Source organism: Ornithorhynchus anatinus, chromosome 8 (assembly GCF_004115215.2).
Source record: "Ornithorhynchus anatinus isolate Pmale09 chromosome 8, mOrnAna1.pri.v4, whole genome shotgun sequence".
Taxonomy (NCBI): Eukaryota; Metazoa; Chordata; class Mammalia; order Monotremata; family Ornithorhynchidae; genus Ornithorhynchus; species Ornithorhynchus anatinus.
Window position 1 is genome coordinate 7935742 of NC_041735.1, and position 106195 is coordinate 8041936.

The window sequence follows — 106195 nt, forward strand, 5'->3', positions numbered from 1 at the left end:
GCCGGGTGGGCTACTCAGTTAGAGTGAGTCAATGCCCTCCGAGCGTCGCGGTCAACAGATGGAAACAGACGAGCCCCCCCGAAGGCCTGGGGGGGGCCCGGGAGGGTCCCTTTCGCTGGGGACGGAAGGGGTTTTCGGAAGCCTACCGGTCCTCCGGGCTGTGGAAACGTGAGTCCGGGAGAACAGAGGAGGCCCCGGGAAGGGGATGGGGGAGGAAGGAAATGGAAGAGCGTACAAAAAGTTCAAATGAAGTGTTTTTGTTCTCCCGGGGCTTTCCCCCAAAAGCCGCAGGGGGCAATCGTTTCGCCCAGAGGTGCTGCCGTTGCATTTCCGCGGAGCCCTGCGTTTACCCAATGAGTGATCTAATATGTAAACCTCAGTCTGAACTGGAGTGAACTGTCAAATTAAATTTAAAAAAAAAAAGAGGAAAAGGCAATTTACATGGCTTATTTACACCTACACTTCTTCAAGAAGCGACTGATATATATATATATATATATACTTCTGTGTGTATACATATATACTTACATATATATATGTGTATATATACACATATATATATGTGTATGTCTTTCCCGTTCCCTCCCCATTTCCCATCCCCCATCCCGTTGCACAGGTAATAGAAAAAAAAAAGAAACCCCAAATGTAGACCAATGAAAGGTGGAGTTTCACTTGATCTTCTGGTAAAGGCAGCTGCCCCAGTAGTGGATTGGCTCCTTTGCCTCCAAGGGCCAAGAGGTCAAGTGTCGATCGGAGGGCCGGATTCCACCGCGTCATGAGAACAATCTCGCCCAGGGCTCAGTTCAGAGGCTTGAGACTTGTTAAGGTGGGACGGAGTTGGGGAGAGGGAGGAGAGCAACAGGAAAGACCGCTGTCTTTCAGAAAGCAGGTCACGACAAGGGAGGCCACGATCAAGCTGGGCCGGAAGAGTGGAGACATTTCGGGCGGGCGCTTTTCACATCGTTATCCTTCAGACTCTCGGGATCCTTCAGTCGGCCCCTCGCTCCTACCTTGACCCCGGCGAGCCGGCAAAAGAAAGTCTCACCAGGTTGCCCCTCGGCTACCGGTGGAAGAGACTGACTCTGTCTTAACTTAATATTCGTTCACCTGAGCCAGCTCTGGTGTCAAGTTTACGGTTATATTTTTATACAGCGCGTCATATGTGACGTTCGCAAAGTAGTTCAAGTTATTGAGACCGTCCAGAACCTGCCGCTCTTTGGACTTCCTCAACAATGCGTACCTGTTCAGGAAGAAAGTACAAACACTTTCAGTTTCAAACAAGGCTTTCTGCCAGGATGGGACTCGACTAATTCGGAAGAGCAGAGACACGGCCTAGTGGAAAGCACACGGACCGGAGAGACAGAGGACCTGAGTTCCAATCCAGCCTCCGCCACTCACCTGCTGTGTGACCCTGGGCAAGTCACTTCACTTTCCAAATCAGTAAGATGAGGATGAAATCCTCTCTTAGACTGTGAGCCCCATACGGGAGAAGAAGCGTGGTTAAGTGGATAGCGCAGGGGTGTGGGAGTCAGAAGGACCTGCTGTGTGACCACAGGCAAGTCGCTTCCCTTCTCTGTGCCTCATTTATCTCATCTGTAAAATGGTGATTAAGACTGTGAGCCTCATGGAGACGGGGACCGTGTCCAACTTGACTGCCTTCTATCCACCCCACCGCTTAGTACAGTGTCTGCACACAGTAAGTGCTTAATAAATACCATTTTTTAAAAAAAAGCTTGTGTGTTCCATGGAGTCTTATGAGAAGAGCCCTGAGCCCATGGTTCTCTGTGAGGCACAGAACCAAAGTTAATGCCAATTGGTACTTTACCCACCCGCTTCACACTTAATATTAAGCCAATCAATCAATCAATGGTATTTTTTGAGGGCTTATTGTGTGCAGAGCACTGAACTAAGCAGTTGGGAAAATACAAGAGTTGGTAGATGCGATCCTTGCCCCCCAAAAAGCTTACACTTAAATGTGAGATGATCTCACGGGTTCTGCCATGCCTGAAAGGAGTTCTACCATAGCGTACAGAAAGGGCGTTTTCAAAAAAAATTATTTATGGTACTGAAGCGTCAGGCACTGAACTAAGCACTGGGGTCGATACAAGCTAATCGGACTGGACAGAGTCCGTGCCCTACACGGGGCTCATGGTCTTAAACCCCATTTTACAGATGAGGGAACTGAGGCACAGAGAAGTTAAGTGACTTGTCCAAGGTCACACAGCAGACATGTGGCAGAGCTGGGATAAGAACCAAGGCCTTCCGCTTCCCAGACCCGTGTTCTTTCTACCAGGCCACGCTGCTTCCTGGGACAGTTGGTCAGAACTTGTGTGGTAAACGGTCTCAGGAATGTCCCCCTCCCCACACCCAGCCTGTCCCACAGAGCACTAAAAATAACATCTTTGGCCAGAATGTCTGACCGTGTGGCTGTGAAAATCCAACAGCCATTTCCCTTAACTCTGAGGTGATATCAAATGTTCCCGGACTGGTCTGGGTCTCAGAGATGGAGGCAATGAGCCCGGGTAATAATAATAATAATAATAATCACAATATTTGTTAAGCACTTACTACGTGTCAAGCACTGTTCTAAGCGCTGGAGTGGATACAAGTTAATCAGGTTTGACACAGTCCCTGACCCTCATGGGGCTCACAGTCTAAAGGGGGAATTGAAGAGTTTTCTTCTTCCAGATCACATAACAACGCAGAGAAATAGCAATCACTCACACCTACCTCCCTAGGAACTGCACTTCCCCTCGATGGTGGTGAGGAATGGATTTGTACTTGCCGGTGTCGCCTTCCGGCCGGCTCACCAAATAACCCGCGTTCTGGACTCTAACGGAGAAAGAGAGTTAGGCTTTAAAACCGCACTGGCTAAATTGGTGCAGTTGTCATCACAGAATCCTTGTTTTGAAATGTATGCCCATCCCAAGCCAGGCAGCCAAAGAAAACGGCTTCCGAGTAAAAAAAAAAAAAAAAACACGAAAAAAACAACCCAACGACCAGAAAGTAATGCTTAAGTTGTGAGTCAATTCTAACTCTAGGTCAATGAGTGATCAGCACGGGGAAAGCATGAGACCAGTTTAGACTCCAAGCAATTGAAACACTCTTTATCTGGCAAACAAAAAGCCTATTGACTGTGTGTTTCCAAAACAAATATTTCTTGGTGGTTTGAATATGGAGCCTTTCCTCTTCCTCAGTGAGAAAGAAAACTGGGGGGGGGGGGGGGGGGGGGGAGAGAGAAGGAGAAATGAAAGGAGGAGTGGGGAGAAGGAAGCAGGGAAAAGGAAGAGAACAGGGGAGGGGAGAGAGAGAAGAGGGAATAAAAGAGAGGGGGAAGAGAGGAAGAGGAGAGGGACTAGGAGAAGAGAGGAAGGAGGAGGAGAGAGACTAGGAGAAGAGAGGGGGAAGTGGAAGAAGTTGATCAAGTTCAGTGCCAGGGACTACTTTAGTGGTGGCCCTTTCTTTCCAAGACGGCCGGCCATCTTGAGACCTAAGGCTCAAGACCGCATTCTCTCCCAAATCAGAATTAGTCTGTTAGAAGGGATCGGGATTCTCTCTCTCTCTCTCCAGCAAAAATCAGGTGCCAGCACAGAAAGTTACTGTTCAGAAAGCCCCATCCCAGCAAATGCCACCCCAGGGAAGCCTGCGAGAGGGGCCCCCGATGCCATTTACTGCTGTACCTGTTCCAAAGGTCGTCGTCTTCCCCACCCCAGCCCCAAAAGGCGTTGGGAAAGCCATTAATGTTTTGAAACTGCTCCACTGTTAAGCCACTAACTCCGCCAAAGAACTCATTATAAGGAAGCCTAAAAGAAAACACACCGTTCATCAAAAATACTTGAATAAAAGTAACGTCCTCCCCGTCCGCCCTGACTCTGGGCAAGAAACCACCATCTTCTCTGGGCTGAGCGGCCCTGAATTCCAACTAGCCGCCTGAGTCTCTCCCGCTAACAATGCCAGCCAAGGCAATCAAAATCCATCCTGCATTTTTTTCCCCTCACCCACTCTTCCTCACCACCCCCTTTTTCTTTTTCTGTCTCCACCCCCCCACCCCTCACCCTACCAAAACACACAAACACACACAAGAAAAAAAACAACACTCACAGATACATATACTTATCCAGTTTGGTTGCAAAATGCCTTGGCATCTGTCCACAGCCATAATAATTACGATCACTTTCCGGTATATGATCCACATCGTGAAAGATCAAACAGTCCCATTCCAAGTCCTTCATTGCTTCGCGAAAGCCAACGTTGAAAAGCATGGCTCGATTAAAGGGTTGGGTACCAGCCTGTGAAACAGAGTTGGTTTTGTCGGGTGTTTTACAGTAGACTTCTGAAGGCCCACGTTCCCTACCCTAAGCTTCCCAAAAAGGTTGCAAATGGAGGGAATCCTAAATATTATGTTCACACTGTATAAGTCTGGCAGCCAAAAAATCACCGTAATGTTGACATCTGGCACTGAGCAATCATTCTCTCAACCCCAGTCAAACAAACAATGAAATCTGGTGTTCGTTCTAACCAATGTGTCCTCTATTAATTCCACTAACCAATGAACTCTTAGAGAAGCAGCATAACATAGTGGAGAGTTGCCTTATAATAGAAGTAATAATTGGGCTATTTGTTAAGCACTATGTGCCAAGCATTGTTCTAAGCACTGGGGTAGGTATAAGGTAATCAGGTCGGACACAGTTCCTGCCCCACATGGGGCTCACAGTCTTAATCCCCATTTTACAGATGAGGTAACTGAGGCACAGAGAAGTGATTCGCCCAAGGTCACACGGCAGACAAATGGACGTACCGGGATTAGAACCCATGTCCTCGGACTCCCAGGCTAGTGGACTTTCCACTACTTCCCTGGTCCACCACTTGACTGCTGTGTGACCTTGGGCAAGTCACTTCGCTTCTCAAGGCCTCTGTTTCCTCGTCTATAAAATGGGGAATTGAACGCCAATTGTCCCTCCCCGCCCCTCAGAGTGTAAGCCCCAAGTGGAGCAGGGACTGGATCCACACAGTTTATACTATATCTAATCCCAGGGCTTAGTAGAGAGCTTGGCACATGGTAAGTGCTTAAAAAAAGCCACAGTTATTATCATCAGTTGGGAGAATTAGAAGAGTTTTGCCTTGTGTTTTTTATAAGTTTTTGAAGAGTAGACAGTCCCTACTCCTCTAAACACCAGGTGGCTGAAGGCAAATAATTAGATGGCTTCGAAGAACTCAGTTCTGGCCAGACGTGACTTAGTGGACTGACAGAGACCCAAGTGACGGAACTCCCGGCCAGAGAGGACGCCCTATTCGACGGGTCCGTGAAATGATTCTTAGGTGGGCTTACACCAGGAGCCGGGATCAGCCGAATAAAAACGTGAGAGCTCAGTCCGATCCTTTACCAGCAATCACTCGGTGGTACCTATTAAGCGCTTACTGTGTGCACAGCACTGTACTAAGCTCCCGGGAGAGTATCGGATTTGGCGGACACGTTCTCTGCCCAGAACAAGCTTACGGTCTAGAGCTTACAATATGATTTCCGGAAGGATCCTTGGCGGCCTACACCGAGAGATTCCACTGATCTCGGTCTGGGATTCCCACTGCCTGAGCCAAAACCCCATTGAGAAGCGGGGTTCCAAGTTATTTCCTATCGAGCCTTCCAGACCCTCCTTTGTGTCAGAATCACCACATCCCAAGGCTTTCGTTTTCTTCCCCGTACGCGAGCTCCCAGAAAACATGGGCATGAAAATGCCACTCAAGCAGACACCGGATGGATCAGCCCCTCCACAATAAGGGCCCTTGTTCCCGGGTTCTGGCTTAGGCCTCGAGCAAACAAAGCACCCAACCTCTACTCGGGGATTTCCCATTATCGGGCAACAAGCATGAACCCTGGCACCCCAACGACTGCCCGATCGACCGATTTCTGTTTTGCTGCTCTTAAGCCGGAGAGGGAATAGCGGGAAAGCAGAGTAAGCAAGAGAGTGAGGGGGGGTAAAGAAAAACCTATCCCCACTTACTTGCTCGATCACATAAAACGCAAACTGTAGACGCTGGCGCTGCAGCATGGGAATTAGGTGTCTGAAGAGAACCGGCAGGTGCTCGTAGCGGTTCCGGAACGGAATGAGAATCGCCACCTAGGCAAAACCCCGGACAAGAGAGATCGTGCCCGGCACGGTTAATTCACTGCCGCGCCCCCAGTTTCCCTTGGCCACCGGTCCCCGAACCCTAGGATCGGCCACCCGACGTCAGGTTGATTTGAGGAGGCTGTCCCACCTTCCAACCAGAAGCCGCTTCTCAAGTAGCGGCTTTCAAAAAACCTCAGCCTCCCCTCTTCATAATAATGTTGGTATTTGTTAAGCACTTACTATGCGCTGAGCACTGTTCTAAGCGCTGGGTTAGATACAAGGTTATCAGGTTGTCCCATGTGGGGCTCACAGTCTTAATCTCCATTTTACAGATGAGGTCACTGAGGCACAGAGAAGTTAAGTGACTTGTCCAAAGTCACACAGCTGGCAAGTGGTAGAGCTGGGGTTAGAACCCATGACCTCTGACTCCCAAGCCCCAGCTTTTCCCACTCTTTCCGTGCTGCTTCTCATGTAGGGCCCATCGTGAGAGGTGCTTTGGGTTAAAAGCATTTAGGCAGACGAATGACTTTTTCACTGGCAGAATCAAGGAGAAGAACGTGTACTATTTTGACAGGGGCCGAAGCAAAATTATTGAGGAGCAGTGCTTTGTGGCCAATCTGAAATATTCATCTTTTAACCTGTGAGAAGGGAAGGTTTAAAGCCTTTAATGAGGGGTCCCTGTGCTGGTGAATCAGGCCTAAAAAAGTGGGACTTGTTTACTTTCACTCATTCGTTCAATTGTATTTATTGAGCACTTACTGTGTGAAGAGCTTTGGACTAAGCGCTTGGAAAGTACAATTCAGCAACAAATAGAGACAATCCCTACCCAACAACGGGCTCATCACCGTCTAGAAGGGGAATCCAGTCTAATCAGTCTAGTTTACCCTAGACAAATCCTGATTGTCAAGATTTGCCGGCACGATGGCTGAAACTCACCTCCAGTGGGTCTGTGTGTGGACTCGGGGGTCTGAGCTGCTATTTTGTATTTTTTTTCAGGAAGGAGATTTGTGGTATTTGTTAAGCACTTACTATGCTCCTCCAGTCCTTATTTCAGTGCAGGTCACTAAATCAGTTGATTGTATTTATTGAGTGCTTACCATAATAATAATAATAATAATAGCAGCATGGCATAGTGGATAGAGCACTGGCCTGGGAGTCGGAAGGTCATGGGTTCTAATCCCGGATCCACCACTTGTCTGCTGTGTGACCTTAGGCAAGTCATTTCACTTCTCTGTGCCTTTCATTCAATAGTATTTATTGAGCGCTTACTATGTGCAGAGCACTGTACTAAGCGCTTGGAATGAACAAGTCGGCAACAGATAGAGACAGTCCCTGCCGTTTGACGGGCTTACGGTCTAATCGACTGTAAGACTGGTACAGATGTTACCTCATCTGTAAAATGGGGACTGAGACTTTGAGCCCCATGTGGGGCAAGGACTGTGTCCAACCCGATTTGCTTATAGTCACCCCAGTGTTTGACACACAGTAGCACTTAACAAATATCATAATTACAAAGCCATAATTACTAAGAATTATATTAATAATAAATATTATTAATGCCACTATTATTACCTTATTATTATCCTTATTAATTACAATATTGATGATGGTATTTGTTAACTATGTGCCAGACACTGTTCTAAGTGCTAGGGTAGCTACAAAGTAATCAGATTGGACACAATCCTCATCCCACATGGGGCTCACAGTCTTAGATCCCCGTTTACAGATGAGGTAACTGAGGCCCAGAGAAGTTAACTGACTTGCCCAAGGTCACACAGCAGACACGCGGCAGAGCCGGGATTAAAATCCAGGTCCTTCTGACTCCCAGGCCTGGGTTCTATCCACTAGGCCAAGCTGCTTATGTGCAGAGCACCATACTAAGCGCTTGGGAGAATCCAACAGAATTAGCAGACTCATTCCCTACCCATAATGAGTTTACAGTCTACAGACCTAAGCATGAATGGAGCAATTCTGTCCCGAAAAGACACGACACAAACCATTACGTTAATTGCCAAAGAGCCAACTCTCTGACACAGAGGCTTTCCACGTGACTTCCCCACAGTTACCCTGACTCATGGTCATCCAACACGGTAGTCAGACAGACCAGTGGCATTTTGGAGGCGCTTCCTGTGTGCAGAGCACTGTACTAAGCACAAATGAAGGCCCTTTCTAAAGGGGGGAAAGATAGTCTATTTGGTCTATTATATTGCCGTGTTGTACTCTCTGCTCTGCACACAGTAAGTGCTCAGATATGACTGACTGAAATAAGAAAATAATCGTGTAAAATAGCCAGGATTAACAGGTGGGTATGGAGGAGCTAGCCATTACCCAATCTCCTGGGAGTGAAGGAGAACAGTGAATAGACAGCGGCTAATCTAACAGTCCAATAGGTGAGTATGGAGGAAATAGCCATTCCCAAATCGTTTGGGAGTGAAGGAGAAGAGAGGATTAACCGTGGACCATCTGACGGTCTCCCCTCTCAGGGCCAAAACCTGAGAGTTTCCAGTATTCTACCAGTCTTGATTACGGGAGGGAGAGTCAAGCGGAGGTCTATCCGTTCCACTCCTAGCTTGGACAGTGGCTAGCGAGCGGAAGGCCATCCGCTACAAGTCAAAACTCACCCATGCTGGACAGCAGCGGAATGGGAAGCTGTCAAGTTTACTGCGAGGGAGGAGGCAATGGTAAACCACTTCCGTATTTTTACCAAGAAAACTCTATGGATCCACCACCAGAACGATGGCAGTTGGAGGTGGGGCGTTCTGGAAGAGATGTGTCCAGAGCACCGCTATGGTTCAGACACGACTTGACGGCATAAGGCAACAACAACCATCTGACGGTCCACTTTACCTTCCACCGAGGCACACAATCGCTAGGCCTCCAGTGCCCTCCGAGTTTGATAGCAGGGTCTCTAGCGAAGAATTCGTGGATATCGTCCATTCTGATTTCACTCATGTTTATATCTATTGGGCCCTCTGAAACAGAAAAGAAAGCACGGTGAGCCATTCCACTGTTACCGAGGACCACTCTGCTTTGAAGATAACGCACCATTTCAACTCGGATGGGATTCGTACTTGTTCCCCAATGTTACAGGAGTGGCGTGGCCTAGTGGATAGAGCACGGACCTGGGAGTCAGAGGACCTGGGTTCTAATCCCAGTTCCACCACAGTCTGAGGTGTGACCTTAGGCAAGTCACTTCACTTCCTCTGTGCCTCAGTGACCTCATCCGTAAAATGGGGATAAGACTGTGAGCCCCACTTGGGACATGGACTGTGTCCAACCCGATTAGCTTATATCTAACCCAGTGATTAGTACAGTTCCTGGCGCATGGTCTTGACAAATAACATTTTGTTAAAAAAGGGGTGTTTTTCTTTTCCCATGGGGCCACAGAGTGAGACAACATGGCTGCCCCCTAAAGCCAGCAATCATGAATTCCCATACATCCACCCATCTTAAACAAATGCTGCTAAAATATCCAGAGAGGTGATTAGACCACTTGGTGAATTTATTGACCAACCAAGACTCGGTCAAATAATTGAGAAGGGAAAAATAAAATCCAGGGCTCGACATCCCCTATAGACTGAGAAGCTCCCTGTGGGCAGGGAACATGTCTATCAACTCTGTTGCATTTTACCTTCCCAAGTGCTTTGGGTAATATGGTTTTGTGCTTGCACCATCCATACAACCTGCTAAAGTGCTTTGTACACTGCTTGGCACACGGTAAGCATTCAATAAATACTGTTCATTGAAAGAACTCCAATCAATCAGTGGTATTTATTGAGCGCTCACCATGTGTAGAGCACTGAACTAAGTGCTTGGGAAAGTACTATCTAACTATAAAAGCCCCAAACACCATGGAGGTGAAATGACTGCCCCAATCATGACATACTTGTCGGTAATAACAACAGTAATAATAATAAGTGGTATTTGTTAAGCACTTACCTAGGTGTCAGGCACTGTACTAAGCACTGGAATGGATTTGTTGATTCATTTATATTTATTGAGCACTGACTGTGTGCAGAGCACTGTACTAAGCGCTTGCAAAGTACAGTTCAGCAATAAAGAGAGACAATCCCTGACCATAATGGGCTTACAGTCCAGAAACAATGGGCTTGCAGTGTAGAAAGCAAATAGGGTTGGACGCAGTCCCCGTCCCACATGGGGCACACAGTCTTAATCCCCATTTTACAGAAGAGGTCACTGAGGCACAGGAAAGTGGAGTGACTTGCCCAAGGTCACACAGAGTAGACAACTGGCAAAACTGGAATTAGAATCCAGGTCCTTCTGATTCCCAGGTCTATGCTCTAGTAAACAGCAGATGAAATGGATATGTGACTTTAGAAGATCTGGGAATCAGAGCCAACCCACCACCCATGAGGCTCCGGGGAGAAGATGGTTTCCACTTCCTCAACCAGCACATGCCACCTTCCCCTCTGGAAAACGCAAATGAGAAGAGGCTTTACAATAATCATTACGGGGTCTGTTAACTGCTTACTACTTGTCAAGCACTGTTATAAATGATGGGGATAAAACACGTTAGTCAGATAGGACCCAGTCCCCGTAACACACGGGGCTCACAGTCTAAGATGGAGGGAGAACGCTCAATTCCCCCTTTTAAAGATAGGGAAACTGAGGTCCAGGGAAGATAAGTGACTTATCCAAAGTCACACAGCAGACAAATGGTGGAGCCAGGATTAATGTTGGTATTTGTTAAGCGCTTACTATGTGCAGAGCACTGTTCTAAGCACTGGGGTAGACATAGATTAGATCATTGACTCTCAGGCCCGTGCTCTTTCCACTAGGCCTCGCTGCTCCTCAATAAAAATGAGAAACTTATTGAAAAATTTCATATGTGAGATTAAATCAATCAAAAAAAATCAACTAATCAAGGTCTAAACTTGCCTTGTCTCAAAGACGAGGGCCAGAGTTCAGCCCCAAGTTGCAATAGTAAGCTCTCGACAAATTCGACTGAATGAATGGAAAGCAAGTAAGATGGCAATGGGGAGACCAAGTTGCATACCCCACACTCCAAGGCGAAGAAGAGACATGAACCTCAAATACGCCCTTTGCAAAGGCCCATGCCCAAAGGACAGCTTCCCAGCATCGGAAGTCCCAGTTTGCTTTTCGGTTAGGATAATTCTACGACTGTCCCTGAACCCCCAAATCACCAGGCAATAGAGAGTGGGGAGCAGAGGGTCGGGGACTACTCACTCATAGAAGGGAGCCTTTCGGGGCAGGTGTGGTTTGAAAAGTAAGTAAAGTCCTCAGGAAGAAAGGTTGTGGTTTGCACAAAGGTTTCACTGTGGTTCAAGTCAAGAGGATAATCTGGGAAAGCAAAAAAGAATACAACCAGGTCACAAGTTTTTCATCAGTTTGCACTTTGAAACTGTAGCTCTTACATTCTAACCAACTTGAGTCATTTCTTAGAGTCAGTCGAGTGTAGATGCAAAAGTTGGAATAGATCAGCACCCTCGAAAGAATTTTGGAACTCCATGGCTCCCTCCAAAGCTTTTACGAGATGGGGTACTTCTCCAGGAGTTTCTCCCCGCAACGTTCACCAAATACAATAACAGTGATCCACCTAATGGTCATGTACCCCACACGTCTAATCTAATAATCTAATGCTAAAAGGAGCATCACGGATGGTAAAATCTGTATCTGTCCAGAGAGGTCCATTAATTGCTTTTCATTAGATTATAAATTCCTTGAGGAGTTCTGTTTGATCAAAAGTGCTTAGTAGAGTGCTCTGTTTTTAATAGTTGCTCAATTAATACTATTGCATTCTTAGGCACCTGCTCTTTTCTCTCCCCCTTACACTGTGAGCTCCACGCACTAGCTCGTTGTGGGCAGGGAATGTGTCTGTTGTTGTATTATCTTAGTATAGTGTTTTATACTCAATAAATACGACAGTGCACGACAGGGATCATGTCCTGTTTATCTTAACTTTAGCCCAGAGCTTGGCACATAGCACTTAAATACCACTAGGAGTAACTGTACATTCAGTTTGTGTTCAGTTCTTTCATAATAACAATAAAAATGTCTTTTAAATAAGTGCTTACTCTGTGTCGAGCACTGTTTTAAGCACTGGGGTAGATACAAGTTAATCAGGACAGAAAGAATTCCTGTCCCACAAGGGGCTCACGGTCTACGAATCAATCAGTGGTACATATTGAGCACTTACTGTGTGCAGAGCATTGTACTAAGCGCTTGGGAGAATGCAATGTAACAGTATAATAATAATAATTATGGACTTAAGCACTTACTTTGTGCCAAGCACTGTTCTAAGCACTAGAATAGATACAAGCAAATCAGGTTGGACACGATCCTTATCTCAGGTGAGGCTCATACTTTAAATCCCCATTTTACAGATGAGGTAACTGAGGCACAGAGAAGTGAAGCAACTTGTCCAAGTTCACACAGCAGACAAGTGGTGGAGCCGGGATTAGAACCCGGGTCGTTCTGACTCCAAGTCCCGTGCTCTACTAAGCCACACTGCTTCCTGAACACATTCCCTGCCCACAATGAGCTTACAGTCTAAAGGTGGAAGAACAGGTACTGAATCCCCAATTTACAGTTGAGGAGAGTGTAAAAGAATTTTTACATGACCCTCATTATTCATTCTTATATATTAATACTCCTTGTTCCTCCTGTATTCACTCTCTGGAAATCATCTCGCTCAGTCTCTCCCTTTAAATTATAAGTGCCTTGAGAGCACATGCATCTTGCTTCTGTATCATCCCGGGCACTTGATACGGTGCCTAGCAAAACGCCACTGAAACTCACCTTGTCGTCCATTTAATCAGTCAGTTGATTTAATGGGTGTTGTGGGCAGGGCACTGTATTGAGCGCTTGGGAGAGTACGACAGAGCAATGTAACAGACACGTGCCCTGCCTACAACGAGTTTACAGTCTAGAGGGACTGTTCGAGTGACCCTGATATTGAGGGGGGCGATTCCTCAAGAACGTGACATGGGCTGGACACCAGGTCTCCCCGCAGCAGGGAGGAACCGGCATTCCCTTGCCCACTCCGCGTGATCTCCGCGGACGCGCACCCAGCCAGGGGTCCGGAGGAGCGGTCCCCCCACCAAACCCTCTGTCCACTCCAGAGCTGATGTTTTCTCTGTTCTCTCACTCCCCTGCAAACCGCGCTCGAGCTGGAAGGGATCAGGCAAGGAGCAGGCATGGGGGGCTTCAGCTCTGGAGCTGGCAAACGGGGAAACACTCTTCCGTCACCAAGAGGGGCACATGCAATGCCCATGGTAGGTTTCAGACGAGACCCCCATATTTACCAGCTGGGTGCATTGTCCACAGACAGTGGCTGCCTATCCAGGTCCTTCAAATAATAATAATGATAGTATTTGTTAAGTGCTTAAAGTAATAATAATGATGATGGGATTTGTTAGACGCTTACTATGTGCCTTGGCACTGTTCTAAATGCTGGGGTAGAAACAAGGTAATCAGGTTGTCCCACCTGGGGCTCATCATCTTAATCCTCATTTTACAGATGAGGTTACTGAGGCACAGAGAGGTTAAGTGACTTGCCCAAAGTCACACAGCTGATAAGTGGAGGAGCCAGGTGCTTCAAAGGCATCATCATCAAGGCAGGTGGAGACTCAACGGATTGCATTTATTGACTATAAGCTCATTGTGGGCAGGGAATGTGTCTGCTTATTGTTCTATTATGTTCTCCCAATCAATCTCTTAGTACAGTGTGCTGCCCACAGTTGAGCACTCAACGGGTGCAAGGCCCTGTACTAAGCACTTGGGAGTGTACAATATAACAGAGTTGGGAGACACATTCCCCGCTCACAAGGAACTTATAGTCAAGAGGAGAAAAAATATACTTCTACCTTAAACCTCTTCCCTCTGTCAGCCTTACCTCTCTTCCCTCCAGTCGATATGATCGTGGTTAGATTTGATTTTAGAATTCGATGCAGTGTAAGCTCATTGTGGTCAGGGAATGTGTTTATTCTGTTGCTATCCTGTACTCTCCCAAGCACTTAGTACTGTGCAGTGCACGCAGTAAGAGCTCAATAAATACAGCTGACTGTTTAAGTAATAAAAATGTCTTTGGACAAAAGTTTTCTTTTTCATGTGTGGATATAACCGGCCATTTGGTGGCTCTCGACTTCACAGCAAGAACCGCTGGCTTCCAACCACAGCTAATCTCTTTGACTCGTTATTTTGGATGGATCCTGTTACGAACTCCTAATCCTTAATTATATTCTTGTTCGAGTCCTTCCTTCGCTACACTGCTTTAGAGAAAACCGGCCCACTAGGCCTTTAGTTACCATTTGTACTTTGTGGGATGCCAACAAAAAAGGAAGAAGGAAGGTGAGGAGGAAGAGGAAGATGGAAGGGGTGTGATCAGGTAGAAAAGTTTAATAGAGTAATAGGGTGACAATCAGGGATTGTATTGTAGTGGCCCTCAACGGCAGTCTGAAAGGCTTTGCGGCCCTGAATGCCCTTCCTGTTGGCGTTTGAATCAGATTTCTGGGACGGCATAGAGGAAAGGGCACGGGACCGGGAATCAAAAGGTGATGTGTTCTATTCCCGGCTCTGCCACTTGTCTGCTGTGTGACCATGGTAAGTCACTTCACTTCTCTGTGCCTTAGTTACCTCCTCTGCAAAATGGGGGGTGGACACAGTCCCCATCCCACGTGGGACTCACAGTCTCAATCCATTTTACAGATGAGGTAACTGAGGCACTGAGAAGTTAAGTCAACTTGCCCAAGGTCACAAAGCAGGCAAGTGGTGGAGCCACATTAGAACCCATGACCCTTCTAAACTAATAACAATTTTACCCTCATTACATATATATATTTCTCTTCTCTCAATGTGTACAGAAAAATGAAGCTTCTACACCAAGACCTCCAAAGGGTTTCACAGAAAATATTGCTGGATCATTTTAACTCCTTGTATTTTTCAGAACAAATTGGATTGAGCTTTAAGAAAGATCAAGGAATTTCTCTCGAGGTAACAGGAGAGTGCTTTTCTGCGGCCAATATACAAAATGAAAATAAATGGAGGTTGGTGATTAGAAAGGTAACAGATGAAGCAGAGGAATAGAGGTCAGTATTAAACAGGGCAAAATGTCAGATTCAATTAAAAAAAAAAAAAAAGGAGAGCAAGCTCAGGAATTGCTCTCCAGAACCAGGAAGAAGGAAGGCAGCAAGAAGCAGGGTGGTCTAGTGCATAGCACCCGAGCCTGGAAGCCAGAGGACCTGGTTTCAAATCCTGACTCTGCCACTTGTCTCCTATCTAACCTTGGGCAAGTCAGTTAACTTCTCTGTGCCTCAGTTTTCTCATCTGTAAAATGCGGATTCAATACCTGTTCTCCCTCCTACTTAGACTGTGAGCCCCGGGGTGGGGTAGCGATTGTGTCTGACTTGATGATCTTGTATCTACCCCCGGGGCTTAGTACAGTGCTTGAACAGGTACAGTAAGCACTTGACAAATACCCCTATTATTATTTCATTTCTACTTTCTCTTAAACTACTAAAGCCCAGCTGAAGGCACAGCTATCACAAGTAGAAATCCCTTGCACCCTCTTAACGTTCATTTTTTCAAAGCATTGAGGTCTTACCTGGAAGTGGAGAACTAGCCACACTTTATAAGCATAGCCTTCGTGAGAGAAGCTAGTGGAAAGAGCACCTGTCTGGGAGTCAGAACCTGGGTTCTAATCCCGGTTCCATCACTTGACTGTTGTGTGACCTTGGGCAAGTCACTTAACTTCTCTGGGCCTCGGTTTCTTCAACTGTAAAATGGGGGTGTTAATACCTGCTCTCCCTTCTACTTAGGCTGTGAGCCCCTATTCAACCTAACTTGGACCTGCCTCGGCGTTTAAAACAGCGCTTTTGGTAATCGCTTAACAAATTGGAGCACGGGCTTTGGAGTCAGGGCTCATGAGTTCGAATCCCAGCTCTGCCACTTGTCGGCTGTGTGACTGTGGGCAAGTCACTTAACTTCTCTGTGCCTCAGTTCCCTCATCTGTAAAATGGGGATTAAGACTGTGAGCCCCACGTGGGACAACCTGATTCCCCTATGTCTACCCCAGCGCTTAGAACAGTGCTCTGCACATAGTAAGCGCTTAACAAATGCCAACATTATAAATACCATTAAAAAAAAAAGGCATGGTTCAATCGAGGAATATGAGATGGGAACCCTGATTTCTACCAGAATACTCTTAAGTAATTGATTTAACCTCTCTGTGCCCTAGAGTTTCCTAGGGGCAAATAGTGCTTGCAAGACAATGAGAACCACAGATTAGAAGTTCTAGGGAAAAGGACAAAAAAAGGTCTGTGCTTGAGTGACTCCCACACAGGGTTGGGTGAGCCTTCCAGAAGGCTGACAGCGTCAGAAAATTCTGGGAATTACACCACTGCAGTATTCCTGGGCACCAGAAGTGGCCCTTTGGGCCCAGCCTCTCTGAAAGTCTCCGATTTACGGCGACGTTGGGAAGGGCTGGCTTGGAAACCCTAGGCGTCTTGGGTTAGAAATTGAACCGGAGTTCCGGCGCAGCCCTCCCAGACGTTTCTGAGGGGATTAAATGGGTCGGGTCCATCAGTGAAAATGTTCTTTGGGTCATTTAATAATGACAATAATAATTTTGGTTTTTGTTCAGCGTTTACTATGCGCCAAGTACTTTACTATGCGCTGGAGTAGATAGAAGATCATCAGGGGACCCACATGAGGCTCACAGTCTAAGGAGGAAAGGGAACAGGTACTGAATCCCCATTTTCCAGATGAGGGAACTGAGGCACAGAGAAGCAAGTGACTTGCCCAAGGTTGCAACGCAGGCACATGGCCAAGTGGAGATTAGACTCCAGGTCCTGACTCCCAAGCCCGTGCTCTTGCCAGTAGGCCATGCTACTTGTGTGATGGACGAACTACGTTGTTGGTAGGGATTGTCTCTATCTGTTGCCGAATTGTACTTTCCAAGCGCTTAGTGCAGTGCTCTGCATGCAGTAAGCGCTCAATAAATACGATTGAATGAATGAATGGATGAGCCCCTCAGATAGCCTGAGCGGGAGCTTGAAAGATCCTCCTTCCATCCTTGGAAAGCAGCAAAATAGAATACCTCCCGGCTTCCCGCCGGTGGGAAATCCACCTCACTTGCTCTTTCCTGGAGAGGTTTCTTTTAGGTAAGACTCGCTCCAATTGAATTCACACCCTTTGGGCAGAGAAGTCTCATCAAACCAGCTCCCGTCCTAAAAATATACCTGAGTCATTGACACTGCTATTCCTCTTGGCGTAGGCACTGCGAACCACCTGCTCATAAACCTGAGCCCCTATTGTTCTCATGTTCTCACGGATCAGGATGCCTTGGGCTTGCATCATAAAGAGGTAGGTGTTCACTGCAGAAAAGAAGCAGAGAAGGGTGGGGAGGGGAGGAGGGAGAAAAAAGTTAGTACAAGGGCAAAACGGACAAACACGTTTTAAGTTTCCCATTTTCAACCCATTGATTTGTGGCCACCCCCACCACTGGTTTCTGGGTGGATTCTCACCAGCGTTATAAATCCGGAACTGTTACAGAAAACCACAACTAGGTTTCTGGGGAGTTTGTGGTCGTGTTCCAGCAGACAGGGAGACTCAAGACTCACAAAGCCAACTCCCCTTTTAAATACATGTATTTTCATTTTAATTGACTGTGGCTTTTACTGATTACCTGCAATATATTAGGCATAAAGAAAGCATGTGAGAAGCAGCATGGCCTAGTGGAAAGAGTCTGGGACCACGTTAATTCAGTCATTTATCTTCTCCCGCCTTGATTACTATATCAGCCTCCTTGTTGACCTCCCAGCCTTCAGACTCTCCCCATTCCAGTCCACAATGCAGGCTTGCTGCCCGATCATTTTTCTACAAAAGCATTCAGGAAATGCTTCCCCGCTCCTGAAGCAACTCCAGCGGTTGCCCATCCACCTCCGCATCCAACAAAAACTCCTCACCATTGGCTTTAAAGCACTCAATCACCTTGCCCCTTCCTACTTCACCTCTCTATCCACCTACAACAATCCAGCCTGCATGCCTTGCTCTGCTACTGCCAACCTTCTCACTGTACCTCGATCTCATCTATCTCCCCGCCAACCTGTGGCCCACGTCTTCCGTCTGTCCTGAAACAACCTCCTTTCTCAAATTCAAGACAATTATTTTACCTCCATTCAAAGCCTTACTGAAGGCACATCTCCTCCAAGAGGCCTTCCCTGACTAAGCCCCCCCTTTCTTCTTCTCCCCTCCCTTTGGCATCGCCCTGACTTGCTCCCTTTGTTCAGCCTCCCAGTCCCAGCCTCACGACACTTATATACCTGTCATTTATTTATATTAATGTCTGTCTCCCCTTCTAGACTTGAGCTCGTTGTGGACAGGGAATGTGACCGTTTATTGTTAGAGTACAATTACTCTTCCAAGCACTTAGTACAGGGCTCTATACCTAGTAAGCGCTCAACACATCCGACTGAATGAAGAGGATCTAGGTTCTAATCCTGGCTCCGCCACCTGTCTGCTCTGTGACCTTGGGCAAGTCACTTATCAACAGTTTTCTTATCTGTAAAATAGGGATTCAATACCTGTTCTCCCTCCTACTTAGATTGTGAGCCCCACATTGGGCAGGGACTGTGTCTGATCTGATCAGCTTGTATCTACCCCAAAGCTTAGTACAGTGCCTGGCACAGTAAGTGCGTAACAAATATTAAAAAATAAAAAATAAAGAAAAAAAGAAAACACCCAGGCCCTGCCCTCTAGAAGCTTGAATTATAAGGCAACAGGATAATAATAATAATTATTATTATTATGGTACTTATTAAGTGTTTACTCTGCCTCAAATACTGTTCTAAGCACTAGGGTAGACACAAGTTAAACAGGTTGGACACAGTCCCTGTCCCACATGGGGCTCACAATCTCAATCCCCATTCTACAGATGAGGTAACTGAGGCACAGAGAAGTTAAGTGACTTGCTCAAGGTCACACAGCAGACTAGTGGCGAAGCCAGGATCAGAACCCACGTCCTCTGACTCCCAAGCCTGTGCTGTACTGACTACTCCATTGTAGTCTACCCTATGCTTAATCTCTAGGAACTTCCCGGGTGCCCCACCCCGCACCCCCAGCTACTGCATTTACATTCCTCCTCCATGTCATCACTGTAGAGGAACTGAGAAATTAGAATACACAACCATGGCATCGACTATTTACTTCCTGTAATTCCCCCATCATTCTCTGTTTATGCAATTACAAGACACATTTGATCCTACTTAGCAAAGTCTCACATGTAACTCCTCTCTTATAGGAGCAAACAGGAATTCCTTTGTTTGTGATATCTACTTATACTGAAGTCTGACGAGGCAGTTCGTGCCCATTCAAAAATTATCCTGGAGTTCAGTTTTTAAATAGTATGTTGACTTTTTTTTGTTTTATAGTAATAAAAATGGTGATGGTATTTGTTAAGCATTTACTATGTGCCAAGCACTGTTCTAAGTGCCGGGATAGATACAAGGTTATCAGGTTGTCCCTCGTGGGGCTCACAGTCTTAATCCCCATTTTACATATGAAGTAACTGAGGCACAGAGAAGTTAAGTGGCTTGCCCAAAGTCACGTGGCTGACAACTGGCAGAGCCAGGATTAGAACCCACAACCTCTGACTCCTAAACCCGGGCTTTTTCCACTAAGCCATGCTGCTTCTCTGTTTTTTTTAACATGATTGTTTTTAAAATCATAATAAATCAAAGGTGGTAAGCAGATGAACCCATGAAATACACTAGCCAAATTTCTACTGGCGCTTCAATGACAGTGTCATTGTTTGTAGTTGCCAATTTGTTCCAACCACATCTACCACTTGTCTGCTGTGTGACCTTGGGCAAGCCACATCACTTCTCTGTGCCTCAGTTGCCTCATCTGCAAAAAGAGGACGGAGACAGACTCCTATGTGGGACAGAGACTGTGTCCAACCCGAGTTGCATGTACCCTACCAGCGTTTAGTACAGTGCCTGACATATAGTAAGCACGTATCAAATAAAATATTATTATTTAAATCAGAAGTGTCTCGATAGTAGCAAGCAACCTGCTTCTGTCGACAAGGGTTCAAGGAGAAGGGCCCAATCTTATGTCACTTATTTGGGAACTGCCCCAATCTTCCAGGAGCTCCTCTCCTGCCTTCCTCTCTATGTCGGAAAAGGGAGAGGAACAGGAGGACTCAGGAGTCAATGGAGAAAGGGTGTTGGCACAACCCCATTCCTAGCATAATTACCTCTGGCTCTAAGGGTCCCGGGACCTATTCTCATCTCCCCAACTCCCATTTCAGCACTTCCAGGTCACCTAAGCACTTAGTTATTCACCTACTCCCAAGCCTCACCCCCGGGACCTTTTGTACATATCCTCATACTCATTACTTCCTCCTCACTACAACTTATTTTCCCTTCCGCCTCCCCCGCTACACTGTACACTCCTTGAGGGTGGGGAGCGTGTCTATTGACCTGCAAGCTCTCCCAAGTGCCTACTACAGTGTTCTGCACGTAGGGGGCCGATCTGATTGCTTGCTGTGCCTTCCGCAAGGTGTCCAGCGTTCATTCTGGAATGTTCTACAATGGGGGCGGGAAGGAGAGCAGGGGTTCTAAAAAAGGAGGCGTTTAGGGTCACTGGTTGAAAAGGAAAGTCTTCCTATTCAATCAGTTGTATTTACTGCGCGCTTACCGTGTGCAGAGCATTTTAGTAAGTGCTTGGGAGAGTACACACAATATAATAATGACACACAATATAATAATGATAATAATTATTATGGCACCTGTTAAACACTTACTATGTGCCAGGCTCTGTACTTAGCGTCGGGGGTGGGGAATACAAGCAAATTGGGTTGGACACAGTCCCTGTCCCACATGGGGTTTACGGTCTTAATCCCCATTTTACAGATTAGGAAACGGAAGCACACAGAAGTAAAGTGACTTGCCCAAGGTCACCCAGTACACACGTGGCAAAGCTGGGATTAGAACCCAAGTCCTTCTGACTCCCAGGCCCATGCTCTATCCACTAGGCCATGCTTCTATTCTGTAACAGAAGAATTCCCTGCCCACAGTGAGCTTACCATCTTATCCCTTTTCCCTTTTGCTGGAAGCTACCGGAAACAACCTCTCCCTCCCTGCAACCACCACCACCGTCCCCGCTCAGCTGTGATGCCAAGATAAGCAGCGTGGCTTAGTGGAAAGAGCACGGGCTTGGGAGTCATAGGTCGTGGGTTCTAATTCCAGCTCTGCCACTGGTCAGCTGTGTGACTTTGGGCAAATCACTTCACTTCTCTGTACCTCAGTTCCCTCATCTGTCAAATGGGGATTAAGACTATGAACCCCGAGTGGAACAACATAATTACTTTGCATCTACCCCAGTGCTTAAAACACTGCTTGGTACATAGTAGGCGCTTAACAAATACCATCATTATTATTATTATTATTATTATTATCCACTGAGGGTCACAGGCTGGGCCACCATGGCTGAGAGCCAGGGTTCAGCAAAAGGCAAAGAGTTTGTCACCATCCACGTTTAGTAGCTTGATGAAAAAGGGTGACTCTGCAGAGTAGTCTGCATATAATTTTCATAATAACTATAATAATAATAATAATAATGTTGGTATTTAAGCGCTTACTATGTGCAGAGCACTGTTCTAGGCGCTAGGGAAGACAGGGGGGAATCAGGTTGTCCCACGTGGGGCTCACAGTCTTAATCCCCATTTTACAGATGAGGTAACTGAGGCACAGAGAAGTTAAGTGACTTGCCCACAGTCACACAGCTGACAAGTGGCAGAGCTGGGATTCAAATTTATGACCTCTGACTCCAAAGCCCATGCTCTTTCCACTGAGCCACGCTGCTTCTCCTGATCATGAACAGTCTCCCTGTCCCCGCTCCTTTGCTCTGAGTCCTCGGAACCTACTTCCTTCTATTTTATGCCATATCTGCATTTAATCGCAGGTGCCTATGTAGACTGTGCTTTAGACCCTGACCACTTGAGTTCAAACATTATTGCTACCCTAAAATTCAGCATTTTTAAATAAATGAGTTCTTCTCAAGTATCCATTAAAACAGAGCCAGACCCCTGGGAAAGACGACGGAAAAGAAAAAACATCGCTTTTCTTAGGATTTGACCACCTCCCTCTCTTCTCAGTTAAAACCTCTACCCATTGCCTTTCTCCTGCCCGTTTCAAATTAACCACCAAGGGCCTCTAAGTCCCATTGGGCATCAGGTGACACCAACAACAGATATGCAGTTCCGTATATTCGAAAGCAGAAAAGCCGCTGAGATTAAGATTTGGTCATCCTGAATGTGGAGAATAGGGAAATCTTCTAGGGATCTGCCTCAAAGAATTAGCAGCGGTCCTACTTTTCTGTCTCACCACAAGGGTTATGCAAACTCCAGTTTCTAGCAAGGAGCCTGTTTCGGTGACCCAGAGAGGATCCAGGAAGTTTCATTCACTCATTACATACACACTCCCCCACAACAGGAATCTAGATTAACTAGACGAGTTTCCGAAGGGCATTGAATTCTGTTCCAATCCCAGCTTCTTTCCTCTTTGAGTACTAATTGTGCCCTTTTACATTTGGGGCTCTGGGGAAGAGACAGGCACGAGGAGAATAAATGAAATGATTTAAAGCATTTTTCCATTGCTCAGAGTGAAAACGACCGTTGGCACTGACGTTTAGTGTGAGGGAAAATAAAATCAGACTGCCAATGTACAAGTGATAAAACGACAGGCGCAAAGGGAGTTAGCCCAGATTGGATTTATTACTTTAATCACAACAGCAAATAATGGTTGTATTGGTTAAGCACTTATTATGTACCAAGCACTGAACTCAGCCCCAGGATAGATGCGATCCAATCCGATCAGATAGCCTCTGTCCCACAGCCTAATGGAGGAGGAGAACAGGCATGTAAACCCCATTTTACAGATGAGGACATTGAAGCACAGAGAAGTTAAGGGACTTGCCCAAGTCACCCAGCAGGCAAGTGGTGGAGTCAGGATTTCAGCCCACCCCAGAAAAGTAACAGATGAAAAGACAAATACACAAAACGTGAATCATCTGAAGTCAAGGGTAACACTGGAATATGTTGGTAATCCAAGTCCAATGCCTAGGCCAACAGAAGACACACAAAAATACACAATAACCATGATGTAGTTGTTGGCGGGCTTAGTGGGGGTGACAAGAGGCAAAACAACACTGAGATGTCTGAGGTAAAAACTAATGTCTCCTAAAATATTCCCCCTTCCGCCCAGGGTCAGCTGTAATGTGCCAGGACAAAGACCTCCACACCTCCTTTCCCTCCCCCCCCGCCAAAAAAAAGCACAGTACAATACAAAAGAGTTAGTAGATATGTACCTGCCCACAACGAGTTTACAGTCTAAAGAACAATTCTAGGAAAACAATTTTTCATCTTTAGCTAATCCTGATCCGTTTTAATTCTTTTGGAGTTTTCAAAGTCACATTGATTTTAGAAGACATTATTCCTTCATCCAAATACATTCCTCTTATAACTCTTTCCTAGGTCTGGTTAACAAATTAAGAGCCCGACAGGTTGATGCCTTTTCAACCATTTTGCCACTAAACCATACTAGAAGCAGTGCGGCCTAATGGACAGAGCAAGTGCCTGGGAAGGATCTGGATTCTAAACCCGGCTCTGCATTTTTCTTCTGTTGACCTTCGACAAGTCACCTCACTTCTCCGTGCCTCAGTTACCATATCTGTAAAATGGGGATTAAGATTATGAGCCCTATGTGGGACGGGGATTGTGTCCAACCCAATTACCTTAAATCTACTCCAGCACTTAGTACAGCACCTGGCACATAGTAAATGCTTAACAAATGCCACAAAAAAACGAATTCTGACAGCAAATATCCAACCGGAAATTAAAGCACTAGCTTCCACCGATGGTTCTGATTAACAAGAGTGGGGTGCCACAAACACAAAACTGTTATAAAATACTAATTTTCAAGTGGCAAAGAATAACTGAAGAGGCTTCACCATTTTAATATTAATGCCCAGAATCACAGGTTTACAGAGCTGCAAAGGGAACAAGGGGTCATCTCTTCTCAGATAAACGTCTAACTCATTCAGAACAGATGACTGTGCCCTGGATAACATTTTTCCAGAGAAGTGCTGGCAGTTATCATTTGCAACCCTCCTGTCTCGGGCAAAGGCTGTCTGCAGATTTCCATTTCAGCGCTAAGCAAGGGATATGGGTTTGTGGGTAACCATCTCAAGATCTCTAGATTTCCAAGCTAATAATGATAATTGTGGTATTTGCTGAATGCCTGCTAGATGCCAAGCACTCTGCTAAACTCTGGGGCAAATACAAGGTCATCAGGCCGGACACAGATCCCGTCCCAAGTGAGGCCGGAGTGGAAGCAATCATGGAATGTGTCTGAGCCAGGAAAAGGCAGGGAATGTGTCTGTTTATTGTTGTATTGTGCTCTCCCAAGTGCTTACTACAGTGCTCGGCACACAGGAGGCGCTCCATAAATACAACTGAATGAATGAATGAATGAATTTTCTGGGCCAGAGCACTTAGACCCTGAGATCAATCACAACCGACTCTCTCCTTGGAAACGTTGAACAACGCTCCCTCTTGTACTTTGGCTGAAGCAAAATAATACACTCCCCACCCTCTCCATTAAAATTCCAGGCAGCCTCAGTGTCTCGGCATAATCAGGTGATGGCAGATTTCACTTGAGCCCTTCCTCATTTATTAATGTGGATGACTCATAATGATTCCTCAGAGAGTTGAGCCCTGACAATAGGACATTCTCAATAAAGGGTGAGGGGGGTGGGGGGGCAGCTGGCAGAGACTGAGGCCAAAGGGCATGAATCGGACTTTAAACAATCTAGAACTTTTGTAACAAGAGGTGTCGATATGTACACATCCAGTCTGTCTTTCTGCCTATTATGAGCAGGACCGAAATCCCACCTTGCAAATGACGAGGATTGTGGATTGCAGGGAAGAGCAGCCTATCGAGACTAAGAGAGATGCATCTGGCCTCCCCTGGGAGTAATGACTAAGTAATGATTAGATTTTTCAGTTTTACAAATTAAAAAGGTAGGGCTATCACATGCTTCCATTCTTCTTTAGGTCAGAAAGACCTAATATACCCACACAATCTAATCAGATCGGCGTTTGGAATGACTCTTTGTAATTTCCCTTTCTTGCTGACTCTGTGGGTCATCAATCCTGAATGGTCAATCAATGGTATTATTTATTGAGCACTTACTGTGTGCAAAACACCATATTAAGCGCTTGAAAGAGTATAAGGTAACAACTGACAGACACATTCCCGCCCACAACGAGCTCACAGTCTAGCAGTGGAGGCAGACATTAATATAAATAGATGAATAAATAAATTACAGATCTAAACAGATAGATACATATGTGCTGCGGGGATGGGAGGAAAGATGAATGAAGGAGCAAGGAAGAGTGGCGCAGAAGGGAGTGGGAAAAGAGGAGAGGAGGGCTCAGTCAGGGAAGGCTTCTTGGCAGAGCACTGAATTAAGCGCTTGGGAGAGCACAATAGAACAGAGTTGGTAGACGGGTTCCCTGCCCACAAGGAGCTGATCATCTAGAAGGGGAGACATAGTAAAATAAATTATGGACCTGTACATAAGTGCTGTGGGGCTAAGGGTATTCATTCATTCATTCATTCAATCGTATTTATTGAGCGTTTACTGTGTGCACAGCACTGTACTAAGCGCTTGGAAAGTACAATTCGGCAACAGATAGAGACAATCCAGACCCAACAACAGGCTCAGTCTAGAAGGGGGAGACAGACAACGAAACAAAACAAGTAGACAGGCTTCAATAGCATCAAAATAAATAGAATTATAGATATATACTCCATTAATAAAATAAATAGAACAATATATACAAATATACACAAGTGCTGTGGGGCAAGAAAGGGGGTAGAGCAGAGGGAGGGAGTAGGGGCGGAGGAGCAGAGGAAAAGTAGGAGTCAGTCTGGGAAGGCCTCCTGGAAGAGGTGAGCTCTCAGTAGGGCTAGGGTAGGGTAACTACAGGGTACAAATCCAAGTGTGAGGGTGACATAGAACAAAGAGGGAGTAGGTGATGTGAAGGCTTAGTCAGGGAAGGCCTCTTGAAGGAGATGTGCTTTTACTAAGGCTCTGAAGAGGGGGAGAGTGATGGTCTGTCGGATATGAGGGGAAGGGAGTTCATTCTTTCAATCCTATTTACTGAACACTTACTGTGTGTGTACTGTACTAAGCACTTAGGAGAGTAAACTACGACAATAAACAAACACATTCACTGCCACAAAGGGCTTACAGTCTAGAGGAAGTTCCCGGCTAGAGGCAGGATGTGGGTGAGGGGTCAGCAACTAGATAGATGAGGTGGAGGCAGATGAGTAAACTGGAGTTGGAGGAGTGAAATAATTAGTGTACTGGGTTGCCGTAAAAAATCAGTGAGGTAAGATGGGGGGGGGGGGGGGTGAGGTATTGAGGGTTTTAAAGGCAACGGTAAGGAGTTTCAGTTTGATGGGGAGATGGATGGGAAACAAATGGACTGAACTTTTTTTAGAAAAATGATCAGGGCTGCAGACTGAAGTGTGGGCTGGAGTGGGGAGAGACAGGAGGCAGGGAGGTCAGCAAAGAGACCTGGGGGAGTGGGATGTAGCAGGCAAATCTTCCTGTAAAGCTAAAGCCAGGAAACAGAGGTTTATGTACAGGGATCTCATTTATCCCTCCCCTTTACTCCTCCCACCTAAATCTCATTGGGCATAGCCCTCTTTCCAGGCTACTAAGAGGGAAGGAACCTGTCCAATGGAAAAAACACAGTTTTGGGAGTAGGGACCTGAGTTGTAGTCAATCAGTCAACTGTATTTACTGAGTGCTTACTGCATTTTCACGAACAAAGGCAGAGGAGCTTGCCCCTCAAAGACTCTCCCGGATGTACAGCCCCTTGCAGTCGGCAGCACTGACTTCAAGCTAATCCCGCTACTGTTGTTATCATTATTATCAAGATACTTGTTAAGCGCTTTCTTTGGTACTAAGTGCTGGGGAAGATACACGATAAACTGGTTGGAAACAGTCCCTGTCCTATGTCGGACTCACAGTTTAAGCAGGAGGAAGTATGACTAATCCCCATTTTACAGGTGAGGAAACTGAAGGACAGAGAAGTTAAGGGACTTGTCCAAGGTCACACAGCAGGCAAGTGGCAGTGCTGAGTTTAGGACCCAAGTCCTCTGACTACTAGGCCCAGGTTTCTTTTTACCAAACCACGCTGGTTCATATGCTGCTGGTCACTGGGATTTGGCCAAAATAATGTCAAACGCTCCATGAATCTCAGTAGACATTCAAAACAGGGTAAAAATGAACTAGTCAGGAGCATTAAATAAACATTCCCATTTACCCACCCTACGTCATGAAATCATACATCAAAGGTATTTATTGAGTGCTTACTATGTGCAGAGCACTGTACAGTGCTTACTATGTGCAGAGCACCGTACTAAGTGCTTGGGAGAGTACGATACAACAGAATTAGCAGACACAGTCCCTGCATATAATGAGCTTACAGTCTAGAGAGCTGTATGTCCTAAAAGAAAATGATTCAAGCTTCAAAAGGTGCCTAGATTCCACACTGTGAACTGAACAATGCCATTTAACCGCTAGAGACCAGGAAGTTTCACATTTTCCTTCAGTTACTTGCTTGACAGCAAAATTAAACTTTAATTTCCTAAGAAAATAGAACTAACCCTTCCTTACCCTCCTGTCCAATTTCTGTCTGAAACACTGTATTCACATATATTCAACATTCTTGGGCCAGGCTACCTGTCTTAGCAGTGAGTCAGGCAGTTAATGGTATTCACCAAGCTCTTACTGTGTGCAAAGCCCTGTACTAAGCGCTGGGGAGAGTGCAATACAACAATAAACAGATACATTCCCTGTTCACAGTGAGCTTTCAGTCTAGGGGGGAGAGAGATATTAATATAAATTACAGATATGTGTATAAGTGCTGTGGGGCTGGGAGGGAAGCGGATAAAAGGAGTAAGTCAGGGCGACACCAAAGAGAGTGGGAGTAGAGGAAAGGAGGGTTTAGTCAGGGAAGGCTTCTTGGAGGAGATGTGCTTTCAATAAGGCTCTGAAGAGGGAGAGAGTGATTTTCTGTAGGATGTGAGGAGGGAGGGTGTTCCAGGCCAGAGGCGGGACATGGGAGAGGGGTCAGAGGCTAGATAGACGAGGTCGAGATACAGCAAGAAGGTTAGCATTAGAGGAGCAAAGTGTGTGGGATGGGTTGTAGTAGGAGAGCAGTGAAGTGAGGTAGGACAAATTACCACTAGTTGCCATCTCAGACAAAGAGACGGAGGTGAGTCAAGTGACAAATTTCAAATTCCCGCATCAATCTACTGACGGGAGAAAGAACCATCAGGAGTCAGTTGGACAAGGCATTTTCTATGAATTAATGATTTCTAGTCTCTCAATAACAATAATAATAATAATTGTGGTTTTTGTTAAGCTCTTATTAAGTGCCAAGCACAATACAAAGTGCTGGAGTAGAGATAAGATAATCAGGCCCCACATAGGGCTCACAGTCTAAAGTAGAAGGGAGAACAGGTATTGAATCCCCATTTTGCAGATGAGGGAACCGTGGCACAGAGAAGTGAATCGACTTGCCTAAAGTCAAACGGCAGACAAGTGGAAGAGTGAGGATTAAAACTCAGGTCCTCGGACTCCTAGGCCCGGGCTCTTTCCACTAGGCCCACTCTTCTCTTAGTAGTGATAACGTTTATTGAGGACCCACTGGGTGCTAGGAGTTTGGGAAAATACAAAACCAAGTTGAAGGGCACTGGGGCCTACCAGTCCAGGCTGAACCCCAGCCCCGGTGTACCAGCTCTTGAACTCGGGATCCGTTGGCTGAGCGGGACGATAAAGCGTTCTCCTCACCAGAGGCTGGTGCTCTACTTTCTGTGATCATTTCTAATCCACAGAGGAGAAACGGAAGCTGCTGCAGTGTGACTAACCCTGTAGAGGTTCTGTTGCCAGTCCAAAGCAGACCAGTAAGGAAGATGGTCAGGAAGGAAGAAGCGGTGTGGCCTAGTGAAAAGTAGCATGGCCTAATGGAGAGAGCACAGGCCTGGTTTCAGGAGGACCTGGGTTCTAATCCATCACTCCTCTGCTGTGGGACGTTAGGCAAGTCACTTCACTTTTGTGCCTCAGTTCACTCATTTGTAAAATGGGTATTAAGACTGTTCGCGCCAGTGTGAGACATGAACTGTGTCCGACCTGATTAGATTGTTTGTACCCCAGGTTAGTACAGTGCCTGGACATAGTAAGTGCTTAAATACTACTTTTTTTTTTTAAAAAAAAAAAGGTCTCTTCCTCCCGCTTGCCCCAGTACCTCGGTCAATCCATTAAACAAGCATCCAAATGAAACGGCTTAAAAATGCACCACAAATCATTTCAGACAACATGCTAGAAACACCCTGCCACCAGGAAAAGTAGAGGAAATACAGTTTCCTTGATCAGTTGAGGACTGTGCTCAGGGTTGGCTTTCTGGACTTGTTGCTTACAATTTATGTTACTTTGGATCACGGAAAGATTCCATGATGCTTCTTCGTTCCATGCCAGGTTGGATTACAGCCGTCGTATCATTTAACTCTCATTCCCAAAGACTGTAGTGTTGCCCCTTTAAGAGGAAAAGCACCCAATCGGATTGCTGGCTAAGCCAAAAGTATAATGCTACTCTGTTAAATTAGGATTTAGGGGCATTACACCAGGAAGTCTAATACCAGACAGATTCTTCACGGGACTGCAAAGCAAGATCGCTTGCCAACACCTCCCACAAAGTGACCCCAGGAGGAACAGCCCTAGAATTCACCCACTTTACCCATGAAAACTACTACTACTACTAATAATAATGGTACTTGTTAAGGGCTTATATGTGCCAGGCACTGTTCTAAGCACTGGGGTTAATAAATAATAATAATAAAAATAATAATAATAATGGACCTTAGGCAAGTCACTTCACTTCTCTGTGCTTCAGTTCCCTCATCTGCAAAAATGGGAATTCAATACCTGTTCTCCCTCCTACTTTGAATGTGAGCCCCACATGGAATCCAATTATCTTGTATCCACTCCAACACTTAATTAAGCATAGTAAGTGCTTAATACCCCAATTATCATTATTATTATTATTATACCCTTACACCCTATTTCCCCTACCTATAATTTATTTCAATGCCTGTCTCCCCCTGATACATTAAAAAGTTCCTTGGGGGCAGCTCTAATGTGCAGGTGTTCTGCCATTTGTCTGCTGTGTGACCTTGGGCAAGCCACTTCACTTCTCTGGACCTCAGTTACCTCATCTGTAAAATGGGGATTGAGACTGTGAGCCCCATATGGGACAAGGACTGTATCCTGTCTGATTACCTTGTATCTACCCCAGCGCTTAGTAAAGTGTCTGGCACATAGTAAAAGCTTTACAAATCCCACAATTATTATTAATACTATTACAGTGTTCTGCACCCAGTAAGCGCTCAATAAATACCACTGATTGATCAACTGATCGCTAATGCTAATTTGTGTTCAATTGCGCCTGTTGAGCGCTTACTGTACGCAGAGCACTGAACTAAGCATTTGGGAGAGTACCACACAACAATCTAACAGACGCATTTCAGGTCCACATGAGTTTACAGGGAAATCTGCTGTCACACCCACACTTCTGAGCCTCTCCCTTCCTCTCTCCCTCATTGTGAAAGCAAGTTCAGCTGACGCAAGCTGTGGCCCACTCCTGTACATCTTCTCCAAGGTATAAAAGGACTTGTGGTTTGTTCTGGATCACATGGATGATACATGAATAGTCATGAGGCAGTAGGGCCTAGTGGAAAGAGCACGGGACTGAAAGTCAGGACATCCTGGGTCCAGGCTCTGCTCCCAGCCAGCTGTGTGAACAAGGGCCAGTCGCAACCCTTAGGCCTCAGTTTCCTCCACCAGAAATTGTGGGGTGGGGGAGAAATAGGCTGGGACCCCCACCTGGGACGGGTACTGGGTCCCACCTGATAATCTTGGGTCTACCGGGGGCACTTGGAACACAGCACACAACTGAATACCGTAATTAAAATCTCTTTACGAAACAGCACCTCGACTGACGAAACTTTCCGATGTCTAGCAAGTGCTTCCTATTTTTTCCCCTTCTCTCTCTTCTAAACTGAATCACTGCACCTCGCCTTTGACCCATTGCCAATACACCATATTTCCCCTGAGTGGGGACGCGTAAGCAGCGTGGTTTAGTGGAGAGCCTGGGCTTAGGAGTTGGAAGGTTCTGGGTTCTAATCCCCACTCTGCCAGTTGTCTGCTGTGTGACCTTGGGCAAGCCACTTCACTTCTCTGTGTCTCAGGTACCTCATCTGTAAAATTGGAATTAAGATTGTGAGTCCCACATGGGACAACCTGATTACCTTGTATTTACCCCAGCACTTAGAACAGTTCTTAGCACAGAGTAAGTGCTTAACAAATATCAAAATTATCATTATTATCATTATTATTGGGATATAATTATCCTAAGGGCTGAGAGATCAGATCTCTTCAGTCATGGAACGTTCCATACACTGGATTTCTTCTCTCCCTTTTCCTCCCTCATGACATAAGATTTCATAACAAAGATAAAAATGCCAGTTGTCAGAGTCCATTGTGAGCTGAAAATCTGGCCCAACCTGCTTGGAACTGACCTGAGGCTCCAGAGCTATGAATGGGTCCATGCCGGATCTGAATGAGACCAAAAATAGCCCCATCCCCAGTCCTAAATGGGGGAGAGGTTAGGCGGGAGGGGAATGTCAAGGGTCTGAGAAGATTTCCATGTCATGTCTTCAATCTGACCCAGCCCAGAGATTGAGGACTCCAAGTGACTCAAGTTTATGTTGATTCCTCCCAAATCAGTGCCAACTCAACTGAACTGTATCCACCTCACCCAGCCCTTTATCCCCCGTCTCTCCCTGGGACTTAAAGAATTATCCTCCCTCTCCGTTGTTCCAAAATACTGGTGCCTTGTGTGCAGAAAACAGGTTCTAAGAAATACTTTGAGGAGTTAAATGAGTCAGTAGGGCTCAGATTGCTATCCAGTGTACCTCATGATACCATATAGCTCACTATCTTATTGCTGGCCCTCCCTATAGGAGCAAGAGTATTCTTCAGTCAATCAGTGGAATTTATAGAGCAATTACTGGGGGCAGAGCACTGTACTAAACACTGGGGAGAGTACGCTATGATAGGGTTGATAGTCAAGATCTCTGCCCTCAAGGAGCCATGTGAAGCAGCGTGGTCTGGTGGAAAGAGCACGGGCCTGGGAGTCTGGGGACCTGTGTTCTAATTCCGGCTCTGCCATATACCTGCTGTGTGACCTTGGGAAAGTCTCTTCACTTCCCTGTGCCTCAGTTTCCTTCATCTGTAAAATATGGATTCAATACCTATTCTCCTTCCTTTTTAGACTCTAAGTCCCATGTGGGGCCTGATTATCTTGTATCTACCCCAGTGTTGAGAACAGTTCTTGGCACAAAGTGCTTAAATACCACAATTATTAATTATTAAGGAGCTTACAATCTTGTACAGGAGCTTACAATTTTTTGCATTCAGGGGCGGTTGGACATTACTTTTAGCCGGAATATTTCAACTGGACTGTAAACATTAAAAGCCTCCAGGTTCATGCCACCCTCCAAATTGCCAAGAGGCTCAAACTGGAATCTCAGAAATCTCCACAAAGCAGTCACCCAAAGCTTCCTAGAAAAAGCATATCCTCAGGGTTCAGTCTTAAATCAAGTGCCAAGGAACTTCAAAGTGTATCCAAGTTCAAGGTTAGTCTGTCACATGCCTACAAAGAATTTTGATGTCCTATTGGCTTACTACTCTTGTTTGGCAGTTGCAAGATAGGTGGACCTGATTTAAGCTAAAATCAAATAAAGGTCATGGGGATATGACCAATCTCCATAAGCTTGGTTTGACTTTTACCAAAGCCAAATTCACCTGAACATGAGACTTTCAAAGCAAAGTAGAAAGACCTGTGCCCTGCTGAAACTGGTTTGAATTTGGTTGGGTGGATCTCCTAGAATGCTTGGTTTCTGGCCTACCACCTTCTGGACCAGATAAAGCCCCCAAATTGAATTTTGTTACCCACTCTATGGTAGAAGCAGCATCGCCTAATGGATAGACCACGGACCTGTGAGTCTGAAGGCCATGGGTTCTAATCCTGGCTCTGCCACTTGTCTGCTGTGTGACCTTAGGTAAGTCACTTCACTTCTCCGGGCCACAGTTACCTCATTTGTAAAATGGAGATTGATACTGTGACCCCTGAATGGGACAGAGGCTGTGTTCAACCCGATATGCTTGTAACCAACCCAGAGCTTAGTACAGTTCCTGGAACAGAGTATGTGCTTAACAAATACTACAGTTATTATTATAGTCAGAGAAGAGTTTAGAAGCTTTCCAAATTACACAAACCTGTTCCCATTTCACCAAAGATTAACTTTTCCTCCAACACTGCTAGACAGATACAGGGGCTGACTGAACTGCAGTTTGAGCTATGCAAAATGGAAGACTAATTTGAAATACCCAAAACAGAAAAACTGTTTAGAAGAGTGCTAACTAAAACCGAAGAAAATAAAGTCTCTCTAGAGGTCAGAGGCCCGCAAATGTGGCAGAGGACGTATACAAGGGCCAGTATCACGTCTGCCATTTGTGTCCACCCTTACAAAAGGAAAATGGATGTTCCTCATTAGATGAACGCCCAAAACATGAATATACTGGAACGAATTGTTAAACAGTTTGCAAGCACCTGGAAAATAACCAGGAAGCATCCACCAAAGCTGTGAAGAGAAAATTGGACCAGCCCAGCTTAACTGCCTTCCCTGCAGGTCATGTAGTTGAGGGACAAGTAATAACTGCAATCTATTTGACAGCAGGAAGGATTTGGCTACAATTCCTTCATAATCTCAGGCAAAGTAAGGTCATGCTACTGTTATCTGGGTTTAGGGTTGGCTTACGGAGTATTGTTGGGGGGAGGGGGGGAATCTATCAAGTAGAATCCCAAAGGGGATGAGTCTTAGGAACAGTAATATTCACTATCCTTATGGATGACTTGGACCCCCCTCCAAAAAACCCCCTCAAAACTTGCTTATCCAAAGTGCATCTGATAATAAATGGGGTTGACATTTTGCCAACGTTTTGGAAAGCAGGAAAAGAAATTCAAGATGACCTAGACCAACCAGAAAAATGACTCTAAAAATAGGATGAGATGCGATGGGAACACAAGCATCGCTTATACCAAAGGAGGAAAGGCAGACTGGGCCCAAATCCAGCAGAAATGGCCGTGGGGTCAGAGTCAACCAGAAGCTAAACAGAAAACAGCAATGCAGAATCCCAACTGTAAATGTCAACATGCAACTGGGGTGAACTGACAGATCTATGATATGCAAGTGTTCTACTCTACACTGATCAGACCTTTACAGTACATGAAGAGAAACTGGAGAGGATCTGGGGAAGCATCATTTTAAGGGGAAAAACATTCTTTGAGGAAAGAATACAGGAATCGGGGATGGCTGGGTTGGAGCACAGAAAAACAAAGGGTGCTTCAGACTTCAAGTCAGGCTCCTGATAATTGTGGTATGTGTTAAGCTTCCTAGGGGCCAAGTCTACTAAGTACTGGCATAGATGAGTTAGGTCAGACACAGTCCCTGTCTCACATGGGGCTCACCTTCTAAAAAGGAAGGAGAACAGGTACTGAGTCCCCATTCTCCAGATGTGGAAACAGTTGTGAGACGCAGAGAAATGAACAACAAACAAGCAGCAGAGCAAGAATTAGAACACGAGTCCTCTGACTCTAGGCCCGTGCTCTTTCCCCTAAAGCACACTCCTGGGGCTTCCCATTCATACCTCTCACTCCTCCCCATTTTCTCCCACTCCCATTAACCTCTGGGAATAACCACACAAAAGTCAGCTTTGGGATGGAGAAATCATTTTGCAGGGCAGAGGAGAAGGCAGAGTTAAAACGTGCAAGGATGAACTTGAAGTGGACCGAGTTGGCCTGATAGCTAGCTTTCCGTCAGCAGCGAGAACACGAGAGCCGAGGAGGCGGACTGTGGAAGTGATCCAGGCCTGTGGGTTAGTGGTATGAGATCAACGAAGGGATAGGGGAGCAAGTGAGTTGAGTTCAGTAAGCGCTCGATAAATACGATTGCCTGACTCACTGATGTGTGAGGCAGGACCCCCAAATAGACATGGTCTCTAGGGTCCCAAATTTAGTGATCTACGGTTCAGATTTCCTTTCATTCATTCAATCGATCGTATTTATTGAGCTCTTACTCTGTGTGGAGCACTGTACTAAACGCTTGGGAGAGTACACTACAACAATAAACCGCCACATTCCCTGCCCACAGTGAGCTTACAGTCTAGAGTGGGGGAGTCAGACATCAATGCAAATAAATAAATTACAGATATGTACATAAGGGCTGTGGGGTTGGGAACAAAGGGAGCGAATCAGGGCGACGCAGGCGGGAATGGGAGAAAAGTGGGGGCTTAGTCAGGCAAGGTCTCTTGGAGAAGATGTGCCTTCAAGAAGGCTTTGAAGATTGGAGAGAGTGATTTCCTGCCGGTGAGCAGGGGGAAGTTGACCCTGGTCAAGGTGACCATGACCCCGCTGGACCTGCGTGATGTTACAAGTACATAAAATTCCCAAAAGGGAGGCACTCTTCAAGCTCCCCTCTTGCCTTGTTTGGCCTGAGCAAGGCTCTGTACCACAGCCCGAACCTGTTGGGGGTTGCTAAAGGCTGAATATTCAGTCCAAAGACCTTTCACCGCTGATCCTGTATTTGTACCGGGCAATTTGGAACCACAATTAAATTAGTATCATAATAGATTTGGCATTTTTATTTTTAAACATTAACAAGGCTACCTGAGGGAGTAGATTTATCAAGGGATCAGAATCCTAACTGCTTCTCTCAGTACACCTGGACTGCAATTAGCTGCTCACTCTGAGCCTGCAGGCCTCCTGACAACTCCATTCACACTCCACTCTCTGCAGGCCTCAAGGCTGGGCAACATGGCCTAGTGGATAGAGCCGGACCTGGGAGTCAAAAGGACCTGGATTCTAATTCTGACTCCACCATGTTGTCTGCTGGGAAACCTTGGGCAAGTCACTTCATTTATCTGGGCTTCAGCTCCCTCATCTGTAAAACAGGGATGAAGACTGTGAGTCCCACCTAGGACATGGACTGTGTCCAACCTGATTATTTTGTATCTACCCGAGCACTTAGAAAAGTGCCTGGCACATAGTAAACGCATAAATATCATATAAAAAAAATGAACAACGCCACAGTCTGCTGGCCTGTTGGGCACAAGAGCTAATAGGCTTGTGGGTTTATCAGTCAGTCAACTTATTTATTGAGCGTTCACCATATGCAGAGCACTGTAATAAGCACTTGGGAAAGTATAATATAACAATATAACAGACATTCCCTGTCCACAATGAGCTTACAGTCCAGAAGGGAAGGCAGACATTAATTTAAATTAATCACAGATATCTACGTCTGCACCTAATTCCCCATGTTACTGACAACCCAGACCACGGTTCAGCAGAGGAACTGTCCAAAGCTGGACAGACCGCTGAGTGTGAAATGGGTTGAGCCAAAAATACACACGCAAAAACATCCAACTGTTTCCCTTCTTTGCCATCTGAGGTCAGATCTTCAGTCTGGGGTGCTCCTCTTGTTTCTAATTTCTCTTCCCTCTTTTATTTTTCCCTTCTTCACATACTGAGATCACAGGGAAAGGAACTGAATCTAGAACACTGAACTTTGCTGGGGCCAATCTGGTAAATCACTAAAACCCTAATGGAATTTAATAACAATGGGATTCCTGGCCAGGATTTGTGTTTGGCCTCATTTGGTGAAGGGTAAAGTCTGCCCACCAGGCAGAAACTCATCATGGAAAGTGGGCTGTGGAATAACAAAATGCCAAATTGGCACTTTAAATAAACCCTAGAGTTGCCAGCAGGGGACCATATTTTATGAGCGCTTACTATACATGCTAAGCACTGATAATCAAGATAATCAAGTTGGCCACCGTCCCTGCCCCACATAATAATAATAATAATAATAATAATAATAATAATAATTGTAGTATTTGTAAAGGTCTTATTTTGAGCCAGGCACTGTACTAAACCCTGGAGTAGATACAAGGTAATCAGGTTGAACACAGTACCTGTCCCACATGGGGCTCATAGTCTTAATCCCCATTTTACAGATGAAGGAACTAAGGCCCAGAGAAGTAAAGTGAATTGCCCAAGGTCACACAGCAGACAAGCGGAGGAGTCGGGATTACAGCCGGTGGCCTAGTGGAAACAGCACAGGCCTGGGAGTCAGAGGACCTGGGTTCTAATCCCAGCTCTGCCACTTGTCTGCTGCAAATCACTTCATTTCTCTGGGCCTCAGTTCCCTCATCTGTAAAATGGGGATTTGGACTGTGAGCCCCATGTGAGATAGGGACTGTGTCCAACTTGACTGACTTGTATCTACCTCAGCGCTTAAAACAGTTCTTGGAATATAAGAGCTTAACAGAACCATAATTTTTATTATTATGACATGGGGCCCAGAGCATTCGCTCCCTAGCCCCTGTGTTAATCCAGACCTGGTGGTAGTTCTCCCTGCCTATTTGTGGTTCTTCCCTGGGGCTGATGGGACCTCAGAGGGGACTCTCACAGGCTCAGAGGAAATGAGCTCCGACATACTTGGGGTTTGGCCGGGCTCACTTCAGGACGGCGCATTGCTGGCTCAGTCCAAGCTGGGATCCAGGTCACCAAAGGTGTACGATATTGTGGTTCAAGTCCCTGGTTGCCTGGCTAGCCCTCTCTGCTGGTCGCTGGATGACCCTGTTGGGGTCAAACTCATGGCATCTTGAGAACGCCAGGTGGCTAACTGGGTTTGGGATGAATACAAGGGTCCAGGGCCTAGGCACAGGCCCCTCTAGATGATAAGCTCATTGTGGGCAGGGAATGTGTCTGTTTATTGCTGTATTGTGCTCTGTTTATTATTGTAAGTCCTCAATAAATGTGACTAAATGAATGAATGATTCAGAGATCCCTCTGTCTTCCCCACCCCTCTCTCTCCCCTGTGGGCCAGAAGCAGTTACAAGGGCCCCTCCCTAAGAACCCCTGGTAACCCTAAGAGCCACTGAGACCCAAGCAAGCCTCTATTCCAACTGCCTGGAATCATTTGTATGGTATTTGTTAAGCACTTACTGTGTGCCAGGCACTGTACTAAGCACTGGGGTGGATACAATCTGTAGGCATCTGCAGGCCAGAACGGTGCCCTTCAGACTGCCCCAAACCTTGGGCGGTCAATCAATCGATCTATCAATTGTATTTACTGAGCGAACTTACTGTGTGCCGAGCATTATTCTAAGGGCTTGGAAGAGTAAAATACAACCAAGTTGACAGACACATTAGCTGCTCACGATGAGCTTACAGCATAGCGAAATGAGCTTACACTCTCAAGAGGTCCAATGAGAAAGCACTCTGCTCCTCAGCACCTATTCAATGGACCCTTCAAACTCACTAGTTAATATTGAAGTGAGATGAGGTATTGCATGGAAAGCTTCCTCCAATTAACACAAACCATTTCGCATTTACTAGAGTCTTCCGTTGTTAGCTATCATCTGACATCCCTTTCCCTCCAGTTATTAAAATTATTGTTTTATTATTTATTATTATTGTTTTAAATCATCCTGTGTTCCAACTTCAATATTTGAAAAAAAATCTACATCAAAGGTCATTTCCATATTTCCTCATAAAAAGAATGTATTTATTACTTGGCCCTTAGAATTTTTAAGGCTACCACATTTGCAAATCTACGGAATTGGGAATTAATGAAGGGGTAAGGCAGAGAGTGGCTGCCTGCCAATAAAATATTACTTGCTTTTGCAATCCCTATGACTCCTTTGCCTGCCAGGCGGCTTGTCCCTGTCAATACTCACCAGGAGGAGTTCCTGTGGATGGCTACTTAACCACACGTTACATTACAACTGCACTTTTGCTTCCCAAAGACAAGCAGTGTGGCCTAATGGATAGAGACCAGGCCTGGGAGTCAGAAGGACCTGGGTTCTAATCCCGGCCGCCACTTGCCTGCTGTGGGACTTCGGGCAAGTCACTTCACTTCTCTGGGCCTCAGTCACCTCAGCTGTAAAATGGGATGAACACTGTGAGACTATGTCCAACCTAATTAGCTTGTACCAATTCAGTGCTTAGAACAGTGCTTGGCACAGAGTAGGTGTTTAACAAATACCATAATTATTATTATTATGTTTGCCCACTAAAGTCCAGCCCCATGTCTTCCAGGGATAAATCTGGAAGTGTCACATTTTGCCTTACTTCAACAGTGAATCTAGTCCCAGCTGCAGCCTCTCCCTGTGATGAGACCATGCTATCACACTACTTTTAAGGACTAAGAAGGTCTCAGAAAAGTCTCAAGCCACTGTGGGCCTGGGCCACCTTCATTCTTTTGTGTTTGGTATTTCAGACATTCTGTAATAATAACAATAATAATAACAATAGTAAACTATAGGATTTGTTAGGCACTTACTATGTGCCAGGCACTGTACTAAGTGCTGGTTTGGATACCAGCAAATTGGGCTGGTCCCAGTCCCTGTCCCACATTGGGGACATAGTCTCAATCCCCATTTTACAGTTGAGGGAACTGAGGCACAGAGAAGTGAAATGTACTCAAGGTCAAACAGCAGACAAGTAGCAGAGAGGGGATTAGAGCCCATGACCTTCTGACTCCAGGCCTGTGCTCTATCTGCTACACTACGCTCCTTCTCACTATGCCATGCTGCTTCAGGATTTCATGCAGCTGCACCTCTCACATATCATCTGCTTTACTTCCTGCAACAGCAACTCGAAGGAAGATCAACACACGCCCTCCTGACCACCTCAAATGAATCCATACCAGCAGTATCAGAACCTCGAGGTAAATCAATAAACTATGTCAACTCAAAGTTCAGTGGCAGAACAAGAGACCGGTCTTATTGCAATTTTATCTCCCAGGTTAGTTCAACCCTAGAGATTAAAGGTGATAAATTCTTTTGCATCTTTGAACGGGGTCTTTGGAATGAAGCAACAAGAACCAGTGGAGAGAACACCGAATTAGGAGTCAGAGAACCTGGGTTCTAATCCTGGCTCCACCCCTTGCCAGGTTTGTGACCCTAGGCAAGTCATTTGACTTCCCTGTGCCTCAATTTCTTCAACTGTAAGAACAGAGATTAAATACCTGCTCTACTTCCTGCTGAGCCTGGGAGCCCCATGTGAAATACGGACTCTGTCCAACCTGATTATCTCGTATCTGCCTGAAGCTTAGTACAGTGCTTGACACACAGTAAGCACTTAGTAAATACCACTATTATTATTATTACTATTATTATTTGGAGGAAATCTTTACAAGCCGCCACAGAAGGGGACGAAGAACTTGGTTCTAGGCAGTCTGATTTACTAACAATTTTGGACCTTCAAAATGCTGACTGAGAAAATAACTTCTTTAATAGCACAGTCCAGATAGGCCAGAAATTAAAGACAGGATACAAGCGCTTAGTACAGGGCTCTCTACATAGTAAGCACTCAATAAATACCATTGATTGACTGATATGAGAAGTAAGGTGATCTAGTAGAAAAACTCTGGGATTAGGAGTCAAGAGAACCCAGTTCTACTCCTGGCTCCACCACTTGCCTGCCGTGTGAGATGCTTAATTTCTCTGAATCTCTATTTCCTCATCTGTAAAATGGGGATTAAAATACCTGTTCTCCCTCCTTCAGACTGGGAGCCCTACTTGGGGCTAGGATGGCGTCCGATCTGATTATCTTGTTCCAATCCCAGTGCTTAGCACAGTTTAGAGACTTCATACCATAATTATTACTAGTAATACCGTCAGCAAACACAGTTCACGTTCCTCAATACTGCTGTCACTACAGGTATCTTAAAACTTCTCCGGACGGATATCGTCTGGCCCCATGCCAGTTTTCCTTTAATCTAAATGATCTTTTCACTTCCACTTACTTGGGAACATATGTGCCCCTTAAAAAAAAAAAAATTCAATTACCCAGAAGTGGTGAAGTAGAAAAAAGAAAAGTGCCAGGGGTAAGGCTTCCTGGTTATAACCCAGGGTGCAGGGCTATAAATCTTGTAAGGGAGGTAATCAGCTTGATTCATCTCATGGACTTGACCCTTTAGTCTGATTCCCAGTACACGTCTTGGAAACTGGAAGATATAAGCAGCACGAGACACAAAGGAGACAAAAGTCCCACGAGGAAAAACTTCAGTTCCAGGACTCAGAACAAGAGAAAAAAAGGGTAAGGGTTAAAGGGTAACGTTGGGGGAATCGGAGCCCAGAACACTCTGTTGCGGGGGTTGCCATTCACCAAAACCAAATAAAAAGCAGCTTGGGAGAGTATGATGAGTTGAAAGAGCAGCCCAGGGGATCAGAACTGCACTGTATTTCTTGTTGCCTCTTCAACCATTGCTGGATAGAAAAGCAAGCCTTGCCCTACTCCACGGTGATGAGGAACATTGGGCAAAGAGTCAGATATGACATCTTCAATTCTGACCCAACCAGTCGTGTCACCATGGCACTGCAGAATCCCGATAAACTTTTCTGGGCACCTAGGTGTTTCCAGAACCCGGTCTTTTTCCTAGCTGCAAGAGCACGGGCCTGGGAGTCAGGGGAGCTGGGTTCTAATCCCAGTTCTGCCAGCTGCCTGCTGTTTGACCTTGAGCAAGTCTCTGAGCTTCATTTTCGCCATATGAAAACGGGGATTCAATATCTACTTATTCATTCATTCAATCGTATTTACTGAACACTTACTGTGTGCACAGCACTGTACTAAACGCTTGGAAAGTACAATTCGGCAACAAATAGAGACAATCCCTACTCAGACTGTGAGCTCCAAGAGGAACAGGGATTGTGTCCGACCTGATTATTTTGTGTCTGCTCCAGTGCTTAGTGAGTACTGAACAAAAACCATAACAATAATAATTATCTAATGGCTCTTCCTAGCCACTTTTCCCTTTCCTCTTGAGAAAGGTGATGCTCATGGGGTACATCTAAACTGCTAGGGCACTTCTCCAGTATTTCACAAACTGAACAAGAACTCGCACAGAGATATGAGTGAAACATTCCATCCCCCTCTTCTTGCACAGCTGATAAATATCAGTTGTGGGGGCTTTGCCATGCCCCACGGTTCTAATAATGGTAGTGACTGTTGGGATGAAAGCCATATTTGCACATGTTGGCAGGTTGCCTCTCCTTAATGGAATTTGGGAAATAAGCTGGAAGAAAATCAATTCTTCAAGGATCTCCCAAAATACTCTCCTCCTCTTCCTACACGTGCCACTTGCGTCTTTCTGGTGGAGGCATCTAATGTATCTTCCCTGACTCGATGGCTAACTTCCCATCGGCTTATTCACTGGTTTCCTATTTCAAATGCAGCCACGAGCTTATCTCTTGATTAAAAATCTCCTATAATCCACCAGATCTTATTAGTGAATAAGCAAATCACTTAACTCAATTGCTGTCAATTGAACTTGTCTCCTTAGCAAAAAACAATCCAGGCAACTATAAAGGTTAAAAAACTGTACCTGAAGAAATCCCCAGGCATACAGGATGAGTGGGAGAAAACGGATTAAGGGGTGATAATTTGGGCCTCTATTAGACATAAGGCCTCTTTCTGTCAACCCAAGGGGAGAGCAGAGTGGAATTTTAAAAATAAACCCGCCCTGTCTTTCTTCTTCCCAGGTGAGCACCCAATGTGGTTTTTAAACCTCTGGAGGCTCAAGCTTTACTTTGGCTTTTAAGCAAAAGTGAGAGGAAATGCTAACTCTGCTCCCATTCTTCCCCAAAATTGGCTAAAACAAACATCGGCCAGTGAAACTGTGAGGAGATCCAGAGCCCTCGGCCATTGGCTAGAGCAAGAAGGTTTGGGGGAAACTTGGCGGAAGGGGAGTCTTTGCCAAAGGATATGAGAACTAACCTGGGATTGAAACTCAGTTTGAGTTAGGATTAAATATATAGCTTTTGGCAGGAGGGACTAGGATTATTAATAATCACTTTAGCCGAACACCCAAATGGGGCGAGCCTATGGTCAGTCTCTGGCTCAGCTGAGCAAGAACCCCACAAGGGCAGAATAAAGTGAAATAGGAAAGCTGGGGTGGGGGAGTGTAGTTTATTAGATTTTAAAGCAGCTTGTCATTAAGAAATAAAGCTGATAAACACAGAAAAGCCCAGAAAGATGGCACAAAGAGGGAACAAGAATGTGATAGAAGGGAAGAAGTCAGATGGAATTAGGATATGGTCATTAGGCATGGACATTTTATGGGGAGGGGGATGGGTGCATTTAGGGTTCATTTGGAATTTGGGTGACCACTTGAGTCAGGAAATGGCAAGCAATGTAATGGGAGGGTCATCGAGGCTGAGGTGGACCAGCTCAACTGCCCTGCTGACATGATCTGGCATATGTAAGATGAAATCAGGATGGAACAATGATGCAGCTACATAGTTGGCCTCAGTTGGAGGGGGGATAGTAATAACAATGATAATAATTATTATAGCATTTGTTAAGCACTTACTATGTACCAGGGACTGTATTAAGCACTGGGATTGGTTATAAACAAATCAGGTTGGATACAGTCCCTGTCCTACTTGCGGCTCTCGGTCTCAATCCCCATTTTGCAGTTGATGGAACTGAGGCACAGAGAAGTGAAGTGACTCGCCCAAGGTCACAGAGCAGACAAGGGGCAGAGCCAGGGTTAGAACCCACGGCATTCTGACTCCCAGGCCCACGCTCTATCCGCTACGCTATGCTGCTTCTGACCGAAGTGCTGTCGATGAAGCGAGAGAATGATAACATACTGCATGTTGGAATCATGTGAAATATAACGCTTTGCCCACTCTAGACTTGGTATTGGGGGCAAGGGGAGAAGGTCTATAATCTTGGGCTTCAGCTACTAACGGGACTCCATGAAGATAAGAGCATTCGGCAATAAATTTCTGACAGCTTCAGATCACCATCTTGTTTCTTCCTGACCTTCACACATCACCCTTTAGGAGGCCTTGAAAAGGGGAAGACCCAGCCAAGGTAGGAGGTTGGGCTTTTAGCCTCCTCAGACATAAGCTTTAGGCAAATGGAGGGGAGGGTGGAGAGGAGGAAGGAAAACAAGTCTTTCCCAACCCCATAATCACATAGACTGAAGCAATGTTACTGAGACCAGTCTTTAAGAGTTCAGTATCTCCCCTTGAAAGGTAAGGTCACAGAGTTACAACCCCGGGCATCGATAAGTCTGGAAGGTCTGGAAGAAAGCAGTGTGACAGGAATCAACAAGACAGAGGAAAGTCAAATATCCTGTCATAAGACCCCAGGAGCAGAACCTGAAAATTCCCAACTAAAAACCAGCTTGTTAAAGCAAAGGTTTGTTGAACAACAAAGCAATTTCTCTCCCAGGCAGTTTTGAACACTCGTCACAAAAAGAAGGCATGCTAAGTGCATTTGCCTGGCCAAGTTTTTTTAAAAGAGCACTTAGAAAAAAAACCCTCTGTACTCTCCAGGGTTCCTCCTCTCCTCACTCCTTGCTGAGCCCTTTTCAGAGCCTTCCAATTATAAAATCTAATAAGACACGTGGAGTGTCCCCAAGCTGGAGTATCCTTACCCCAATTAAATTTCCCAGAGAACAGAGCTTCAGAGTAATACTGGCTGATTACAAAGAAAAATACCCAATTGCTTTGAGCTATCACTAATATTAAACGACTAGGGCAGATGCCAGTTGGACCAACTGTACGACAGCAAAAATTCGAAGGATTCAAGGAATGCAGCAACTTGAACATATTACATTAGTTCAGTGACAAAAAGCCAGTGACTCGGTAAAAAATAACGACTGACAGGTGCTACTTCTTGAGATGTCCGGTAATACGATCTTTCCGGTTCTAATTCAATCCTGCGGGACTCTATCAGAAACTGCTTCTTGCCTCAAAACTTCACCCTAAATTTAAGAAAAAAAAAAAACCTTTCCCAAATTATGCCAAGATTTCTTTTTCTCTAGTGGGTAAAAGAAATGCCAAAACCATTGGTATTCGGAGCCGTGGCCAGAGACTCTAAAGGGGGAGGGCATCCTGCATGATAAATGACAGTTATTGAGCATTGCAGAGAGATTCTTTACTCTTCCAGCTACTGCAGCTGCTGTAACAATCTTCTCTGACTCAGCACGTAAGAGGAATGATGGGAAGTGAGCACCATAAAGTGGAAAAAAAAAAGGAGCCATGCATTATTAATACGAGCTCCCTAGCTTCAAGCGTCACTAAAAAACGTCCGCACAGGAGAAAGGATGCACGGCACGGGTAGAAATCATTGCATCAGTATCGCACAAAGCTGAAACTTCTCCTCTAAATCACTTCTTTTATCTGCATCTGACTGATCACTCTCCTCCCACTTGATTTCCAATGATTATTTGCACCGTCCTTTGGCAGGATGTTGTCTTGTCCTGATCTGAGTGGCCCAGAGATCCTCACGTCACCCTGAAGGTTGAGCTCCATGCTGCTGATGAGACATGGTGCACACACAAGAGGCACAGAATCAGAGACAAAAGAAAGACAGAGACAGAAAGAGAGAGAGAGAGGAAACAGGGCTGTCTCCCCAAGGTTACAATTATGTTAGTACAAGGTCTTACAATCCTCATGGGGGCCTGGGAATAGCAAACAGTAATAGCAAATAGCAACTGGGAGAGAGAAACGGTGTATATTCAGATGGTACTGCTGGTGACTTTTACTCTTGTATGGATGTGGCTGGAAGTCTATCTGATGCACTATCTACAATCTGAAACCAAATGAAAATCCCAGCACTGTCTAAAGCATTTAATCTTGCATCTGTTTTAATAAACCGATCAATTTGGCGTTCAAATCTCCCCAAACCTGCAGTGGACCCGAATATTTTTTAACGGTATTTGTTAGGTGCTTACTATGTGTCAGGCACTGTACTAAATGCTGGGGTAGATACAAGCTAATCAGTTTGGTCACGGTCCATGTTCCACATGGGACTCACAGTCTTAATCCCCATTTTACAGATGAGGTTAGTGAGGCAGAGAGAAGTGAAAGGACTTGCCCAAGGTCACACAGCAGACAAGTGGCAGAGCTAGACTTAGAACCCAGGTCCTTCTGACTCCCAGCTCCGTGCTCTATCCACTAAGATATGCTGCTTTCCTATTTGTTCTTTGCTAAACATGGGTGGCTTGATACATAGCTTTTGCTCTTAATTCAAAAGATTCATCTACAGAGTTCCTAAAAAAAAATATTCATTCATCCAATCATAGTTATTGAGCACTTACTGTGTGCTGAGCACTGTACTAAGAGCTTGGGAAAGTACAGGACAGCAAAGAAGAGACAATCCCTATCCACAACGGGCCCACAGTCAATATGGATACACAGATATCACTAAAAATAAATAAAATGATATATATATATATATATACACACACACAGATATAAGTAACAGTGACATAAACACATATAGTTTACCTCTTAATAGGATCCTAAATAAAGAAATAAAGCCAGGTGCTTCTCTCTAGACTGTAAAGTCATTGTGGGCAGGGAACATGTCTACCAACTCTGTTAGACTGTACTCTCCCAGGCACTTAAAACAGTGTTCTACACAATAAGCGCTCAGTAAATATGATTGCTTCCACTCTCACAGACTGAAAAGAGCCAAGGTTTATATGGAGCAATTAAAGCTTAGAGCAAAAGAAACAAACACATTTTGGGAAAATCCTTAACACATTAAGATGCTAAAAATGAAAAATGCATCCCCTTCCACCGGTTTCAAAACAAAACAGCCCAAATTTATGGTCAGTCCAAAGCAGGCCCACTTTCAGGCGTGATGATTGGGGTTGTTTAGCTTTCTTTCCATTTGTGGCATTTCAGCCAGACAGGAAGTGAGTGCCATTTCTAGCTCTACTTTCAGAGCCAACTCTTGAGCAAGTTCATCACATCAGTATAAAGATCAACTCATGAGGATCACTACTGAAGAATGGGAAACTTTTTCTTCCAGGGACCAAAAATGGAACAGATCCCGGGTTTTAGCCAAATCTACTGAGCTTTTGAGAGGGGGAACCTAAGGGGAAAAATATCTTAACGAACCATCTCATCTCTCCAAATTGCTGACCCCCTCCCTTCCTCTCTATCCAGTGGTCCCTGCCAAATCCCTTCAGTGGGGTCAAATTTTTTAATTGGCAAGATTTAACTGGTCACTACAAAAGAACCCAAGGACATATGCAATTACCAGTTTAGCGGAAGTTACTTGTATATAATTCCTTACTGTTAGATTTGGGCTTTGTGGGGAAAAAAAAAATCTCATACATTAGAGGACTCTGCAAGGCAAATCCAAACTGCATGTCAAGTTCCCATGTTATAGATGGTTAATTGTTCTATTTTAATATATGTTATTTAATGGTACTTGTTAAGCGCTTGCTATGAGCCAGGCACTGTACTAAGTACTGGGGTATATACAAGTTAATTGGGTTGGACACAGGTCATGTCTTATATATGGCCCACAGTTTTAATCCCCATTTTACAGATGAGGTAACTGAGGCACAGAGAAGTTAAATGACTTGCCCAAGGTCACACAGCAATTAATTGTATTTATTGAGCACTTACTAAGTGCTTGGGAGCATACGCTATAACTGAGTTGTTACACACAATCCCTGCCCACAACAAACTTACAGTCCAGAGGGAGAGACAGCTATTAATATAAATAAATCACGGATATACACATAAGTGCTGTGGAATATTTGTGAGGTTCCACCAAGATATGAACTCGGATCAGTGGATTCAGCATACAGTATAACAAGACTTGGTAGACAGAGTGCCAGTCCACGAGGGAGTTTACAGTCTAGAGGAGGAGATACGTATTAAAATAAATTAGAGATATGCACATAAGTGCAGTGGGGCAGAAGGTGGGTTATACAAAGGATACAAATCCAAGTGGAAAGGTGACACGGAAGGGAGAGGGAATAGGGGAAAAGAGGGCTTAATCGAGAAAAGCCTCTTGGAGGAGATGGGGGTGGGAGGGAGTTGTGGTCTCTTCGATATGAATGGGGAGGGAGTTCCAGGCCAGAAGGAGGTCTTGAGCAAGGGGCCAGTGAGGAGCCAGAATTAGAATCCAGGTCATTCTGACTTCCAGGCCCGTGCTCTATCCATTAGACCATGCTGCTTCTGTGATTAGCTTCCTTTCCTGCTACTCCTACATTTCACATCCAAACGGTGGCTAGGAAGTAAAGGCCGTGAAATAGATGTTATGAAGGAAGATTCCCCTAGCGACCCTATGTTAGGCACCTTCAGCCTTCTCCAATCTACTCTCCGATTAGAATTTCACAGAAAAGCCAATCTGTGCGAGACTCTGAGTTTCATCGGAGAGTTCCAGCAGCTAATTTAGTCACTTGTCTTCTACAGGCTTCCCCAGCACCAAAGTAGGGCCAAGGATTCAGTCTGTACTCAATAAACGTTACCAGTGATTGCCAAAGATCGTTACTCACCCTGAGCAAGTTGGCAAGTGGAAACAGCAGAATACTGAATTACACTGACTTTGCTACCTCTGTCCCAACTGGCAGGAGTGCTGAACAGGCTCGCTTTTTTGAAGAATGTGTAAAGCTGCCCTAGTTGGTGAGGAGAAAAAGAAACTCTGGAGTTCACCCTAAAACTTCGTACAGGGTTGGGGAAAATTAATCTGGCCCACCCTCACTCTCCCCAAAACTCATCTTATTATATGCTATATATTAGTTCATCAGGAAGATTCTATCCAATACTTTCCTGAGGGCAAAATAATCTATAAAACCGAGAACTCAAATATGACGACTAGTAATGATAACTGTTGTCTTTGTTCAGCGCTTCCTAGGTGCCAGGCACTGTGCTGACAGCTGCGGAAGGAGATACAATCGGATCAGACATAATCCCTGATCCACACTGGGTTTCCAATCTAAGCAAGAGAGGAAGACTAGATATTGGAATCTCTGTTATATAGATGAGGCGCAGATAAGTTAAGCGACTTGTCTAAAGTCACACAGCAGGCTAGCAGAAACCACACTGCAGTGATTCTAGGTGATGAGCTTTACACTGTAGTCTTCCTCCTGTCCTAATAATAATAATAATGTACTTGTTAAGTGCTTATTACGTGCCAGCCACTTTTCTAAATACTAGGATAGATGTGAGTCGATCAGATTGTACACAGTCCCCATCCCACATGAGGCCCACAGAAGTGAAGTGACTCACCCAAAGGTCACAAAACAAACATGTGATGGAGTCAGAATTAGAACCCAGGTCCTTCCAACTCCCAGGCCTGGGCACTATCCACTAAGCCATACTGCTTCCTACAACCTCTAACATCCTCAAAGTAGGTTAATCACTGCAAAATATGACAGAATCTTATGACAGTGAATCCCCATATTATTCCAATAAATATTCAATAGTAAGAGTATTAAGTGCTTATTTTGTACAAGGCACTGTACAAAGCATTGAGAAAGAATATACAGAAGGGGGGATGAGTCACAAAAAACCTTAAGGGGCTCACAATTGACAACTACAAAAAGTAGGGGTGAATGAGGACAGAAACAAAAGGAGCAATGAAATACTAAATATTAAAGCAGAATAAAGTCCTGGAGATGCCCCAGGGATTCATAATCAGTCAATGGCATTTATTGAGCACTTACTGTGTGCAGAGCTGAGCACCTGAAAGAGTATGATGCAACAGAGTCGGTAGACACATTCCCTGTCCACAATGAGCTTACAGCCAAGAGATGAGCTTCCAAAGACAGATCTTTACAAGCACAATACCCAGTGGGAGGAGGCCAACCAGCAGTTTTCCCATATAATTCATCATCTTCTGTTTCTCTTCACCTTGGGAGAAATTCTAGTCAAGTCAAATCAATCAATCGATTGTATTTACTGAGCGCTTACTGAGTGCAGAGTGTTTCCGAAGAGAAGCTGTGAGTCCTAGTGGAAAGAGCATGGGCTCGGGAATCAGAAGGATATGAGTTCTAATCCCAGTTCTGCCACTTGTCTACTGGATGTCTTTGGACAAATCACTGAACTGCTCTGGGCCTCAGTTCCCTCATCTGTAAAATGGGGATTAAGACTGTGAGTCCTATGGAGGACAGGGATTGGGTCCAACCTGATTACCTTGATTAATACAGTCCAACCTGATTACCCCAGTGATTAATACAGTGCCTGGTCCATGGTAAGTGCTTTAAAAAATACCACAGTTATTATTATTGTGAGTAAAATCAACCACGCATCCTCCTACTCACAAAAGTGAAGGTGGTTTGCTGCTGTCTCAAAATCAAAATCCCACAAACATCCTTCCAGCAGCAAAGTAGAACATGAGGGAAATTCATTCATTCATTCATTCATTCAATCGTATTTATTGAGCACTTACTGTGTGCAGAGCACTGTATTAAGCACTTGGGAGAGTACAATATAAGAATAAACAGACATATTCCCTGCCCACAGCGAGCTCATAGTCTTCAATAACATGCCTCTTTGAAAACACCATTTCTGATCCTCTCAATCAGTCGTATTTATTGAGCGTTTACCTGTGTGCGAAGCACTATACTAAGCACCTGGGCGAGTACAATACAACAATAAACAGACACATTCCCTTCCCTGCCCAAAACGAGCTTAAAGTCTAGACAAGTGGAGACAGACAATATAAAAATAAATAAATGAAAATACATAAAAATAAAGGCGGGAGCATCCTTGCCTCCCTACCCACAACCCCAAGCAAGCAGCCCATGGTTCGGAACTCACTAGGACTGAGCGCTCTGCACACGCTGACCTCGGCAGAGGGATACGCTGAAGTTATAGTGACCCAGCACTGACCTCAGCAGAGGGAGACACTGAAGTTTACAGTGACCCTCAAGCCTCCGCCCTCCTTGGTTGCCCCTGGCTTTTACTCATCACCCTTTCAACAGTTCCCTAGACGTTTTCCTCCTTCACTGCCTCCTTACAGCTACGAACACTTCCCCCCAACTCAAGTCACCCTCGTCATCTCCCTCCTCCTCCTCATGGCAGACAGGGGCTGAGTCACCCAAGAGTGTCAAACCCAAAGTGAGTGAACCCAAGCTACACCTTCTTAAAAAGAAGACTACAGATACAATTTTAAAAACAATAATAATTAATAAATTTGGTACTTAAGCACTTACTATGTGCTGAGCACTGTTCTAAGTGCTGGGGTAGATACAGGGTAATAAGGTTGTCCCAGGTGGGGCTCACAGACTCAACCCCCATTTTACGGATGAGGTAATTTACACTGAGGTAATTTACGCTGAGAAGCAGCGTGGCGCAGTGGAAAGAGCATGGGCTTTGGAGTCAGGGCTCATGAGTTCGAATCCCAGCTCTGCCACTTGTCGGCTGTGTGACTGTGGGCAAGTCACTTAACTTCTCTGTGCCTCAGTTCCCTCATCTGTAAAATGGGGATTAAGACTGTGAGCCCCACGTGGGACAACCTGATTCCCCTGTTTACCCCAGCACTTAGAACAGTGTTCTGCACATAGTAAGCGCTTAACAAATACCAACATTATTATTATTATTATTAATTGAGGCCCAGAGAAATGAAGTGACTTGCCAAGGTCACGCAGCTGACAAGTGGCAGAGTCAGGATTAGAACCCATGCCCTCCAACTCTCTGGCCCGTGCTCTATCTACTATCACAAACTGCTTCTCCAGAAGAACCTACTTACTGAAATCAAGCCCTGAAATAATGTGGATTAAAAAGACAACGAATTTCTGCGACTGTCCTGAGGTAATGATAATAAAGACATTTTAATTTTTAAACAAGTTTCCAGGAAAACTAGATAGCAACTTCTTAGTCACTCAGCAGATAAGTGGCAAAGCCACGACTAGAGCCTAGGCCCTCTGGCTCCCAAACAGATGCTTTTTCCACTAAGCCATGCTGTTACTGGAAAAGATTTCGAAAGAATCATTTCTTAAATGAAAATCATCACGGACCCGAAGAGGGGATCAAAGGCTGGATCAGAACAAAAGATTTCCTGTCTCCCCAGTCTTAGGATCAAATCTGTTGGCCAAAGTATTTCTTGGAAGTTAGGGTCAAGACGCAGACAAACCCACAGTCAGATCCGGGGGCTAGCTCTTTTTAGGGAACTTCTCTTTCAGGAAGAAACCCAAAGAGCATCTGTTTTAAAAGAAATAAAGGACTGCCTTTACAGGTTTCCTTGCAAAGGAAAAAGGAACGAAAAGGAAATTCCACAGACACCACTACTAAAGTTTCTAATTCTTTTCATCAGTATCTGGGAGACATCTGGCTGTTGCTGTTAAATGCCCAGAGAGTTGGAGAGAAGAGAGAATATTTGCCAGTTCAGTCAGGGAGTATGGCGGGAAAGAGGAACATGTCCAAGCCTTATTCAGCTAGAGATCAGGACTGGATCTGCTCCTAGATTTAGCAGGAGATACTTCCCCCAAAGTCTGACCCAACCCACGCCACAGTAGGGCTGAGGCTGTTTCTCAGTTTCCTCATCTGTCTAATGGGAAGTCAAAACCTGCTCTCCATCTTTCTTGGACTTTGAAGCCAGAGTGGAACAGGGTCTATGTCCAACCTGATTATCTTGTTATCTACCCCAGCACTTAGTACAGTGCTCGGCACATAAGGCTTAAATACCAAAATTATTATTATAGGCCATCATCTATGTGATGGACAGGCTCAACAGAAATCCTGAAAATGGCGAGCGAATATGGGTAGCCAAGTGGCTACTGAGGTGATTTCTCTGGCTATCACTGGCTGTTCCATGGCACTAAGCTGTGGTCACATTGACCCTAAATGGTTGTCTGGTGGCCATGTCGGGCACCCCTGCCTGCAGGCCAGACTGTGGCACCCACTGCCCCAGAGAGATCAAGCCTGGCAGGGGTGAGACAGTCCAAGGTGAACTGCATAAACCACAGGACCTATAATCCATTTCTCTGTCCAGGTTTGGCCTAAAGGATAAAGCGCAGACCTGGGAGTCAGAAAGACCTGGGTTCTAATCCTAGCTACACCATTTGTCAGCCATGTGACCTTGGGTGAGTCACTAACTTCTCTGTGCCTCAATTACCTCATCTGAAAAAAGGGGATTAAGACTGTGAGCCCCATGTGGGAAGGGGACTGTGTCCAACCTGATTATCTTGTATCTACCCCGGTGCTTAGTACAGTGTTTGGCACATAGTAAGCGCTTAACAAATATCCTTAAAAAAAGAAAAGTCCTCGATCCCAAATTCTCTGTGACTGAACTACGGCTCATTCACAGCTTGCAGCGAGCGACCCCATGGGCAACTGAAGATAATAAGACCTAGGCAAGGCAGACATTTCTCTGCCAGAAGAAACAAAAAGGAGATGATGACAGAAGTACCCATGTGTGATAAACCTGGCATAACATGCCCGTGGGTTTCCCAAGAGCATTCCATGGCCATCTCTGAGTCTCCTTAGCCAGAGCTGAGACTCCTCCTAACACAAGGCCTCAGGGAAGTAATGTCTCAGCCTTGGCAGGCCTTTTAATGTCCCCAGTTTCTCTCCCTGGGGCACTGAGAAATTCCCACTTGATGACATCTAAATTCCCTGGGCTTACTGCATGACGTTTAGTGAAATGCTAAGTCCAAATCTTGTTTTTAGTGATAGGTCTCAGAAATATGACTAACGCCGGACTTAACACTCTATGTCAGCTTGCAGTGACCACCAGGTTTGGAGGGTAATATAGAAAAGCCCAGCATGGGTGTTGGGCATTATTGGCATGAGAGCTCCTAAACAAAGAAAGCGGTGCCAAGGCCAACCCAGTTAGAAAGTCATGCGTACCCAACAAGGAAAACAAAAGACTTCCAACAAACATTGCACAGCGTTTGTTCCCAGGAGGCTCTTCTAGTACAAAACAGAAAGAGGATTTATCACATTACCACATTTTTTTCCCTCATGTTGACAATTCCTTCAAACCAAATTATTCCTCAGAGTAATGCTGGTAACATTTGCCCCTCATGACGCATGATGAATTCTGCCATATTTTCTCTGACACCAAGCCCCTATAAATATTGTACTGGTAAGCTTATTCCAGAAAATGTCAACCGATTCACAAAGCAACATGCCCCGATCCCAAGTCTTTCACTTCCCATCTTCCAAAATCGAGTTTCCACTTACATCAATTCAGAATCAAGAAGACGGTGTGCTCCAAACTTTTCCATTCTTAAAAATGTGCCCTTCCCTAGGAACGAGAGCAGATGTGACTAGTGGGAACTGCTACTGGATACCAAAACCATAAACCCGTGACGAGCCTCTTCCGAAAGCAAATATCTTCACCACCCCATCGTTTCCCAAACTTGCACTTTGCTTCAGTCAGAAATGTCAAAGTTAACTCATAAAACAAGCAACAGGTTTTGGACAGAGTTCGGGGCATCTGAAGAGGACAGTGCCCTGAGGGAACCCAATCTGTAACTAAGGACTCCCTCCTCTACAAGCCTCCATCCACCTCTCCTCCTGCCACAGCACACATATGCAACTGTTAACCCAGTTATCTGTGTTGACTTTTGTAACTTGTTTTTGGCAATAACGCTGTTAATATGTCTTCCCCCCACTTAAATGGTGGCAGGGGAGAGGGCCTGTTTCAACTGTTTATTTGCAACTAGCCCAATGCTTAAAACGAAGTAAGCACTTAGACAATCCAATAACCCACCTAGAGATTATGGTAGATCTCCTTCTCAGCACCCGCTCTCCGAATATAACAGTCCCCAGAGAACCTTGATCGTCCCAAAGGACGGGACCTTCTCTCGGGGCTTCCTCCGTCACAAGTACAATCCAGGGAAATGGACTGTTGATAACCTTGAGGTGAACTAGACTGTAAGGTCCTTGTAGCCAAGGATCATATCTGCCAATTCTATAATATCATACTCCCCCAAGTGCATAATACAGTGCTCAGCACATAGTAAGTGCCCAATAAACGCCACTGGATGATTGATTAAATTGAGTTGACTTCTGAGCTAATTTGACCCCCATAATTTTTCACCCGAGTTGCCAACACACTGGCAGTCTCTCCTCCTTTACACTCCCCTGCCTGATTTAGATGTGCCCAAAAGAGCAATGAGGGACTTGCACAAATACGTTATTTAGCTTACTCTCAATTATTTAAGGGATTGGTTATCCATTTTGTGGCTTCTCCTGCCTCTCCTCTCCTGGACATTTCACCACTGATTCACACTTCCACTAACAGCATTAATCTTCACGGATTCCTGGGCACTTCTGGAATGTGCTTTACCTGTTGTCAGATTTCAAAAAAGCCTAAAAGCCTAACGGTTCTTGCAACCCAAAGCAAGAACGAGCAGAAGTAGCGTTATCTCTATTATGCTCAAACTCAGAGGCTTCAAAAAAACTAAAATTCAAAACAAGCAAAAAAAAAAAGAATCATGAATTTCAAATCAAAGAAAAGAACTAAAGCAACTCCAAAGATAGCATACTTAACTTTCTCCCTTACATACACATTAAAAAAAAACAACAACACAGTAAAAGAAGCCCTGGATAGCTCTCACCAGATAACGGGCACAAATTTAAAGAGGAATGCAACAAATTATCTTCTCAGCTCAAATTTTAACCACAGCGGAAATCAGAAGCAAAATTCAAAAGTGTTTATCGAGCATCCATTGTGTGCAAAACACAACAGAAGGCTTTTGGGAGAGAACAATGAAAGTAATATTAGATTCACCTCATGAAATTATCCCTTCCCACTCAAAACTGAGGCTGTAAAACCAAGCATCTATATTTTACCCATAGAACCTATGGGTTTCTAATTTCAGGAAGCTTCTCCTTCCTCAATTTAGATGACAAGAGGGTTGAGAGACATCCTTCTTCTCTCCCCCTGGAAATCTAGAGGGTCAGTCTACAAAAACTATCTGACAACTAAAACCGAGAAAGTCTCCAGGCTGGCAGGTGTAAATATCAATTCCTGGAAGGGGTTTGTTAGCCCACCTCTACTTTCAGAGGAAATGTCATAAACGGTGAGAAAGGATCAAGAAATTCAGTTCGACTCTGTTGCACTGTACTCTCCCAAGCGCTTGGTACTGAAGGGCTTAATATACTACCGATTGACCTACTCCATTCCAAGTCACACAACCTAACCTTGGGCTCTCATTAGATTTTTCGCCCTGATTTCCAAAGTCCGAAGTAAATGTGTGGACTTGTCCCTTGGACCATAAAACTCTCCGGATCTCTTTCAGAAAGGAAACAAGCCACAGATTTTACAAGTTTCGGTTACACAAGCTAATGGGTTTTGGAGAAACTATCATTCCTCCCCAAATTTTCACCAGCCCCTAAGATACTTACCACCTATTCCTGAATTTGCTGGTGCCTTCCTTGCACTTCCTCTAGGATGGCAGGTATTGTCAGTATCTCCCAACAAGTGTAGGGATGATATTTCCTATTTGAATCACCATTCTTACTTGATTTTGGCCTTTTAGATCCAGCCACTGGGCCTAAAGATCCAAGCTCGATAGAGCATGGGCCTGGGAGGCAGAAGGGCATCGGTTCTAATTTTAGCTCTGCTACTCGTCTGCTGTGTGGCCTTAGGCAAGTCACTTCACTTCTCTGGGCCTTAGCTACCTCATCTGTAAAATGGGGTTTGAGACTATGAGTCTCATGCGGGACAGGCACTGTATCCAATCTGATTTTCTTGCACCCACCTCAATGCTTAGTACAGTGCTTGGCACATAGCTTAACGAAGCATTTAACAAAAACCACTGTTATTATTATGGAATATTCCCCTTCTCTGCAAAAAATACCTAACCTAGATTTCCTGGCTTTTGAAGGGGATTTTCGAAGAAAGGATATCTGTGTCCTCAAATGTCACCATCTAGATAGACAGCACAATTACCCATCATTACGACTGCCCTAGAACCAGCCATTTTTTCCACAAAAGTAAACAGAGCTTTGACTAAATTCAACTGTGGAATGAAAACAGCACAGTCAAATGGAAAGGGCATGGGCCTGGGAATCAGGGGACCTGGGTTCTAATTCCAACTCCTCCATTTGCCTGTGTGACCTTGGACAAGTTACTTAACTGCTCTGTGCCCAAGTTTCCTCATCGGTAAAATGGGATGAAATACCTTTTCTCCCTCCCACTCTGACTGTAAGCCTCATGTGGGAGAGAGACTTTGTTTGACCAAACATGCCAAGTGTCTTGAAGTGACCCTGGAGTCACTTATGGTATTTTGCAACAACTTCTTAGCACCACCAGTTAAAGAACATATATGAACAGCCAAGACAGTTGGGGGGAAGGGGCTTTTGTGTGCGTGTTTGGGTTTTATTTTCTTCATTACAGTTACTTCACTATATATTTAAAAAGAATGCCTTCAGAGCTTTCAATACAAAGAAATAGCCAAAGCAGGCCATGTCTGCTCAGAGAAAAAAAAATCAACCTAACCCACACAAATTTCCGATATCAATCTCAATCAACGCATTTGCAGTCAAGCGGACACACACACACACAAAATAGCAAGATACAGATCTTTGCAAAATATGATTTGGTTTCTCATGCTCAATGCTTTATTTCCACATTCTTCTTCATTCTCTCCATTTCCTGAAGAGAGCTCTAAAGAAATGGAGAGAATGCCTACAAACTCCTTGTCTTTGAGGTCCATTATGGTTTTATTCCTGTTATGCGGCCTTCGCCCCACTCTTTAAGCTCTCGCCTCATCAGATGCTCATCTCATTCAATTCTCCAACCCATCTATAAAATTTCAAATTTCTCCTCTATGCCATGTCTAACTAGTAAGCTTTGGGTAGCTTCTCTGACACCGCTGCAGAAGCAGCGTGGCTTAGTGGAAAGAGCCTGGGCTTGGGAGTCTGAGGTCATGGGTTCTAATCCCAGCTCTGCCATTTGTCAGCTGTGTGACCTTGGGTAAGTCACTTAACTTCTCTGTGCCTCAGTTACCTCACCTGTAAAATGGGGGTGAAGACTGTGAGCACTACGTGGGACACCTTTGTATCTACCCCAGCACTTAAAAGAGTGCTTGGCACATAGTAAGCACTTAACAAATACCAAAATTTTATTATTATGAACTTTCAAGCTCTCGTGCATTCACTTGCATGTGGTTGAACTTAATAAAGCCTCATGAGATGCTTATGAACAGGATGCATAAAAACCATGGTATGCATTTCATCAATCATATCCAGCAAAGATCTCCTGAATGCAATACTGAAGACTTGTACGGCAGCGGTTCATCTCATCTGAGGAGGTCAAAAGTCCTATTCAAATATTCATAACACTCATTTAGACTGTACTGCACCCCAAATAGCAAATATCACAGCCCTTTTGGAAGTAGTAAGCTAGAAGTCAAGAAATGACATTATATTTCTGATTTAAGCAGAGAGAAAAAGAGAACCCAGGAGCCTTAATCCTCTAACTCAAAGTTGACCAGTGGTTTCGATCAATCACTGGGTGCTGACTGTGTGCAGAGCACTGTGCTAAGCACTTGAGAGAATAACAATGACATTTGCTAAGTGCTTACTAGAAGCCTGGCAATTTACCAAGTGCTGGTGTGACTACAAGCAAAATGGGTTGGACACATTCCCTGTCCCATGTGGGGCTCACAGTTTCCGTCCCCATTTACAGATGAGGTAACTGAGGTACCGAGAAGTGAAGTGACTCACCAAGGTCACACAGCAGACAAGTGGCAGGGCCGGGATTAGAACCCATGACCTTCCGACTCCCAGGCCTGTGTTTTATCCACTAGGCCATGCTGCTTCTTGAATACAATAGAGTTGGTAGATCCAACCCCTGCCTTCAAGGAGCTTACAGTTTAGCGGTTTCTAAGTTTCTAACAAGCACAGCACAGCTGTGTGATTTGGGGCAAAAAAATATTTTTAATTCCAATGTCTACAAGCAGACACACTCCATCAAATCACAAGTGGCAAAGTGGCAGGAGGTGTTACCCGAAACCTGACACTTGAGAAGAACTTTTGGTGAGAACACACACCCCTTCTGTTACTGCGAACTTCGGGGGGGGGGTGTGTGTGTGTGTGTGTGTGTGTGTGTGTGTTGGGGGCGGGGGGAACCCCTCTATTCAATGACAAGTGCGCAGCCACTAAAGAGAAAGATCTAATTTAATTCTTCTCTGATCAGATGGCTTCTCCTACTGCTTCAGCAAACTCGCAGCAAAGTTTAATGACAATAGAGTTCAAGAGAGAGAGAGAGTCGGGACACTCCAATGCTAGATTGCGATTTTGGGAAGGAAAATGAAAACGAGCACTGGGTTTTGATGCATGAAAGAAAACGATCCAAATTCCTGAAATATACTATGAGTCGATACACCTCCATTTAAATCCCTAGAGATGTGGTGCTGGCAGGGGCAGGACTGAAGTCAGTTCATTAGGAAGTGTGAAAATCTCTGAAAAGCTACAGGATGAAGCTAAAGTCATTCACACTTGGGAAAACGGCTAGGCTTCACTCTGAACTCATCATAAGATGTATGTGGGAAAACATTTTAACCCACATCCCAGCTTGGGAATGGAAACCAAGCTTCTTCAGGGGCAGAAGAAAGTTTATACTATTTTGTGGGAAGTATCCAGAAGCGGGGCTTTGCCGTCCTCTGAAGGTAGAAGGGTCAGAGCAGTTTTTGCTAAGCCTCGGAGGGGCCGGCTCTAAAAATGGTCAAGTCCAGGTGTACTCCAAGGTACAACCGGGTTACATTCCTCTGGAAATGTGCTTGTATCGCGGTGTACACGTGCCCAAGGGCTGATAATAATAATAACTATGGTATTTGTTAAGCGCGTACTATGTGCCGGACGCTGTACTAAGCACTGGGGTGGACACGAGCAAACCGGGTTGGACTCACGAGGGGCTCACAGTAGTAATCCCCATTTTACAGATGAAGGAACTGAGGCACAGAGACTTGCTCAAAAGGTCACAGAGCAGGCAGGTGGTGGAGTCGACATTAGAACCCAGGTCCTTCTGACTCCCAGACCCATACTCTCGCCACTAGACCACGCCGTTTTTCCGACTAACACACGAATCGTTAGGATCCACTCCAGAACCGGTCTCCATGTAGCCGCCAAGCATAACAGGTAAGTAAAAATACACTGCTCTCACTTTCTGTCTGCTTCCCCCCTAGCCTCGCCCCCTCTCCCCCTTCAGTTCCCAGTGGCTTTTCCTCCCTGCACCCCGAGCACTGCACACCTTCCCCACTATTCCCAGTCCTCCACCCTTTGTGTTTAATTTGAAAAAAGGGAAAAAAACTGTGACACAACTATCGCTGCAAGAGTGACGCCACCGTCTGCTCGCAACGCACCTCTCCGGTCCGACCTAAATCATGGTAAGATAGGGGCAGCTGTTGGGGAGGCGATCTACGGGGCCCCCATATCTCACTCCGGTCTACCCCCCCGCCACCGTTCTTGCAGCTAGAGAGGCGGGGCTACGAAGCGGGGAAGACTAAACAAGTGGGAGAATAGCAGTCATATTAACTGTTGTATTTGCTCCATGCTTACCTTGTACCAAGCACCGTTCTAAGCGTTGGCGTAGATACAAGCAAATCGGATTGCCCGCCCCCCATGGGGCTCACAGTCTTAACCCCTCTTTTACAGATGAGGAAACTGAGACCCAGAGAAGTAAAGGGACTTGCCCAAGGTCGCACAGCAGAGCCTGGATTAGAACTCACGTCCTCTGACTCCCAGGCCCGTGCTCTTTCCACTAGGCCGCGCGGCCGGAACACCTCTGCTGTGAAGTTAAATCAAAATCGAGGCGATCAGGGGTGGAGGGAGATCAGCGGGTAGCAGAGGAGTCCAGTTCTGGGGATGGGAAAAAGACCGGAAGCGGGATCTGGATGCTCATGTTAGGAAAAAAGATGTGAGGCCTAAATAGAGGAAAAGCTCTGCTACTTCCTCTCTTTCAAAGTTTGGACTCATGAAGCTCTTAAAATTAAATGAATGCATGCAAAACCTCTGGAAAATAGGGGAGGGTGTGACATTAGGACAGGACGTGTGTATGCCGAGTAGGCCAGCAAATAGAGCAGGGAATGTCCCCGGGTTGCACGGTCTGTAGGGTGGTTGTAACTCAAGATACACCGGTAATAAAATTCTCATGGCAAATGTAACGCAGGTCACACGGCCAAGCCCTGGAGCATAAATACCACCACCCCAATGGACAAAACGGCAAGTTCAAGGGGACTCAGTCCACGCCCACCCCAAACCCTAACTCCAGAACTGTCCACACCACTCCCAAAGTAGCCTCAGGCTTAGCCTAAACTTCAGCCTTGCCCTCTTCCAGGTGAGCTGGAAAGACCTATGTTACATGAGAAGCAGCATGGCTTAGTGGATACAGCATGGGCGTGGAATCCGAAGGACCTGGGTTCTAATCCCGGCTCTGCCACGTCTGCTGTGTGACCTTAGGCAAGCCACTCCACTTCTCTGGGGCTCAGTTCCCTCATCTTTTAAATGGGGATTAAGAGTGTGAGCCCCAGGTGTGGCAGGGACTGTGTCCGAACTGATTAACTTGTATCTGCTCCAGGGTTTAGAACGGTGCTTGGCACCTAGAAAACGCTGAAATGGGACCATAATTATTATTATTGTCCCCAGATGGATTCCACAAAACTCGATTCCGTAGGCCTGAACTGAGGCGGTCCCGCAAGACCTCCGGGGAGTCGCAAGAATAAGGGACGACTCTAGGTGGGTAGGAGAAGCTTTCGTTTGGACATATGTGCATTCACAGCCATAGAATCAGGCGTTTGCAGTCAGAGCTGTGTGGCCTAATGGACAGAGCAAGGGCCTGGGAGTCAGAGGACTTGGGTTCTAATCCCGATCGGCCACTTGTCTGCCATGTGACATTGGAGAAGTCACTTCACTTTTCTGTGCCTCAGTTTCCTCATCTGTAAAATGGGGATTAAGACTGTGAGCCCCATGTGGGACAGGGACTGTGTCCAACCTGATCAGCTCCTATCTACCTTAACAAATACCATTAAAAAGTCCCCATTTCTTCCAGTTTAAGAGAAGGCTCTATCAGGACTAGAAAAGAATAAGCCTTCGTGGGAATGCTCAAGATTTAAGAACTTCATTCTGAACAAACACACTGAAAATAAGTAGAAAACTGAGCCCGACTGACATCTTTAGTCTACCTGGTGACTTGACCTCCCCAAGTTGGCAAACAGTCGGCAAGAGAAGCAGCATGGCCTAGTGGATAGAGCACGGGCCTGGGAGTCAGAAGGACCTGGGTTCTAATCCCGGCTCCGCCACTTGTCTGCTCTGCATACTGGGGCAAGTCACTTCAGTTCTCTGTGCCTCAGTTCCCTCAACTGTAAAATAGAGATTAAGTCTGTGAGCTCTATGTGAGACAGGGACTGTGCCCAACCCGATTAGCTTGCATCTACCCCCGGTGCTCAGAACACTGCCTGGCACAAAGTAAGTGTTTAACAAGTACCACAATTCTTCTTATTATTACTGTTAGCAATGCTGCCACTTTAAATCTTAAAAAAACATACATGGCAGCCCAACTGTTTCCAAGAATTCTGCCCCTGACAGGCATATGCACCTTTCGATGAGAGACACTATACAACAGTAGGGTCCCAGCCTAAGAGGTCTGGACACTCATGTTGGGAAAAAAAGATGTGAAGCCTAAAGAGGAAAAGCTCTGCTACTTCCTCTCTTTCAAAGTTTGGATTCATGAAGCTCTTAATGCATGCAAATTTGTCATTTCTTGGAGGGTTGAAGAGGCTATAATTCTCTCCACTCTGCTATTTAAATCAGTTTTACACTTGAATGGTCAAAAAGGAGATAATTTCAGTACGGCAACTGTTAGCAAAACATTAAAATTAAATGAATTTATGCTTTACAAGTCATATTTTGGCCCTACTCTCTACTGTCCATTTCATTTGCTACCCTGAGTGATTTTCCTCTAATCAAAATGAGGTCACTAATAGCCTCAAAGGAGTTTTTATCTTAGTTTATTAATGCCACTCAGACACCTCCAAAAACAGAATGACCAACTTGATCACCTGCAACCTGGAAAGCAAGAAAAACATCACATTGCCTCTAACTACTGCCCAACCAAACTCATAATAAGAGATAAAGAAATGGAAATCTGAGGTGAGGCAGCATTCTAAATTATTCAGTGTGATTCCTATGCTTGGGAAAACAGTGAATTCAAGTAATCAGTAGAAGTGGGAGTGTAAATTAAATATTATTCTGGTAAAAAGGCAAAATTATTTTGAATCGCATAAGCAAAGAAAACATGATCCATCCAAGCAAGTTTCTCCTGTAGACTATAAGTTCCTCGTGGGCAGGGAACGAGTCGACCAACTCTGTTGCATTGTGCTCGCCCAAGTGCTTAGTACAGTGCTCTGCACATAGTAAGTGCTCAATAAATACCACTAATTGACTGATTTTGAGGGTAAGAGCTGAGGTCTGTGTTCAATGCAGGTAGAGCTTTAGAGCTAAAGGTGAGTCAGAGAAAGGATAAGGCTTCTTTGACAGATAAAAGCTCAAGGAACTCACCCAAAAGCAAAGGAGCCAAACAGGATTGAGAAATGGCCTGCACATTCCAAAGACTTCTGGTTCTCAGAGGAAATCCTTTAAATTACTCAATCAAGACAATCCATATTTTTTTTCCCCCCCGAAACTTCTAGACTTGCTGATTTCCAAGATAAACTTCAGAGTAGAAATTGTGTGAGGCTTTGAGTTTCCAGACCACTGTGCCTCAGAAGAATGAAACTTTCCCATTCATGGCTACCTGCAAAAAATTAACCATTCCAATGCCTCCATCACAACGTCACCGCACTTACAGAATCTGCTGCTGATATATTTTATTCCTGGCTGGATATAATAATGATAATAATAGTGATGATTGTGGTATTCACTAAAGAGCTTACTCTACGCCAGGCACTGTACTAAGCGCTAGAGGAGATACAAGTTAATCAGGTTGGACACAGTCCCTGTCCCACAAGGGGCTCACACCCTCATCCCCACTCCACAGACTCTCCATCTCCAGCGCTTAGTACAGTTCTTGGCACAAAATATGCGCTTAACAAACACCATCATTATTATCTCTGAATCAAGTGGGGGAGGACTGGTGATAAGACAAAGAGGGTCAAACAATAGGGGCCATTACAATAGCCTAAGGGAACACGGCCAACCAATACTATCAGAGCTACATCTTTTTTTAATCGTATTTGTTAGTCGCTTATTATGTGCCAGGCACTGTTCTAAGCACTGGGGGAGGATACAGAGCCATCAGGGTGGACACAGACCCTGTCTCACATGGGGCTCACAATCTTGATCCCCAATTTACAGCTGAGTTAACTGAGGCACAGAAAAGTTAAGTGACTTAATCCTCCCTCTAGACTGTGAGCTCACTGTGGGCAGGAATTTGTCCCTTTGTGGTTCTACTGAACTCTCCCAAGTGCTTAGTGCAGGGTTTTGCACACAGTAAGCGCTCAATAAATACGACCGAATAAACGAATGAATTTGACCAAGGTCACACAGCAGACAAATGGCAGAGCCGGGATTAGAACTGAGGTCCTTAGGTATTAAACCCTTGGTAGAGTACAATACAACAGAGTTGGTAGATGTGTTCCCTGTCCACAACAAGTTTACAATCTAGAGGGGGAGATGGACATTAATATAAATAATATATAGATTTGTACCCAAGTGCTAATAATAATAGCATTATTAACAGTAATGATAAGAATTGTGGTACTTGTTAAGCGCTTACTATGTGCACTGTTCTAAGCGCTGGGGCGGGGGGGATACAAAGTAATCAGGTTGCCCCACATGGGGCTCACAGTCTTAATCCCCATTTTACAGATGAGGTCACTGAGGCACAGAGAAGTAAAGTGACTTGCCCAAAGTCACACAGCTGACAAGTGGCAGGGCCGGGATTAGAACCCACGACCTCTGACTCTCAAGCCCGGGCCCCTTTTCACTAAGCCACGCTGCTTGTCTAAGCAGCTGCTAGACCGTAACCTTGTTGTGGGCAGGGAATGTGGCTGTTTATTGTTATAGGATACTCTCCCGAGTATGGTCTGCACACAGTAAGCGCTCAATAAATACAACTGCATGGATGAATGAAGTGCTGTGGGGCTGAGGGTGGGGCGAAGAATAAAATGCCCAAAGGGCACAGATCCAAGTGCATAAACGAGGCAGAAGAAGCGGGAGAAAAGAGGGCTTTAATCAGGGAAGCTACAGAACACTGTTGCTAGAGGATCACGGTGTCCAGCTCTTCCCACCCAGGGAGGGCTGTTGAGAATCCTTCAGTCAAACAGCCACGGCCACAACCACCCCAACAGTCGAAAAATTGGGAAGGAGCTTTGGAAACACGCAGCACTTGAAAATGCCTTTTGAAAAGCATTAAGAACGTGCATACCTGCTGCTGGGCATACTTCAGCTTTCCGCTGTAATGTCAAGTGCCCCATCTCCTCTAGGAACGCTTAGTACAGTGCTCTGGTACACAGTCAGTGCTCAGTAAATACTAACAAAATGTTTACAATGCCCTCTCAAACAAAAAAGTGGGCAGACTTCTTTCAACTTCATGAACCCTGCCTTTCTTGCTATTTTCTAGCGTGCCTTTCAGTTATCCCAGTGCGACTTGGGTGTGCCCGACACTTTACAGGGCCAAAAAACCTGCACATTTTAGATAAGGGAGTAACAAGAAATTTGCCCTAATATGGATTTCCACGGACTCCAGAGTTTCGTGGGCACGCTACAAGGCCCTGTCGGGAGAATATTTTTTGGCGCTCCTCGGCTATCTGATAAGGGCTGTAAACTCCTTCCCAGCACCTGACAGGATGGACATTGACCAACTCAAATTGCAAGGTGAAACGACCTGGAATAGGCTCTGCAGGGATCTCCTATGTTTCAGAGCTGAAAGGAATTCCAGTTGCCAGGCCGTAGCCATTTTTCCGAAAATAGTCATAACCAAGCAGAGAGCATGAGACGAAACTTCTCCTAGAGCCTGGCTGAGAAAGAAGGCTTTACAGTCTCACCTCTCCCTGAGTTACCTTGCAATTAAAAGGATGACAAAGATGCAAACTTTACTTGCTCCTCCTAAGTGTTGTGTGAAACAGGAACAAGACTTGGGACTTCCTGCTTTTTGCCCTCCAGAAACAACTTTGGAAATGAGCCTTTTTTAATGGTACTTGTTGAGCACTTACTACGGGTCAAGCACTGTACTAAGCACCCGGGTAGAGACCATCTAATCAGGGTGGACGCAGTCAGTGTCCCACATGGGCTCACAGTCTTAATCCCCATTTTACGTAAGAGGTAACTGAGGCACACAGCAGACAAGTGGCGGACCTGGGATTAGAACCCAGGTCCTCTGGCTCCCAGGCCTGGGCTTTCCACGAGGCCACAACTGCTTCCCACTAAGGCCACACTGCTTCTCTATAAAGTGTTTCTTTCTGAAAGTGCAGTACACTCGTTTAAAAAAATTCTGTATTTTGAAGAGCACATGAAATTCAATTTCATAAGACTGCAAGGGGCCCCTTACCTTCTACTTTCTGACACTTTAACCCCCTCCCTCCACGGACTCTACCTTTGTAAATTCATTGTGGACAGAGGTGTCTACAATCTCTGCTGTCCTGTCCTCTCCCAAGCGCTTAGTACAGTGCTCTGCACCCGGTCAGCACTCAGTAAATACCACTGATTAACTTATATTTAACTCCTCACAATACTGGACAATCTGCAGACCGTAAGCGGGCCGGGAACGCCTCTGTCGACTCTATGTTCTCCTCCCCCAAGTGCTTAGCATTATTATTGTGGTACTTCTTAGAGGTTTACTATGCGCCAGGCACTGTACTAAGCACTGGGGTGGATTCAAGCATAACTGGTTGGACACAGTCCCTGATCCACGTGGAGCTCACCGTCTCAATCCCCATTTTACAGATGAGGTAACTGAGGCACAGAGAAATGAAGCGACTTGCCCAAGGTCACACAGCTGACAAGTGGCGAAAGCGGGATTAGGACCCATGACCTTCTGACTCCTGGGTCCGTGCTCTATCCACTAGGCCAAGCTGCTTCTCTCCTGATTCCCACTGGGGCGGGGGTCTTCCCTCTTGAAAAATAGCAGGGCTGAAGATGAATCTTTAAAGAACAAGTAAGATATGGGTGACACTGGAAAGTACTTTTGAGCTTTCAGAAAAATGTATATTGCTAGGTGTCATAAAAAAAAGCCAAAGTCCCTGGTTGTATTGCTGACTGTGAGCAAATTTTTCTAGATAACTGAAACGCTAGATTGTATGCTTGTTATGAGCAGGGAACGCTTACAATTCTGTTGTACTGTACTCTCCCAGGTGCTTATTACGTGCTCTGCACATAGTCAGAGCTCAGTAAATACCACTGATGGATAAAGGGGTATCGCTAGGTGTTTACCACCGGTAGCTCAACCGGCTCACCTGCCCCCCAAAGTTTCCTTAGAGGTGACATAAAAATTATTAATTCAAGGGAAAAGTCCTTCTCCCACCTCACTGAATTCACCGTACTGAACTTGCACGATGAATCTAAAACGACGAGCTTCCTAGAAAGCCAGAGTTTTCCCCTGAATCGAGAAAGGATCACACAAACTGGTGGAGGAACGGGAGAGTTGGAAATGACCTTCAACAGTGGCTTCCTCTCAGTATTTTACCCTTGGCTATCATTAAATACTTTATCACATTGTGTAAATGAAACTCCAAGTGTTTTGCAATCCCAGTCATGGTTTTGGCCTCAACAAGCCTCTGAGGTGGGCAGGTATTGTTACTCCGATTGTACAAACGAGGAAGCAAACCCAGAAAAGATTAAAAGGACTAGACCGGCGATGAGCGACACAACAGGTCTGGGATTAGAACTCGGTTCCAACAAGTTTTGAGTCTGTTGCTCAGGCCACTGAAGCATTATGCCTCGCTAACAAACACACCTACCGTTTGACGTTTATTACTTAACTTTTACATCCTGGTGCTTACACCCTATTCCTAAACACACACTGCATTCTTTCGCCTGGGTGGTTCACCTCTTCTTTACCCACAAAACCTATCGTAAGGACATCAAAGCTGAAAAAGTGGAATACCAAGGTGACAACAAAAGCGGCCAAAAGAGAGAGAGTTGGGGGAAAAAAAGCTACAGTCAAAATTATAGACTGCAAACTCCTTGTGGGCAGGGAACGTGACTGTTTCTGTAGTATTGCACTTTTCCCGGCGCTCAGTGCAGTGCTCCGCACACAGTGAGCGCTCATTAAAAACGACTGAATGAATGAAAATTAAATCCATAGCTGAGCATGACTGTGACTAGCAAGCAAAACTTATTTAGGATCTGATCATATCCTAATTCTATTTAAATGTGCTTTAATGTTTTTTGGATATTTTACAGCTCCCTCAATTTTTCAGACTAAAACTTCTGGAACCACAAGACCATAATAAATGCAATTACTGAGTTAGATGGAGGGTCCGCCTAGCCTAATATGCAGCCTCCAACAGGGGCCCTCCCTCCGTGGCTCCTTGACATCCACCTTACAGGCCTAGAGCACAGCATTCAGCTTAATAATGAATAATTTTGGTATCTTAAGGCTTTACTATGTGCCAAGGCCCGTACAAAGCTCGGAGGTAGATACGAGACGATCAGGTTGGACACTGTCCCTGTCCCACTAACAGGGAGAACAGGTACCGAATCCCCATTTTACAGATGAGGAAATCGAGGCCCAGAAGTTAAGTGTCTTGCCCGAGGTCACACAGCAGAGAAGCGGCGGAGGATCCGGCATTCGAACCCAGGCCCACGCTCTTTCCACTAGGCCACAGTGTTCCTCTCGCCACTTATTATGCTCCTCTCAGCCATGAACTTCTATTTTTAGCCTGCCCGACGGTCCTGAGGCAACCAAGTTCATAGGCTTATCCACCCACTTGATATTTTATCCAGGCGATTACCCAGGGTGATTATTCATCCGGGTGCTTTGGGATTTGATGACAAAAACGACGTTCATCCTGTCCAACCCCACCTAGCGATCTGAGTAACTTCAACTTCACCACTTAGCCTTCTTCTTTCCAGACTTTCCTCAGACGGAGATCGCTCTGCTCTTCTGATCATTTTTAGCTTCCCTTTTCTTTACTACCTCCGGCTCCGTTAACAAACAGCCTTCGGAAAAATGCCCCGATCCTAACTCGGGGCAGGTGCAGAGACGTCTTGATTTTTAGGGAGGTAAAATGATTTTGTTTCCTATGCTCAACCTGATGATCCCCAGCACTTTACCAATTTTCACTGTCGCATTCAGAGATCAGTTGAATAATATTAAAGCGACCCGAAGCAAACATACACTACATTGAACCGGCTGCACTAACCCTAACCCATCGGGCTTCCCAAGTTCCTATTACACTGCTATCCAGAGAATGTAAAACTCTAAACCGATCCAGAGGTTCCTATAAAAGACGGATTTAAAAGTTAAGCTTTAAAATAAATTATTTTTTGTACTTTCCAGCATCTGTAATGTCAAGAATTGGGGCGCCAACCGGTAGGTCTTCGATAGGGGCTGGCTGTAATTGGAATCGGCTGATCCAGAAACGAGCTGTTATGAACTTTTACTTAAGCATACGACAAATCAGATTTCAGTTTTACGTTCAGGTTTGTGCTTTTCCAAACAGAATGATCACTACTACTCCAAAGTGGGTTTTTTTTGGGTTGTCATCCTGATTTGAATGTCCCACGGCCAATAATCAGTCAATAATCAGTCACTCCGTGCACTGTACCCTAAGCTCTTCGGAGGGTACGCCGGAGGTGGCTGACGTGGTCCCTGCCCTCAAAGAGCTTACAATGGAGTGGGGGACACGGACACTAAAATAAATTAGGGATGGGGAAGGATCAGAATAGAATGACACATTAATTATAATTATTATGGGATTCATTAGGCACTTAACTCTGTGCCTCGCCTGTACTAAGCACTGGGGTAGTCACAAGCCAATCACCCCCTCTCTACCACATGGGACGCACAGCCCCACATGGGTCTCACAGGGAGAAGGATTTAATCTCCATTTCACCGGCTGAGGAAATTGAGGCCCGGTGAAGTTAAGCGACTCGCTGAAGCTCACCCACAACAAGTCACGGGCCGGGTCAGGATTAGAACCCAGGTTCCCGACTCCTAAGCCAGCGCTCTTCCTGCTAGGCCACGCTGCTTCCCCGATGTAAGCGTGAGTACTAGAGGGGAGCGCGTATCCGTGAGTATCTCGGAGAAACGGCTCCAAGTGTGCTTTCTGGATATGTTCCAAAATTTTACACCCTTACTACTAGATAGAAATGGCCACCACCATGCTAACGAGTCCTTTCTCCTAGCCTCCCCCGCCCCCCCCCAACCTTCAATTTATTTTACTAATCACTGGGTACTTCTTGCTCTTCCAACACTCCATCACCCATTCAGGCACGCAAAATACGGTCCTTAGGACCGTATTTTTACATCCCTCGGTCAAACCGCTGTGGCCTATCGGATTGTACTTCCCCAGGCTGCCCAAGCCACCAGAGCTCACTAACGTTGGTCCAGTTCATTTTAGGGACGGGATGCACTTCTCGCAAAGCTCCTACGTTAGCCCAGCGGGGGGGGGGGGATGATGCTGATTTTACCAAAAAAAAAAAAAGGGAGGGAAATACCTCCGGTTTCATCTGGAAGTTTCTGTATTCAGCTAGTTCAGTGTTGACGGATCAACAGCGGACGGCACCAGATACTGCAGTCCTTAAAGGCATTTCTTCACCACAGAGGCACCAGCCAGGGTTCCCCCACCCCTAAATATCCCCAGCTCCCATTCCCAAGTCTCGCCTTTCCGTAACGACCCTTTCTCTTCCCCTCTGGAGCATCACTAGGGGAGCCAGTAGGGAAAAGGGTGTCCAGCCTGTAACAGTCACTGCCATCTGTACTTCCCAAGGGCTTAGCACAGCGCTCGGCACAGAGTAAGCGCTCAATAAATACGACTGAACGAATGAGTCTCCCTTTTAGTGCCATGTAAACTCACCCCTGAAGGCTCCTCGTCCTTGTCTGAAGCCCTACAAAAGCATCCCTACTCCCTGGCTTGGGGGGTCGGAGGTCGTGGGTTCTAATCCCGCCTCTGCCACTTTGGCTGTGTGACTCTGGGCGAGCCGCTTCGTTTCTCTGTGCCTCGGTTCCCTCATCTGTAAAATGGGGATGAAGACTGTGAGCCCCACGTGGGACAAGCTGATCACCTTGCCTCTCCCCCACAGTTTGGAACAGTGGTCGCCACATAGTAAGCGCTTAACAAATACCATCATCATCATTACTACACACCGTTATATACCGTTAAGTCGCAACTTCTCCGGGGCACAGTTCCCTCATCTGCAAATGGGGATGAAGACGGTGAGCCCTACGTGGGACGCCTTGATTACCTTGTATCCACCCCAGCGCGCTCGGAACAGGGCTTGGCACATAGTAAGCGTTTAACACATGTCATTATCATTATTATTACCGTTGGTAGCCGCGGGGCAGGGGGTGAGAGGGATGAATGGAGGGAAGGAGGGATGGATGGAGGGAAGGAGGGAGGGAATGAGGGAGGGGGGAAAGGAAGGAGGGATGGAGGAAAGGAAGGAGGGATGGAGGAATGGAAGGAGGGATGGAGGAAAGGAAGGAGGGATGGAGGAATGGAAGGAGGGATGGAGGAATGGAAGGAGGGATGGAGGAATGGAAGGGGGGATGGAGGAATGGAAGGGGGGATGGAGAAAAGGAAGGGGGGATGGAGAAAAGGAAGGGGGGATGGAGAAAAGGAAGGGGGGATGGAGAAAAGGAAGGGGGGATGGAGAAAAGGAAGGGGGGATGGAGGGAAGGAGTGATGGAGGAAAGGAAGGGGGATAGAGGGAAGGAGGGAGGGATGGAGGGATGGAGGGCTGGAGGGAGTAAGGATGGAGGAATGGAGGAAAGTGGGGAGAGATGGAGGGAAGGAAGGAGGGATGGAGGGAAGGATGGAGGAATGGAAGGAGGGATAGAGGGCTGGAGGGAGAAGGGATGGGGGAGGGAGGGAAGGAGGGAGGGATGGAGGGAGGGATGGAGGGAAGGTAGGAGGGAGGGATGGAGGGAAGGTAGGAGGGAGGGAGGGAGGGAGGGAGCGAAGGAAGGCTGGAGGGATGGAGAGAAGGAAAGGGGGGTGGAGGAAAGGAAGGAGGGATGGGGAGATGGAGGGATGGAGGGGAGGAGGGCTGGAGGGAGGAAGGGATGGAGGAATGCAGGGAAGGAAGGAAGGAAGGAAGGAAGGAAGGAAGGAAGGAAGGAAGGAAGGAAGGAAGGAAGGAAGGAAGGAAGGAAGGAGAAAAGGACGGAGGGCTGGAGGGAGAGACGGGGAGGGGGAGGGGGAGCGGCAGGGAGGGATGGGGGGAGGGTTTAAAAGGGAAGGAAGGAAGAAGTGTGGGGGGAGATGTCGGGGGTCCCCACGGGTCTGGAGGGGAAGGATCGGGAGAAGCGGGGGAGGGAGGGGGCAAGGGGGGCTTTCCGGGGGAAGGGGAAGGAGGAGGAGGATGCCCGGGCGGGTTGCCATGGAAACGTCCGGAGGAGCGGGGTGGGGGGGGGGGGTCTCTCTTACCTATGCCGGGGGCCACATAGACGAAGTAGAGGAAGGAGGAGGACAGCGAGAAGAAGAAGAGCGCGGCCAGCAGGGAGCGGCGCGGGAGCCGGACCCGCAGCCGCAGCCCCCGCCGGGGCCCCATGCCGCAACGCCCCCACGCCCGCCCGCCCGCTCACATCGGCGGCCTCCCCACCTCGGACCCCCGGATCCCCCCGACCACTGCCCCGGGAGCGGAGCGGAGCGGAGCGGAGCGGCCCGGAGCGCCGAGGCGAGGCGAGGCGAGGCCCTGCCCGGCCCGGCCCCAGGAGGAGGCGGCGGCGGCGGCGGCGGCGCTGTGGGCGCGGGCGGCCCGACCCTGGGCCGGGGGGGGCGGGGCCGAGGCCCAGCCGCCCTCGGGGATTGGACGAGCCGCCGGACCGGGGGGCGGGGCCGAGGCCGGGGGGGGGGGGGGGAGGGGCCGCGGCCGATGAGAGCGGGGGAGGCCCGATGGGGGCGGGGCCTGCCGCCGGGGGCGGGGCCCGGACGGGGGGCGCGGCCTATGAGAGCGGGGGAGGCCCCCACGGGGGCGGGGCCTGAGGAAGGGGCGCGGCCTATGAGAGCAGGGGATGCCCGAAGGGGGCGGGGCTTGACGAGGGGGCGGGGCCAGGGAGCCGCCCTCCAAACACCGCTCCCCCTCCGCCCCCCCCCGAGGGGTCGTCGCCAAAGTCCAAGAATAATCGTGGGCACATTTCTTCAGCCATTCATTCATTCAGGCGTATCGATGGAGCGCTCACTATGTGCGCAGCACTGGACTAAGCGCTTGGAAGGTGCCATTTCTTCATCCATCCATCCATTCATTCATCCATTCATTCATCCAGTCGTATCGATGCAGGGCTCACTATGCGCAGAGCACTGGACTAAGCGTTTGGAAGGTGCCATTTCTTCATTCATCCATTCAGTCGTATCGATGGAGCGCCTACTATGTGCACAATACTGGACTAAGTGCTTGGAAGGTGCAATTCATCCATTCATTCAGTCAGTCGTATCGATGGAGCGCCTACTAGGTGCACAGCACTGGACTAAGCGTTCGGAAGGCGCAATTTCTTCATCCATTCATTCAGTCAGTCACATTGATGGAGCGCTTACTATGTGCACAACACTGGACTAAGTGCTTGGAAGGTGCAATTCATCCATTCAGTCATATCGATGGAGCGCCTACTATGTGCACAACACTGGACTAAGTGCTTGGAAGGTGCAATTCATCCATTCATTCATTCAGTCGTATCGATGGAGCGCCTACTATGTGCACAGCACTGGACTAAGCGTTCGGAAGGCGCAATTTCTTCATCCATTCGTTCATTCAGGCGTATCGATGGAGCACTTGCTATGTGCACTGCACTGGACTAAGCGTTTGGAAGGCGCAATTTTTTCATCCATTCATTCATTCAGGCGTATCGATAGAGCGCCTACTATGTGCACAGCACTGGACTAAGCGTTCGGAAGGCGCAATTTCTTCATCCATTCATTCATTCAGGCGTATCGGTGGAGCACTTGCTATGTGCACTGCACTGGACTAAGCGTTTGGAAGGCGCAATTTCTTCATCCATTCATTCAGTCAGTCACATTGATGGAGCGCTTACTATGTGCAGAGCACTGGACTGAGCTCTTGGAAGGCACAATTTCTTCATCCATTCATTCAGTCGTAATAATAATAATAATAATGTGGGTATTTGTTAAGCGCTTACTATGTGCCGAGCACTGTTCTAAGCGCTGGGGTAGACATTGGGGAATCAGGTTGTCCCACGTGGGGCTCACAGTGTTCATCCCCATTTTACAGATGAGGGAACTGAGGCACAGAGAAGTTAAGTGACTTGCCCACAGTCACACAGCCGACAAGTGGCAGAGCTGGGATTCGAACTCATGAGCCCTGACTCCAAAGCCCGTGCTCTTTCCACTGAGCCACGCTGCGGAGGGCTTACTATGTGCAGAGCACTGGACTAAGCGCTTGGCAGCGTGGCTCAGTGGAAAGAGCCCGGGCTTGGGAGTCAGAGGTCGTGGGTTCTAATCCCGCCTGCGCCACTTGTCAGCTGTGTGACTTTGGACAAGTCACTTCACTTCTCTGGGCCTCGGTGGCCTCGTCTGGAAAATGGGGGTGAAGACTGGGAGCCTCACTTGGGACAACCTGTCCCAACCTTGCGGGGGGAGGTGGAGCAAAGGGGTCATCACACAGTTACCACTCTCCCCCCCGCACGACCCCCAGCTTCATCGCCCAGGGACGGTCTGCAAGTTCCCCCCTTCCGACCCTCTGTGTGGTCCAGGGCCTGACCGGGGCCCGGGAGGAAACTGTCCTTTAATCCTTCATGCTCCATCCCACCCCTCTAGACTGTAAGCCCGTTGTGGGCAGGGCCTGTGTCTCTTTATTGCTGTATGGTGCTTTCCAAGCGCTTAGTACAGTGCTCTAGACTGTGAGCTCACTGTGGGCAGGGCTTGTCTCTCTTTGTTGCCGAATTGTACTTTCCAAGCGCGTAGTACAGTGCTCTGCACACAGTGAGCACTCAATAAATGCGCCTGAATGAATGAGTGAATGTTCTGCACACAGTGAGCGCTCAATAAATACGATTGAATGAATGAGTGAATGCTCTGCACACAGTGAGCGCTCAATAAATACGATTGAATGAATGAATGAATGCGCTGCACACAGTGAGCGCTCAATAAATGCGCCTGAATGAATGAGTGAATGTTTGGCACACAGTGAGCGCTCAGTAAATACGAATGAATGAATGAATGCTCTGCACACAGTGAGCGCTCAATAAATGCGCCTGAATGAATTTTGAATGTTCTGAACACAGAGAGCACTCAATAAATACGATTGAATGAATGAACCCTCTGCACACAGTGATCACTCAATAAATGCGCCTGAATGAATGAGTGGATGTTCTGCACACGGGGAGCGCTCAGTAAATGCGATTGAACGAATGAATGCTCTGCACACAGTGAGCGCTCAATAAATACGACTGGATGAATGCTCTGCACACAGTGAGCGCTCAGTAAATACGACTGAATGAATGAATTCGGTGTTCTAGTTCCCCTGCAGCACGCAGGGGTCATCACATTGATTACCACTCTCCTCCCTCCCCCGCGCTGCAATGTCCAGGGACCGTCTGGAAATTTCCCCTTCCCCCTGTGTGGGGTCCAGGGGCTAATCCAGGACCCGGGAGCAAGTTTTCCTTTATTCCTCCATGGTCCATCCCACCCAAGGGGCTTCAGGGCACTAGTCCCCCAACAGTAGCCCCGGGGCATTCAGACAGTTGCTACTCCCTTAATAATAATAATGTTGGTATTTGTTAAGCGCTGACTATGTGCAGAGCACTGTTCTAAGCACTGGGGTAGATGCAGGGTCATCAGGTTGTCCCACCTGAGGCTCGCAGTTAATCCCCATTTTACAGATGAGGTAACAGGCACAGAGAAGTGAAGGGACTTGCCCGCCGTCACACAGCTGACGAGTGGAAGAGCCGGGAGTCGAACCCATGACCTCTGACTCCAAAGCCCAGGCTCTTTCCACTGAGCCACGCTAGACTGTCAGAAAATTCCCTCACCTCCCTTCTGAACAAGCCTCCCTGGGGTCATCGTCCACGTAACAGTAACAGTAATGTAGGTGTTTGTTAAGCACTTACTGTGAGCCGGACACTGTACTAAATGCTTGATTCTCTTTATTTGCTATTGTTTTAATGAGATGTTCATCCCCTTGATCCTATTTATTGCTATTGTTCTTGTCTGTCTGTGTCCCTCAGTTAGACTGTAAGCCCGTCAAAGGGCAGGAACGGTCTCTATCTGTTACCGATTTGTCCATTCCAAGCGCTTAGTACAGTGCTCTGCACATAGTAAGCCCTCAATGAATATATTGAATGAATGAATGAACGCTGGGATGGAGACCGGCAAATCGGGTTGGACACAATCCCTGTCCCACGTGGGGCTCACCGTCTCGATCCCCATTTTGCAGAGGAGGGAACCGAGGCCCAGAGAAGTCAAGCGACTAGCCCAAGGTCACACAGCAGGCTAGTGGCAGAGCCGGGGTTAGAACCCCTGACCTTCTGACTCTTCGATCCACGCTCTATCCACTAGGCCGGGCTTCTTATCCAAAGGGGCATCGCTTTTACCGTCACATTGCCACCCCAAAGCTTTCCCCTCCAGTTGTCCGCCCTACAGAGCCGACAGCGTGGCGCAGTGGAAAGAGCACGGGCCCTGGAGTCAGGGCTCATGAGTTCGAATCCCAGCTCTGCCACTTGTCAGCTGTGTGACTGTGGGCAAGTCACTTAACTCCTCTGTGCCTCAGTTCCCTCATCTGTAAAATGGGGATTAAGACTGTGAGCCCCACGTGGGACAACCTCATTCCCCTGTGTTTACCCCAGCGCTTAGAACAGTGCTCTGCACATAGTAAGCGCTTAACAAATACCAACATTATTATTATTATTATTAGTGATGGGTGCCAGCCAGATGGTGAAACTGAGGTGTTGGGCAAATTTGGCAAGGGACTCCCTTCCCTAATGTCACTATCCCTGGACTTCAGGGTGATCCCTAGCTTTGTAAGAGAAATTAGGTGCAAGTTTACCGTACCCCTCTTACCGTTTTATCTTTCAAGTTTTAAATTCTGTGGCTGAGGGAGTGAAGCGCTCAAAAATACCACCGGTTGACCGAGATTGAAAGACCACTTCAGTTGGGGGAACAAACAAATTTTCCCATTCTCTCCACTGACTCTCCTCTTCTTTGGGAGCTTCCTGGAATGTGATTTATCCTTGGAAGGCCAAATGGATGTTTTTGGAAAATTGTCAGGGCAGGGAAAGGAGATTTTTATCTCTAAGGCGGATCCCTCCCCAGTGCTGTTTCTCAAACTCTTTTTCGGCTCTAGCCGAAATTATTATCCTCTGAGTAAATGTGGCCCAGAGTCTGGTATCTCCATTTTTTTTTAAGGTCGGATCTTCTTAAATGATTGTTTTTGCATGCTACAGGGTGGTTTTTTTTTTCCTTAGCCAAAAATGTATGTATAACTTACCATTCCAGCCCCCACCGGCCACCAAGTCCATACGTAAAAAGCCCAGGATCACATCTAATCAAAGCTCTAATCTAACCTGATTCTTTCAAGGCCTTTGCAAAGACCTGGGACCCCTGCCCAAAACAGAATAATAATAACGTTGGTAGTTGTTAAGCGCTTACTATGTGCAGAGCACTGTTCTAAGCCCTGGGATAGATACAGGGTCATCAGGTTGTCCCACGTGAGGCTCACGGTCTTAATCCCCGTTTTATAGACGAGGGAACCGAGGCACAGAGAAGTGAAGTGACTTGCCCACAGTCCCACAGCTGACAAGTGGCGGAGCGGGGATTCGAACCCGTGACCTCTGACTCCCCAGCCTGGGCTCGTTCCACTGAGCCACGCTGCTACAAGACAGTAGGATTCAACTGCTGTGTGACTGTGGGCAAGTCACTTAACTTCTCTGTGCCTCAGTTCCTTCATCTGTAAAATGGGGATTAAGACTGTGAGCCCCACGTGGGACAACCTGATTCCCCTGTGTCTACCCCAGCGCTTAGAACAGTGCTCTGCACATAGTAAGCGCTTAACAAATACCAACATTATTATTATTATTAACTGGAGAGATTCATTCATTCATTAAATAGTATTGATTGAGCGCTTACTATGTGCGGACCACTGTACTAAGCGCTTGGAATGGACAAATCGGTAACAGAGAGAGACAGTCCCTGCCCTTTGACGGGCGCTCAGTCTAATCGGGGGAGACAGAACAATAGAGTGCTCCCCTCTGCGTCCAGTTCCCCTCTTCTCAGATCCTAGGGAGGAGCGGATTCAAAATTCAGAATCACTAACAGAACGCAGGCAATCCCTCCTGCAGCCCCTTTCTCTGCACTGAAAGGGCTACTTGACACCCACCTCCGCTCCGAGAGCGGAGCCTGCAGGGAAGGAGGGAGTGCCGCGGCCCTTTGTAATAATAATAATAATAAATGTGGTATTTTTAAAGTGCTTTCTATGTGCCAGGCACCGTACTAAGCACCGGGGTGGTTAAAGCAAATCGGGAGGGCCACAGTCCCTGTCCCGGGAGGGGTGTCACGGTCTCAATCCCCATTTTACAGAGGAGGTAACCGAGGCACAGAGTAGTCAAGTGACTTGCCCAAGGTCACACAGCAGACAAGTGGCAGAGCCGGGATGATCTGGCCCTGGTACCGTTTTTGCCCTCTGTTCTTTCGGGCTATGGTTAGGTTACGGCAGGGATGGCCTCCTGAAGCCTGCCTGATGGCAGCTCGCTGCTTTATTCACAGTATCGATATTGATGCCACGCTTCTAACAAAAAGCCCAGCCCCACCCGCGAAGAAGAAAGACACTCAAAGATTTTATTGCAGTCTATCAGATTAAAAAAGGGCCAGTGACTGGCAAACACAAGTAAGAAGGAAACCACAAATGAAACATAGCCTTTCCCACTCCCAGTGGATTCCCAAGAGAATAGTGCAGTTAACAAACCAGATTAACGTAACAATTAAAAATAATAAATCTTAATTGTTATTGCACTCTTCTTACCTCAGAGGAACACTGTGTAGCTCTCTATTTACCAGCAGGTGTGTGAATGACTTTGAAGATGGAACTTATTTGTCCCCTCGAGTTTTTAATGACGATACAGGCTCCTTTTATGTTTTTTTCTTTTTCTCTTCCATAAATCCCAACTTGCCCCTCCATTCATCGAGACCCCGCGGACAACATTCTCCCTGGGAATATCGACTGATTGAAATCTCCAGCCATCACTCTCCAGTAATCAATCGGTGGTGTTTATCGAACATTCACTCTGTGCAGAGGACCGCGCAGAGAGACAGACACTAAAATTAATTATGGATACGTACGTATGGGTGGTGGGTCTGAGGTCGGGGTGACTATCAAACGCTTGAAGGATACAGGTCCAAGTACCTATCGATTCATCCATTCGATCGTACTTATCGAGTGCTTACCGTGTGCAGAGCGCTGTGCTAGTCCTCGTATTTGAACTGTACTTGTGTTTCATAGGCAAAGCAAGAGGGAAAGGAAGTAGAGGAAAGGGGGCTCAAAAAGAGAAGGTTTCTCGGAGATTTCCTGTGCTTTTAGTAAGGCTTTGCAGTTGGGGAAAGTAATGGTCTGTTGTGTACGAAGGGAACGCGAGCCAAACCCTCCGGAGAATGGGTGGAGAATTTGGCATCTCAGCTTTATCTCCCTCCCTCTTCGCAACCATCTGCACCGGTCTCTGTTTTTCATCTCTATTAAGAATTTCTCCCTCGCCGTTGCCTTCCCTGCCCATCGGAGTCCTCCTCCTCCTCTTCTTCCTCTTCCTTCTTCTTCTCCTCCTCCTGTTTCCTGACCCCTCGGGGTCATTACAAAACATATGTTGTCATATTTCCGCCCTCGCACATGTTCCCTTTGTTCTGTGCGTGGCTCTCCTTTCCTCTTCTCCCTCTCCCTTCTAGGTCACCCTGACTTGCTCTCTTTCCTCATCCTCCACCCTCCCAACCCCAAAGCTCTTATGTCCATATCTGTCATTTATTTATTTATTTATATTAGTGCCTCCCTCCCCCTCTAGACTCCAAGCTCTCGGGCAGGGAATGTGTCCGCTTACTGTTCTATTGGATTCTCCCGAGCGCTTACGCCAGCGCTCTGCACACGGTAAGGGCTCAATAAATACGGTTGAATGAATGAATTTAGTGTTGGCTGCTCCACTGGAGAGTGACACTCAAGTCCAGGAGAGGATGCTGGCGGTAGGAGGGATCTGGAATCTACTATTTTGGGTGAACCGCGCCCCCCGCCTCAAAGGGGTGCTTCCTCCCGGCATAAAAAGGGGTCCCCGTTTATGCTTCTGAGGGTGTGGATGGTGGAGCATAAAACGCTCCCCTTGGACCCTCGGAACAGCTCTACCCACTTTCTGTACCAGTTTAATGTGCTCTCTCAATTGTGACATTCGTTAAGTGCTTACTAAGTGTCCTAAGCGCTGTGGTAGATACCAGATAATCGGGTCCCACATAGGGCTGACGGTCTAAGTGGGAGGAAGAACAGGTTTTGACCACCCTCCCCCCAAATTGCAGATGAGGGAACTGAGGCCCAGAGAAGTGAAGTGACTTCCCAAGGTCACCCAGCAGACAAGTGGCAGAGAGGGGATTAGAACCCACATCTCCCGACTCCCAGGCTTGCGTCCTTTCCGCTAGGCCGAGCTGCTTCTCTTGAACTTTTTAATAAAGTTCTGCCGCAGTTTTCATTCATTCACTGAATCGTATTGATTGAGCGGTTACCGTGTGCAGAGCACCGAACTAAGCGCTTGGAAAGTACTGTGCGGCAATAAAGAGAGACCATCCCTGCCCACAGTGGGCTTACGTCTAGAAGTTCTCATCGGTAAAATGAGGCACGGAGAAGTGAAATGACTTGCCCAAGGTCACTCAACAGACAAGTGGAGGAGCCTGGATTAGACCCCATGACCTTCTGACTTCTAGGCCCATGATCAATCCACTACACCACACCGCTTCTTCTTCTTCCCCGTAACTCCATGGCCTCTTCCCTCCCCGCCAAGTAAAATCTCCTAGTGGGCAGGGAACGTGACACTAACTTTTATCCTTCCCCAGTGCCTCAGTGACCTCATCTGTAAAATGGGGATTGAAACTGTGAGCCCCACATGGGACAAGGACTGTGTCCAACTCGATTTGTTTGAATCCGCCCCAGCGCTTAGTACAGTACCTGGCACATAGTAAGTACTTAACAAATACCATCATCATCATCATCATTACTGTTAGTATTATTAGTATTTTTATTAAAATGGGGATTCGGTACCAGTCATAGGAGGGGTGTTTGCATACCTGTGGTTCATTCTATGTTGTTCATATGTGAGAACGTGTTTGTGTGAGGGATCAGTCAATCAATTAATTGTATTTATTGAATGCTTACTGTGTGCAGAGCGCTCTACTGAGATCTTGGGTGAGTGAATACAACAGATTTGCTAGCAGGATTCCACCAAATCCATAAATTGATGCAACTCCGAAACTATGCTTCCCTCTTCATTTCTGTAGATCGTGTGGACTATTAGAGAGAGTCAGCAGGTCATGGCTCTGCCACTTGTCTGCTGCGTGACCTTGGGCAAGTCACTTCACTTCTCTGGGCCTCGGTTACTTCATCTGGAAAACGGGGATTGAGAATGTGAGCCCCACGTGGGACAGGGACTGTGTCCAACCTGATTTGCTTGTATCCACCCCAGCGCTTAGTAGAGTGCCTGGCACATAGTAAGTGCTTAACAAACACCACAATTATAAATTACTATTATTACGGGATTCAAGAGACCCGAGTTCTAGTCCCAGTTCCACCATTGACCAGTTGTGGGATCTTTCGGTTTTGTCACCTGTCAAAGGGGGATGATCACAATAGTAATAATAATGTTGGTATTTGTTAAGTGCTTACTATGTGCCAAGCACTGTTCTAAGCGCTGGGGTAGATACAGGGTGATTAGGTTGTCCCACATGGGGCTTCATCCCCATTTTACAGATGAGGTCACTGAGGCCCGGAGAAGTGAAGTGACTTGCCCAAAGTCACACAGCTGACAGGTGGGGGAGCTGGGATTAGAACCCATGACTTTTGACTCCCAAGCCTGGGCTCTTTCCACTGAGACAGGCTGCTTCTCTCCTAAATTCTGCCTCTCATCTCACAGGAATGTTGTGGGTCTACACGCAACTGAGGTGAAAGTGCTTGGAGAAAATAAAAGCACAAGACAAATTTAAGGGGTTATAAGTTTCTATAACCTGGGACGTGCATTCTTGCAGAACCCCTGGTTAAAGAAAACTCACGGTGAAATGGTGAAGTACTAAACATGAGAGCATGCAGCGTGGCTCAGTGGAAAGAGCCTGGGCTTGGGAGTCAGAGATCGTGGGTTCGAATCCCAGCTCTACCACTTGTCAGCTGTGTGACTGTGGGCAAGTCACTTCACTTTTCTGTGCCTCAGTTCCCTCATCTGTAAAATGGGGATTAACTGTGAGCCTCATGTGGGACAACCTGATTACCCTCTATCTCCCCCAGCGCTTAGAACAGTGCTCTGCACATAGTAAGCGCTTAACAAATACCAACATTATTATTAAACGTGTCCTTTTTTATGGCTTTTGTTAAGTCTTTATTATGTGCCATTCACTGTACGAAGCACTGGGGTAGAACAAGCTGATTAGGTTGGACACAGTCCATGTCCCACAAGGGGCTTGCGGTTTTAATCCCCATTTTCCAGATGAGGTAACTGAGGCCCAGAGAAGTGAATTAACTTGCCCCAGGTCACACAGCAGGCAAGTGGCAGAGTTGGGATTAGAACCCAGATCTTTCTGACTCCCAGCCCTTTGCTCTATCCACCAGGTCATGCTGCTTCTATGTTCCCTAAAATGCTTGGGAAAACATGTCTGCTGGCAGAACTGAGGGCCTCATTATCTAAACAGAGAAAACATTTTGAAAAGGTTCACGTGGGAGGAATTGTGTCTGATCTGATTGCCTTGTATTGACCCCAGGACTTAATGCAGGTGCTTGGCACACAGTCAGTGCTTAATTAATACCACATCTAATTACATACTTGTCAAAGAGTGGCGCAGGGAGAATACTGTGGGCGGGGGAAAGAGGAGGTGCAGATTCTGCAGATAGAAACAGCCTCGGGAAGTGTCTTTACCTGCATGTATTGGCCGTAAATGAGCTTCATTTTGATCACATTCCAGCTTGGGCTGTTTATTATTAATAATACTAATAATTATGGTATTCGCTAAGTCCTTACTATGTACCAAGCACTGTTCTAATTACAGAGGTAATTACAGGATAATTGGGTTGGCTGCAGTCCCTGTCACGGAACTGACAGTCTTAATCCCCATTTTACAGATGAGGGAACTGAGTCACAGAGAAATGAAGTGATTTGCCCAAGGTCACACAAGCAAAAAGGTGGCAGAACCAGGATTAGACCCGTGACCTTTTGACACCCAGGCCCGTGCTCTATCCGTTAGGCCATGCTATATTTATACACCCATGATTTTTTGCAGGCAGTACATTTTGTTAAACTTTACCTTTTTTTCCCTCTGAAAAAGAGACGACTAAAATATCTTCATTACACCCCTGAAACCCATAAGAAGCCTACTATCTCTTTAAACAGAGCTCCCATGCAGAGCATGCAAAGGTGGCCTTTTGGAAGCCAGGCGGGGAGCTCAGGGATTCGGGAAGAGTAACCTGTTCCTTGGCCTCAGGAGGGAATTCTGACAATTCGGGAAGAGTAACCTGTTCCTTGGCCTCAGCAGGGAATTCTGACAGCGCGTCTGAGCCGCAGCCTGAGGCAAATGGTAAAAAAGTAACCAAGGCTTAGTGCTCGGGTGGTAAGACTGCTGGAGCAAGAAGCAGGTTGGTGGGAAGTGAAAAGAAAGGGAAAGAGATAGCCCCCCCCCAAAAAAAGAGGAGACTTGTCTCTCTTTTTGTCTGGCTCAAGCATGCACCTGCTTTCCTACTGTGCAAATCCGATCGCTTTATCCCAGGGGCCCCTAATGTCTGCATAGGCAAATGCCTAGTAAATATCATTTGGGGATGATTGCAGCAGTGTTGCCTGTGTAGAATAGATGAGACAACTAGGATGATCACCTGCTGTCTTTCCTCAATGTCATGTTCACTGAAATCTAGCAGTCGTGTTCGCAGGCTATTGGCCAGCTACTGACGCCGCCAAACTTGAGGAGTGAGATTTAGATTTCTGAGGGATCAGCTGTTTCCCCAGTCATTCATTCATTCAATCGTATTTATTGAGCGCTTACTGTGGGCAGAGCACTGTACTAACTGCTTTGGAAAATACGATTCAGAAAGAAAGAGAGACAATCCCCACCCACAACGGGCTTACAGTCCAGAAGGGGGGAGACAGACGTCAAAACAAGTAAACGGCATCAACAGCATCGAGATAAATAGAATTATAGATATCTACACATCAAAACAAGTAAACGGGCCTTAATAGAAATAGATAGAATTATAGATACGTACATATATACACGTGTTGTGGGGAGGGGAGTAGAGCAAAAAGGGTGGGTGAATCAAGCGATGGGGAGGGGGAGCTAAGGAAAAGGGTGGTTTAGTCTGGGAAGATCTCTTGGAGGGGGTGAGCCTTCAGTTGGGCTTTGAAGGGGGAAAGTGCAGTTGTTTGGCAGATTTGAGGAGGAAGGGTGTTCCAGGCCAGAGGAAGGACGTGGGCCAGGGGTCGACGGCGGGATGGGCGAGAACGAGGCCCATTGAGGAGGTTAGCGGCACCAGAGGAGCGGAGTGTGTGGGCTGGGATAGAGAAAGGAGGTGAGGTAGGAGGGGGCAAGGTGATGGAGAGCTTTGAAACCAATAGTGAGTAGTTTTTGCAGAGATACGGAGGTTGATAGGCAACCACTGGAGATTTTTGAGGAGGGGAATGACATGCCCAGACCGATTCTGTAGAAAGATAATCCGGGCAGCAGAGTGAAGTACGGACTGAAGTGGGGAGAGACAGAAGCAGAAGCAATAATAATAGCAGTCTTGTCTTACGCTGTCGAGTCCTCTCCAACCCATAGCGACGCCACGGATACATCTCTCCCCGAATGCCCCGTTCTCCACCTGCAATCGTTCTGGTAGCGTATCTATAGAGTTTTCTTGATAAATATATGGATGTGGTTGACCATCGCCTTCTTCCACACAGTCAACTTGAGTGTCCACATTGGACTCTGTCCCGTTCCGCTGCTGCCCAGCACAGGGGAGTTTTGACTTGTAGCCGACGGCCTGTCACTTGCTAGCCACTGGCCAAGCTAGGAGTGGAATAGACAGGCCTCTGCTTGACTCTCCTTCCCGTAGTCGTGACTGGTAGAGGACTGGAAACTCTCCAGGTGAGACCCTGTGAGGGGGAGTAGTAGCATCAGGTAGTGATGGTATTCCTTCAGCTCTTGACAAATGCAGTATTAAGCCCTTGAAAAACTATAGCTGAAATACAAGGCGTATTTCCTGCCCAAAACAAGCTACCACTCCGATGCTGGGGGACAGGCATAAAATATTTACAAGCAGCAGTCGGTCGATCGTATTTACTGAGCACTCCCTGAGTGCAGAGCACTGTACTAAGCACTTGGGAGAGGACAGTATAACAGACACATTCCCTGTCCACAGCGAGCTTACAGTCTAGAGAGGGAGACGGACATTAATATAAATAAATAAATGACAGATTCATTCATTCATTCATTCAATAGTATTTAATGAGCGTTTACTATGTGCAGAGCACTGTACTAAGCGCTTGGAATATACAAATCGGCAACAGATACAGTCCCTGCCCATTGACGGGCTTACAGTCTAATCGGAGGAGACGGACAGAAAAAAACAGTAGCAATAAATAGAATCAAGGGGATGGATATCTCATTAAAACAATAGCAATAAATATTCATTCATTCATTCAATAGTATTTATTGAGCGCTTACTATGTGCAGAGCACTGTACTAAGCGCTTGGGATGAACAAGTCGGCAACAGACAGAGACAGTCCCTGCCGTTTGTCGGGCTTACAGTCTAATCGGGGGAGACGGACAGACAAGAACAATGGCAATAAACAGCGTCAAGGGGAAGAACAATAGAATCAAGGGGATGTACATCTCATTAACAAAATAAATAGGGTAATAAAAATATATACAAATGAGCAGATGAGCACAGTGCTGAGGGGAGGGGAAGGGAGAGGGGAAGGAGCAGAGGGAAAGGGGGGGAAAGGGGGCTTAGGGGAGGTGAAGGGGGTGGGTAGAGAGGCAGCAGAGGGAGCAGAGGGAAAAGGGGAAGCTCACTCTGGGAAGGCCTCTTGGAGGAGGTGAGCTCTAAGTAGGGCTTTGAAGAGGGGAAGAGAGTTAGTTTGGCAGAGGTGAGGAAGGAGGGCACTCCAGGACAGCGGGAGGATGTGGGCCAGGGGTCGACGGCGGGATAGGCGAGAACGGGGGACGGTGAGGAGGTGGGCGGAGGAGGAGCAGCGGAGCTTGTGGGGTGGGCGGTAGAAAGAGAGAAGGGAGGAGAGGTAGGAGGGGATGAGGTGATGGACAGCCTTGAAGTCTAGAGTGACAGATATGGACATGAATGCCGTGGGGCTGGGAGAGGGAGATGATTAAAGGGAGCGAGTCAGGGGGACGCAGAGGGGAGTGGGAGAAGAGGAGAATTCCTTAAAGAAATGTCGTGTGCTCTAGTGGAAAGGGCACAGGACTAGGAGTCAGAATGCCTGGGTTCTAATCCCAGCCCAGTCAGTTGCCTGCCTGTGTGACCTTGGGCAAGTCACTTGATTTCTCTGTGCCTCAGTTCCCTCAATTGTAAAATGAGATTTAAATCTTCCCCTTCAACTGTGAGCCCCATGAGAGACAGAGGCTGTGCCTGATCTGATTTGATTGTATCCACCCCAGCGTTTGGTACGGAGTATATGCTTAAATATTATGAAATATACTTATAGCAGTAGCGATGATGATAATGATGGTGATTGCTAAGTGATCACTATGTGCTCAGCAGTGGAATAGATAGAAGCTAATCAGGATAGATACAGATCCTGTACCACACGGGGCTCACAGTCTAAGCGGAAGGGAGAGGAGGTACTGAATCCCCATTCTGCAGATAAGGAAACTGAGGCCCAAAGATGTTATGTGACTTGCCTGAAATCACACAGCAGGCGAGTGGAAGAGTCAGGATCAGAACCCGAGTCCTCAAACTCCCAGGACCATGCTCTTTCTCTTAGGCCAGGGTGCGGCAGTAGTCAGGAAAGCAGTAGGATCAACCTCCGCACGAAACAAAAACTTCTCACTCTAGGCTTCAAGGCTGTCCATCCCCTCACCCCCTCCTACCTCTCCTCCCTTCTCTCTTTCTACCGCCCACCCCGCACGCTCAGCTCCTCTGCCGCCCACCTCCTCACCGTCCCCCGTTCTCGCCTATCCCGCCGTCGACCCCCGGCCCACGTCGTCCCGCGGTCCTGGAATGTCCTTCCTTCTCACCTCCACCGAACTAACTCTCTTCCCCTCTTCAAAGCCCTACTGAGAACTCACCTCTTCCAAGAGGCCTTCCCACACTGACCTTCCCCTTCCCCCCCCTTTCCCTCTGCTCCTCCCCCTCTTCCTTCCCCTCCCCTCAGCACTGTGCTCATCTGCTCATTTGTATATATTTTTATTACCCTTTTTATTTTGTTAACGAGATGTACATCCCCTTGATTCTATTTATTGCTATTGTTTTAATGAGATGTACATCCCCTTGATTCTATTTATTGCTATTGTTTTTTTCTGTCTGTCTCCCCCGATTAGACTGTAAGCCCGTCAATGGGAAGGGATCGTCTCTATCTGTTGCCAAATTGTACATTCCAAGCGCTTAGTACAGTGCTCTGCACATAGTAAGCGCTCAATAAATACTATTGAATGAATGAAAGGAATGGTATTTATTCATTCAATAGTATTTATTGAGCGCTTACTATGTGCAGAACACTGTACTAATCGCTTGGAATATACAAATCGGTAACAGATAGAGACAGTCCCTGCCCTTTGACGGGTTTACATTTATTGAGCTCACAGCCAGAGCAGTATCCACAAGCAGTAGAAAGAGAATAAATAAATTCAACATTTGATCAACTACTGGTACAAGAGTGCAGAGGATGGAAATAAATAAATGCAGAAGTGCTAGAGACGGCTGATGGGCGAAACGAACAGTTCCCCCACACGTGTAGGTGAATTAGCAGAAGAAGTTATTTTGCTCACAGTTGCCGGGAGAATCAACCACGGACGCGAGCTCTGTCGATGAGAAGCAGCTGCTCTTTCTGTCCGGCTGCCCTTCTAGCCAGCTCCTGTTCTCCCACTCACCACCCTGCTCTGGAGAAAACATTTGGCCCATTTTCAATTGGACCCCGAATAGTGGTCCAAAGCTAACGAAGCTAACACTAAAGGGCTGAAATTAAAGGCAAACGGGACCCTCTTCTTTGCACTCTGAAGTCACTAGTTGAAAGGAGGAAAAGGATCGGTCGACGGGGACGTTTATCGAGCGCTTCCTGTGTGTGCAGAGCTTGGGGAATAGAATTTATAAACCTGGTCCCTGCTCTCAAGAAGCTTACAGTCTAGAGAGTAGGAAGCAGACGTTAAAATAATTGTAAATAGTAAAAGCAGTAGAGAATAAGGTTACAGACTTAAGTGCTGCGGGACTGGGGTGAATATCAAAGTGCCACGGAAGGGAGGGAGATTTGGGTGGGGAAATGAGTGGTTAGTTAGTAGTCGGTCAGAGATGAAGGGGAGGAAGTGCCAGCAATAATAATAGAAATAACTGTGGTATTTGTTAAGCACTTACTTTATGCCAGGTACTGTACTTAGCTCTGGGATAGAGACAAGATAATTGGGTTGGGCTCAGTCTCTGTCCCACATAGAGCTCGCAGTCTTAATCCTTACTTTCCAGATGAGGTAACTGAGGCACAGAGACATGAAGTGACTTGCCCAAGGTCACATAGCAGACAAGTGGAGGAGTCAGGATTGGAAGCCAGTTCTTCTGACTCCCAGACTCAGGCTCCATCCACTAGGCCATGCTGCTTTCCAGAGAGTCTTTTCAATCCAGTCGTGTTTATTGAGCGCTTACTGTGTGCAGAGCACTGTACTAAGTGCTTGGGAAAGTACAATACAACAATGAACAGTGACCTTCCCTGCCCACAACAAGTCTGTTGTATTACTTTCTCTCAAGCACTTAACACAGTGCTCTGTGTACTGTAAACGCTCAGTAAAGGCCACTGATCGATTGACAATCAGTGGGGTTTCATATCTTTTGATTTCGATTTATTTAAATGTCTCTCTCTCTCTCCCTTTCCTCCCCCACACCTCGACTGTAAGCTTCTTGAGGGGAGGAAATCATATCAACTAACTCTATTGCACTCTACCAGGTATTTGGTACAGTGTTCCGCACAGAGTCAGTACTTAATAAATACATTTTTTGACTGCTCCATTGTTTTCTCTCCTTCTCACAGACACCTTCTCCAGGCACGGATCCTGCTGGCAGAGGGCCTGGTGATTTCTGCCCGTGGTGGAGATATCAATCAAGCGATGGTATTTATTGAGCCCTTTGAGCAGAACAATGTAATAGACGCTTGGGAGAGCAGGTTACAAGAGGTCGTAGACATGTTCCCCGCCCGGGAGCAGCTTACAGTCTAGAGGGTGAAACCGATATTAAAATAAACGACAGTCATGTACATAAGTGCCGAGGGGCTCAAGTGGCAGCCTCCTCATCAGTGATATTTACCGGACGCTTACTGCATGCAGAACACCGTACTAAACACTTGGGAGAGTACCATACAGCAGAGTTGGTAGACACATTCCCTGCCCACAGTGAATTTAAAGTCTGAATGATATCAGCCATTCAATAATAATTATGGTATTTGTTAAGCGCTTACGATGTACAGAGCACTGTTCTAAGTGCTGGGGTAGATAACAGGGTAATCAGATTGTCCCATGTGGGGCTCACATTTTTTTAATCCCCATTTTTACAGATGAGGTAACTGAGGCACAGAGAAGTTAAGTGACTTGCCCAAGGTCACACAGCCGCAAGTGGTGGAGCCGGGATTAGAACCCATGACCTCGGACTCCCAAGCCCATGCTCTTTCCACTAAGCCACGCTGCTTCTCTAAAGTCCTCTGTAGGGTGCTGAAGAGGAAGGTGACCCGGTGGATAGAGTCAGAAAGACCTGGGTTCTAATCCCGCCTCCGCCACGTGTCTGCTGAGTGACCTTGGGGAAGTCACTTCACTTCCCTGTGCCTCAGTTATCTCATCATTCAAATGGGGATTGAGGCTGTGAGCCTCATGTGGGAAAGGGACTGTGTCCAACCTGTTATGCTTGAATCTACCTCAGTACTTAATATAAAGCACATAGAAAGTGTTTATCAAATAGCACTAAAGAGAAAACCCTGGTGAGAAGCTATAAATTGTTTATATTATGCCCTGTTTATGATTAGACTGTAAACCCATCAATGGGCAGTGACTGTCTCTATCTGTTGCTGATTTGAACATTCCGAGTGCTTAGTACAGTGCTCTGCACATAGTAAGTGCTCAATAAATACTATTGAATGAATGAATGAATGATGACCTGAGTTCACTAATTAGAGTTCTAGACTGAAGCAGCGTGGCTCAGTGGAAAGAGCCCGGGCTTGGGAGTCAGAGGTCATGGGTTCAAATCCCAGATCTGCCACTTGCCAGCTGTGTGACTGTGGGCAACTTCACTTCTCTGTGCCTCAGTTACCTCATCTGTAAAATGGGGATTAACTGTGAGCCTCACGTGGGACAACCTGATTACCCTGTAACTACCCCAGTGCTTAGAACAGTGTTCTGCACATAGTAAGTGCTTAACAAATGCCAACATTATTATTATTATTATTATAATCTCACCCCTCCCTTCTCCACACCCAATTGAGTAGGGCAGGACTTGAGCAGGAAGGGGCAAGATGCTGATCAGCAAAGGATTTTATTGTCCTCCCCTGTTCCCAGAGGGTTTTCATGTGTAAACTGAGGAAGCTGGAGCCCCTAGGCCTTTGAGCAGAATGCTTGGGAAATGGGTGGGTCTGGGAACTGCAGTGATGAAGCTCTGACTCATCCACCTAAGGGTCAAACTGCCTCCAAACCGCGGAAGGGAAGAATCGATCAGTGGTATTTATTGAGCACTTACTGAGTGCAGAGCACTGTACTAATGCTTGAGAGAGTACAATAAGTCACTCAATCAGTGGTATTTGTTAAGTGCTTACTGTATGCAGAGCACGGTATAAAAGCTTGAGAGAGCACAATTCATTCATTCAATAGTATTTATTGAGCGCTTACTATGTGCAGAGCTCTGTACTAAGCGCTTGAAATGTACAAATTGGCAACAGATAGAGACAGTCCCTGCCCATCAGAGAAGTAGCTCGACCTAGCGGAAAGACCAAAGGCCTGGGAGTCAGAGGATCTGGGGTCTAATCCAGGCTCCACCACTGGTTTGTTGTGTGATTTTGGTGGGGGGGTAAGTCACAACTTTTCTGTGTCTCAGTTTCCTCAACTGCAAAATACCTGTTTTCCCTCCTATATAGACTGTGAGCCTCGTGTCTAAGTAGGAGGGAAAACAGATACTGAATCCTCATTTTGCAGATGAGGGAACTGAGGCACAGAGAAGTAAAGTGACTTCTCCAGAGAGGGGAGAGATCAGAGAGGGAAGAAGAGACGGGGAGAGAAAAGGAGAGAGGAGAAAGAGAAAAGGGAAGATGAAAGGGGAAAGCGGTCCAATTCGCTACAGCAGCCAAAGAGGTTACTTGGAAGAGGTGCTCATAAGAAATGATGGCAACCCCAGAGACTGCGCTTGTCTTTTTTTTAAATGACATTTTTGAAGTGTTTACTGTGTGTCAGGCACTGTACTAAGCTCTGGGGGGTAGATGCAAGCTAATCAGGTTGGACAGAGTCCCTGTACCACATGGGACTCACAGTCTCACTTCCCATTCTTCAGATGAGGGAACTGAGGCCTGGAGAAGTAAAGCGACTTGCTCAAAGTCACCCAACAGACTCTTGACGGAGCCAGGATTAGAACCCAGGTCTTTCTAACTCCTGGGCCTGGGCTCTAGCCCAGTGCTTAGAACACTAGGCTTTGCTGCTTCTCCTGGGTTTAAAGCCCTCCAGGGCAGGCCCTGGATCCTATCACACGCTCAAGATCTCTCCACCTCCCGCTCCCCTTGCCGCCCACCCTGTCCACACCAGGTGCCGGGATAGGGGAGTTGGGGAGTGGGAAGGGGGACATCCCTCCATCTGCCTTGGGGGCACCCAGAAAAATCCCAGCCCTCACCCCAACCGCTCAGCTCCATGTGAGAACATCTTTTGACAGTTAAATGTTGACAGGAACCTCAGGGTGAAAGCTGTTTGGGTTTTTTTTTAAAGGTCTTCTTCTCTTGCTGCACCATGAGTATATTGAAGTTGACACAGACCTGGAGAGTGATACCTGAATTTACTTAACCAAACGGTCAGTGATAGAGGGGTTATGCTCTCGGAAACGAACAAAAAAAATCAACTCCTGCTTCCTGGAATAGAGGGGAAGGATGCTGCCAAGCTGGTTCCTGTCTTTTAGGAAACAATGGAAGGTCACTGGGGCAACTGAGCACTCGCGGGGGTAGAAAATCAATCACTGCCTTCAGGGGCCTTGAGGAAGAGCAGCTGTGTGGGAAAAAAACCCACGAGGACAAGAAGCCTTTCCAGTCAGTTCATCTCAGGGTCCCCTTAATGATTACAATAGCACTTCTTAAGCACTTACTGTGTGGCAAACGCTGTTCTAAGTGCTAGGGTGGATACAAATTTAATCGGGTAGAATACAGTCCCTATCCCACATGAAGCTTACAGCCTAATTAGGGTTTAAACTCCATTTTCCAGTTGAGGTAACTGAGGCACCGAGAAGCTAAGTGACTTGCCCCACGATTGCCCAGCTAACATGTGGCAGAGCCGGGACTAGAACCTAGGTCCTCTGAATCCCAGGCCTGGGTTCTTTTTGCTAGGCCACACTGCTTCCCCCTAATAATAATCATCATTGTCATATTTATTAAATAATAATTATGTTACTTGTGAAGCCCTTACTATGTGCCAAACACTGTTCTAAACACTGGAGTAGATACAAGTTAATGAGGTTGGACAAAGTCTTAATCCCCATTTTACAGATGAGGTAACAGGCTCAGAGAGGTGGAGTGGCTTGTCCGAGGTCACACAGCAGACAAGTGGCAGAGCTGGGATTAGAACACAGGTCCTTCTGACTTCTAGGCCAGTGCGCTATCCACTAAGCCCCGCTGCTTATTATTTACCATGTAGTAAGCGCTGTAGCAGATACCCGATAATCAGGTCAGACGCAGTCCCTGTCCCACATGGAGCTCGCAGCCTAAGAGAGCAGGGATGTTATTTCCATTTTGCAGGTGAGGAAACTGAGGCACAGAGAAGTGAAGTGACTTCCCCAAGGTCACAAAGCAGGCAAGTGGCAGAGCCAGAATTAGAACCTGGATCCTCTAACCTCTGAGTTCTTTCCAGTAGGCCACCCTGCTTCCCCTCTCCCATGTGTGACAGAAAACCACAGAGCTGGGAGAGACTTTCTTCTCCAGGCCCCACCTGGAAGAAGATGACATGCCTCATTGGATTGGATATTCTTGGAGGTCAGGGACCGTGGCTTGTACTTAAAATGCACTGGCCCTAGCTGCTAGCACAGTGCTTGACACACCGGAGTCCCTCAGTAAATACCGGTGCTAAGTAGCACAGTACTGAGTGCTCAGTACAATGCTCTGCACATGGTAGGTGCTCAGTAAATACGACTGAATGAATAAAATACCCATGATTGAATTCTTCCAACACCCAATATGCATAATATCTATTCTTTTTCTCTTAATTCTCAGGGCCTTGGAAACCTCATCCTCCCTCAGTGCTTCAGTAGCCTATTTAATCATCCTTCCAGTCAATAATGGCATTTTTTAAGCATTTACTCTGTGTCAAGCCCGAAAGTAGTTAGAAGACCATCAGATTGACTACAGTTCCCATCACACATAGGGCCCCTAGTCTAAGAGCGAGAGACAGTGGCATTTCCCCAGTTTTACAGATGAGGAAACTGAGTTACAGAGAAGTTGACTTGCCCAAAGTCACACAGCAAAAAAGAGGCAGAACTGGGATTAGAACCCTGGGCTCTTGAACACCTTAGCCCTGTGCTCTTTCCACGAATACCTGCGTCCCAATCCCGGCTCTGCCGCTTGTCTGCTGTGTGAACTTGGGCGAGTCACTTCACTTCTCTGCACCTCAGTTTCTTCATCTGTAAAATGGGGGTTAAATCCTACTCCCTCCTCCGTAGACGGTGAGCCCTATGTCGGACAGGGACTGCGCCCAACCTGATTGCCTTGGATCTACCCCAGCTAATGTTTGGCACAGAGTAAGAACTTAACAAATGCCATAAAAAAGGGGGGAGGAAGATCTATTCCTCCCCTAAGGGTGGGTAGTAAATGAGCTGGGGAATTTTCCCTTTTTGCACGATGAGTCAAGTCAAGGATAAGGACGTCTGAGAAACTAGTGCAAAGAAGAAGGAGACGTGAAAATCAATCCGTCAGTCGTACTTATCGAGCACATACTGTGTGCAGAGCACGGTGTCAATCAATCCACCGATGGTATTTACTGGGGGCTTACTAGGCGCAGAGCACTGTACTAAGCACTTGGGAGAGGACAACGCAACAGAATTAGTGGACGTGTTCCCTGACCATATCGAGCTTGGGAGAGTTCAAAACCGCCAAAGACTTATAGTCTAGCGGGGGAGACAGACATTAATATAAGTAAATAAATTACGGATACGTGTAAGTGCTGGGGAGTGAATATCAAGTGCTTAAATGGTTCCACTCCAAATGCACAGAAAATGCAGAAGGGCTAGGGAGTCAAGGAAAAGAGGGCTTAACTGGGGAAGGCCTCTTGGTGATGCGATGAGAAAAGAAGTAACTTCTATAACTAGAAGGGATCAGAGCTTTGCTAATGGGGCAGAATTAATTCAATCCGCTTTGAACTGAAAATCATCCATCTGGGATCTATGGCAGTTATAGCCACTGGCTCCCTGGTTTCTGTAAACAAAGATGAACAGTGGATATTCCCAATTTCCACCACACACACCCTTTCAAACAGGGATTGATTTTCAGGGGTGGCAGAATCCCCAGTTAATTACTCAGATCCATCACCCCTGAGGAGACTGGGCAGTAGGGAGTTAGTGTAAGCTAGGATTTCCACACTAGAAGCCTACAGGCTGGTTAAGAGCCTTGGGGCCAAGTGAAAAACCTGCATTTAGAGTAGAGAAATCAACTCCAACTGGAGAAGATGAAAATCGATCTAGTCACTGCCATTCACTAATTACAAAAGAGGTTTTCAGGGTATAATAATAATGTTGGTATTTGTTAAGCGCTTACTATGTGCCAAGCACTGTTCTAAGCACTGGGGTAGATACAAGGTAATTAGGTTGTCCCACGCAGGGCTCACAGTCTTCATCCCCATTTTACAGATGAGGTAACTGAGGCACAGAGAAGTGAAGTGACTTGCCCAAGGTCACACAACTGACAAGCAGCGGAGCCGGGATTAGAACCCACGACCTCTGACTCCCAAGCCCGTGCTCATTCCACTGAGCCACGTATAAGCTTGTTACAGGCAGGGAACCTGTCTGTTAATTCTGTCGTACTCTCCCAAGCGCTTAGTACAGTGCTCTGCGCATAGTAAGCGTTCAATAAATACGACTGATTGATAGGTTCAGAAAATGGTCTGAGAGGAAGGGTCTTTGAGGGGGCCACCTGGTCCATATCCCTGCTTTCAGGCGGGGCAGAGCGTCTTTCATCCAGCCCACAGTGGTGACCTTCACGCTTTTAAAAATTTAAATTTTAAAATTTGAGAAGTACAGGACTCTGCATACAACAGGTGCTTGGTAAACGCCATTGATGGATTAATGAAATGAGTCAGAAACTACGACCTCTGTGCCTTTGGCTTCCTCTGGACCCCTTTGCCCGGACTTTTCTGAAGCCAACTCAGAGTGTGTAAGCCATATTAGAAATAAGATGATTCTGTATCCTGCCCTGGGATAACAAAATCCCAGCCTGTTTTTGGCTGGAGCGTCATGCGAAACTCATCAATCGGTGGTATTTATTAAGCCCTTACTACGTGCAGAGCACTGTACTGAGCGCTTGGGTGGATTCAATACAACAGAGTTGGTAGACAAGTTCCCTGCCCACAACAAGTTTATGGTCTAGAGGAGGAGACCGACATTGAAATAAATTATGGATAAGTAGGAAATCTGAATATAGCTAATCTCCACATGCATCCTACTACCCTGCTACTGCTTTCAACTCGGTTTAGATGCCCGAGACAATTGTTGATAGTGGAGGGAAAATGTAAACTGCAAGATGGAATGCAAATTAAAGAGGACAGTTTGTGCCTCAGCTGGGAAGGGTAACGCCCCGCAGCATGAGAAGCAGCATGGTGTAGTGGGCAGAGCACGGGCCTAGTAGTCAGAAGGTCATGGGTTCGAATCCCGGCTCTGCCGCCTGTCAGCTGTGTGACTGTGGGCAAGTCACTTAACTTCTCCGTGCCTCAGTTACCTCATCTGTTGAATGGAGATTAAGACTGTGAGCCTCACGTGGGACATCCTGATTACGCCGTATCTCCCCCAGTGCTTAGAACGGTGCTCTGCACATAGTAAGCGCTTAACAAGTACCAACATTATTATTATTATGGGTTCTAATCCCGACTCTGCCATTTGTCAGCTATGTGACCTTAGGCAAATCATTTCACTTCTCTGTGCCTCAGTTCCCTCACCTGTAAAATGGGGATTGAGTCTGTGAGTCCCATATGGGACAGGAACTGTGTTCAGCTCGATTTACTTGTATCCACCCCGGGGTTTAGTGCGGGCGTCTCACACACAGTAAGCGCTTAACAAACGCTACAATTGTTTTTATTGATAACTCCAGGCCCCGCCTGGAAGTAGTGGTATTCATTAAGCACTGACTCCATACCAAGCACTGGGGCAGATACAAGATGATCAGGTCAGACACAGACCCCATCCCACGTGGGGATCACAACCTAAGTGGGAGAAAGAATAGATAGATACTCCCCTTTTACAGATGAGGAAACTGAGGCACAGACCAATTAAGTCACTTGCCCAAAGTCACACAGCAGGAAGGGGCAAAACCAGGATTACAATCCAGGTCCTTCAACCGCCAGGAAGGTGCTCTTTCCACTAGGCCTCATCGCTTCCCAGTGCGGAGAAGTCGTTGGTTCCCGGTCACTGGAGGCAGAGACTTAGAGTTGTCAATCTTTGGTGTTGCACTATGGGAAACGGGGAGAGGACGTGAGTGGTTAAGGAGAATTTAGAAACCTGCCAAGGATAATCTATAATTAATGTTGGTATTTGTTAAGCGCTTACTATGTGCCGAGCACGGTTCTAAGCGCTGGGGTAGACATAGGGGAATCAGGTTGCCCCACGTGGGGCTCACAGTCTTAATCCCCATTTTACAGATGAGGTAACTGAGACACCGAGAAGTGAAGTGAACTTGCCCAAAGTCACACAGCTGACAAGTGGCCGAGCAGGGATTCGAACCCATGACCTCCGACTCCAAAGCCCGTGCTCTTTCCACTGAGCCACGCTGCTCTCTCATGGATTCTTGAGAGTTGACTCTGCTGGGATCCCCCCCCCCCCCCCCCCCGTATTCTGCATGTGGCTGTGGGTGCCTCAGGGCCTGGAGTCAGAGAAGCAGTGTGACCTAGCGGACGCAGCACGGGCCTAGGAGTCAGAAGGATCTGGATTCTAATCCCGGCTCCATCACTTGTCTATGTGACCTTGGTCAAGTCACTTCACTTCTCTGGGCCTCCGGTACCTCATCCGTAAAATGGGGATTAAGACCGTGAGTCCCACATGGGACATGGACTGTGTCCAACCCAATTAGCTTGTACCTACCCCAGCGCTTAATACAGTGCCTGGCACATAGTAAGCGCTTAACAAATACCTTAAAAAGGAAAAGAAAAAGAATGATTTAAAACATTAAATGCAAAGGGAAGGCAGCTATGAAATCGAAGTGGCCTGGTACAAGCCTGGGAAACTCTCTTTATGTTTCCATCCCCCTTTAATTCACGAGGAGTTGATGGAATTTTCAGTCTTGACCTGGTTTTTAGGAACCAGCGGGAAAATGTTGAACTCTGAGGTTTATGTCCATGAGGGTTTCAATTTGACCTGGACTCCGGAAGCGTGACAGGAAAGCGTGATTCAGAGAACCTTTCAGAGTGGCAGAAATACCACCAGAAGCTTCTTCTGAACTAACCCAAAAAAGGAGCCTATGGATGCCCGAATGAGTGAGATTCTTATCAAATGCAACAAATGCTTTATTTACTGTAGTTGTAATATTTACTATAACACTGTAAAACTGTAATTTATTTATTTGTCTTGATATTCATATCAGTATCCTCCTCTAGACTATAAATTCGTTGTGGACAGGGCATGTATCTGTGATACTGTTATATCTTTCTCACCCAAGCACTTAGTACAGAGCTCTGCACACAGTAAGTGCTCAATAAATACAATTGACTGACTGACTTTGGTTGGCAAGGGAGAGGAGAGGTCAAACCAAGAAACATTGCAGCCCAAAATTTTGGATTTCCACACTGGGCCAGAAATGGAAATTATAATCTTGACTATTGGGAGGAAAGTGACTGTGGTGCGAACTTCGAGAGAGGCCTAGTGGAAGGATCTTGGGTCTGGGAGTCAGAGGATCTGGTTTCTAAACTCAGCTCCACCCCTTATCTGCTATGTGACCTTGGGCAAGTCACTTAACTTCTCTGTGCCTCCGTTCCCTCATCTGCAAAATGGGGATTCAATAGCTGTTCTCCCTCCTACTTAGACTGTGAGCCCGATGTGGGCCTGATTATCCTGGATCTACCCCAGCACTTAGAACAGTGCTTGGCATGTAGTAAGTGCTAAGCAATATCAGAATTATCGTTATTACTAGAACAGAGATGATCCTTCGTTACTATAACCAGGTGCCTAGTGAATGGGTGGCTTTTTTTTAAGAGTATTTGTAAAGTTCTTACTATATTCATTCATTCAATAGTATTTATTGAGCATTTACTATGTGCAGAGCACTGTACTAAGCACTTGGAATGTACAAATCGGTACTATGTGCCAGCCACTATGTGCCTATCCCACCCTAAGCACTGGGATAGGTAAAAACTAATCAGGTTGGGCATAGTCCGTGTCCTATATGGGGCTCATAGTTTTAATTCCCATTTTCCAGATGAGGTAAGTGAGGCACAGAAATAGGAAAGTGACTTGTTCAAAGTCACAGAGCAGACAAGTGTCAGCCCTGGAATTAGAACCCAGGTTCTTCTGACTCCTAGGCCTGGGCTCTATCCATTAGGCCAAAAGGCTTCTGGACTGGGAAGGGCTTTGATGCCATGTGTCTGGGTTTCCCATGCCCAGGACCGAAGGGACCACCGTATCACCGACAATTTCTCCTTCCTGCTTCTTCAGCTCACGGGCCACCAGTGCCTGAGACTTGGGAGGGAAGCCAACTGGCCCGTGCCCCTTCTTCCTTCCCTTTCTCCCTCTGACCTACTTCCAAACATCCTTTTAAACTCTCAATTCTGTTTTCTTCCTCTTGTGTCATCCTGCCCCTACCCAGAACAGCTGCCAAAGTAATCTTTTCCAACCTCCCCCCAGCTTCTGGACCACCAACTCCCTTTTCCTCCTAGGCTTCGTCTGACCTTCCCGGACTAGTCCCGACCTTCCCTCTAGCCTGTTTTTAAGACGCAAGGAGCAGGAACTCCTTCACTTATCACATTTATCTGAACCTAGAAGGCTATTAACAAATAAGCCTCTTCTTCTTGCCCTTCCCTTCCCCTTTCCCTTTCCTTCCCTTAGCTCTCTGACTTGAAGTCATTCTTTATACTCACTTCCTTCTCCATCTGTGCCTGGGACTTCAATCCCTGGGCCATTAATACCGGGCTCCCCTCCAGAAATAGCGTGGTCCGGTGGATGAGAGAGAGACGAGAGAGAAGCGGAGTGGTCCAGTGGATAGAGCACAGACCTGGGAGTCCGAAGGACCTTGTAGCAGATTACTTCTTTTTTATGATATTCATTAAGGACAGTGCCAGGAACTGTACTGAGCGCTGGGGTAGATACAAGTAATCAGGTTGGACAGAGTCCCTGGCCCACCTGGGGCTCACAGCCTTAATCCCCATTTTACAGATGAGGTAAGTGAGGCTCAGAGAAATGACTTACCCAAGTTCACACGGCGGACAAGTGACGGAGCCGGGAATAGAGTCCCACCGCGTTTACTGAAATTCATCTGTAATTTAACTGTAATCTGTAATATCTGTAATTTCTTTATTTGTTTTGATGTCTGTCTCCCCGTCCCGCACCTAGACTGTAAACTCACTGTGGGCTGGGATGTATCTGTTTATCATTGCGTCGTACTTTCCCAAGCACTTAGTACAGAGCTCTGCACACAATAGATGATCAATAAATACGAATGAAGGATTGAACCCAGGTCCTCCGACTCCCAGTCCTGTGCTCTTTCCACTGAGCCGGGCTACACACAGTCACTGGTGCTCTCCTAGCTATGAGGAAAGGGGCCAAGGTGGAGGAGGGGGCCCGAGGGGCAAAGAACAACGAAAGGAGAGGGGCCAGATGCCCGCTCTTGTTCAGGAACAGTCTTGGCACAAACTCTCTAAATCCCTTCCAGGAATTGAAGGCTCTCTCCTCATATTACCCGGCTGTCAACCCCCTTAGTCTCCGTTTAAAAATGAAGGAACTGAAGCCCCGAGGGGCTCGGCGCTCTCCTCCCTCAGCCCGTCAGCGACGGATGTAGTGGACTCCATCTGGGTCTCGTGGTTCCCAAGCCTGAGCTTCTCTAATAATAATAATAATTTTGGTATTTGTTAAGCGCTTACTGTGTGCCAAGCACTGTTCTAACTGCTGAGTAGATACAAGGTAATCAGGATATCCCATCTGGGGCTCACAGCCTTCATCCCCATTTTCCACATGAGGTAACTGAGGCCTAGAGAAGGTGAGTGACTTGCCCAAAGTCACACAGCTGATAAATTGCAGGGCTGGGATTAGAACCCATGACCTCTGACTCCCAAGCTTGGGCTCTTTCTAATGAGCCAGGCTGTTACTCCATTCATTCATTCAATCATATTTATTGAGCGCTTACTGTGTGCAGAGCACTGAACTAAGCACTTGGAATGTACAATTCGGCAATAGATAGAGACAATCCCGGCCCAACAATGGGCTCACAGTCTGAAAGGGGGAATAATAATGGTATTTGTTAAGCACTTACTATGTGCCAAGCACTGTTCTAAGCGCTGGGGTAGATACAAGGTGATCACAGTCTTAATCCCCATTTTACAGATGAGGTCACTGAGACATGGAGAAGTTGAGTGGCCTGCCCAAGGTCACACAGCAAGCAAGTGGGGGAGCCGGGATTTGAACCCACGTCCTCTGACTCCCAAGCCCGGGCTCTTTCCACTAAGCCACACTGCTTCTCCATCTTCCGGAAGAGGGCAGGCAGAGCTGGGCTTTCCCAAAGGGTTTTGGGGCATAATTTCTGCCCCTTTCCAGTTTCGGGGATGAGAAGCAGTGTGGCCTAGTGGAAAGAGCAAGAGCCTGGTAGTCGGGAGACCTGGGTTCTTGTTTCGGTTATGCCGCGTGCCTGCTGTGTGAGTCGGGGCGAGTTGCTTAACCTCCCTGTGCCTCAGTTTCCTTGTCTGTAAAATGAGCAGCGTGGCTCAGTAGAAAAAGCCCGGGCTTGGGAGTCAGAGGTTGTGGGTTCTAATCCCGACTCCGCCGCCTGTCAGCTGTGTGACTTTGGGCAAGTCACTTCACTTCTCTGTGCCTCAGTTACCTCATCTGTAAAAGGGGGATTAAAAGTGTGAGCCCCACGTGGGACAACCTGATCACCTTGTATCCTCCCAGTGCTTAGAACAGTGCTTTGCACATAGGGAGCGCTTAACAAATACCATCATCAGTATCTGTTCTCCCTCCTACTAAGACTATGAGCTCCATGTGGGACAGAGACTGTGTCCAGTCTATCTGGTATCTATCCTGGCATCCCAGAGCTGCTTCTTCCCCTTTCCCTTAGTAATAACGATTGGATATTTGTTAAGCACTTACTATGTGCCAGGCACTGTTCCAAGCACTGGGGTGAATACAAGGTATTCAAGTTAGACACAGTCCCTATCCCATAAAGGGCTCAGTGTCTTAATCCCCATTTTGCAGATGAGGGAACTGAGGCACAGAGAATTTAAGTGATCTGCCCAAGGTCACACAGTAGACAAGTGGCGGAGCCGGGAGTAGAACCCAGGACTTCCTTTCTCTGGCCTCACACAACGCGATGTGCCCCATCCAGCGTCCTGACCAGTGAGGAGCAGCGTGGCCTAGTGGAAATCGTACGGGACTGCGAGTCAGGAGACCTGAGTTCTAATCCCATCTCTGCCCCTTGCTTGCCGCATGATCTGGACACACTCTGGGCCTCAGCTTCCTCATTTGTAAAATGGGGATAAGATCCCTGTCCTCTCTCCCTCTTGGACTGCGAGACCCACATGGGCCAGGGACTGCAAGCGATCTGATTTTATTATGTATGACCTACTTCATGCTTGACCTAAAGAGAGCACTTAACGAGATGGCAAACTGCCTCTGTTGTGGATAATGCAGGATGTCCCATGCCAAATGGCCCCCATTTAAAGAAATATATCTTTAAACGGGGCCTGTTTAAAGGCTGACCGAGCACTGCAATTGAAACATAGGGAAACCCTGTGGCTTAGTGGAAAGAGCCGGGGCTTGGGAGTCAGAGGACGTGTATTCTAATCCCGGCTCCCCCACTTGCCTGCTGTGTGACCTTGGGCAAGCCACTTAACTTCTCCGTGTCTCGGTTACCCCATCTGTAAAATGGGGAATAAGACAGTGAGCCCCACGTGGGACGACCTCATTACCTTGTACCTACCCCAGCGCTTAGAACAGTGCTTGGCACATAGTAAGTGCTTAACAGATATCATTATTATTATTACTTTTTGAATTGAAGTCGTTTATCTCCTTGTACAGACGGCTTTAAAGTGCTACAGAAGGGAAAGTTAACTGCTTTTAACGTGACGTGAGCTCATTGCGAGGAGGGGACGTATCTGCCAACCCCGCTTGTTGTACTTTCCCAATCTCTTAATACAGTGCTCTGCACATAGTTAAGTGCTCAATAAATACCACTGATGATGATATCACCTATTTGCATATATTATCTCAAACACGAGATGTACACATTCCCCGGAGGCTCAGCATTTAAGCGATAGGGATCATTTTAATTAGTCATCATTGCTGTAAAGAATTTATGGCAGGAACAATTTCACCATATGGGACCTCAGACTGTGTGTTGGGAGTGGGTGGGAGTGTAAGAGGAAATGGAGGAGAAGATTCTTCAACCTCTCTTCGGTTGCAGGTCTGTCCAAGAAGAGCCACCGGCGGCTACTCGTCCCCCCACCCCACCTCCACGTCCCTTCCCCCCACCAGAAGTTCATGGGAACAGAAAGGGGTCGTGGGCTCACCAAAAGTTGATCTTAATGTCATGTTTCCAGCTACCCAGGCTGCCATTCTATAGTTTGATGGGTCATGCCTGTACACGGACGTTGAAATTAAATAGTTTTTACTCCAAATAATAATGATGGTATTTGTTAAGTGCTTATTTTGTGCCAAGCGCTGTTCTGAGCACTGGGGAAGATACAAGGTAATGAGGTTGTCCCACCTGGGGCTCACATTCTTCATCCCCATTTTACAGATGAAGTAACTGAGGCACAGGGAAGTGAAATGACTTGCCCAGAGCTTACAGCTGACAAGTGACGGAGCTGGGCTTAGAACCCATGACTTCTGAGTCCCAAGCCCGTGCTCTTTCCCATTGAGCCACTAAATCACATAAGTTTTGTCTGACGTTCAGGTAGGAACTACTAAACTATAAACCCCTTTGAAGGCAGGAAATGGGTCTAAGAAGCCCCATGGTCTGGTGGAAAGAGCTGGAGCTTGGTAGTCAGGGGACCTGGGTTCTAATCCCAGCCCCGCCACTTGACTACTGTGAGAACTTGGCTGAGTCGCTTAACTTCTCTGTACCTCACTTCCCTCATTTTCAGAATGGGGATTCAATACCTGTTCTCCCTCCTACTTAGAATGTGAGCTCCATGTGGGACCTGAATATCTTGTATCTACCGCAGGACTCAGTACAGTGCTTGGTATATTACAAGTGCTTAACAAATACTATTCTTATTACTCTGTTGTGCCCTCCTAAGCGTTTAGCAGAGCACAGTGCACAGAGTGCTCAATAAATATTCTTGATTGATTGATTGTGGGACAGAACCTGATGGGTTGGGAGTAGAGCTAGAAAAGAGTGTTGGAACATACCGTGTGCAGAGCACTGAACTAAGCCCTTGGGAGAGGACAATATAATGATACAATACATGCCCCATATGGAGCTCCTTATCTTCCCTCCCAAGCCCTGTCCTCTTCCTGACTTTCCTGTCACTGTGGATGGTACAACCATCCTTCCCGTCTCTCAAGCCCGCAACTTTGGTGCCATCCTTGACTCAGCTCTCTCATTCACCCCACACATCCAGTCCGTCACCGAGACCTACCGGTCTCACCTTTATAATATCGCCAGCATCCACCCTTCCCTCTCCACCCAAACGGCTATCTTACTGGTAGGGGCTCTCATAATATCCCGGCTGGATTATCGTGCCAGCCTTCTCTCTGATCTCCCTTCCTCTTCTTTCTCCCCGCTCCAGTCTATTCTTTATTCCACTGCCCGGATCATCTGTCCGCAGAAACTCTCTGGGCCTGTCACTCCCCTCCTTAAAGTCCTCCAGTGGTTGCCCATCAACCTCCGCATGAAACAAATACTTCTCACTCTGGGCTTCAAGGCTCTCCATCACCTTGCCCCCTCCTACCTCTCCTCCCTTCTCTCTTTCTCCTGCCCACCCCGCACACTCCACTCTTCTGCCGCTCACCTCCTCACCGTCCCCCATTCACGCCTATCTCACCGTCGACCTCTGGCCAACGTCCTCCCGCTGTCCTGGAATGCCTACCCTCCTCCCCTTCGCCAAACTAACTCTCTTCCCCTCTTCAAAGCCCTACTGAGAGCTCACCTCCTCCAAGAGGCCTTCCCACACTGAGCTTCCCCTTTTCCCTATGCTCCCTCTCTGCCCCCCTCCCCTCAGCTAAACCCCCTTTCCCCCCTTTCCCTCTGCTCCTCCCCTCTCCCTTCCCCTCCCCTCAGCACTGTTCTCATTTGTATATATTTTTACTACCCTATATATTTTGTTAATGAGGTATACATCCCCTTGATTTTATTTATTGCAATTAAGTTGTCTTGTTTTTGTCCATCTGTCTCCCCCGATTAGACCGTAAGTCCGCCAGTGGGCAGGGATTGTCTCTATCTGTTGCCAAATTGTACATTCCAAGCACTTAGTACCGTGCTCGGCACATAGTAAGTGCTCAGTAGATACTATTGAATGAATGATACAATATAACAAAAGACCCAGAAGGGGCATTCCTGGATGGCAGCATCTTTTTCGGTCATTGTTGCTGCCTACCATTAGTGCAAGAATGCAAGATGGGAGGGACAATGGATTTCCAGTAATCATTTTTATTTTACTCTCATCAATGGTGGAGAATTGTTCCCACATCCACCTACCTGCAGTGAAATGAGGGACCTCTATGCCCAAATTCCCATTAGCTTAAGCTCGGCTCACACTGAGCTCTGGGCATCATCCTCAGAGCTTAACCCAAGATTCCATAGATGTAAGCACTCTAGCAAGCTGCTTAATTCTGCAATAAATTAAGAAGAGAAAATCCTTTCCCATCACTTCTTCCCCCTTCGACTCAAACCCCCAGTCCTAAAAGCCTGGTCGAAATGATCAGATTTCCTCTCTTCTGGACTCTGTGACAGCAAGGGTGAAAAAAAGGAAAGCTTCCCTAGTTCTGATCGTGCTTCCTACTCTGGTTTTAGAGAGAGAGGGAGAGGTGGAGAGAGAAA

At 46.6% G+C, this 106195-nt stretch overlaps 1 protein-coding gene across 2 annotated transcripts; it reads right to left on the bottom strand.

Moving 5' to 3' along the window:
- Positions 1-646: 646 nt before the first annotated feature.
- B4GALT5 (beta-1,4-galactosyltransferase 5) lies at positions 647-72808 on the bottom strand. 2 transcript variants are annotated; one of them, XM_029070987.2, is made up of 9 exons: positions 72668-72808; positions 17327-17461; positions 11316-11429; positions 8955-9079; positions 6000-6116; positions 4102-4289; positions 3681-3803; positions 2731-2832; positions 647-1240 (listed from the first exon to the last, which is right to left on the bottom strand). In XM_029070987.2, the coding sequence occupies exons 1-9, from the start codon at positions 72789-72791 to the stop codon at positions 1093-1095; spliced, it is 1176 nt and encodes a 391-aa protein (XP_028926820.1). In that variant the 5' UTR covers positions 72792-72808; the 3' UTR covers positions 647-1092. The 2 variants fall into 2 exon arrangements, with proteins under 2 accessions (XP_028926820.1, XP_039768809.1); XM_039912875.1 differs by lacking the exon at positions 72668-72808 and adding an exon at positions 48677-48726.
- Between the last annotated feature and the right edge of the window lie 33387 nt (positions 72809-106195).

Bases quoted from the DNA above. Each gene is read 5' to 3' on its own strand.
- B4GALT5 (XM_029070987.2), bottom strand. From the start codon at position 72,791: ATGGGGCCCCGGCGGGGGCTGCGGCTGCGGGTCCGGCTCCCGCGCCGC. The intron at 4,290-5,999 runs GTAAGTGGGGAT...TCTGTTTCACAG, and splicing joins CGTTTTATGTGATCGAGCAA to GCTGGTACCCAACCCTTTAA. The intron at 1,241-2,730 runs GTAGGTGTGAGT...CTTCCTGAACAG, and splicing joins GAAGTGCAGTTCCTAGGGAG to GTACGCATTGTTGAGGAAGT.